Source organism: Lucilia sericata, unplaced genomic scaffold, assembly GCF_015586225.1.
Source record: "Lucilia sericata isolate MDLA Ls3-8-SP2 unplaced genomic scaffold, ASM1558622v1 Contig000064F_arrow, whole genome shotgun sequence".
Lineage (NCBI taxonomy): Eukaryota > Metazoa > Arthropoda > Insecta > Diptera > Calliphoridae > Lucilia > Lucilia sericata.
The window spans coordinates 765,976-902,725 of record NW_023994099.1 but is presented as its reverse complement, the minus strand read 5'-3'; the positions used below and the strand labels follow the sequence as shown (position 1 = coordinate 902,725).

The window sequence follows — 136,750 nt, the reverse complement described above, 5'->3', positions numbered from 1 at the left end:
CAAAATAACTTTATCACCACTTCAAAAGTAGCACTAATTGAATTTTTTACCTTCTGAGGAAGTTTAAAGACTTTCAAAGAAGCGAAAATAATTATAATTTTTTCAAGGTGGAGATATATTTTTTGTTCTTAATTTTTTTATGAGATAAGAATGTTATATTTGGGTTTTTGTATTAAATGTGTCTATTACCCTAATTAATGTTAACATTATTTAAGTCAATTAGTTGTATTCTATAACACTACAATTCCACTTCCGAATAACTTCCAAAAAAGGCATTAAAATTACTTCTTGAGAATGACTTCAGAAGTAGTGAATTTGGAATCAAAAAAAAAGGACATCCCTCCTATGACAAGCCTGTGTTAAAATCATCACTTCTTCAGGTTTTTTCAGTACTTCCATGGAGTAAATTCCAGAATTTTAATATACATATTTCAGATGTGGGTTTTTGGAGGTTTTTCTTATGTATATCTCAAACATTTATGCACAGAATTTGGAATTTTTGTAGAAGTAAAAATGAAAGAAAATTAAAAAAAAAAAAATCAGATGAATTTAGCACTTTTAGTTGCTTTCATTAGATTATTAAAACTTCGTGAGAGGGGTATATTTGTGTCATATTTATATTCATTCTGGATCCTTATAGATAGTGGAGTCAATTAAGCTATACCAACTGTCTGTCCATCGGTATGTTTGTTGAATTCAATTTTATGAAGAGCCCAGATTTCTCTTAAATCCAAATATTGAATAAAATTATCAGAAATACTTTCGAGATGTTTCCTATAAATAAATGAGATATAAACAAAATTCCGGAACAATTTATGATTTTCCAGAATTTTTAATATATTATCCGGATGCTTTTCATTTCATTTGATATGCATTATATTTAAGGGCATATAATTATAAGTTCGAAATATCAGATGATAATATGGTAAAAAATATGTTTCTTTTGAGGGATTTCAGTCACATCTTATTATTCATGGAATTACGATTTTTTTTAAATTTCAAAAATAACTTTTTAATTTTCCAAAAATCTTAAAAAAATCAAAAAAAAAAATGTTTAATATAAAATATTTAAATACATACTTGTTTTTTCGTAAAACAAAAGGATTCAAGATTCAGGTTTTCTAAGATTTGTTCTTAAAATGCATACACATATTCATTATTCCGTTACAAATTGTTAACCCTACTAATGTAAAATTAGAAATTTTAGTTGTTTTTAATCAAATCAGTTCAAACATTCTAGAATTATTATATGTACAAATACTCTTCTATTCAAAAGTTCATGCCTTGTTTACAAGTTTAGAACTTTATTATGACATATGTATGTATACCAAACATAAGCAGAAAAACAAATTTTATTTTTTTACTTCTGCTATTTTAATTAAATTTAAATATTATTTAATTATATTATTTACACTTACCTTTTTCGTTTTTGTTTTTTATTAAATTTAAAATCGTTCAATAGCGTTCAATGATTTTCGTATCTATTCGCACGAAGTTTTATAAAGAATTTCCTCTTTTAAATATATTTTTTTAATTTAACATGTGTATTTGAATTAAAAATTTCTTGTTTTAAATGTTCAAATTGTTAATAAAATATTTGCTGTTCACTTGTAATATAAAAACAGTAACAATTTGATAGTGTTACACTTCCTTGTAAAGAAAATATTACAACAAATAATAATATTTATAAATATGTTATATAAAAACAAAAATACAAACTATGAATGTATGTTTGTATACTAGCGGTAAGTTTAGATGTTTATTTATGAATTTATTTAGTTTTTTTGTTATATATTTTTTAATTTTTACTCGTTTTAGGAATATATAATTAAATTAATTTAATATTTATATTGTACATTTATAGGTAAGTATTTTTAAAGGTGGATTACTTTTTCCACTTTAACAACAATACGATATTCAATATTCCATGCAACAATAATTTTCACAAAACACACGTTAACAACAACAATTCACTTTTCAAGCGTTAAATTTTCAAAACTGAAAAATTAATTCACTTTTATTCGGGTTTAATTGAATAAATATCAATCGATCGATGATAATCCAAGAATTTAAAACGGCATTAAAAAGACAAGATAAAATTTCAATAAGGCTCTAGACCAGGCACTGAGTTTCCAATAGTTACAACGACGAACTAACTTTTTGATTTAGATTTGTGGTTATTTATATCCGTTGCTGCACTGGGCCAACCGATTAAATGAATGGAATGAATGGATACTTGTAGTCTGTCTGAGGTGTGCTGTCTGCGCGCAAGCGCAAAATCAATCGTAGCTCTGCAGCATTGTGTTGGCAACATCAAATACCGGCACTCACTTACTTACTTACTCACTCACTCACTCACAACAAGCAGTTTACATTTTCGTTTCACTTTACTTCACTTTGTTATGGTTTTGGTTTGTTTGTTGGGTCTTTTATTTGTGTTTGTGTTAAGATTTTTCTATTTAATTCTCTATTCCACAGGAGGAGACATCAATGAAAATTATCTCGAGTACCAATGTACATAAATACATACATATGTACATTGTGTATTCAATTAATACTCGTAACCAAGACTTTGGCAAATATAAAAAAGGTAACACAGTTAAGAAATTCTTGTTTGCAATTGTGCTTTAGCCGAGTGAGAATTTATATTATAATACCTGTTTTTTTTTGCTTTTTTTGGCCAGCACTGTAAAGAGCTTTGCGGATTTGTAATATGAGGGAGATGTGTGGATGTGTGCAAGAGAGTAAGTACTGCAAGCTTTATTTTTGGTTCGCTTTGGCGATTTGGCTTTAATTAATGAAGAATTTAAATTTTTGTGTAAATGTCGGCAAGTTTTACATTAAAATTGTTTTAATTACTCACATAAGTACCACATATTAGTACTAAACGAAGTTTTCACACAGAATTTTCTTCAGCTTTTTCCCTTGATTTGTTTGTATGTGCAATGTACAAACTTAATTATTTGTTAAAAAATGTCGTATAAACAGGTTTGGTTCTATTTTGGCCTATTATTGTTAAACATATGCGGAAGGAATCATGTTTGTCCCGACTTTAATAAAAAACGTAAACCAAAAAACAACAAAAAAAATGTAATTTATCAATATTTTTATATCAAATATACATATGTACACTATCTGACAAAATAAAGTACAAAAGTATTCATGCTATATTCATTCAGCTAAAAATCTGAATTGAATTGAATATAGAAAATTTATTTTAAATAATTTAGTTAATATACAATCCCTGCTGGAAATGGAACAGTACCAAACTAGTATTTTACTAGCACCAAAATCACCAGTACTAGTTCCCAACTGTAAACTTTCCTATACTATCATTATGCTCAAATTAACATTGTGTGTGAAAAATTACTAGTACCATTAGTTCTAGATTTATACCAGTACACTTGGACCCAATTGGGTTCTTTAGAACCAGTTTGATACTAGTTCATACTAGTTCATAAAAAGTCGTCATAAATTCTTTAAAGATTCAGAAAATATACATATAACATACTTTATGGGATGCAAAATTAATTTGTAGAAATTACAAGCGAATTTATATATTAAGGTGGATCGAAAATAACTATTTTTCTCGGATCAACTTCCAATAGTGAAATTACGAAGTAGTTTAAAGTCAAATAGAAGTGTATAAAATATTATTCAATTATTTTTAGGGTAAGAACGCGCGCATGGCCAGCAAAGTTTTTAAACGCGTTTATATGGGGACAAATTTTACTTTTTTAAAATTACCATTAAGTATTACCTTTAGTCCTTTTTATACATCAAAATTGTAATGAATGCAAAATAACCTTTCCAAAAGATAAATAAGACAAAAAGTAAGTGAAAACAATTCTCGATATCAGCTAAATTATCAGCGATAACTTTGTATGGACTCGGAATATAAAATTCTCAATTTACACTACTAAAATTAAGCAACAATTTGTAATAACAGATTTTCGACTAAATTATTGTAAAAAAATACATTTTCTCGAAATCCTTCAATTTCAAATATTAGTTACGGCAAAACTATGAGAGGTACTGAGTTGATTATTTTTATATGTACATATTTAATTCTCATATGCATATGAAACTTTAATGTTGATTGTTTTTAAAATGAAATATAGAGGGTTTTGCATTTAAATTTTTTAATACCTTTAAAGCTAATTTTCATGCATTTGGTTTAAAATAGCGCTTTGCTATCCTAAAAACAATATAAATAAAAACACACGATTTTTGAAGATTCTAGCTCTAACAGTTTTCCAGATATATGCCAATTTTTCCAAACAATCATTTGGATTTCTAGGACTCTAGCTATAGTAGTTTCCTAGCTGTACGATTTTTTGTACATATTTAGGTAATTCTTATAGAAGGTGCCATGTCCCCCATTGCTAGTCCTCCCATTTTATGTCTAAACTACTCATACATATTGACACTAAATTTTGAGGACTCTAACTGTTATATTTTCTCTGATATATTAATTTAAGATTTTCTTTATATGGGAGGTACCATATAAAGCTGCCCTTTTGTCGTCATATGTTCATATGTGTGTCATACAAAATTTGAGACCTCTAGCTGTTGAAGTTTCTGGGATATGCGACTTTTATAAGAAATTACTTCTTCATTTACATATTTACATATGTACTTATATTGTAAAAATTGTGACAAACAGGGAGTTTTTTTAATATTTTTTAAATTAAATAGTTTAAATATTTAATATTAAAAATTTTTAGACCTTGTATTAAATGTGTAGCAAAATAAAAAAAATTAAATAATAAAACTGAGGTGTTATAAAAATTTCGATAATTTAAAAAAATGACGTATCAAAATTTGTCCGTCTCTTCACAAAAAAACTGTGTTTGTAAAATGGAATATTTATTTGACAATAACATAAATTCCGCCCAACGAACAGAAAACACGACTGCCTGAGTGTTCTACCAGTGATATTTACAGAGAATTTTAGTGAACAATAAGTGATATATAGTTTTTTTGATAAAATTATTTAAAGTACGAAATAAAATTAAACCCCAGAACTCCTCCCGGGGCACATTTGCCAGATATAAGGAATTTCTGTAATGTAGGAAATAATGTTGATAAAATAAAGTCAGAGTTTGTTTAAAATTATTTGAAATAAACAATAAATATCTGGTTTATTGTACTTTGTTTAGTGGATTAAAGTATAAAACGGTAAAATAAGTTTATATTTTTATAATCTTTTGTTTTTTTTGGTGCATTTAACCCATGGATGGGGCGATATAGCCGTTTTTCGTCTGTGTGGAAGTGTTAAAAAATGTTTATATTAAATGATACAGTTAAGATTAAAGTTAATAAAACTAAAACCAAATATCCAAGTATCCGAAACAGGGTTTTATTCAGATGAGTGTAACTTTTCACCTATTGGTCCTAGCAAAAATTGTCCAAAGGAGTTCTTTATTGTTTCCAAATAAAAAATATTTTTTTATTACATTTTTTAAAATTTTTTTTAACAAAGCTTATACAATTTCCTTGTTTTCTGATTTTTTTGTACAGGCCGTCATGCCGTGATATGGCAAAAATTTCCAATGATAAAATTTGCAATATTATTGAAAATTATTTAGTCCATAGATTTGTTTTGGACGGACATTGTTGAAAGTTTTTGAAATCGAACAAATATTTTGACTGTTTAAAACATTATAATTTAAAATAGCAGCCGTATAAGAATAATATATGAATTTACATTAATTAAACATAAATAAATCTTTTAAAAATGCTTTTATCACCAAAAAAATTCAATACAAATAATTTTGACATACACAAAAATTTTTCAACTTAATTTTTTTTTTAAATTGGTCCTTGATTATTATTTTCATGATCATTATTTTCATACAAAGCCCACATTTGATGTGCCCATAATCTTGGATATATTAACTTAAATATCGGCATTCTAATAATACAAACACACAAAAAACATTCAAATGAACAATTGGGTATACCGTAGACCAATTTTTAGGAGGAATACCTTTAAAAGGACGCGCTTCAATGTACTAAATACCAGAAAAATAAAAAAACATTTTTTGAAAATGTCCCAATATGTTGAAAAAAATTGTGTGCATCTTTTCGAATTGGGTGTCAAAAATTCAGCAATTTTGAGCTTATCGCGGGAAAAATAACTACAATTTTTGTTAGTGTATTTCTGGTCCGCAAAACAATTTTTATTGTATTATAAGGTTCATATAAATTTCAAAAAATTCTGAAATGGACTAAACCAAATGCCAACTACTTTTAAATATTTTTCTGTATGAGCTAAAAATTACGACAATTTTAAACATGATTTAGATTCAAAGTTATGAACACTTCTTAATGTCAACTAAAAAGTTATTTCCGATAAATAAGTAATATTTTCCGATAAAAGTCCATTTAAAATAATAAAAACTATTAAAAGAAATATTATTGTAACTTTCGATTGCGATTTATCTTCATATTGGTTAAGAGATTTGAAATTTGTAATTTTAATAAAATAGTTTAATAATATTTTATTACAATTACAAATTTCTTAGTAAATTTTTAGTTTTAAATGTCTTTATTTTTATACCCTACACCACTTTAGTGGGGAGGGTATATTGGGTTTGTGCTGACGTTTGTAACGCACAATAATATTGGTCCTATAGTATAGGACCTATACCCACCTTAAAGTATACCAATCGGCTTAGAATCATTTTCTGAGTTACAATCGGTCCATTATTTCACCTAGCCCCCATACAACTGAACCCCTGCATATGGGCTTGTAAACATTGTAATCAAACTACAGGTCGCAATTTTGAAGATAATTCAATGAAATTTGGCACACGATCTTCTATGGTACCAGAGACAAAGTTTATTGAAAATCGTTAACATCATTTCATATACCTCCCATACAAAAGTACATATTCCCGGAAAATGGGTTTTTTGTTAATAACTTCCGCCACAATGCCGATATCTTCACAAAATTTCACAAATTAAAACCTTGTGTCAATAGAATTCATTCAGAGAAAAAAATTTCTGGATCGGTCCATAATTGGTCATAGCTCCCATACAAGGTCCCCTCCCGAAAATCACTTAAACGCGCATAACTCATTACTAAATCAAGATATCCATATAAAATTTGGTGTAAGTATTACTCATATGCACAGAAATATTACTGTGAAATTTTTTCCCGATCGGTCCATAATTGGTCATAGCTCCCATACAAGGTCCCCTCCCGAAAATCACTTAAACGCGCATAACTCATTACTAAATTAATATATCCATATAAAATTTGGTATAAGTATTACTTATATGCACAGAAATGTTACTGTGAAATTTTTTCCGATCGGTCCATAATTGGTCATAGCTCCAATACAAGGTCCCCTCCCGAAAATCACTTAAACGCGCATAGCTCATTACTAAATTAAGATATCCATATAAAATTAGGTATAAGTATTACTTATATGCACAGAAATGTTACTGTGAAATTTTTTCCCGATCGGTCCATAATTGGTCATAGCTCCCATACAAGGTCCCCTCCCGAAAATCACTTAAACGCGCATAGCTCATTACTAAATTAAGATATCCATATAAAATTTGGTACAAGTATTGTTTATATGCACAGAAATGTTACTGTGAAATTTTTTCCCGACCGGTCCATAATTGGTCATAGCTCTCATACTAGGTCCTTTTACGAAAATCTCTTAAACGCACATTTTTTCTTTACCAAATAAAGCTATACTAAATTACGATATAGATACAAAATTTGACTGAAATATAGCTTTTATGTACAGAAATTTTGCTTAAATAATTTTTTACGATCGGTCTATAATTGATCTTATCTCCCATACTAGGAACTGCCCCTTAAAGCGCTTTAACTTTATTTAACTATTTGCATTATCAATTTGTGTAGAACAAAATTATATATATGTATGTATTTTCAAAATCCTTAAATCTTTCACACACATGCATACATGCAAATTATTAAATATTGCTAAGCACTATAAAAATATAAAAGAAAATGGCGTTTATAATGTTCAATTAATCTTGGAATTGTAATAGATGTAAGCTGTTTAAATCTTGGGATTTTTCTATTTAAGACATGAGAAGACTTATTTCTACAAATATTTGATCAATTAGAAAAGTATTAATATAAAAGTAGCTGGTGGAGGGTATTTAAGATTCGGCTCAGCCGAATATAGCACTCTAACTTGTTTAATAACAAATTGTTTTCCCTATAAATGAAAAAGTAATTAAGAGAAAAACTGCACGTAAACACTTACATACATACCTATGAACATATGCATGTACTTATAAGGGAACACATTAAATATTTTACAATAATATTTAGTTTAGTGTAAAATTAAAAAAAATGTAAATATAACACGAGTATTTATGAGAAAAATGTTAAAAATTCTACAACTTATTTATATTAAAGAGATTTTTAGTAAATTCAACCTTTTAATGTTGGCCACATCGTATATGGGTTTTATTAACTTTTGGGAATTTCGTGTATTTTTTCTTAACGAAAAGCTTTTTAAGTTTTTATGATTTATCTGTGTCTATTGTTCCCGTAGATGGTTGTTAGTTTTTAGCTGCCATTTGTGGTACGACTGGTTGATTGTTTTTAATAAATTTCTTTTGTTTTTGTTTTTCTTTTTTTACAAAATACTCACGCGTCAATCCTTTAGTAGCAGCTAATTAATTGTTGTATTTTAATTGAGTGCAACATGTTTTTGTTTTCAACTTTTGTTGTTGCCATCATTACTGGTTATTGTTGTTGTTTGTCTGTCAACTTTTCATAACATGCTCATCAACGAAATCTTGGAAAATTGTTGATTTCTTATGTCACCATGACTTTTGTAATGACCATGATGTATGTAATCTGTCGTGCGATAATACACTCCCATTGTCATATTTTCTGCGAGTTAATTACGGAAGATATCACAGTGATAGGTAAAGAGATACCAATATGAATACGTACAAGAGTTGCCCAAAAAATATAAATTTTTCTTGGAGGGGTCTTATTTTGTACATTAGTGTCTAAATATAATTGTGTAAAATTTTAGCACAATTGGATAACGGGAACCCGTGCTTAAAATCGATTGAAAAATGTAAAGAAGTAAAGACTTTTTTACTTTCTTCAAAAATTGTGACATTAAAATTAATAATTTTTGAAACCATTTAAATTAAATTAAAAATCTAACAATTTGTACATTCGAATCATTTGGATTTAAATTGCAATCAAAGGTAGGACTAATAACGAATTCAGTATGTAGCAGAAGCTAATTACTTTAAATATTTACAGGAAAAACAATCTAAAATTTTGGTGTGCAGACTTGCAGAAAGAAACAGGGATTATGCAAATTCATTCTAACAAAACCAAATTTTATTTGTAAAACGAAACGTTTAGTGGTGTTTTGTATGTGTGCTGATAACATTGTCCACTTTAAATTTTATGAAATGGTTGAAGCCTTTTTGTGTGATCGGACGGCTGGCTGTCCATGTATACCTTATAAGCAAGGGACTGGTCAAAGCAATTTAATCTATAGCCAGACCAAAGATTGGGCTATAGTGTCGCACAGACTATAGAATAGTCTATACTCCAGACTATAGTCCAAACTATAGACAATACTTTTGTCCAGACTATAGAACATATCGTTAGCTTCGTACGCAAATGTAACAACTCCACTTTTTATAGAAATTGAGATTTTAATGCAGAACGGTAGTATAACTTGAAATACATATGATATATGATATAATCAAAAAATTACCTTTTTTATACTTTAAACATGTATTTTTGCTGTGGTATGGAAATGTGCTAAGTCCTCAAAACAATATCCCCCTTATTCACAAACAACATTTTTATTTTATAAAAGGTTTATAAACAAAATTTCCATGCAATATCTAATTTATAAACTGTTTATAAAAAAAAAAAATTTGTTTGTGAATAAGGGGGTAAAAATATACAAAGAACAAGTAAGAGTGCTATATTCGGCTGTGCCAAATCTTATATACCCTTCACAATAGTGTATTTAAAAAATATAAATTTTATAAAATTTTAATTTACATATTTCATTTTCCCGACTATATCATTATTATAGCAATAGCAAAACATAATGAACAATAACAACGCTAAACGAAATAAACACACAAAAAACAAAATACACAAGGCAGGCGAACCAACAGACATCCAAATATACGAAACGAAATACACAAAAAAAACAAAAACAAAATACACAACGCAATGAAACCAACAGACATCCAAACATACGGAACTGAATTCACCTAGAAACAAAAACAATATACACAAGGCAATGAAACACACAGCCATCCAAACGTACGAAACTGAATACACTAAGAAACAAAAACAACATACACAAGGCAATGAAACACACAGCCATCCAAACATATGAAACGAAATACTCAAAAAAAAAACAAAAACAAAATACACAACGCAATGAATAAGCAGTGTTGTTGTTGCTTATTTTTTATGAAAATTTCAAAGGTTGTCTCGGATTTTTGCTTATATCTCCGTTGTTTATGGACGTATTTTGCTGATTTTAAATAGGAAACTTCTCGAAAGCATGTCTGATACAATTATTGAAGATTTGGATCCCGAAGATATCTGGGGTCTTCAGAAAACTGATTTCAACAGACAGACGGACATGGCTTAATCGACTCCGCTATCTATAAGGATTCAGAATATATATACTTTATAGGAGTCGGATAATTATATTTTGGAAATTACAAACGGAATGAGAAACTTATATATACCCTTCTCACGAAGGTGAAGGGTATAAAAAGTGCTAAGTCCTTACAATTTGCTATTATAAACGCATTAATTAGTCATGTAAAAAGAAATATCAATAATTTTGTACATCAACGTCTAGGAAATAGTGTGTAGTTTGTAAAATCTTCAATTGAGTAAGAAATCATGGAATACTTTTTTAAAATAAAGTAAAACAATATTGACAATAAACTGATTTTCTCTAAGAGACATGATATAGAGAACAGCGTAAGTTATGGATCGAATGTCATAGTAGTTAGTAAAGAAATTTGGATTCCTATAAAACTTGTTAACGTTGAATTGAATCGCTATACTGCTATTTTAAGCCAGTTGTGTGCTTTAAAGTCGTAGGGGTAGGGTCAAACATTGCCTATCCTCATAAAATGTTGTAAATAGTGTTTGGTTCCCATTAAACTTGTTTATGTAGGATTTCAGCACTATTCTGGTATTTTAAAAACAGTTATAATCGTTAGAGTAATTTTTTCAGGGGTACTTTATATGGGAGCTATGGTCAAAATTTTATACACTTCGTCCGAAGGACATAGCAAAATATTTGTATCAAACGTGCTAAGTCCTAAAAAACCGCCATAAATATTCAACAGCATTATTTTTAAATTATTTTACTACCGATATTAAAAAAGGAGAAATCTAAGAAAAAAACTACGTTTACAGATTTTAAAAATATAGAATACAAGAGATTTTATGAAGTTTTTTGCTTCTCCTGTAAAATTTTCAAAAGAGGACTTGTTACGTTTGCGTACTAAGCTAACGATATATTGTTACATTGAAACTACCAATTTTATTATTTTTAAAAATTTCAATTTTAAAATTTTCCGTAAACTGATAAACTCTGATGACCTCACATTAGGAATACACTTTGGTACTATGGACTATTATATTCGATCATGTGTTCCATGATACTAAATATAATCTTGCCCATAAAATCAGATTTAAACTAATATTAGTTTTAATAAAAAACGACAACTCCGGTTAATATTAGGGTGGTCAATTATTCGATATTTAAAAAAAAAACCTGATATATGTATGTATGTACATTAGAGTGCCAGCAAAATGCCGATGTTGGAATCTTGTTCGTCTTAACCCCACAAAATGATTTGCCTTTCCAGATATTAAGATAGCCGAAATTTGAGCTCGATTAATAGACGTTAACACGTGGCGCTCGTCACTCAAAATTTGAAAAAATCCAAATTTTTGGCCGAAAAGCTAACATATGAAGCTATAACTCCAGAACGGTAAATAATAGAATCACGCTTAGTATCTCAAAACCAGAGATGGGGGTAGTGCACTAAATTATTAGTTAAATCAATATTTAACTATCACTAAATATTATTTCAAAAAATATATTTTTCACTAATTTTCAGGAGCTTAGTGGTAGTGAAGCTTAGATTTTTAGTACTAATATTTTTTAGTGATGTTATTTTTTTAATTATAACTCAATTGGGTGGTAGTGAGAAAAAAGCACTACACTCAAATAGTTAAAAATTTGAACAGTCACTAACAAAAGGCTTCAATAATTTTCTTAGAACTATTTTTTGTATGAAAATTAAAGAATTTGTAAGACAATAAATGATTAAATTTTTTAAAAGATACATTTATTAAAATGGAAAATACAGGCTTTGTTAGCGATGACACTATGATGGACCCTACATATCGTCACCTTGAAAATCGATTTTTTTGGTGATTCTAAAGTATTACATCAAAACAAATGTCCACACAAAAAAATGGACTCCTCCGACCATAATTATTGACAGCAAACAAAAAAAGGCCCTATCTACAAAAACATTTAAATATTAAAGGTAAAAAGTCCAATTTATCCATTTTTATATACGCCATTGTCAACTATCATAACAAATGATAGTTCACTATTAAACAATTTGTTTATTTACTACAAATAAATCGCGTTGATAGAAAAACAAACTTTTAAATATTTTTTTGCTTCTCCTGTAAAATTTAAAAAATTTTATATAGGGCCGTTTGCGTTTTAGGTGACGATATGCAGTTACCCCAACAACATCACATGCTTTAAAAAGAAATGGTTGAAACACCTAAATTCCAAAACTTTTGTCTTCTTCTGCTCAAGTATAACGATTTTTTTCTTTAACGGAATGGTGGACTCTCTTCGGAGAAATAAATTAATAGGTCAATTATGTATCTCGATTGCACTTCAGCTGCGTTGCCAAAATGATGTGGTTACTGGATGTTTTTTAGGCAATAGCTTGGAAACTTTGTAAATAATAAACGTTTTATTCATTAATAATATTCGTCCAATGAGTTTTTGGTTGACTTAAACCATTTCTAGACTGACTTATTAACTTAAACTCTCGAATGAGTGAAACATTTCTCTGTTGAAAAAATAGTGCAGGAATATTTTTTGAACTAATAATTTAGTGTAGAAAAAATTATTTCACTAGGCTGTAAAAACAAATATTTTAACTATTTTTAAAATATTTTTAGTTAAAAATTTTAAATATCACTATCACTATTATTGAATGAGGCTTATATTTTTCAATTCATCACTAAACATAAATAAAAGTAGTGAATAATTTTGAACTACCACTTGTTATTAGTGCTCAAAACAAATAGACATTTTTTTGTAATTTAAGCATTTATCTTAAAAGATAAAATATATTCATGATTTTCAACTGGTGGAAAAACAGAATACATATTGTTTATTTTAGTTTTATTCATTTCCATCTCTCCTATGTCATCTTAACGTATTTTTAAATTTTTCCACACTGACCAAAAAGGGAAATTGCGCCCCATACATGGGGTAAATACGGGGCAGATTTGTCATTAGTAAAAAAGTAAAAAAACTTACTTCACTCTTTTATACAGTAATTCTAGTGTTTATATTTTCCTGGAATATTTCTTTTCCCGGGAAAACGGGATTAATTTTAAAATTTTCGGAATCCCGGCTAGAAGAAATCATTAAATTTTAGGAATATAGCAGCTATTTAAATACAATTTCGTATTATTTTAAAGATATATATAATTAGATACAAATAAAAATACAATTAAAATTAAATAAAAAGAGGTTAAGGGACACGATTTCTATGTTATGTACAAGCCTTTAACCATTTCTATAGGAATGGTTTTTATTCCCTACACTATAGTGAGGATTGTATAATTAAAATTTGCTAATATTTGTAATTAATAGAAGAACTGTTCCTATACCCACCGTAAAGTATACCAATCGGCAACTTCTATATAAACTATGCAATCAAACTACACATGCCAACTTTTAAGATCATTTAATTTATTTTCCAAAATAAACCTAGGCTATTGGTCATAATCGGTTACAAATAGGTAAGTAGAAATTTGATGAAATACTGCAAATATTCCTTTATGCCCAAAAGATTAACCACATTGAAAATGGTTGATATGGATCTACATATTATTTCACATTTATGTATTTTATTAGGAATTTTCTCTTTGAATTTCATTATCTTCTAAACCCTTCAAGACTTTTAGGTATTTTTTTTTTCATTATTCTGAATACTAAGATCGTAATTCCAAGATATTTTTATAAAAATTTTCAGGCCTATTCTGAATAATAAACACCATGGGAGTTTGTTCCCTCTACTATAATTGGCCTGTTTATCTCTAAATATTATTACAGTATTTCTAAAATAGTGAAATATGACGCTATTATATAACTAACTTAAATAAATATATCCTTTTAAAAGAGCCTGAAATAAATGAGATTTTTACACAGATTTATAGCCCTAGTTTAGTATTGTCGAATTCTTAAATATTTGTTTAGTAATACAAATTGTATTTTTCAAAAATATATTTTTGACAATTTAAAAAAAAAAATAATAAAAACCGCGATATTTTCGACGTACCTTCTTGAAAAAATAAAATAGAATTATATTAAATATCACATAATATAACCGAAATGTTTGTTTCTACTTGTCAAAATTATACACGTTATTATTTTTTTAATTTTTCAAAAACGATTTTCTAACCCATCTTATGTTAGATGTACATAATATCTATAAAACTTTATGATTTCATTGGATTATAGAAGAAATATTTTTACTTTATACTTTATTTTCTCTATACAAACAGAGCTATCCCAATATATACATATGGGAAATTTCGTGTCAAGTAACCCAACTTTTAAAATCGATATCTTCCGATTTGGATGAAATATGCACCAAGATACCTTTTTTTGCTTAAAAGAAAGCTTATATAATTTCGTGTTATGCGTGTGCGATATCTATCAAAACAATTATTTTTTAACACAAGAATAAAATTGTTTTCAATATTTGGCACTTAATTTTCCCTTATTATTTGAAAATGAACGTTTTTGTTGTATTTTTTTACTCCAAAGGAAGCTAAGACCATTTTCTTTAGGAGCTTTATGGTTACTTAGTAGGATTTTGGTAACAATTTTGAAAGTGTTTGGCAATTTTGAAAAACAGCTTCTTTATGACACGATATCCTGGTGTACCAGATTCCTATTCAGCGCTGCTCAATCCTTTACCCCGTGTCTATATTAGACAAATATTTATCACACCACTTAACAAAACGTCGACAGAAAAGTTTATGTTAATGCATAGGGATAACAAAATGCTGATTTTATCACGACAACTCACAGATAATTTTACTGAAATAATGCTTAATTTTATAAAAACTATTAAAATTAAATGAAAATTTTATAAATAAACACTAATTTCACTAAAACTTATGTTAAAAATCAATTTTAAATGCACAAATTTTACAATACAATGACATTTGTTATCAAGGCAACGTTGTCTAAACAAATGTTAAGATAACACTGTCATAACGACGCTATAACGCTAATAAATGCTGTCTGCACCTGCAAATTTTTTATCATGAAAACAATTTGACGTTCAGTATAAAATAAATATTTGTCTAATATAGACATGGGGTTAAAACGTATACTTTGGTCTCTGGGTTAAACATTTTTTGCCCTTACCCAGCAAAAACTCGGTAATGGGTTATACTTCCATAACCACTTACTTTTCAATGGCTACTACTTACCGCCTGCATTACTTAGAAGTACTCTAGTAATGACTTTCTTATAATCTGATATTGAAGTACTTTATTTTCGGCTTTGTCATTTTGTTTGCACATTTTATTTAATTGCGTGTTAACAATTGTGTCTTACAAAAAAGAAAACAAAATTAGATTTGTATGTGAAAACCATTATTTGACGCGCAATAAAATAGCTAAGCAGTGGTGCAGTGAGTAGAACATTTGACTAACACACCGAAGTCCCTGGTTCGTATTCTAGCTGGCTCTTATTAAAAACAAAACAACTTATTATTAAAAAACAAAACAACTTACTCAACAACTGTTTTGTAAGAGAAATTGCAAGTACTTCTTTAACTCCCTATTTGTAAGCGTGCGTAGAAGTACTTGCCTCCAATGACATCACCGTGTTAAAATAATGACTCAAAATGCTAATGAAGAAGGTTTTATAGCTTTTTAACTCATTACTTTTCAATGTAAATTTTTCCTGGGGTGTTATCCAATGCGAAATTAAACGGCTGTTTTTTTTTTTGTTTACCAAATTGTCATTCAACAATTTTGTGTTTATTATACCCTTCACCATCGTGAGAAGGGTAAATATAAGTTTGTCATTCCGTTAGTAATTTCTATAATATAATTTTCCGACCCAATAAAGTATATATATTCTGGATCCTTATAGGCAGCGGAGTTGATTAAGCTATGTCCGTCTGTCTGTGTTTGTTGAAATCAGTTTTTAGAGGACCCCAGATATCGGCGAGATCCGCATCTTCCATAATTCTGTTAGACATGCTTTCGAGAAGATCGCTATTTAAAATCATCAAAATCGGTCCATAAATGCCGGAGTTATGAGCAAAACTCCGAGACAACCCCTGAAAATTTCATAAAAAAGACAATTTTTTTCATGCTTTGAACAACAACACTGCTTATTCATTGAGTATTTCGTTTCATATTCGGCACAGCCGAATATAGCACTCTTACTTCCCAGCAAAAATTTTCATTACCTACACGCAGAGAAAAAACATGGTTGTGGTAACCAAGTTCCAAGAGCAACATATTATGGTTAAAATTATGATTGTAGTCTTAACATAATATCGTTATTGTAACAAATTTAAAATATCATATTATGATTAAATACCGTTAAAATTATTTCATCATAATATTTTTCTATTTATCATAATAATATTGTTATACATGATCATATTATGATCCAATGTGTTCAAAATTTCATTCAAAACTATGTATCGAAATCAAAATAAATTTTACTGAAGCAGTAAAATTACAGTTTCTAAAAAAAGTAAAAAAAAATATATATATATATATATATAAATAAAGATTACATACTTACAATACTTGAGCACACTTCGCAAATTTCAATTTGATTCACAAAAACATAACTACATTATTCTATGCAAACTGAAATACTTATACATTTAATGCTATAAACCAAATGAGAATTATTCATTTTATTGTCGCGTAAAAAACACACACGAAAAAGTAATCTCTGTGAGCAAAAGTTGTTTTGTTGTTGTATTAATTTGTTGATGTATCAGCAGACATATAACAACATAACATATAATTGTTTTTTATAACAACATAACATACAATGGTTATATAACATAACATATTATGGTTATTTGCAAGTTTAAATGGTTGTTAATAACAGAATATGTTTTCCTTGTTATCAGTATTTAGTTGTTGTAAAAATAATTATGATTCAGTGAATTATACTCAAATTTATAATTGCCTGGAACATGAAAATGTTTACAGTAACTTAAATATTGTTAAAATCTAATTAAAATAACAATTATATGTTTTTGAAAACAATATATTGTTACAGTAAACATGGGATAGTTGTAGTAACCATTTTGAACCATGTTTTTTCTCTGCGTGTAGTAATCTAGAAAGTAATATTGGAATCACGTGGAAACTAATTACTTTTGGGGTGAATAACTAATTATTTTTGTTCGACGAGGTTCAAATAATATGTACCTACCTTAAACAAATTAATAAATGGTTACTAATTTGATTACAAAAACTTTGCGAAATAACTAGTTACAAATAAACCTACAAATATGTTATGTGATAGCTTGTTATTTTGGGCCGACTTTGTATGTAGAAAACAAAAAATTCTCGGCCGGGATTTGAACCCAGGCATTCAGTTGTTTTCTATGTTTCTCACTCCAGCCGCTTACTCGATGCTATATTAACATGTTGCTTTTTGTAATTTTGAGAACGGCATTTTACAAAAATATATAAATGAATGTCATTTTGAAAAAAATAAACAGTATCCAGCAGGGCTCGAACCACGAACCCCCTGTTTGTTAAATAAACGACCTAGACAATTGAGCCATATCAAATCCAAATTGTTTTGTTCTTTACCAGTAGTAACCTATTCAGCTAAATGAAATAATGTGGATGATAATGAACACTCATTACCAAGTAATGTATGAAATAACTACTGGCTATTACCAAAAATTTCAGATTTTTTGCTGGGTAGTACCAAACTAGTATTTTACTAGTACAAAAATCACCAGTACATTGAGTGTGTTTGAAAAATTACTAGTATCATTAGTTCTAGAATCTAGACTTATACTAGTACAATTGGACCCAATTGAGTACTTAAGAACCAGTTAATTACTAGTCCTAATATTCTCTGCTTGCAAGTGAACCTAAACAGTCATTTACTATTTATCTTCTGTTTTAAAAGGAAATTTTTGTAAATTTCCTTCATTTTATGCAAAAAGTTTATTTTGAAATCTTATGTCCTTTAAACTTTAAGGTTTATTCTGTACCCCGTTTCTGTAACTTTTAGTGAGTTTGACATCGAGAAGTGTGAAACAAAAAATTCCATCGTTTCTCGATTTGTGAGTAAAAAGTTTTTCTGTAACTTAAAGTGAGAAGAGGCAACACGAACATAAAAAGAAGTAAACAAAAATTGACAAACGTTTTATAAACGAAGATAAAATTAACAAAATTTAAATGAAAAGTGTTAAAAAATTATCCCAATAAATTCTCCCCTGGCAAATTCTAAATTTATGTCCATGAACATTTTCAGATTTTGCTTCCATATATCGAAAATAAATCCAATTTTCTAAAAATTAGAGAATAATATTAATTTTAATCTTAAATAATTATTAAAACATTATTTCTTTTTCATTATTTTACAGAATTCATGTTTAAATTAAACTTTTTTCTTTCTTTTTTACTTTCCGCACCTTTTTAAAATGTGAGTTTTTTTGACAGTTCATGTGAGAAACTTCTCACAAAATTTTCTTACAGAAACACTTTTACTTACGAATTTCCAATAACTTACGTCAAAAAAAAACTTAAATGACAGATAATTCTCACAAAAGGAAATTACAGAAACACTTGCATGCGAGTCTTCAATTTCACTTCTCAAAAACCTGAATTTGTACTGATTTTTCTTTTAATTTTAAAAGGACACACATTTTTGGATATGTTATCAGTTACCAAGGATATTCTTTATTTTGAATTTACAAAATTTGCATGTAATTTACTATTCAATTGTCTTCATAAATATATATTTATATCTGTAAAAAAGTAATTAAAATACTTCGTTTGGATCGCAATCTTTATTGTCAGCCTTTAGTCTAGCTCTAGCCAATTTTGCCGATAGTTCAGATGAACGAATCGTTTTGTACTAAAGAATGTGAGATAAAGAAAAATTAATTCGCAACTGCAATTGGACATCAACAGATTGTTTACTTACCTCACAGATATTTTTCTGTAATACTATTTGTGATATTAGGCGGCGGCTTTCTTTTTGTCCGAAATAACCCTCTATATCATGGGGCGATAATGCAAATAATTCGGCACCATTAAGGCCACGCAATTTTTTAATGATAACATCAGAGAAACCTTTTCCTCGCAACCATTCCTCGACTTCTTTGGGACTGGAATTTTGATTGATATAAATTTGTGGAGTTTTAAGAATTTCCAAATCTTTGCGTTTTTCTCTTTGCATCAGAGTAAATTTCAGTTCATCATTTATTGTGCTTTGTAGCATCAGAGCCTCATCGTCGGTCTCGAAATCGTTGCGGGCACGCATGGCTAAAAGTATCAAATTGTAAATAAAATATGAAAAATTATAAAAATAGAGTAATGTATTTACCTGCCATGGTGCCTGTGACGGCCATGTTGCGTTTTAAGGTTCCACTAGGAGTATTTGGATCCGATGGTGGAGGCATTGGTGGTGGTATCGGCACATTTGGCATACTATAAGATCTTGGTATCGATGTTCTGGCAGGACTAGGTTGTTGTGATTGAGTTTCACGTTCCGATGGTGGGACATAAGTACTTAAAGTATTACGGTTGTTGCCGTTCTGTTGATGATCTGAAAAGTATGGAAAATAAGCGAATTGAATTGTTTAGGCAAATGATTTTTTGATTGTAAATAAGGAAGTACATGCAGATATTAGGAGGTATGAATATGGAAAATTTAAATCTACATATAACTTGTGGGTCGATGAAGTATGACAACCGAACTTCAGTTACATATATTGCTAGCTTCGAAATAACAGAATGATTTCAGTCTTAAAATCCGCGAATATTATTAATGAATAAAACATTCATTATTTATAAAGTTTTCTAGAGCAACGGCACCATACATACTTGTAGCACTCTAGTCTACATGCATACATATACCGAAAAATAAAATATCTTACCATGTTCCAACACAGATGAACTTAATGAATCGGTATCACGGCCGGCATAGGTAGAGTGTTGATCAAAATTCATCGGGGACAAAATAGTGTGCGGTACGTAACCAATATTTCCAGCCGCATTACGTGCCTTCCACCAGTTGCGTGAATCATCGATTATCTGCAAACATGGTACAAACATACATACAAAAAAAAGAATATTGTGATAAGACAATGAAAACAAAAATATCAATCAAATATGTATGTATGTACATATAAACATATTCTGCATGTGTATGGATATCGCTAATATTACCTCGAGATGTTCACCCTTGGTGACGTTCAATTCTTTATCATTGCTGGCAACTTTATTATAAATGACTTCGGCAATCTTGACATTTCTGGACTGCAAACGTGTCAACCATGTGGCATTATAGCCAAGTCCTGGAGAAGCTGAACCATTTGTTGATTGCGTGTATCCTGTGGACGATGGAATGTATGCTACTTCTTCGTCTACAACCCAATCGGGTGACCACTCATCGTAAAATGTTGGGTGATATGCACCTTTGTGATTTTTAAACTGATCTTTGGATTGAGTCCAATTTGGACCAAGCGATTTCAAAAAATCCAATTCATTGTCGTTTAAATGGGAATTGAGGAATGTGACTGTTTCTCGTCTCAACAATGGATTGACAACATTTTCGACAATTTTTGCACCGACATAAACATCGTTGCATACATTAACGATTGTTTGCAGCGAAACAAACGAATTGTGTATGGGTTCAGAAGGGTCCTGGAAATGGTTTTCCAATTTGGTGACATAATTGAAGGCCAATTTGTGTTTGGCCAAAATATCTGTAAATTCATTTTCGGTGGGTGGGCGAGAGCGTGTTATGAGTAGACCCTCTCCGTGACTGTTGTGTTCGTTTTTGCGAAGTTCTAGTTCACGCAACGCTTCCACCGCGTATTGCAGACGAACAACAAAACGTTCAATGTCCTCGAAACAATGATTTAGAACTTTAATATCCTTGGCTATTTGTTCCTGGTCCTGAGCATTTTTTTCTGCTGCCACTTCGGCTGCTGCATGAGCAATGCCATATTGATCTCTAACTGGTTGCATTGATTTGTCCGCCTTTGGCAATTTAATAGGTGTTTTGTTCCGATCTACTGTCACCATTTTTCCCTTACTAAGAGTTCTTAAATCCTCAACCATATCAACAGCCGAAACATCACTTACCTATTTGTATGCGATGAATAGAGTAATTAATAGTAGAAGTAAGTGTGATGATCAGTTTCTTACCTGAAAAACGTGCATTTCTGCTGTTCCTAGAGTAATACCTGGTACGGTAAATATCAAGATATTATTGTAGATTTCCATTGGATCTTCACTTATGAAGGCTGTAGGTTCGGTTATGAGAGCCCCAGGAAAGTTTTCAATTTCTTTCATGTCACTGTCCAACATTACCAACCATTGTCCACTAAAACACATGTACATTTTCATGGGCCAAACGCCACCGGTTTTATCCAATTCAACAAGTGTTTTTAATTTTTCTTTTGGTCTTCTAATTTCCGCTTCATTTTTTATTTTAAACGTTGCCAAATGTTCAAGGGCATATGTTGGTTTAATATCTGACGAGTTTTGACCATTTGGCTTTGTATTGCCATTCTCGTACCCGTTCAACACCATTTTTGGTTAAAACATTCGTTTTAAAACTATAATCATAATAATAAGATTTCAAACTTAAAAAACTTTATTAAACAAAAATAGAAAATTTACCAATAAACATATTACATAAATATTTATATACGATTTTATTTATAATTTTAACACCAATTTAAATTTTAGTTTTGAACATCTCTACAAGTTAAATGATAGTTTACTGATCTGTTGCTACTAGGATGTCTAAACTGGGAGAAAAAATTGGTCTGGGGACCTATATTTAAAACTCGGAAACCGAAAAATACTACCGTCTTCCTAATCAAAACTCTTAGGATTGTCATAGAATCCAATATTATGTTTTTGGTTTTTTTTCTCGATAATGAATCGTATCCTAGATCGAACACAAAACTAATAATATCAGATTTCATTAAATCTGATCTGATCCTATCAACCCCCACTAGCTTCCAAATAGAAATCCGTGCATTCACAGAATGTGTAATATGGATTATTAGAGATTAAATGTTGAGCCAACAGAGGTTAACATATTTTTCGAAGGTCAGACGACAATTGCGGCGATATCTTCCAATATGGTTATATCTAATATCGTAGTTGACCGTAATAGAGCCATAACTGAATAAATCCATCAGTGGCGATATGAAATCTCGCCAGTCGAGGATAATCGGCAATGTAAGAGCAAATGTACTTGCTATAAAACGAACGAACATGGACGAGAGAATCCTATACGACCACTTAGATTAATAGAACGGTGGGCAAGGTGACTCAAATAAAGCATAACGAGAAGCATCCTCAGAATGACAAAGTCTGAGGTTAGTATTCTTAGTGAACAGGTTTACGAGCTCACCTGTACAAAATTGGACGAAGGGACTGTAACAATTTCTGTCATTGCCAGACATTCGTTATACACATAAATGTATATGGGGAGCGATGTTATCCCACAGAAACACTAATTAGAAAGCATTAAGAAAGTACTCTCAGTTTTTATTTTTATGTATATATGTACATCCCCCATTTAACCTAACCTAACAATCAATATATTATTACAAATTTCCGAAATAATATATTTATTGATAAAGTACTCCTTTCACATAAAGTAATGCATTTAGTCCCCGATTTACGGATAAAAATAATTGTCTCCCATAAAATATCATTACCCATATTATATCTTGATTTATTATAAATTTCGAACACTCTTCGAAATCTGATATTCATCCATATGCGAAATTTAAGTTACAGTTAAACAGTTGTAATGGATTCGGATTTTTATTATTTCAAAATTTATTTATATTTATTATTGCTTTATTTAATCTGGTAATTTTTACCATCTTTTGTATTAAGTTGTTTTATATATAATTTTGAAATTTTAGTACTTTGATTTATATTTGTTTAGAAGTACATAAGTCAACTCAGTTTATTGTCTATCATTATCATTTACACATACACAATCGCGTACACTTTCTTATTATTTATTTATAAATGGTTACCAAATAATTCTAATATATCGTCAACTAAAATGAGAAACATTTTAAAATCTTCTTTTAATCATACCGATAAATTTGTAACAAAATACTTTTCTGAAAAACATCATTAGGACCGATGTTATTAGTAAAATATACAAATTTATTTTTATATTCTGATCTTCTTGTCAATGCATTAGAATGTTAGGGCCGTTTTCATTTTAGTTGTCGATATATACATGTATGTATATGTAGTCTTAGATAAGGTTCATTTTTGTCACTTTGAGCTTTTAATAAAATTCACAATGTCACATAACAGGTATTTTCTAAAATTCTTTAACAATGAAGTAATAATTCGTAACGATTTTGCTTATGAACGAAAAATAGAAATTAATTAAATTTTTACTTAAGAAACGACATATCAACATTATTTTACCTTTAAAAGAAAATAATAAAAACGATAAATTATTATTTAGTAAATGGAAGATAGTTTTAATCGAAAAAAAAAACAATTTATGCACGTTTACTATTTTATTCTTACACGGTCACTGTCAAAAATCGAACTGTTGTCAATATTTTCTTTTCGGATTTTTTCAACAGGTGAATTCTTATCTAAACGCAAAAAAAAAATAATAATAAAAAACACAGACTTATCAATTGATATGATAAATTTCCCTAAATATTAAAATTATTGGTATTTTATAAATTATAATTGAGCTATAGTCGGCTAAAATCATAATAATTAAATCCTTTTCAATATAAATATTATACAAATTTAGTTTATATTTTAATATAAAAGCATACAAATCTAAAAATATATTTATGAAATTCTACATACAAGGAGAAATAAGCCACCACATTAGAATATAAAAACTTTATAATTTCCTAAATTTGTATTATTGTTGTAAGGTGTCATTTGTATCAGTATACACTTATTAAATTCTGTTATCTTTAACTCGAATTAATATATTCTCAGTATCTTATCGTAATATTTATAATAAAAGCGAAACTATGAAATAGAAATATTTTTCTTAATAACAAATTGTTTTGAATATTATTTTTGAGTATGAGTAAAATGTGTGTAGATGAGTACATACATATACAAACATACATACTTACTAGTAAATAGTTTGGAAAATGTTAATTAAAGATTTTTAAATAAATAAATAGTTTATAGAAAATTCATAATTAATATATCAAAGAATACTAGCATTGGACATAAGTATAAATGTGTATATAAAGTTTTTTTTTTAAAAAAAGAACTTTCGGGATTTACAAATCCCAAATACCGGCAATTTTAAATATTTCTACTGATACACAGTGGAATATATAAAAAATAAAAGGAATAAAACTGTCATTTCAAAACGGTTAGTCCGATTTGAACAAAATTTCGCATTCTTAAAGAGTAAGCGATGTCTTAGCTTTAATTACTAGCATTTGAAAATTATACTTTAAATTTTTAGGCCATTTATATTTTGTTTTATTACACTGTGCAACAAGAAAATCTTTCCCGAATGAGACCAACGGGAAATAAAAGTAGACCAAAATCCCTAAAGGATTTAAAAAAGTTAACTCTCGTTTTTCTTTATAGACATTCAAAGTTTTGTAATTTTTTTTTTTTAATTTTTATATGAATGCATGTAACCCAATGAAATAAATGGCGCAGTGTTATAAAGCCATAGGTAATAAAGCCATATGTCCTTATTTCTCAATGAAATGAGAAATATAACCAGATGGATTTATTGCCTACACCCAAGTGCAATATCACCATAAACTAAAAGTAACCAAAGTGGAAATAACGCCATAACAGTGAAATAGTTACGGTTACAAATTGCCAAAAGAATCAGTTGCCAATAATTCCTCAAAATTCAAAAATGAAATAAATCCCTAAAAATACTTTTGGGAAGTTATTTCATTATATTACTTTTATATCACGAAATAAAAAAAATATATGTTTGATAGCCGGCCTTCGGCCGGGCGCCAGGGTTTTCTCCTCTGAGATATATTGGACACCGGCTTCGCTAAAAATACACTTTCCGTGTAACAAGAGCGTTCGACCTTAGGCCGGCTATTTAGGAAATCTTTACTAAGCAAAGCCGGTGTTGGACATATCATAGAGAAGAATGTCCTTGCGCCCGGCCGTAGGCCGGCTATTTAGGAAATCTTTACTAAGCGAAGCCGGTGTTGGACATATTATAGAGTTGTAAATCCTTGCGCCCGGCCATAGGCCGGCTATTTACGAAATCTTTACTAAGCGAAGCCGGTGTTGGACATACCATAGAGAAGAAAGTTCTTGCGCCCGGCCGTAGGCCGGCTATTTAGGAAATCTTTACTAAGCGAAGCCGGTGTTGGACATATTAAAGAGTTGTAATTCCTTGCGTCCGGCCGTAGGCCGGCTATTTAGGAAATCTTTACTAAGCGAAGCCGGTGTTGGACATACCATAGAGAAGAAAGTCCTTGCGCCCGGCCGTAGGCCGGCTATTTAGGAAATCTTTACTAAGCGAAGCCGGTGTTGGACATATTATAGAGTTGTAAATCCTTGCGTCCGGCCGTAGGCCGGCTATTTAGGAAATATTTATTAAGCGAAGCCGTTGTTGAAATGAAAAAAATTAAATGAGCAATAACACCATAATGGTTTTATTTCATTCCTTACATGGAAATAAAGTCATATGGCCTTATTTCTCAATGAAATGAGAAATATAACCATATGGCTTTATTACCTATGGCTTTATAACACGGCGCCGAAATAAATTACACAGTTATAATTGACTACTTAAGGTCTAATAATTAGTTGTTGTTAGAAATTATCAAATTTTACTTGATTAGGTTAAGTTATGTTGATAGGAGGATCTACCTACATCAAATATGAAGGACCTGTTGTTCGCTCCTTTTCATGGAAAATGTTTGTTGGTAAAAACAAAAACCTTATATAGTATTCACTAAATGTATTATCGTCCGATGTTCAGAAACTCAGTTTCCTGGAAGTATTTATTTTTTTTTTATTTATTTATTTAAGTCTATGGAAATATTCCTTACAGACTTTCTAAAAATTTGTATAAGTTTATAATATAAAATGTATTTTAATTATTTAAATTATATAAAATGTTTCGTTTTATAATATCAACATTTAAATTAAAATCTATAAAATCGAACATGTCGTTAAAACAGCAACACAGCTTTCTAAACGGATCTGCCATTGCAAAGTTTGTCCGAAAGGTTTTGACGTATAATGGTGTATTATATCGTAATAGTCGTTGAGGTACATTTAATGAAATCTTATTTATAAGAAATTCAGAGCAAACGTTTCCATTTAAGAGATTTAACATAAATGATACATTAAGCATTGTTCTGCGACTTTTCAACGTTGGTAAATTTAATAATGCAAGTCTTGTTGAGTACGATGGATGTTCACTATAGTTCCGATATATGTTTTTTAGGCAATATATTAGGAACTGTTTTTGAACTGATTCGATGTGGTAAATATGAACGTTATAGTACGGGTCCCATACAACTGACCCATATTCCAATATCGGTCTTACAAGTGAAGTAAATAATCGCTTAGTTATGAGCGGATCATTGAATTCTTTTGACCAACGTTTAATAAAAGCCAAAATACCACGGGCTTTATTGACGGCCATTATTATGTGTTGAAAAAATTTTATTTTGTGTCCAGCAAAATTCCCAGATCAATAATGTTGTTTACTGACATTAATTCAAAATTATTGATATTGTACGAATCTGCCGTTTCAAATCTCCTAGAAAAATGTATATGTTTTCATTTTGCCAAGTTCAGTTCCATTAGATTTAGTTTACACCAGCCGTAAAAGTTGTTCAAGTCGTTCTGAAGATAAATATGATCAGACGAATGTTTGAAACTTAAAAATATTTTTACATCGTCGGCAAACATCAATATTTTAGAATATTTTATAGCATCGGGCAAATCGTTTATAAAAAGTAGGAACAAAATTGGACCAAGATGGCTTCCTTGTGGAACACCTGATTTGACCAATATTGTTTTGGAAATGGTAGTATTAAATTTTATTGACTGCTTTCTATTTATCAAATATGATCTGAACCAGCTTAAATATGTCGTATCAAAACCCAGAATATCCATTTTCTTTAACAAGAGTTGATGGTTAACTTTGTCGAAAGCCTTGCTGAAATCGGTATAAATGGCATTGGTGTGTTGACCATTTACGAAACCTTCATTTACTAAAGTTGTTAGTTGAAGAATATTTGTCATAGCAGAAAATCCTTTGCGAAAACCATGTTGGAGGGGTGTGAGTAAGGGAGATACTTGGTGAACAAGGTTATCTGTCATACATTTTTCGAAGAGTTTAGGAATTGCGTTAAGTTCAGCTATGCCTCTGTAGTTTATAATATTTGATTTTTTGACAGACTTGAATAGGGGGATTATGTAAGATTCTTTCCAAACTTTCGGAAAGTAGCCAAATTTTAATGAAATATATAGTGCTAACGTCATATTCGGTATTGGAATACGTAGATGCAAAGAAATCTGTGAATAAATTACTAATTTCTGATTCATCACTAGACTCCTTATTTAAGTATTTCATAACTTTCGGAGTGCCGCATATTTTCCTTTTTGAGTTAACAAATGTGAAAAATGACCGAGGGTCGTGTTCAAAATTCCGTTTTACTGTAGATAAATATTTATCATACAATTTTATATTCAGCAAGTTATATTTCGCTCTGAGAAGAGAATAATTAGTATAGTCAACGGTTGTACCTGATTTCTTGTATTTTCTATAAAGTTTATTTTTCATATTTTTTAAGGAAGATAGTTGTTTTGAACTCCAGGGTGGACCAGTCTTTGAATTTGGTATACGTTTTGGAATACAATCATTCATATATTGATCCATGATCTCATAAAATGTTTCAATCATTTTATCAATTGAATTAGGCATACCATTTGTAATTGTCAACAATTGAAGCCAATTTGTATTATTTAAATAGTTGTTCAATTCGCGATAGTTAGCTCGTTTGAAACAGAAGACTTTATTTCTAATAACATCATTTTTATAACAAAAAGAATTCTGAATGTTGCAGTTTATTTCAATTGTGGGGTGGTAACGATCTTCAGGGAGTGTAAGTGGTTCAAAACGATTTATGGTACATTCATTTGGTGCATTAACAAATACCAAATCTAAAAGTTTACCAAAGATATTGTAAATTCCGTTAATTTGATATAGACATAATTTCGAAATGTTGTTGTATACATCATCACTGTTATCGTCCGATCTTATGGGTACATAATTATTGAATTCAGTGGAGAATTGCCAAGCTATTTGAGGTAAATTAAAATCATCTAGAACGAAAATTAAGTCAGCAGGATTAGTCTTTATAGATACCATTTTAATTGCAGCAATGTGTTGTTGATAAATTAACAAATCTGATTGAGGAGGAATGTATGAACAAGTAATGAATATTATAGGGTAAATCAAGTTTTATTTCATCGGCCGAAAATTTGTTGAAAATAGCTATTAAAAAGTAATTCCTAAGAATTTTTCAATTAGTGTTCGTTAGTGTTCGTTCCTCTCTAATGCTCTACATTCGTCTGAATCCGCACGTCCATTGTTGTTGTTGTTGCCCGTAATCCTGTGTGTCCTCTCAGAATACGTATCATCATACTAACATCAGACTTGTTCATTTTGAGGAGGCTTCTCGTTCGGCTCTCGTTACGGTTACCCCATAGGATCTTTTTGGCTCTACTCACGGATTCATTATTCCAAGAGGCCTTATGGGTTCCTCTCACCCATAATTTTAATTCTCCCGTTGCGTCAAATGTTTTCGCGTTCGTCAGGTTAACTACCTCGAGCTCCCTACTCCCGAGTGTTGTGATTAGGTAAACGGTGGTATATTTTTGTTTCTGGGTCTTCAATATAAAACACAAGGCATACTTTGTCTTCTACTGGTATTTGCACTAAAATTCCGCTTAACTAAGTCATTCTATCTGGGATCAGCGTTTCAAAGTACTAAGGCCCATTTCATGCCTATGGTTCATCTACATAGCGCCCAGCACCGATGTGCCTTGTTAATCATTTCCTCTATGTGGTGCCTCCATCTTAATTTCAGGTCAATGATTACACATAAGTACTTAACTCTGTCTATCACCGGTATATTCTTGCCTAGGAAACAGGGTTCAATATACTTAGAAATGTTTGTCTTTCTTGTGAAAATACATATTTCCATCTTCGCCGGGTTAACATTGAGGCCTCTAGATTGAGTCTAGCTTAAGGTCGTGTTCAGAGCCTCTTCAGCCCTTCTATACAATTAATTTGATAGTACGACATCGTCTGCATAGCAGAGATGTCTAAGTCCTTTCTCGGTTAGGGTTCTTAGGAGGCTATTTATAGTACTTACCTAGAGTAAAGGGGACAAAATGCCGTTCGTGGTGTACCGCGAAATACTGAATGAAGAACAATAAGTCAGAGTTCTATGTTAAGGGATATGCATGTTTATATACTTATTTTAAGGTGTGTATATGGATCCTATTGGTAAGTGGGTCCTGGGTCCTGGCAATGGACCCAAAAAAGCAAGATTTTTGATAACTGAATTAACCTGATTTGTGCTACTAAATTTGTATCTTTAGCTACCAAAGTTTGACTAATGAAAGTGGCTACCAAAGTTTGGCTAACGACAACGGCCTTGGCAACGTTCGCAATACGGGGGATAGTTGATATCTGGAATGACCTGATTTGTGCCATTAAAGTTCTGTTTTAAACGGATAAAGTTTGGCTAACGACAGCGGACCTAACAAAGGGCGCACCGCGGAAGATGATTGAAATGTATTTTTTGTGCAAACAATAATATTTTTTAACAAACTAAACATTTTTAATTTTTTTATTATTCTAATTTTTTTAACAAAATTTTTATATAAACAAAACAAATTTTTACAGAAAAGGTATGCGAATAAGAAAACAAAAAAATTATCAGCTGTTCGATTGCATATACCAGTTTAGTGTACACTGTGCTTAAATAAACAATTGACAACACTAAACCTTCATACAACAATCGAAAAACATATGAAAAACTGTCGTGGGAGTTTCATAGAGCTTTTGCATAGAAAATACCAATAACATTGTTACGACTATTGTAGCAGCTGCTGACATACTACACATACAATGCTACAACATCGATTGTGAATTGAACAATTATTTCCTTTAAAGTACTTAGTTCAAAAACAATGAATATGAATAAAGATATTCACCCTATGCCTATCCAAGTCCGTAATTCAATGCATCTGATGTTCTTCTCAGCACTCCACTATTTAAGAATTGTTAAGTATAAGAACGAAGAATAATCTAATATGAGCATATACATATACTACATATTTGATTTTTATAAACTAAGTGTCAGTTTTTCAGAACCAAGTCTTATTTGTACAATAAAAATCTAGTTGACCAAACTGTAAACATTTTATTTCTACGTGTATGACTTTTAAAAAAGAGCATATAATTTTTCAACATTGCAATGTTGACAATGCATTGTCATAAAAAAATTACTTGTACTTGTAATACAATTATGTCTTCTTAATTGAAAAAATTATTTTGTTTTATAACTTGACTAATTTTAAAACATGCAAATTTAAGTTTTTTTTAAAGGTTACATAAGCAAAAAACTTGTAAAATATACAATATTGTTATTGTTAAAATTGAGAGTGTAATGTTATTTAATTACTTAATTTTAATAAATATTTCATAATATTTACCATAAATTTTTAATTATTTACTTTCATTAGGGTGATAATTTAAGTCAAATCGGTTATATTAATTTTATTTACTTTCTGGTAGTAATTTCCGGTTAATAAATGTGTAATAAAAAGTAAAATTTTGTATTTTTCCTATCGTATTTGAAAATTTCCAAGATGAAACAATTTATTAAAATCACACCCTAATATACATACATACATACTTAGATGCTTAAATATGTGAATAATGTACATTCATGTGTCATGTAAACTCTTATTAATTACATCAACAATGGTTTAATTGCAACAGCAGCGTGATATTAACAATACAAAACTTGTGTTAAATATAAGTCTGCAAAAGATTTTTTGAAGCAGAATCATTCATTATTTTTATTATAATATACATATGAACATATATATAGACTATGGTTTGACTTTTTGACACTTTTAAAAAATATTAAGTTTTACATGTCCAGCCAAAAGGGCAAACAACAATTGTATAAAATCGCAGCAAAACCAAGGTAATGACTTGTACATACTTTTCAATGACAGCTACTTACCGTCTGCATTACTTAGAAGTACTCTAGTAATGACTCTTTTAATCTTATATAGAAGTACTTTTTTCAGCTTTGTATTTTTTTGCATATTTTATCTAATTACGAGTCAAGAATTGTGTTTTACAAAAAAGAAAACAAAATTAAATTTGTATGTGAAAACAATTATTTGACGCGCAATAAAATAGTTAAGCAGTGGGGCAGTGAGTAGAACATTTGAACAAATCGAAGTCCCCGATTGATATTTTCGCTGGATCTTTAAAAATCGGGTAACATTTGACTAATGAAAAGTGGTATAAATGTGTATGCAATTAAATAGTATATAGTTTAGTAACTTTAAAATTTCTAACAAATCCTATAAAGACAGGACCACAGGACCTAGCCTCTTGGTCCGTTGTAGAATATCTGAGGGTATCATCACGTCTGACTATATGTGCTTTCCTAATTGTTTGATTTTGGCTGACGTAACAATAGCAAATATAACTGTTTATATATAATTTATTTACTTGTTTATAGTAATTCCCCTAATCTATTAGTTATTAATAATTCAGAGAATACTTCAAGCCTTTAACATCAATAACATGATAAACAAAACGTTTAAAATATGTATGTATGTTCATGTATGTATATAAAGGGACATTATATTGCATCATCAAAGTATAAAGAATAGAAAAATTCATTCACAAATAATGAGCCTAAATATCGTGACCCTATATTCAAAAAGTGCGAACTCAATTTTGGGCAAAGTGAGTTTTTGATGCAAAAGGATTCTTCAATGCATGATCCACTTCTGGTATAAATTTTAAACCAAAAAAGTAATTTTTACACTTTTAACAACAATTTTTGTTAATATGCTATCTCAAAGTTAAATTTTTATTGAAGAAAATAAGTGCTAACTTCCATACAAATTTTACAACATTTTTTAAAACTTCAAATTTATTTTGTATATTAACAAGATGAACATGCTGAACACAAAACAGGTGAAGATTAAAAAATTGAATGCATATAGTTTTTAAGATATGATCATTTATATATTTGTATATAAAACCAGTTTTAGACTTTAAATAAAGTTTTTCCGAAAAATGTAAAGTTATTTCTGAAATCGTTTATAACACTATAATATTCTATGGGTCTAATTTAGAATTTTGATTATAAAAAAGTCTTTAAATGTGCAAATTATGGAGTATTATTCAAAAAATATTGGTACTTTTTATATTCAAAAACTTTTCATAATTTAAAATATTTGTACTTAGAATAAGGAATAGTAAACAAGCAGATATGCCATGAGTTTTTCTACTTAAATGGTGTAAATGCATTTTATTGGACTTACTGGTTTGACTTATATCCCTTAAAAAAACATATCATAAAAGTATAAAATAATGCATATTATTAGAAGAAATTTTTGTTCTATTCTTTGAACAAAACATGCTAACTTAGAACAAATATTTGTTTTTTTGTCGACCAAAAAGTGCTATCTTAAATAAGTCGCTAAAATGTGCAAAATATTAAAAATTTTTCATAAGTAAGAATTAGTAAGAATGTTAAAAACGTATTATGGAAGAAATATTGTCTTAAAGTGCAATATTTCATGAATTAAATATTTTTTTTGCTTTCCTGAAAACTAGACTTTATTGATTTAGCACTTTTTGAATATAGGGTATCGATATATTATTTAATGATGTCATACATACATACATGCATGCATACATACATACATACATACATACATACATACATACATACATACATACATACATACATACATACATACATACATACATACATACATACATACATACATACATACATACATACATACATACATACATACATACATACATACATACATACATACATACATACATACATACATACATACATACATACATACATACATACATACATACCCCCATTGCAATTGGAGAGTTCAATTTCACAACTTTAAATTTAATACTTAATCCGATCAGACCAGCAGTTTATTACCGCTAGTTTTATTTTCAATATAATTTTGATTCTGCCCCACTGAGAATTGCCTTTGTTTATACACCCCTCAATTGAAATACAATTTTTATTTAAAGATTATTTGCAGAATTTAAAGTAATTTTCACTTTAAAAATTAACATTTTATTTAATAAAAAAAAACTAAATACATATTAAAAAAAATTAAATTTAGAGTAATTATTATTTTTAATTAAATTTTTTTAAGTATTCCGTGCATTCAACCATTGGATTTCTGAAAATAATAATGTGGAAATATTTAGCAATTTTATAAATTATAATATTTTTATAAAGAAATGTGGAGCAATTCTTTTAGATTTTATTTTTTTCTGCATCTGATTAAGAATGATGCTGAGTATATTTCAAATTATTAAGTGACGTGAGTTAGGACCGTGCAAAATTGCTTTAAATAGTAGTTATTTTTTTAATATATTTTATGATCTACTTACGTTTTGGATGAAATTTTAAATATATTTAGAGGCACTCGTTGGAGGTTTGAATTAAGGCAAAGTAGATCAACAGCTGATATAGTTTTCCATTTTGATAAATCCAAATCATTTTGATCGATTTCACTTTGATACCATTGGCTTAATTTTGAAAATTGTTCACCTAAAAAAAATTTACGATACATACAATATATATTTTTATTTTTTTTTTGTGTTTGTGTAACAATATTTAATTAAATTAAGCAAGTGTTGCCTTCATTCTTTAAAAAATGAGGGAGAATCAAAATATAAAATATAAAATATAAAATTATGTATGTATGTATGTATGTATGTATGTATGTATGTATGTATGTATGTATGTATGTATGTATGTATGTATGTATGTATGTATGTATGTATGTATGTAGTATGTATGTATGTAGTATGTATGTATGTATGTATGTATGTATGTATGTATGTATGTATGTATGTATGATGTATGTATGTATGTATGTAGTATGTATGTATGTATGTATGTATGTATGATGTATGTATGTATGTATGTATGTATGTATGTATGTATGTATGTATGTATGTATGTATGTAGTATGTATGTATGTCTGTCTGTCTGTCTCTGTATGTCTGTCTGTCTGTCTGTCTGTCTGTCTTCTGTCTGTCTGTCTGTCTGTCTGTCTGTCTGTCTGTCTGTCTGTCTGTCTGTCTGTCTGTCTGTCTGTCTGTCTGTCTGTCTGTCTGTCTGTCTGTCTGTCTGTCTGTCTGTCGTCTGTCTGTCTGTCTGTCTGTCTGTCTGTCTGTCTGTCTGTCTGTCTGTCTGTCTGTCTGTCTGTCTGTCTGTCTGTCTGTCTGTCTGTCTGTGTGTCTGTCTGTCTGTCTGTCTGTCCCCCTTTTCCCTCGCCTTCGTCCTTCCGTCTGTGCCCCTTTCCTCCCCTTGTCTTGCCCCCTGCGCCTGTCCGTGCTCGCCCTTTACATGGACACATTAAATCGACTCAGAAAGTGATTCTGAGCCGATTATTATACTTTAAGGTAGGGTGTTGCAAACATCAGCAAACGCCTAATACCTACACTACTATAGTGTTTAAGGGTTTAAAAAGCACAAAAAATATGTCTTGTTTATTGTACATGATAAACTAAGTTGGGAGGTATAATATTGATTTTGTCATTCCGTTTGAAACACGTCAAAATATTGGTGGTAGACATACAATGATGCAGTTTGTTTGTTATTAAAAATTGACAAATTAGGTCCTATTTGGTCCTAGTCCCTATATAAGATTCCCTTTATATAATTGTTTTAACGCTTAAAATTTTTAAAATCCAAGTAGAGGAATACAATTTCACGTAAACAAAAATTTTAATTCCACTATATGCTCCTCTAACAGAAAAAACTTAATTGTGCCTCCTGGAAGCTAATTTTTATTAAAACCCATCTGAATATTTTTAGATACGTATTTAATAAGTTATAAAAGTTTAAATTTTTCTTTGGTGATGAGGGTGCTTTCATTTAGAAATCATTTAGTAATTGCTTTATACATCTATGGAGCTAATTTTGATCAAGTCCATAACAAATTTATGTGAATTTTATGGGGCATATGGCGAATTATTTCGCAGAATGATTTATTGATACACAAAACATATATGTCAGATTTTATCCGGTTATATTTATATTTATGACATATATAGGATAAAGTTATTTAAGGAAGTGGACTTTATATGAGAGCTATGACTAATTATGGACTGATTTTATATTTTCAATTTTCGTTGGAGGATCTTATATGACCGATATGACTAATTATAGACCGATCAGGAAAAAATGGTAGAATCGTATATGTACGCACAAAACATATTTATGTCGAATATTATTCTAATAACTTTATTTCTTAATTAGTTATGTATGTTCATGTAGGTGATTTTTGGAAGTTGACCTTATATGGGAGCTAAGACCAATTATGGACCGATACGGACTATGGGAAATGTTCGATCGATTGTTTTGATTTTGAACCACTGATGGTGGTGGAAGGTATAACAAGTAAGAATGTATAGGCGGTTATGGCCAACCATTTGATACCCTACACCAGTGAATGTGTTAAAAATCTGTATTATTTTTTATACCCTGCGCCATTATAGCATTTTTGTTGATATTTGTAACACACAAATATTAGTCCTACCACCCACCTTAAAACTTAGTTTTATATAAATCTAAATGATACTGCCGACCTTCGTAATGATCGATCCTTATTTGCCCTTACCCCCAAATAACCCCTGATTTAGAAAATGTCTACCCGAAACTATAATGGTGTAGGGTATAACAATTTGTAAATTAGTCTTTGCAAACTTAAATTGACAATTCTAAACAATTCTAATTCTAAATTCGATAGAATTGCTGGACCCTCTTTTGGTTCAGAGATAAACTTATTAAAGCTATGCATGTTGTTAGATCTTGCAGAAAATGTTCAGTGTCAACTTACAAATTTTGTCTTGCAACGTTGTCAGAAATAACAATGATTGTGTTGCAAGACAAAATTTGTACACTGTTGTTAGACATTTCCTGAAAGAAAAATTGTAAGTTCACACGATTGTCAGACATTTTCTGCACATTTTACTGACAACGTTGTAAGATCTGACAACCGTGTATCACAGCTTTAAGACTAGTTCCAAGAATAACAATTTCATATAAAACTAGAATGAAATAATTTATTTCATTCTAGATAGATAACTTTTTGGGCCACTCTAATATGGAAATACATAAATATTAAATCTGTCACATAATGTGACTCACATTGAAAGACACAATTCAAGAGTTTGATAATGCAAAATATTTGAAAAGTGTCATTAAAAACTAGTCTTGTAACCGGTCCAGCATGGTATTCATTTATGGTGTATTAAATTATGCAAAATCAATGTGTATGCTCTTAGAATAAACTGTTCATTAAAATTTACAGTGTATTCCATTAAATTGTAATGAACATCAGGTGCATTAAATGAACTGACCATTGAACGAATATAAGATTATCAGTACTATTCATAATTCTTTTTATTATATATTATAATATGTACTTGATATTGTCCCAGTATTTGCATATCGAATGGCTTTTAGTTTATAAAATTTCCACCTAAGATTTTGTGCACTAAATTAACACGTTTTATGAAATTTCCATTTGTTTCTTTAATTATAATAAATTAGTTCTCAATGGGATCCATTTAAATTAAATGTGTTTGTTAAGGGCAGGTCTAATGTGCTAGTATGTATGTGTTCAGTTTATCCATAAATACATATGGGCATGTCAAGTGACCCAACTCAAAATTGGATTTTGATTAAATTTACACCAAGGTTAGTTCTAGGTTAGTAGGCCAAATACAAATTTTCAGCTCTATCGGTCAAGAACTGCCGGGATGCGAGTGGGATATCTATAAGAAAAAATATTTTTTAACTCAAGAATAACACAGTGATACACGGTTCTCATATACTAATTCCAGTATATGTGATGTTCCCAGAAATAGAGCCACCTCCTCCTTCAAAGTTTCTATTCACTTAAAATCTCTCCAATGAAGAGTTGAGTTGGAAAAACTAACTGAAATTTTGTATTGATCTGTTATGAATATAATACAATTATTTTTTCAATAATTTACGGGTCGCTATTCGTAATTTAAATGTAATTTTAAATTAAGCTATATAAAAAGGTGTGCCATAAAATAGAGCCAGTTTGCAAAAATATCAAAATTTAACAATTTGTAGACGATTTTCAAATTGAAACCGATACAAATAGTAAGTTTAATCCTAATATAATATAATTAAAAAACTTTAATTTTGAGTCCTAAAAGACGCAGAAACAAACATTGCAGGCGGAAATGAAGAAAATGATAAAAATACGACATGTTCAAGGTAAGGGGCTATAGGCAAATTGTTGAGATAATTCTTTGGTCCAAGAAAATAGTATACAATGTAGAAAAACATAAGTTTAAAATATTAAGAAAAAATAAGAAATAATACCTCATTTTGGAGCAAGAAATATGGAGTCATGTAAACAAATTGCGCTTTTGAGGACACAATAATGGGAATTTCCTTAAAAAGTGCTATTTCCCATTCAGCATAGCATTATTATTTATAATTATGGAATATTTACATTCCTATCTTCTTTCAATCCAAAATAGAGACCATGTTCCAAACGAGAAAAAATAACCCCATATCATTACGTATCCGCCTCCATGTTCAATGATATACATAGGGGACAAAACGATTCCTGCTCAAGGAGAGATTTCAAATGTTTTTGATACATTTTATTTTTTCTTTCAGGATCTTTAAAGGATCTTTTACCATATAATACTTTGCTACTAATTTTATTCTTTAAATTATGTATGTATATGGGAGATCTTACTATCAAGTTGGCAACATCTAAGTTATATTCCCTTTTAAGGGTTAGAATTATAACACCGTCCAACAGCATTTTTTAAAAATTGAGGTACATACAATTTTCAAAAGTTTTTATAAAATATTTTTAGTCACCCTATTATAACAATATGGGTATCAAACTAAAGAGGACAATTCCAATATTTATATCTTGCATTTTGTTTTATTTTTTAAGAATGAAAAGATATTAAAAATATCCTTTTAAAAGTTCATATTTTATTATCCTTGAAATTTTATAATAATTTTTTTCCAAGAAATATATTTATAAAAATGGTATTAGAATGGAGTACATCACTTTCAAATTTGTTGCTCATATCTGTATTTGGATAATTTTTATTAAATTATCCCAGATAATAAATTAATAAATTGTTCACATCAAAAAGCTTCAAAATGTTTTTTAGCTAATAAAACACCCTGTAGAAAAATAAATAGAACTGAAACTGAGAATAAGAAATATTACTCTCTCACATGTACAGGTTCTGTGTGAATTTAATACAATTGTATGAGTATTTTTATTTTTGTTTACATAAAATAACAAAAATATGAAAGTACAAAATGTATCCGAATACATCATACCCTACCACATTGCGAGTAAGTAGCAATAAGTTATTTAGTATTTTTTAATGTAGAAGTTATATTCAAGAGATTGATGTTTGCTTAATTAATGAATGTACTACTCATTATAACAATATATAGTCAAAATTTGTTGAGTCGAATTTTATAAATACCCTATTCTTGTATAGCATGTACCGCTTACAAAAAAGTTCAATAGGCTTATTTATGGGCGGATTACATCATTACATCGACGCGGGTGTTACAAACTTTAAGACGTAAACAAAATACCGTTCCCATTAGTGTGGTGTAGGGTGTATTTTGACTGCATTTGGGCTGCTTTGAAATTAACAATAATCGTTCATATCAAGCGTTAATTTTAGCATTAGCACAATTCCTTTGGCAAAATAGCCCCTGCTGCTGCAATAAACACTGCTAAAAGTTATGTTTTCCCATAAAATTATTGAAAACATTTTCAGAAAAAAAACAAATTTTTCAATCGTTTTTATTTTTTTAATATTATTTTCAAGTGTCAATATTGACTCAACCCAGCAACCACAAAGAGTTTATTTAAAATTAAAAATAATTTTTAATGAAGATCTTTCTTACATTGGTCAACTGATATTGAATAAAAATGGCTAATTCAAACCATTATTTCATAAAATATCGAAATATAATATCAAACAAAAATATAAAAACTTTTTAAACGAAAGAGTTTGTGTTTGTTGGGTTACATATTTTTCAACTAATACATTCTCACGACTTAGGTTTTTGACAGCAGACTTAGGTTTTGTCATACTCAGTTTCAGTTCTATGTATACCTTTTCTATGTTTCACACATTGAAAAGTTGATATTCATGTCAAACTAGATTCCATTTATAGCAATTCTGTGTACTACGATTTTTATAATCAGCTCTTATGTCCTTACAAAAGGACTTCAAAATTAAATTCAAACTAATATTTTAAATTTTTATATGTGTTGCATGATATGTACTAATATTGGTATCAAATGAAAGCTGGGAATCTGTACATTTTATCTGTATTATTTATTTGACTCACTTGGACAAAAAATAGAAAAAGAAATTAAATTTAAAAAAGGTCAGATTTTTTAAACAAAAATGTTTAACTTTTTTTTTGACAAATTTTTTAATCATGATGAATTGAAACACATAATATTATTTTGAAGCAGAGGTTCTCAGCTTCATTATATATTAATATCTCAATCTTTGAAATCGTATGTCCTTTAAACCTTTACTATCCAATAGTAAAGGTTAGTACTATTAGATTATAGGCCAAATCCAAATTTTCAGCTCTATCGGTCAAGAACTGATGAAGCAGTAACTTTAGCTTCTATTACTTTTGAAAAGAAGAACATTATATTGGGTTTCCAATGCTGGGCAATTTATAAAAATCAATGAATAAAGTAGTAGTGTGTTGTGCTATGTTTTGTAAAAATATTGCATGTTTTTCTATACTAAAACTTTCATTTATCAGTTTTTTGTAACAAGTTTAAAATTTGTTTATAAAAATGTTTATACAAAAATAAATTTGTATGAAAAAATGAAAAAAATCGAGAAACGTGCTATTAGAAAACTTAGTATAACTCATCCAGTTTTTCATAGATTTTTATGAAATGGTATGTTTTGGAAACCTCCCTTAATGTGATTCTTTACGATGATAATAAAAGATGAACTTCCTGTATCATGCCCAAAGTAGATCATGATGAAAATTTTAAATTGTGAAAAAAAGTCTGAGTTTTTTTACTTAAACGACCGTAACTCAGATATTTGACTATAAAATTTTATATTTCTTTTCTTGGACTAAAAAGCAACACTTGTATCCTTAAAAAAAAATTTCAGATTTAAAAATTGGTTGAAAACTTATGATTTTTCAAAAACTTCAAAAATGGCTCTTTTTCGCATATTTTGCTCTTAAAAAGTTAGTTAACGAAGTGATAGGAGAAAACTAAAATTATACTCGTACTCTACGGACTATAACGGAACGTAATTGGTATATGAGAACCCCTGCATTTTATTTTTCCTCACTTTTGTATCACAATGTTATTGTAGCGTTTCTTAAGTATGTACATTAGACCGACTTACTCTATATGGAAGGCAAAAACGTATTTTTGGTACCCCTCTCAAAATTTACCTTGCTATGTTTTATGATGTTTCCCAAAATATTTTAAGTCTAGCGATGACCGTTCGTGAGCTGGGCCAAATTTAAAAAATGTATTTTTGAATTATTTTTTTAAATTTTAGTTTTGTTTTGAAACAATATATCCAATATGGGGTATCGTTTGAAAGGGGTTTTAAACCGTCTGCTCATAATTATCATACTCCAAAAAATTTAAAATTTTTCATTAATATAAATAAAATAAACGCATAATTTTGCAAATTTTGCACACCACTAGACGTGGCTTTCAAATGATACCACATATTGTATATTTTTTTAAATAAAATACAATAAAATTTCAAAAACAACTAAAAGGGGACTTTTTTGTAACCGATCCAGCTCACGAACGGCCACGGAAAGACTAGAAATTTTTTGGGAACCATCATAAAACAAAACAAAGAGTTTTTGAAGCTGAGTAAAATATTGAATAGAACATGAAAAATCGTGTCCCCATAGGATATTTTCTTGAAAATTGTCCAGCTCACGAACGGACAACACTGAACCCAAAATATTTTCGGAAACATTATATTACATAACAGCGAATATTTTGAGGGATAACTCATGTACCATTTTTTGTGAGTCGGTCTAATGTACATATGTATTCCTAATAAGGTCTTCGGCAATAGTTATTATAATATTATTACAAATCAGATATCAAAAATATTTCAAAATAATCCTAGATTATATGTAGCTATGTTGCACTCTACAATGTTGCAACATATTGTTGGCAAATAAATGTTTATTTAATCGAAGTCATCTATAAATCATTGGCAAAACGCAAACATAATTTTATTCGCAAATACACAGGTACATATAAACATAAATAAACCAGTATTCTCTTTATCCGGAATTTGTTATTTTCCGTGTATATATTCCTGTACACATAAATTGAAGGTCTTGGTTATTAAACGAGTTTTCACAAATGATTTCTTTTTTAATTTTGTGCAAACATTAACTGATGAAAATAAAAAAAAACATTGAAACATTTTTTGTCTCAAATATCAATCGATTATGACATATATACATATGGATACAAGAAAATTAAAAAACTTTTTTTGAAAAGGTCCTCAGTTTCCTACCTGAGATTGAAAATCTTGATTTCAGTACAATATGTTCAAAAAAAATTCTGCAATCTTTTCGAAATGGATGTCAAAATTTCCGTAATTTAGAGCATACATCTGAGAAAATAATTAAAAACAAGTTAGAGTGCTATATTCGGCTATGCCGAATCTTAAATACCCTCCACCAGCAAGCTAAATTTTTTGTTTCCGTATTGAGGGTACTAACATTTATGCATATGTCAAACTAATTTTAATTGGTTCGAAAAAAATGTATATTAATAGGCCAGTTTGAAAACATTTTAATATAATGATTTATATGTACACATAACATACTCATTTTGAATTTTATCCGGATATAATAATTTAATTACGAATTATGAGGTATTAAGTGATTTTCAGAAGTATAGGTGGGCCTTATATGGGAGCTATGACCAATAATGGTCCGACCCGTAAAAAATTTGGTAGAAAGATTTTTATGTACACAAATCATATTTAACTCGAATTTTATCACAATAGCTTTATTCATCAATAAAATATGTGCGTTTACGTGATTTTCGGAAGTGGACCTTATATGGGAGCTATGACCAATTGTGGACCGACTGAGATCTACGTCGATAGTATGATTTCTGTTCATATTATATTTGCATGTACAAAATTTTGTGTTGCTACCGATATATTTGAGGGAGTTATTAACGATAAACTATTAACGATCAACTTTGTATGGGGGCTATGGGAAATATTGGCTCGATTGTAAAGATTTTGAACATAATTGATCACTGCCCTGAAAAAATAATGTGTGACAAAATTCATCGAAATATCTTTCTTAGAAAACTTCAAAAGAATTATGAAAAAAACGTAATTTTTTCGAGGAAGTCTGAAATTTTTATTCATAACTTTTTACGTTGTAAACCGATTTTGCTGATTTTCAATACCAAACTGCTTAAGATAATAATAAATATTTTGGGTGAATTTGGTTGATTTCCATTTCTTAGTTTTAACGTGAGCGTGTTTTACACAGACAGACAGACAGACGGATATGGCTTAATCGACTCCGCTATCTATAAGGATCCAGAATATAAACTGTATAGGGTCGGAAAACTATATTGCAGAAATTACAAACGGAATGACAAACTTATATATACCCTTCTCACGAAGTGTATAATTACCCACTTTTTAGATAGTTTAACAATATAGTACTGTTTCATAATGACAATCATTTATAATTTTCCATAAAGCGACAGCCAAATGTCCACAACTAAAAAAGCGGTAAGCTCAGACCTGCCAATCTTATATTTTTGTATCTTGTGTGTAAATTCCAATTAATCTGAATTTTCTGTTGAGGTACTTTCCCTGTAAGTATATACATATGTAGTAATTAATTGTTTCAAATATTACATAAAATGGGTTTTTAGAAATTATTTGGAATTTAAACTTCCACGCAAGTTCGTGCCCAAACTCAACTTTTGATCTACTGAACTTATAGGTTATATTGAGACTAAAAAGCTACACAACCACAATATTAAAAATTACGGCAAGGACTCAAAAATATAAAATTCGGAAATATATCATAAAACTACTATTCTTGGGCTGAATTTTCCATTTATTAAATACTTTATAACTTTATTTTTTAAGGTTTGTTCATTATACAATTATAACACTGTTTTAACATTTATTTAAGAACCCGTGTTTAAAGTTTCAACCATATAGTAGCATATAGGCGAAAGGGATTGTCAAAGACCTAAGTCCCCTGTCAAAGACCTAACTGGTGAGAGTGTGTTAGTAAAAGCACAAAAATAAACACAGTTGTTCAAAAGGTACTAAATAATAAATGTATTTTAGATACGTTATTTTTTGTGTGTTATTTCATCTACTTGTAAATGAAAATATTAGTTAATTAATTTTTTTTGAAAAGATATTTAATTTTAAAACATATTATAAACACGTCTTTTTGTTTTTTTCCGCAGAAATGGAAAGATACAAAATTTTACAACTTTTCTTTTTTCAGTTTTAATTAAATGAAATGTCAAAGAATAAAAAATATTTTTTTTCGTTTGTAAAATTTAAAATATTTTCGGGGTTTTAAATACATTAAAAGTGTGGCAAAAAATAATAAATATTAAGTTTAAGAGATAAGATGAACTGTTAAGTGCTAATATCCTCGCAATTTCGCGGAGAAAATTTGAAGTTTTGTGAGTGCGTTTAGTTCTCTCAAGTGTGTTTTATTCTCTCAGAACCAGGGCTGCCAGATAAATTTGTAGAAATATTATTATTTTATTATTATAATTTTTTCCCAAAAAATCGGCATTTATCGGCACTTACGTATTAAAAATCGGCAATAAATCGACAATTGAAAGAAACACTATTTTGTACCAAAGAAACATAACACAAATAAATTCAAAAATCACAATATTGTTTTTACATACATGCATAACTCAGGGAATTTTTATTCAGAATAGGTCTAATAAAAGAACTCTTTGTAAGGGTACACAGTTATAATAAATTCGTTAATTTGTTCGATTGGGTAAAAAATCGGCATTTTTTAAGCAAAAATCGGGAAATCGGCACTTTACTATTTTGAAGGTAAAATATCGGCAAATCTGACAGGCCTGCTCAGAACTCGTCTGTGTGAAGAGAATAACAAATTTTATCAGTTTCGCCTATATACCTACTATATGGTTTCAACTTTGAAAGCTTAGCAGACCGGTAGTGTTGCCAACTATTTTTTTAAAATATATTTTCTGGATTGCTTGGGGTGTTATTAAGAAAGAAAATTCACTTTTTATAATTATTAACTTTTTTTCTAATTTTTGCCAAAAAAAAAAATTGATTTGAAATCATAGTGCGCTGGTAGGAAACTGAGGACCCTTTGAAAAAAATAGATTTTTGTGCATTTAATAAATCCGTTCTGTATTGATCACTTTTTATGTATGGACTTGAATTTTCACATTTAAACAAATTTTTTATAATTTTTTGTTTATTTAATTAATTTTTTATGTTTTAATTTCGTTAGACATTGTTTTAAAATGTTTACAAATATTGTAATTGAACAGAATTTGAACAGGGGTTTCATGAAACAAGTCGAATAAACTTGTCCACTTGCACAAAGGGAAACTTAAGTTGAAATGAAAACTCTTATTATTTCCCAGAATAATCTTTACTTACGTTAAGTAGGTAAGAAATCTTGCAATAAAGTGTAAGTACTTACTTTTTGTGTAAATATCTACTTATTTCTGTTCGACGATAACCAAAAAATAACTGGTTACAAATGTGCTTACTTGACTTTCCTGAATTTAAAACCGCTTTTACAGTTATTTTCTGTGTTTATTAGTCTATTCTCTTTAGTGTTTTTCACGGGAATTCCGCAGAATTTTCAATCCCGAATTCCCGGGAAATTGAGCGGAAATTCCCAGGAATTATTTTGCTTAGTTTTATGTGATATTTTTGAAATATTATTATTTTATTAAAAAGTTCAAAAATTAGGAAGCAAATTACTAATACATTATTTTTATGCAATTTATTGACGAAAAACTGATTTTCTGAAATTTGCCGTTTTTTTGCTAGATAGTAGTATATTTGATATAATTATGAGCTAAAAAGTCCATATCGGTAGTTTCGGTTATTTGGGTGTAGTTGAAATAATGGATTCATATTAACCACTGGGTTAACGAGGAATATTTACAAAATTTCATCAAATTGTCTTCAAATTTGATGTAGTTTGATTGCGAGGTTTATATAGACGAACAGGCAGGCAGAGCCTATTGGTATACTTTACGGTGGGTGCAGGGACAATATTTCCATTAATTACAAATATCGGCAAAAATTAATTATATAATCCTCACTATAGTGTAGGGAATAAAAATCATTCCAATAGAAATGTTTCAGACTTTTACATAACATACATACATTAGAAATCGTGCCCTTTAACCTTTGTTATTGCCTTTTCATTTGTATCTAGCTATGAATATCTCAAAAATAATACGAAATCGTATTTAAATGGCTGATATATTCTTAAAATTTCTTCTGGGCGGGAATTCCCGGGATCCCGGGAAATTTCTAAATGAATCCCGTTTTCCCGGGAAATGAAAAACTCTAATTCTATTACTCAGTGATCCATAAACAAGTTATTTTATTGTGCTATTTGGAATAGTTTTTACATATTTTTTTTTTCAAGAATCGACCACTCATTACCATGTAAAGTATAAAGTAACATTACTCATTACCAAAATTTTAAAATATTTTACCGGGTTGAACCTCATAAAACTCAAATTCTAGCATTTGAGTTAGATTTTTGCAGGAGTTTCAAATTTTAACAGGAAATATAGTAACTCAAAAGAAAAATTCCGTTTGGGCTATGCTATGTGCAATCCGAAACTATAATGTATATACATATATTTGAATTGAAAATATACTTACCTATAATGCATTGAAACGTAGGTCCCACTGTCGCATTCTTCGCTGACATTTCAGAAATACCTCCAACAATTAAGTCAATATCACGCCAGCTGGAATAGGCGTTTTTTAATTTATTTAAATCCTGAAAAATAAAATACATGTTACTGCGGTTTTTGTTAATTTAAGTGCCTCAAATATATATTATGTACTTCGAAAATGGATATAACGGATTAACATTATTAAATCCACATATATGAACATCTATACAGAGAAAAATAATACATAACTGGAATGAATTTTATAATAAATAGTATGAATGAACATGATATTTTTCCCAAACTATTTTCTTTCAGAATATTCATAGCTTGTTTGTTATTTTTTATATTATATAAAAATGCATTATCTATTAATCTGTTTCTATATTTTTAGAAAATATTCATATGTACATATATTAGCGAATTTTTTAGGATAAATAAATAAATAACAAGATTGCTACATTCGGCTGTGCCGAATCCTATATACCCTTTACCATAGTGTTAAATTTAAGATTTTTTTCTTTAATTTTTCCAAAAAAATTGCATTTCGTTCATAAATGCTTTCCCATTTCCTAATTTTTTAACGAAATTTTCAGAGGTTGTCTCAGATGTTTGCTCATATCTCCGTTATTTATGAACCGATTATACTTATTTAAATAAATATGGAACTTCTCGAAAGCATGTCAGATAGAATTATTGAATACTGAGATCCCAAAGATATCTGAGGACTTCAGAAAATTGATTTCAACACACAGACAGACAGACGGACATGGCAATCTATAGGGATTCAGAACATATAATATGTATACATATATGTATGTAGGGTCGGAAAACTATATTGTAGAAATTACAAACGGAATGATAAACTTATATGTATGTATATACCCTTCTCACGAAGGTGAAACGTATAAAAACAGAAAATATGGGGAATCATTGTCAGAAAAACAAACGAATCTTTTATATTATCTTTCAAAATATTTATGTACATATTTACTTACCCCAGGGTTTATAAATTTTTGTAAATCATTCCAATCGTTTATCTTTACATTATTGCATATTTCTGAATATTTAAAATATGGCTGCAATCCATGATCCCGGCCACGCTGTATATCAAACGCTAATATATCGGAATGTGTGGGTCGTTTATTATTAGCCAAATCAGAAGTCAACTTTTTATATGTATTTGGAAAAGAATTAAAATAATTTTTTATCGATGTACATTTTTGTAGAATATTAACTTACACTTTCAACATAACTGGCATCCATTTTCATAGCCTGCTGCATTAATAGTGAATATAAAATTTGATCCAGTTTATCGGATGTGTACTCAATGCTAGGGGAGTAAATTTCATCTTTCAGAGAAAATATATTGGTTTCAATGTTGTTACCACTACAAATATAAAATATTGATACAAAATATTAACGGAAATCCCTTGTGGTTTTACTAAGTTTTCATAACTAACCCCTCATCCTTATAGGATTCAGATCTTGTATCGATTTCATAATTACGAAGTTCATTCGGCATCATCGAAAGGTAGAATCTCGATGCGGCCACTGCATACTCATTAGATATTTGATGAACTAATTCATTATTTACATTACGAAATTTGTTTGCTTCATTTTTAATCCTGTTTATTTCGTTGGCCATCGATGTGCCCAAAATAACTGGCAACCATTCATTAAGAACTATTCGCTGATAAATATCAATATTAATGGATTTAGCCTTTTTAAATAATTGATCATCTCGCCAATCTGGGTGTTGAAGACTCAAATCCTTGGCAATACGATTATGATTACGCATCATTAGTGTATGTATTATAATGGCGAAAGGATTACTATTAACGCGAGAATCTCCAGACATAAAGCAAGTCGAATTTTCTCGATCATCCGGACTCAATGCACAAAACCAATTAGTGTCTTCTGCAGCCATTGGCAATAATGCATCTTCTGATTTCCCAAAACTAGTGGATTTAAGAAGTCCTTGTTGATGTAAACGCATGCGTTTTTGAGACTTTTCGTTAAAACCATATAATTGTGATAAATCAAGTTTAGCTGTACCTTGATTCAACTAATTTTTAATAGAAACATTTGAAAAATTGTATTGTCTTTATGACTTCTGATAGTAAAACTAAAACTCACCTGTTCTGGAGCTGCAAAAGTACATTTGTTCCCTATTGCCAAAGCGCTACGTACGTAATTCAAGCAGGTATCGGGGCCATAACGATTTATATTATCTTTACTTATCAGAGGCTCACAAGCCGGGTGGTGATAACGTGGTGAAAGTTTATAATTTTGCATATTACAACATTCAATTGGAGACCCATTACCTGAAGATCATATAGAACATTAATTGTGATAATACACACATCAAAACTAAGTAAGAAATTGCATAAGATGCTGTTACATAAACTTAATTAAAATTTTCTTATTTCCAATATCATTAAAATCTAATTCTCAGATTTTCAATTTATTTAATAAAAATGCCAGTATAAACAGAATGAATATAAATTGCAACTTACTCATTGTTGTGACCACAGGTTTATTCAAATCATTAGCTACAAATTGTGACCATTGCACCACAGCCAAATTTCTTTGAAAGTCATCTACAAATTCTCTTTTATCTTTTGTTGGATTTCCACCAAGTGCATGGCTAATTGCAAGCGGTTGAACCATAGTATCCGAGAACATCTTTAAGAATGTAATGAGTACTTAATTAAATTATTTAATTTAAAAAATATAAATAAATACATATGTGTGTATATATGTACCTATCGATCGCTTAATGCAAGACTGGCATAACTCAAAGAAAAACATCTTTGAATGTTTAAAGATATTTTACTTATGCGAAATTCATGAATTGCGATGTTTACAACAACACTCACAAAGAAAAACAATGAAAAAGATCGGCACATATTTTTTACTACTCAGTTCAAAAAATACGGATTTGGAGTCAAGCCAGTCTGGTAGTGATTGAGCGATATGTACATACGTATGTATGTTATTGTACCTTATAGAAACCGTCTTTATAATGACGTGGCAACAGGCGCCTTAACGGATAGTCTCCATTATTTCGATTATTTACTATACTTTGACATTTGTGGGCGAGTTCACTATCTCTCGGGAGATCAATATTACTCAGTATAGTTTCGCAATGTTCCCCGGAAATACTTTGAGGAGCGCATTTAGTATTATAAATATATAAACAGGATTTTAAAATTTCATCTGCTACCTGACTATCTTGTTGAGCGTCAACACTTGGCAGCGTTTCTAAAAGCTGAATATGAGATATTGTTCCATTTTTAACAATAACATTTGAGGCAACAAGATTTGCTTCCAAACTAAAAATGAAATGAAGTTGTAAACGAGAAATAATTCAAAATTCTTCAAATCAAACCTTTTTTCCTGCTCATTGGATTCTCGGCCTCGTTTTACAAATTCCAACCATTCAAGTGGAGTTATTGAATTAAGTGTATCCACCTCAAATTTACTTATGACTATAGGATCTGAAAGAAAAATATACGACGAAAACAAATTAATAATAAATTATCACATCATGATTACAACTTGTAATTTACAATGAATTTAAATAAAATGAAACGGAATAATAGTGAAGATATCTTCCAAATATGTCCCATTGGGTTTTACTTTAGACAAAATTTTCCAAAAAAATTGGCCAAGAACTCTCAAAGTTACAGTGGGTCAAACATGTATTTCTTCTCATCTGTATTAGCAAAATTTCGGAAAAAAATATTAGTTGAAAGGTTGTTTTTTTTGCAAAAACTAAAAATTGTATCATAATTAATATATCATACCGTCGATATTGTAATATGTTAATCTCAACATTAAATTCACTTTTTTCATGTGATTTCTCAAAAAACTATAAAAAAAGGATGCAATTTCGAAACGCCTGGTTCGATAGGTACAAAATTTGATATAGGAGTTGTTAAGGAATACACCACTTAAAATTTTTAAAATACAACTGTTGCATTTTCTGAAAGCTTCAAAAATAAGCAATTTTGAATTAAAAAAATATATGTATATATGTACGCAAACGTGACAAGTCCTCTTTTATTGTTGTTCATATTATTAAAATCTGTAATCGTAGTTTTTTTTCTTAAATTTCTCCTTTTCCCCATACAAGTGGACCCCCGAAAAACAGCTTTAATGGCGATGAAATTCGACATAAATAGGTTTCATATGATACAAAATCTCCCTACCAAATTTTATGAGGATCGGTCCATAATTGACCCTTCCCCCATATAATGCCCCCTTCAGAAAATACTAGTACAGTGATAAAAATTGACACACATAAGATTCATATGATCCAAAATCTCCCTACCTAATTTTATGTTGATCGGTCCATAATTGATCCCTACCCCCATATAAGGTCTCCTTCAGAATATGACTTTAACGCCCATCACTGGCTTAAAAATACGAGTATATCAATGAAGCCAAAATCTATCTATCAAACTTTATGTGGATCGGTCCATAATTGATCCTACTCCCCATATAAGGTGCCCTTCAAAAAATTACTTTAACGATCATTACTGGCTTAAAAATACAGAATACAGAAAAGCGATGAAATTCGACACACATATTTTTTATACGAGTTAAAACCTCTCTACCAAAAGTATGGAGAATCGGTCCATAAGAAAATTACTTTAACGATCTTTGCTGACTTAAAAATACGTGAACAGTTATGAAATTTTATATAAGAAACATTTATAGGAACGTAAATCTTCCTACCGAATTTGATGCGGACAGTGTATTTCGATGTAGAGAAGTGATATTCGATGTAGAGATTTTTTCTATGAACCAAAATTGGTGTAAAAAAAATTATGAAAAGCGGTCAATTATTAACCCTATTTCTCATATAAGGTCCTCTTCAGTTAATTTAATGAGTAATATCACCCTGATGTTTATAGGGGAGCATTTCTTTTAAGGCATACGGTTTGATGGTGAGATTCGGCACAGCCGAATATAACACTCTCACTTGTTTTAATATCAGTTGTGAAACAATTTAAAAATAATGCTGAACTTAGCACATTTTCTTATAATTTTTTCAATACGTACAGGTTCTATTTTGAAGATAATTTTACAGAAATGTTTTGCCGTATATAATTTAGTAAGAGTAGGTTCACGATTTCTCAAGTGGCTCCTCAGAAAACAGATAATACAGAAAAAAATATGTCGAATAGGTAGTATTCATTGTCAAATTTGGAGCAAGTTATTTTTTTTTTTTTTTTTTTGTATACAAAAGAAATGCGGACATCGAGCTTTATTTGTTCCTAGCCCCCGTATAAGGTCTCCTTCAGAAATTATTATAATGCTCATAAATGCCTTAAACATGTCAATATAGCTTGGACATTTTATATAGCCAAAACTTAAAAGAACTTAAATCGCTACACTAATTTTTATGATTATCGGTCTATATTTCACCACTGGTAACCAGTCTGGTATGCATTCGGAAAGGAAGAAAGAAAAAGTGGGATAGAAGGGAGTAAGAGAGGACGAGGAATGAGTAAAATAGGGAGAGAGTGAAATAAGAAGAAGAGAGAATGTGTGTGTTTATACATCATATACACGATTTTTCGACTCTTTTCATTTAATTAAAAGACGACTTTTCGACTATAAGTACTTTATAAATTTTCGACTTTTCGACTTTTTTCGACTCTCCGACATTTCCGACTTTTCGATTTTTTTTGACTTTTTGACTATTTTCGACTTCTTTCGAATTTTTTTTTCGACTATTTTTTGACTTTTTTCGAGTTTTTCCGACTATTTTAGAGTTTTTGACTTTTTTCCACTTTTTTAAAATTTCCGACTATTTTTGACTTTTTTCTACAATTTTCGAGTTTTTCCGACTTTTCGACTTTTTCCGACTTTTCGACTTTTTTCGACTTTCTTCGACTTTTTTCGACTTTATTCGACTTATCGACTTTTTACGACTTTTCGACTTTTATTAACAACGATAGTCGAGTTATCGACTTTTTTGGAACAAAATAGTCGACTTCGACTTTTTTCGACAATAAGTCGATTGTTCGATTATTCGAAAGTCGATTTATAAAACCCTATGTCTTAGTATTTTTTGAGTATTTTCTGCTGTTGCTTTTTCCCCTTTTAGCGTTTACCTATTTTGTTTTTGAATAAATGAAAAATTTTTTAATAACTTAAAATTGCACAGGCCAACCTAAAACGCAAACGGCCTTATCTAACATTTTTAAAATTTTACAGGAGAAGCAAAAAACTATTCAAATTGAAAAGTTTGTTTTTATCAACACGATTTATTTGTAGTAAAAAAACAAATTGTTTAATAGTGAAACCTATCATTTGTTATGACAGTTGATAATGGAGTATATAAAAATGGATAAATTGGACTTTTTACCTTTAATATTTAAATGTTTTTGTAGATAGGGCCTTTTGTTTTTTGTCAATAAAATCGCTAATTTTGGTCGGAGGATTCCAGTTTGTGTGGACATTTGTTTTGATGCAATACATTAGAATCAACTATAAAATCGATTTTGAATTTTTGGTTAGTTAGGGCCGTTTGCGTTTCAGGTGACGATATACATATGTACCTACATTATACCCCAAATACGGTTTACGCTATCTAATGAGGATAAAACCGGACATTTAAGTTAATACGAATATATTTAACGTAATGTGATGATTTTTTTTCATAAAAATTTAATTTTTAATATTTCTCATTTAAGTGTTTTGTGGCACTAAATGATCGGAGGAATTTGTAATACATAACTTTTAAAAAATTTTAACGATTTTTGTGTTTTATATATTTTTGTATTTGTTAATTATTTGGTGTTAACTTCCAAAAAGTTTTTTTGTAAAAATCGTTTTCCCCTTCAGAGCCGTGGTGGTGCCACCAGTAAACGTCGTCCTATCGCGTTAAATTTTTCTAGAATGCATTTCTATAACTTTGAGTACAAATCTAGACGGCCACTATTCGCAACTTCTGTAAAATTACAGAATTTTATATTTTGGACTCAGTATACAGTCAGAAGGACTAAAAGATGAAAATGTGGAAAATTGGTGGGTGATACGACTTTTTTATTTCCATATACGAAATCAGCACACCAAATAACATATGACACCAAATCAATAATTTCACTGTGAAGGAAACAATTCCTTACGATTCGAACATATATGATTAACCTAAATTACTGGCTTATTATGTTTAAAATAATAAAACAAATTAGTTAAATACTAATCGCTTTGTATTTAAATATAATTTCAGCAATTAGTAGCAAGCTCTAAAAATGGTTCCAATTAATAATTAAAATGTGATTTATTTTAAACAAAAAAAATAACAAAATGTACAGTTATCATAAATAGATCATCCAAGTGTTCGAAATATGATTGTTTATAAATTTAATTTGTAATTATATTTCGCGCAGTCGGAAGATCAAAAACAGTTTTCTGCATTATTGTATTTGTCTGTAACAGACATAAAAATTACTCAGAAAAGACTAAAAAGTTACTAAAGTATTATTCGAAAATTACTCTAAAATGACCAGAAAATCGACTCGTAAATGACTCAAAAAATATTTAAAAAATGAGTCAGAACTGATCAGAAGAGCTCATAAAAGATTCTTAGAAGAATAGCGGATAGGTTACTATTTAGGTTAGGTTAGGTTGATAGGAGGATGTATACTACATCAAATCCGAAGAAATACACCTAGGCCACTATCGGGCCTGTTGTGCGCTCCAATTCAAGAAAAAAAAAAAAAAAAAAAATTGTTTACTGAATGTTCAGAAACTCAGTTTCCTGGACGTAATTCCTAAGAATCTTCCAATCGGTGTTGGTTAAGAATGTTATTTCCGGAATAACATCACTTCCAAGATACTTGGATCTAACTTCGACGAATGCCTGACAATGGCAAAGAAAGTGCTCCAGAGTTTCACTGTCCTCTCCACATGCTCTACATTCGTCTGAATTCGCACGTCCAATTTTGTATAGATGTGCTCGTAATCCTGTGTGTCCACTGAGAATACGTACCATCATACTAACCTCAGACTTGCTCATTTTGAGAAGATTTCTCGTCTTGCTCTCATCAGGGTCACCCCATAGAATCTTTGTGGTTCTACCCACCGTTTCATTATTCCAAGAGGCCTTATGGGATTCTCTCATCCATATTTTTAATTCAGCTTTTGTTGCGTCGAATGGTTTTGCGTTTGTCAGGTTAACTACATCGAGCTCCCTTCCCTTTAAAGCTATTACATTCGCCCTTTCGTTGCCGATTACTCCCGAGTGGCCTGGTACCCATATGATGTGAACCTTACCTCTGGGAGAGTATTCAGTTAAAGCTTTCTTACAATCCAATACGGTCTTAGATTTAATTCTATCACCTGATATCGCACAAATTGCCTTCTGGCTGTCGGTAAATATATTAAGCCCTGTGGGCGCCATATTTATTCTAATCCAATTTACACATTCCGTTATTGCTCGTACTTCTGCCTGGAAGCTTGTGTTATGATTAGGTAAACGGTGGTATATTTCTGTTTCTGGGTCTTCAATATAGAACCCCAGACCCACTTTGTCCCCTAATTTAGAGCCATCCGTGTAGCAACGGATTCCTACTGGTATTTGCTCTAATGTTCCGCTTGACCAAGACATTCTATCTGGGATTAGCGTTTCAAAGTTTCCGACATATTCAGTGTCTGGTATGCGATCAGGCACGTCCGATGAATGTGTATAACCTTCCAATGTGTCCAGTATACATTGATGACGTGTCCTATAACCGTTTTTGGCCAGTTCGCCTAAAGTAAAGAGCCGTTCGGCTGTAAGCGCCGCCTCATATCTTATATATGTTTCAATGGGTGGAATATCTAGCAACGTTTCCAGAGCCTTGGTTGAAGTAGTACACATGGCACCACTTATACCCAAGCAGCATGTACGCTGAACTCCCTGTAGTAGTTTGATATAACACTTTTTGTCCAAAGCAGTCCACCAGATTATTGAAGCATAAGCTAGAATTGGTCTAATTACACTTTTATAAAGCCAATTTGTCATAGTAGGACTAAGACCCCATTTCATGCCTATGGTTCTCCTACATATCGCCCAGCACCGATGTGCCTTGTTGATCCTATCCTCTATGTGGTGTCTCCATTTTAATTTCCGGTCAAGTATTACACCTAAGTAGTTAACTTTGTCTGTCACCGGTATCTTCTTGCCCAAGAAGCAAGGTTCAGTATATGTAGAAATTTTTGTCTTTCTTGTGAAAAGACAGATTTCCGTCTTCGCCGGGTAACAATGAGGCCTCTCGGTTGAGCCCAGCTCAAGGCCGTATTCAGAGCCTCCTCAGCTCTTCTACACAAGTAATTTGGATCCTTTCCCTTTAAAAGTATTACGACATCGTCTGCATAGCAGACAGGTCTAAGTCCTTTCTCGGTTAGGGTCCTTAGGAGGCTATTAATCGTGGTGACCCAGAGTAAAGGTGACAAAATGCCACCCTGTGGTATACCGCGAAATACCTTTTTCCTGATAGTTATATCGTACATCTCGCAGCTTATCCATCTGTTCCTTAGCATGTAGTTGATCCAGTTACGGAGCACCCGGTCAACATAAAACTGGTCTAGGGATTGGATAAGGGTATCAGTGTGCACGTTATTGAAAGCGCCTTCGATGTCAATGCATACTGCCAGTGTATACAGTTTGCTATCGAAAGATTCACCTATGTAGTGGACAACTTCATTTAAAGCGGTTTCCACCGATCGTCCCTTTACATAAGCATGCTGCTTATATTTAAGGTCATTGTATGGTATGCTGCTTTTAACCATGCTATCGACTATCCGTTCCAAGGTTTTAAGTAGGAAGGACGTAAGACTTATCGGTCGATAGGACTTAGGTGTCGCATAGCTAGGTTTCCCTGGTTTGGGTATAAATATTACCCTTGCATCCTGCCATTTAACTGGGGTATATGCCAATTTTAAGCATGCAGTGAATATCTGTGACAGATGTACGGAAACCAGTCCCGCCTCCATCTGCAAAAGTGCCGGGAAAATTCCATCCTGCCCTGCAGCTCTATAGGGAGCAAAGCTCTTGATTGCCCCTTTCACCATGTCAGTTGTAATAACTATTTCCGTGTTACCCTCCCCTTCCTCCAATATCGGTTCATCTATGTTATTCGATATACCGGGTGGGAAATGAGAATCCATTAGGAGTTTCATTGTCTCCTCCATATCCTCAAGCCTCCTGCCCGTGTCATCGATCATAGATTCCGGTTGGACATGAGTTTTGGATAGGAATTTTTTTTATCTTCGATACGTCATTTACGCTATCTACCTGTTCACAGAAAAGTTTCCAGGAGTCTCGTTTGGCTTTTCGAACGATTTTCTTATATTCACCAAGTTTATTACGATACTCATCCCAGTATACTGCGGTCTTTTTACGCCGTGCCCGGTTAAATAGTTTGCGAAGAGTCTTCCCAAGGTTCCGGATCTCCCCAGTTACCCAGGGTTTTTCCTGGGCAGATCTCCGCTCTCGCAGAGGGCAGCTGTCCTCGAACGATTCAACCAGGGCACTTGTGAACGTTTCCACTTTGGCATCTATATCCTCTTTATTTCGACATTGAAAAGTGTCCTGACCTAAACGGTTCTTTAGTAAGGTCCCGAACATTGTCCAATTAGTTTTAGACTTATTCCGAAACTTTATCGGCTTTGGTGGTGGCCTTAGTATTTTGAATCTTATGTACCGATGATCAGAAAAGGAGTGCTCGTCCGAAACTCTCCAATCCTGAATTTCGTTTATAAGCTCTTCTGAACATATAGTTATATCTAATACTTCTTCTCTGATTCTATTGACGAAGGTAGCTTTATTACCTAAGTTCAATGTTATCAAGTCTTTAGTATTAAAGAAATCCATGAGGGCTTGTCCCCTGCGATTGGTGTTTGTACTACCCCAAGCTACATGATGCGAGTTGGCATCACAACCTATTACAATTTTCTTATTTTTCCTTTGTGCCTCTTCAACCAGTTTCATCAGATCCGACGTTGGTGGTAGTGTCGGAGAATCGAAAGGCAGATAAATAGATGCAAGGAATATGTTGCCACGACCTTGCTTCAGCACCGTTGCATCCGATGTTGATAATCCTGTTGAGAGGAGAAAACATAAGTTCTTGTGACATAAGATACATGTTCTCGGGCGAGATCCTGTATCAGCGTAGAAAAGTTGGAAATTTACGTGATTTAATCCAGAAACCTTGTTGCGAATCGTCCAAGGTTCCTGGATTAAAGCTATATGTATTTTACCTGTGTTGATTTTAGCCATCAGAGCGTTGGTAGCTGTCTCGCTCCGATGGAGGTTTATTTGGATAACCTCAATCATGGTCATCCATTAAACTGTCTTCCAGCGAGTTGGTGGTCACCTCCTCGCTCTTTGGATTTGACTCCTCCGGATAGCCTGAAGTGGCTATTAATGCAGTGAGTACTGTTGATGGCACTGCGGTGTCCTTATCAGGCATAGGAATAGCAATATTTTTAATAGACACATTCCCAATTCTGGAGAGCATTGCTGTTCTGTCTTCTGGCGGGTGAGTGATTTCCTCCTCGCTTTTAGGATTTGACTCCTCAACGTTGCTAGTACTTGCTAATGATGCTTTGGGTACTGTCTTAGGTGTTTTAGTGTCCTTGTCGGGGCCGGTTTTGACAGCCCTTTCAATCGGCGCCTTCCCAATTTTGGAAAGGGCAACTACACTTTCTTCTGGCGAGTAAATGGTAAATTCCTCGATTTTAGGATTTGACTCCTCAACGTTATCAGTAGTGGATACTGATGCTGTGGTCTTAGGTTTTTTAGTGTCCTTTTCGAGGCTTGTTGTAGCAGCCCTTCCAATCGGCACCTTCCCAATTTTGAATATGACAGATTTAGAGGCGAAGTAAGCCCTACCTTTATTCTTGGCAAGACTAGCCATGGATTTCTGGTCGATACCTATTACAAATAAAGTTCCCTCAGGTTCTTCTTTCCTGTAAAAGACATTCCATTTTTCCACGGCCAGCTCAGGTTACTATTTACTCCGGACGAAAGTATCATTTATGATCCGAAAATGAGCGTATATATGATCATTTTAATAGTGCAGAAGAGTAATTAATGACTGGAATGTGATCAAAAATATCAAAAGATTATAGCTGGGTAGCTAGTTAAAGAGTTTTTTAAATTTTATGTGTTTTTATACCCACCATCAAAAACGATGGGGGTATATTGATTTTGTCATTTCGTTTGTACCCATAATATATATATCACAAAAGTATATATATTCTGGGTCCTTATTAAATTCAAAGACGATCTGGCCATGTCCTTCCGTCTGTCTGTCTGTTGAAAACACGATAGAATCCGAACGGTATGAGCTAGAGGGTTGAAAAACACCCTTAAATGGCATATATGTTTTAAAAGTGTTAGTATAGCGATGAAATTCAACATAAATAACATTCGACACACATAAGTTTTTTACGAGTTAAAATCTCACTACCAAATTTATTGAGGATTGGTCCATAATTGACCCTACCCCCCTTCAGAAAATTACTTCAACAATCATTTCTGGCTTAAATGAACGTGTACAGTTATGAAATTTGATATAAGAAGCTTTCATAGGAACTTAAATCTTCCTACCGAATTTCTTATATGGACTACCCGCCCATATAAGCCTGCCTCCAGAAGATTACTTTAACGCTAATTACTGACATAAAAATGCGAGTACAGGGTGATATTCGATGTAAACATGTTAATATGAACCTAAATCGGTCTAAAAAAATTATGAAAAGCTGTCAGTTAATTGATCCTTTTATGGCATACGGTTGATCCTTTTATGGCATACGGTTGATTGTGGTTATATTCGGCACAGCCGAATATAACACTTTCACTTGTTTATTATTTTTCTTGTGTGTTTGTCTAGAACTTCTCAGCGGGAAAAAGAGGCCATACTAAAGGCATCATTTTCATGTCAGCTGATTTTGAAAAAATATAAGTAAATGCTGTAGAAAAAGTTCTTTAGTACCGGTTCACACAGAGCAAGTCTGAGGTTACTACGATTGTACGTATTCTGAGTGGACACACAGGATTACGAGCACATTTATACAAATTTGGACGCGCGGATTCAGACGAATGTAGAACACAGTGAAACTATGGAGCACTTTCTTTGCCATTGTCAGGCTTTCGCCGAAATTATCTTAGGAGTGATATTATTCCGGATATAACACTAATTAGAAAATTTATAGAAATTACTTCCAGGAAACTGAGTTTCTGAACATCGGACTATAATACATTTGGTGAATACCAACAAACATTTTCCATGAAAAGGAGTGCACAACAAGAGCGTATTTCTTCGGATTTGATGTAGATACACAGTGTTGCCAACATTGGTCAAGCAAAACGCGCGCAAAAAAAATTAAAAAGGGGTAAAAAAGCGTAATTTTCTAACTGAAAATGGGTAAAAAAGCACTAACGTTTTTTTTAGTCAAATATTGTTTATTATAATAAAAATTGCACATTATTTCGCTCATTTCCTACAAGACTCCAAAATTCGTTTTTTAGAACATTGGGTAAAACAAAACAAAACATGTGTCATACTAAAGTCTTTCATCTGTGTGAGTTAGATTTTTAGTAACGTAAGAACTAAAACTAATGTTTGACGAATATTAGATAAATAAGATGAGAATTTTAAAAGTTATTTTAAAAATAGTAAAATGTCATTAAACATTCAAACTGACAGGCACACTACCAACTGGCCAACCGATGTACCCACACCCAAATTGTAAAATTGTACAAAACTTATGAAATATATTTTTTTTTGCAAAATCTATATATATTATTTTTAAGTTTTTTGAGTTCTGGAAAAATTGTTAATTTCACTGATAGTGAATAACATAACTTATTGTAAAGTATTTTGAATATTTTGTTTTTTGTTTTCGAAGAATATTTGCTTTTAAAACTTAACACAAATAAAAAAAAAAAATTTGGAGCACCCGTGTAAAAAAATTTAAAACAGTTTTTAAGAAAAATTTAGTCCTTAGTGTAAACTGATCGTATTCTAATAAACAACAAAAAGTGGTACAAATAGAAAGATCAAAGAATGATCCCTCAGTTTTCTTAACATTATAGAGAAAATGTTTAATATTAATTAAATAAATTACCTCCTGAAATTCACAAATATTTTAAAATATTTTAACAATATACCCACCTTATGCCGTAAAAGGAATGCTCCTCTGTAAACATCAGGGAGATAAGGCTTAATTCAATTATGTACGTGATCTTCAAATTAACAAAATATTAATTTTTAAAAACAAAATATTTTTGTCCAATTTTTTAACCATGAACATATATCAGAGGTAGTGTCAATTATGAACTGTTTGTCGTAAAATTTGGTAGAAAGATTTCGTATAACACTTATTCGTTTCGAATTTCATTGCTGTTCTCGAATTTTTAATTCAGTCATAAGCGTAAAAGTTATTATCTAAAGGGGAACTTATATGGGGTTGGGACAATTATATATCGATACCCATAAAATTTTGTACATAGATTTTGTTTTGTTGGTCAGTTATAGACCAATCGTCATAAAATTCGGCATAAAGAATTATAATAAAAATCTTTTTATTGCGAGTACAACGATGAAGTAATCATGGAGGCTTTATATATGAGGGATAGGTTCAATTGTGTAAAAAAATTATATAAAACTTATTTTTTGTCAATTTTCATCGCTGTACTCATATTTTTAAGGGGACCTTAATAGGGGGTAGGGTACGCTACCGACAAATCCGAATTAAATTCGAATTTCTCCGCTATACTCGTATTTTTAAGTCAGTAATGAGCGTTAAAATCAATTTTTGAAGGTGACCATATGTGGGGGTAGGGTCAATTATGGACCGATTGCCGTAAAATTTGCTAGAGAGATTTTGGCTTATATAAAACATATTTATGTCGAATATTTTTAAGTCGATAATGAGTATTAATGTCATTTGGTAGAGAAATTTTGATGCAGGTAGGGTCAGTTATGGACCGATTCCCATAAAATTTGGTAGAGACATTTTGACTTATATAAAACTTATTTATGCCGAATTTCATCGCTATAACGTATTTTTAAGTCAGTAATGACCGTTTAAATCATTTTCTGAAGGAGACCTTATATGGGGGGTAGGGTCAATTATAGACCAATTTCTATAAAATTTAGTAGAGATTTTGGCATATATAAAACTTACTTATGTTGAATTTCATCGCTATACTCGTATGGGGGGTAGGTCAATTTTGGACCGAATCCCATAAAATTTGGTACAGAGATTTTGGCGCATATAAAACTTATTTATGCCAAATTTTATCGCTATACTCGTATGTTTAAAACAGTTGTGACTGTTAAAGCTGTTTTTCGGGGGGCCACTTGTATGGGGGATATGCGAAATTGTGGACCCATATTGTCCATTTGCAATACCAAACAAACCTTACCTATAAGAAATATTTGTGGAAAAATTTAACTCCCTTGCTCTTTCCGTTCTAACCCTATCGTGCTTTCAACAGACGGACGGACAGATGAACAGACGGATGAACATGGTTAGATCGCCTTAGAATTTAATACTTTTGTGGGTCTACGACCAATGTGTTACAAACGGAGTGACAAAATCAATATACCCCACTCATCTTTTTTGATGGTGGGTATAAAAAGCACTAAATGCACTGTCATAAAATTAGAAAGCACCACTGTAGTGCCTTTTTGAAAAAAGGCACCATGAGCAAAATTTTCCGCGTTTGGCACACCAAAAAGCACCGCAAATAGTGCTAAAAGCACTAAGTTGGCAACACTGTAGATACACCCTCCTATCAACCTAACCTAACCTTTTCTCCGACACAAAATCAAAAGTTTTCCTGTGTGAACCGGCTCAATCCAATTAATACTAAGTTTCTGAAACAAAAGTTTCTCTGTGTAGACATTAAGGCAACTTAAAAAGGTAATTATTATTAAGTTTCTCTGTGTGAACCGGGATTAACTTGAAGCGTAAGTACTAGGGATGCCAAACGGAACTGGCTTTTACAAATCCCGGGATTCGGTATTTTGAAAATTGCAATCCCGGTATATTTCGGGATCGCGGGATTTTTCGGGATTACATAAATTCAAGTATTTTATACATTAATCTTGTGGAATTTAATCGGCAGAAGAGAAATTTAAATTAAAGCAATGCAATTAATTCCAATTCTTAAATAAGAACTTTTATAGATATTTCCTAAATAAAAACAAGTAGGAAAGTATAGTCGGACATGGCCGACTATATGATACCCTACACCATTATTATTATTTTTCATAAAAAAAATTTTGGATTTTACGTTAATTCCGATGTATTTAAGCAATATATTGATGAAAAACTAAATTTCTAAAAGAGGCTTTATAGATTTCTAAAAGAGGCTTTATATGTTCCGATCCTCAAAAAATTGGGAAAAGGGATGTAATTTTATATAAAGGTTCGTTATGCTGAATGTCATCGCGATACTTATGGTTATAAGTAAATTTTTGGACGTTTATGATATTTTTTAAAGGTGGTTTCGTATGAGGGCTAGGGTCAAACTACGGCCGACTCAGAAAGTGATTCTGAGTCGATCGGTATACATTCAGAAAAATTTAATTTACCTTTAACGTTATCACTCAGATTTGTAGAGAGCTTGAAATGCAAAATCTTCTAGATTTTATATTTGACTGTGCCGAAATAAATAAATATTACGGTATGTGATGGAATTCGAACGATTTGAAATCAATCGATTTGAAAAGGTATGATGAATTTCGATCGAGGAATGGTTTATTTTCTTGCAAAATACTACGCAGACAACAAAATACTTTCCATTTAAGAAAATCAATTTAAAAAAAATGATAATTTGTATGAAAAGCCGCAGAAATTTAATTTTACACAATTTTTGTATTATTTTTGTAGATTCAAATCGATTCCATTTTAAAAATGAATTTCATCAAATAGCTGATCGTAATGTATTGATATTAATATCAAATTGATTTTCAGGAGGCCCTTTTAGGATTTCTTGTGTTAATTTTGGTCCAAATTTGAGTCTAATATAGACAAAGAATGTGGATACTTATTGGGTCTACGACGAAATGAAAAACTAAATTTGTATGTACTATATGTGGTATCATACCACTTTAAAAAATAAAAGGTTCAAAATGTACAAGATTAGCTGTGCTGTCAAAAACAAAAATATACAAAGATCGTAATTTTCAAACGAATTATGGCTCAAAAAAGTATTTAAAAAAAATTTAGTAACAAATCCTGGGATTCATTTTGAAAAATCCCGGGATTCGGGATACCTTAATCCAGAAAAAATACCGGGATTTGCAAATTAAATCTAACCCCGAAAAATCCCGGGATTTTCGGTATAAGGATTGGCATCCCTAAAAGTTTCTTCGGATTTTCTTAAGCATTTGATAGTATTTTCGTTCGCTTTTGACATTACCTTAAGGTAGCTTATGCACATTATAGTTGGGGCTGTAAGCCTGATTAAAACCAGTATATCATAAAATTTTACATTAAGTAGATTTTGTAATGTAGTGATTACGAATTTAAATTTTGTTTCCAAATTTTTGAAATACGAAATTGTTTTTATTTTTTCACTTACCGAATTTAAATTGTACAAAATTATTGGCAAATATTTTACAACAAAATAAATTGATGACAAAAAATATTGCAAAGCTTACATGTTTTGCAAACATTTTGCTTTTAATGTGTTTATTTTACACTATTGTTTTTATTATTTTTAATCTTTTACTCGTTAAGTGTTAAGTGAACAGATTAATAATTTTAATTAATTTTTGCGCGTAGAAAATGTTTACACCCAATTTTGTTATTGTTGTTAACTGTTACGAGATTAGAAAGAAAATATTTTAATTAAATTTATCATTTGTTTTTACAGTGCAATTAATAAACGAATGCTCACAAACGAGCATGTATTTAGAGATTTCAAAATTGATTTGAATACTATTAATTTCGAATTTTACAGTTTATTTTATAAACAAATTTACAACAGAGCTAAATAATAAGAACTGATTAGTATTTAAACTTTGTTTTTCCAATAATACTCCAGATTTATAGAATTGTGATAGAAATAAAAAACAAATGAATTGTTGTTTACAATTTTGCACATTTAGTGAAATCAATATGTTAATGTAACAAAACGTTGATTGGTTAAAATCGATCAAATTGACACGTCCACACTGTTTGAGATTACAGAACGAATAAATTTGTTTCAGTCTACTTCAACTCTTCAACAAGCCAGCGTTCGATGGCCGTTAATGCGCTGACGTATGACGGATGATAATAATGTATACAGTGATGTGATTTCCTTAATGAATTTTACATTCAAAATGCATTTATTCTCCTGCATTTGTATTTATTTAATATTGTATATTATAGAAACAATGCACACAATAATGTTTACTGTTTTCGCTCTTAACTCACATCTACTCACTATCAAAAAAGTTGCCTATATATTGATTTTTGTCATTCCGTTTGTAACACATCGAAATATCTCTGGTAGACCCCATGAATATAAATACATTTTTTAAAGTTGGGTCACTTGACACGAAATTCCCCATATATAATATGTATGTATATACTTTATATGGTATATGTATATTCTGGTACCCAGAGGAAAACAACTAGGAAGATTCAATTTTCTCAAAATATTCTCTATTAATCAAAAATGTTTGGTATTGAAATCGGTTCACGGTTAAAACGTTAAACAGAAATAAATCTATTACTTAAGCAGCAATTGTGATAAAATTATATATATGTAAGTACTTTTGCACTTTTAGAAAGTGTAAAGAATGGTGAACATCGGAACATTTGATCGAGAAAATAACTTCAAAATACCACTATAGTGAAATTCGACATAAATAACCCAGCAAAAAATCTTCAAATTTAATAATGATTTATCTGGATAATGTAGTTATTTAATACATTACTGGTAATGAGTAGTCGTTATCAATAACATTATTTAATTTTTTGAATGGGATTTGTAGCCAATTATCTAGAGCATCAGTCCAATTATCTAAAGCATCTATCCAAAGTTTGTGGTTCGAATCATAGTTGATATCAGTATTTTTTTTTTAAACGTCGATTTATACTTTTATGTAAAAACTATTCCAAAAAGTACTATAAAATAAAGCACTGAGTAAGCGGAAAGACTAGCAAACACAAAAAATAACTTTAGAGCCAGGTTTAAGCTCGGGAAAATCGGGTAAGCACATTTGTAACCAGTTATTTTTTGAACTGCGTCGAAGAAAAATAATTAGTTATTCACCCCAAAAGTAAGTACTTCCAATTTGCACCAATATTATTTGCCTATTTACCGGGTAAGTAAAGTTTTTCCTGGGAAGTTCTCTAAAAACCAAAATCTGAATAATTTTATGAACATACATGCATATGTTCATAATACATTATACAGAAAATCATTTGTCAATAAATCGCTTAAAAATTATGATATTAAGGTAAAATTCGACCAAATGGGTTTGTTCTAAGAAATGAATTACTCTTTCAATTTAAATATTAGTTGGTTGGTTATCGTGGTAGTTCACTGCGCGCGAATAGTCGAGTAGAGTCGAAGGGACTCCGCTTTGACAGGACCACTCCACTCGTCAGATGCAGTATTGTATAGTATTAGATCCAGCCTGTAACCCTGAGAAATCTCAAGATGTCATTAAGTATAGACCCAGATATCTCGCAAAGGTTGGATATGATGTAACTGCCAAGAAAACAGTTCTCTAGCGGCTAGATCGGGAGAAGGAGCGGAGAAGATGGAAGTCCTTCCTCTTTCCTGTCTGCAACTGCGACAGTACTGATTGAAGTGGAACCCATGCCGACTTGCATGTCTGCCTAGCACCCAGTGTATCAACCACAATATATCCCGCCTATTTCGTGTTATAAAGTGTCTTGTGTGTTTCTCATTAAAAGACGGCCATAATAACTTGGCATCTCTATATCTAGGTCAGGGGTCTGCAAATTTTTGAGTCAGAAGGGCCAAAGTTTACAAATAACAAAACTTAGGTTTTAAAAGAGCCACACAATTTTAGTTTATTAAAAAGTTACAAATTCTTTATGAATTCACTTTAAAAATATATTTATTTTTTATTTATCTACATGATACCACAAATATTGACGATCTTATTAATAACACAGGCCAACAAAATCAAGGTTTGAAAATTTCTCTATTGATAAGGTCTATTTAGTATCAAATATGAGCAATACCGGTCCATGATTTCGCCTATCCCCCATACAAGTGTCTTATAACTGGCTGTTCGTGTATAACAATGAAATTTTCTACAAAATTCCCTGTGTCAAATTTTATGAGAATTGGTAAATAATTAACCCTATCCCCTATATAAGGCCCTCTTCAGAAAAGGTATATAACGCTCATAACTGGCTTGAAAATAATATTTGATATAATTTAAAAATAAAATACTTGTCAAATTTTATAAGGATTGGTCCATAATTGACCATAAATTAAACATTTACCTACAACATTAACTTTTATTTCGAACAAATTCAATTTAGAAAGTTTGGATCATAATTATTTGAAAATAAAAATTATTTTAATATTTTTTTCAACAAATCAAAATTTATTTTTAACAAAAAAGATATTTATATGATAGAAAAAAATTGAAATAAAAAGTTTTCGGGTCCTTGGTTTTAAGTTTCAAACACGACTCTAAATTATTATTGGTTAGTTGGCTTCTTACTTCACAAATATTTCGATCCGAATAAAGTCGGAAAATTCCAACTTCTTCACCTCATTGTAGCAATCTGGAAGACTATTCCATGTGTCGAATATAAGTGGCCCAACTCGCGGCATTTTTTTGTTGAGTTACATACGTACATACATTTGTGGAACGTTTGCGAATTAGTTCGTTAGTTTTGAGACACTACTCATCGTGAAAAAAGTTTCCGCACCAAAGGCGATGAAGTTTTGTATAAATTTTACTTTTTCTATATGAGAAAAATAAATATTTTTGCCAACATTTTTGCATTTGTATTACATTATCTTAAAGAGAACAATGTTCCTTAAATCCTTGTTATGGAAATTTTAACAAATCGCGATAATATTGCATGTTACATACTTTTATATGAAAATTATGAAAATAATTTTTGAAAAAAAAAAACGAACAAAAGCATTTTAGAAATTGCTTTCGGTGCGGGAACTTTTTTATTAAAAAATAGCCTTTATAAAAAAATAGCCTTATATTTTCAGGACAGTATTAGCTATAAGGCAGTGCTATAGTATTTTGCCGCCCAAAAAGAAGTCATTACATAATGCACATATCTTTCGCTGTAAAAAATATAAAGATTTCATTAAATTAAAACAAATTTACAAGATTTCATGAATTTTAAATATTTTATATTTTATGTGAAATAATTTTCTTTTATATACAATACAGGTTTGCCTACATTTCCTATAAGTATTTAATTGATCGGCCTTGATTATAAAGATATAAATTTATTTTTTAATCTAAATTGGTCAATTATTTTTCTTTTAACATTTTAAGCGCTTACACAGGACGAATTTACAACATAATTATGCAATTATTAAAAAATATAATGTTAAATATTCCATTTAGAGTAATTATGAATGAGTGTTTCGAAAATGAAAGTTTTATGAATGAGTTATTTTTGGTAAGTGAACGTTTTCCATTTCGATGTAACGGGTCTTATACTCAAATTATGTATGTATATGATTGAAATCGAATGATAGATAGATTAGATTTTGTGAGGTAAGTAACGATCGAATTTAAAATTAACAAGAAAAATTATAGATTTCGTAGTTATAGTAAATGAACGCTTTACTAGTAAAAACTTTCAAGAAAACAAATACATATGTGATTTTTAAATCGTCGATATGTTTATAAAAATTGGTTTCAAATTAGAATTAAAACTTCTAAAATAGTTAAAAGAATCTATATTTTTACGTAATATCGAAATAATTCACTTCGCAAACATTTTTATTTTAAAACAATCACAAAAAGTATTGATACCCTGCACCAGCTATAAGTTTGTAGTTGTACATATATGGGCGTTTAGGTTACTTATGTGCACATTCTCACTTAATTTAGTAAAACAATTCCTCATTATAATGATCGATTTCCCCTATTGGATCATGGGTCAATTATCGACCGAATTCTACAGAGTTGGCCTATCAAACTTCGACAGATGCATTTCTGCTTCTCATGAATTTTTGTAGATGCATTAAATTTTATCATAGCGATACTAACTAGTATTAATACGACAATTATGAACATAAAATACATTTACCAAGAGTGACTTTGTATGTATGGTAAGGGGTAAATGTGGTTTGATTTTCACAATTTACAGTATATGTTACGATTGTTGAATAAATAAGGGACTTTATTATTAAAGCATATTTCCGAGAAATGGGAAATTTATGGACCACCAACATTTTCCAGTTATTTTCAAAATTGACCAAGGTACGGATACAGATTAATCGCATAATAATGGTGGAGCGTGTGCAAAATAACTTAATAAGTTATTTTTGGTAGACTCAGTTGAGAAAATAATCTTGTTTTTCTTTAGTGTTCTACTGTAAAAATTTGTTTACGTAGAAAATTTTATCCAAATAACCCTTAACGCATTGAATAATGCCTAGACCAGAAAACTGTATCTCAATGTTTTAGCAAAAAGTATTATATATTGTGACAAGCGGCATTCTCAACAAATAATATTCCTTTGCGCCTTTTTTTCTATTTCGACATACAGGGAAATCTATCTTCGTCATCAGCGTTGACGAAGATAGATTTTATGTTTTATTATTAGAATTATATATATTCTTGTATCTTATAAAAAAATTTAGCTAAATTTCAAATACAGAGTCATGTGTCATTGCTCATAAATTTGAATGTGAAATATTTATGGACCCTGTAACATTTACAAATATGGACCGATTTTGTTGAAATTATTTTTTTATTGTATATGACTTAGTAAAGTAAAATTATACCGATTATAATAATTTTCTTCTTATTTAAACAAAAATATTTAAGTTTGAATTTTCAAATTTTAATTTTTGACCATGACTTAGCAATCTTTTTTTGCAAAAATGTTCCCTACTTACGAAAGCAAAAACAATTTCTTTAGGTTTTCTGCATATGGGCAATTCCATACGATTGTATGTGACATTCGCACGCCTTCAAAGTGGTATAGATTTTGTAAAATTAGGAGTACTTGGAAAACAATTTTGTCATTCTGTTCCATTTAAAGAATACTATATTTGCAAAAGGAATCTTGCCATTCGGAACCTTGTTTTCCAAAATATGGATTAAAATATGGCGATAACATACGTGACATATTTACGAAAATCTGCGAATTCTGTAGGTGTATCATTTTTGTTTTAATTTCTACACTATGGGACATATTTTTCATTAGTAATCCATAATTTTTAAATAAAAAATGAAATTAATATAATTTTATAATGAACATATTTAAATATCGTACGTGACACATCGTATGTGACAGATTTTTCTCCTGATTTTTTTTAGGTTATAAAATATATATTTTGGAAATATGTATATGCATACACACACTTCAACAAATCAAAAGCAGTAGGAAAGTGCAGTCGGACATGGCCGACCTATATACATGTTTATAGATAAAAATAAAAAACTGAAGTTATATGGCGACTAGGGTCAAATATGGACCGATCCTCATAAAATTCTAGGGTGTGATTTTAATTCATATAAAACTTATTTCTGCCAAATTTTATCATAATACTAGTGATTAGAGGTGAGTTACGGACGTTTAAGTGTTTTTCTAAAATTAAACTTTGAATGGAACTAGGGTCAAATTAGGTCCAATCGCTATGAAAATCATAAAGGTTTAGGCTTATAAACCTTTTAGATATGCCGATTTTTGAAGGGATACTATTATAATTAACAGAATTATGAGCTAAAAAGTGATATTTTCGGTTCCGTTTGTATGGCGGCGAGGTGTAAAAATAGACCGATTTCAAAAATTTTCAACAGTCTTCGTCTTTGGCGCTACAAAAGATCATATACCAAATTTTGTTGAATTATCTTTAAAAATGCAGAAGTTATAGGGGCTTTGTTTTTTCAGTCGTGGTTTACCTTTTCATGGAATTGCCCATATGATATTTTTGTAATTAAGAAAACAATGAGAAAACTTTTAAAAAATGACTAAAATTTAATAGTATGTGATCAAAAACTATTTAATTTATTTGTACTGGCGTTTTATTAAATTAGTTTTAATAATCTAAATTATACACTAGAAATATATATAAAAAGATGAAATAGCAATATAAATTGTATGACATATCCGGGTATGTTGGGTATTGATGTACATATGTAATTCTGCTCTGGTATAGACAAGACGGTTAAACAGGAATTTTATTGTATCAAGTCTAACTAAATTCGAATATTTATGTGAGACACTGTATGTTCACATATGCAACGCCCAGGCCAGATTTGCCGATATTTTAACCTAAAAATAGTAAAGTGCAGATTTCCCGATTTTAACTTCAAAAATAATATTAATATTTAATATTTTTACCCAATCCAAATATTGTCAAATTCGTTATATTTTTTTATTTTTTGCAATTTTAACGGATTTATTGTCGAAAATAAGCATTTAAAACAATTGGGAAAAGAAAATTTCCATTATAGTAGAACACAATTTGCTCCACCAGCAATGTCAATTGGATCGAAATATATGTATATTATGAAAAGTACAACGCTATGTATGAAAATCCTGAATAGGTTTCCAAAAATCTGATCTAAGGGTGCTAAAATGTTTAAACTTTTCGAAAATAAATTTACAAATTTTGTGGAAAAGCTAGGTTAGGTTAGGTATTCAGGCTGCAAAGACGCACACTTGGGTCCTGTTGGTCCCTTTGTGATACCTGTAAAGATAATAAAATATAAAAGAAAGAGGGTAGAGGATAGTAGAAGATAGTTTAGGATTAAGTCATAGAAGAGAAATTGAAGTGGAGGAGAAGATTGAGAGGTCTGTCCTTGCGGACTAGTGAGTGCCTTAATTATGGCTTGGTGGTCCTAAAACCAGTTACTGTGCCTGATGAAGGCATTTATGTTATCCAGTCCTAGATTGGATAGTTCTGACGAGTCATCAAATAGTCGTTTTCCTAGATATACGGATCGAGTGTCCGCTAGCGCAGGGCATTGACAGAGAAGATGTTCGATGGATTCTTCCTCCTCTTCGTCTTGACAGCTTCTACAGAAGTCGTTGTGGGGAATTCCAAGTCTTCTTGCATGGTTTCCCAATGAGATATGCCCCGTAATGACAGCAACAAGGTTGCTGATATGAGGGCGGTTTAGTTGCAGAAGATATGACGTGCGTTTACTGTCCAAATTTGGCCATATCTTCCTGGTATTGATACAAGTTGGTTCATTACGCCATCTTGTCTGAGAAATTTCATAGAACTTTCCATCTATTATGGTCTTGCAAGCTTTTAGCGGTATTCCGCAAAAGATGTCTATGTCTCTGTCGGACATTGAGGCTCCTAGTTTCGCTAATTCATCAGCGATATAGTTGCCAGTCAAATCCCCGTGTCCCCGTACCCATTTGAGCACGATTATTGAATGTCTCGCCATCCTGTTTAAGGATGCCCGGCATTCCTGGACTAGTTTAGATGTAGTATATACACCAATCAGGGATTTGATAGCAGCTTGGCTGTCGGTACAAATGTGAATATCTCTGTTTGATATTCTGTAGTACCAAAGCCAATTTGCTGCTCTTTTTATGGCTGATAGTTCAGCCTGTAGTGGACTACAATTATTCTGTATCCTAAAGCTTATTTTAGTTCCAAATTCAGGGATAAAAATGCCACCTCCAACTCGTTCCCCTTTTTTAGAACCATCCGTATATACCAGGAGGGTTCTTGGGGAACTGTTCTCCTCCGGTGAAGAGTTTTCGGATATTGTGTATCCGAAGTCCCTACGGAGGAAAGGTTTGGGTGTGCAGTAATCAATATTGCCCGGGAGGAAAGATGTTTCCCTCATAATAGCCGTATGGCCTGTGTGTCCAAGCATTTATGGCATCAAGTCTGAGGGCAGTGATGAGTGCCAGTTTTCTGGCTATCAGATCCGTTGGGATCCAATTAAGCATTGCGAATAGAGATTTGGTTGAAGTTGTTCTCAGTGCTCCTGTTATAAGGATTGCTATCCTTCTTAGTACCTTATCAAGAAGTATACAATTGGAGTTGTTGTTCAGTGCTTTCCACCAGACAACAGCCCCGTAAAAGAGAATAGGTTTAATAACCGCTTCATGGATCCAATTTACCAGTTTGGGATTTAGTCCCCATCTTTTTCCTATGGCCTTCTTGCAAATGTACATTGCCATTAAGGCTTTGTTTACTCTGGCTGTGATATTTTCCTTCCATGATAGTTTACTATCAAGTATCACCCCTAGGTATTTCGCACTGTTCGAAAGTGAGAGTACGACTCCATTTAGTCGAGGTAGGGTAAAATTTTCGATCTTGTATTTCCTGGTGTAGAGTACAAGTTCGGTTTTACTAGGGTTTACACTCAAACCACTATCAACGCTCCATTTACTTAGTAGATTGAGTGCTGATTCGAGTCTTTGAGATATCGTATTCAGATGGAAACCTGATACTGCTACCGCAACGTCATCTGCGTAAGCGACAGTCTTGTATCTTTGGTTGTCCAGTTTCATTAGTAGGCTGTTTATGGCCACATTCCATAAAAGTGGTGATAGGACTCCACCTTGAGGTGTGCCCCTGATTGCCATTCTTTGAATACATGCCATTCCCATGTTAGAACGGATAATCCTGTGTTGAAGAAGGTCTTTTATGAATTTAATCACTGATGTCTCAATACCGAGCTCTTCTAGAGCTGATATGATGATGTCGGGTTTGACGTTGTTAAAGGCTCCTTCTATGTCCAGAAAGGCCACTAACGTGTATTCACCAAATTCCAAGGACTTTTCTATATGTCCCACTAGTGAGTGTAGGGCCGTCTCAACTGATTTGCCTTTGGTGTAGGCATGTTGTGAGGGAGATAGGAGCATAGGATCTATTGACGATCTTATGTGGACGTCAATGATCCTCTCTAGGGTCTTAAGCAGAAACGATGATAGACTTATGGGCCTATAATCTTTTGCCTTAATGTGCGTTGTTTTTCCTCCTTTGGGGATAAACGTCACACTGCATTTGGTCCATTGTTCTGGTACGTATGACCATGTAAGACAGGCTTGAAATATTTCAAGTAGCCATGGTATAACTAATTCTGCATTATATTGCAGGTCAGCTGGAATTATGCCGTCCGGGCCCGGTGACTTATATGGGTTAAAGCTGTTTATTGCCCATTTTATCATTCCCTCGTCTATAGTGATTCCGATCGGGGTTTGACAATACGTTTGTGGTCTTTCCATTGTAGTATCCAATGGTAAGTTACCTGGGAAATGAGTGTCCATTAATTCCTGTAGGGATTCTTGTCCACTCGTTGTCCACTCACCGTCTTGCTTTTGGATGTAGCCTTGAACGGTTTGTGATTTAGACAGGATTTTGCATAAACGACTTGTCTCTGAAGAGCTTTCGATGCTACCACAGAAGCTTCTCCATGAGCAGCGTTTAGCATTCCTAACCTGATTCTTAAATTTATTCAATGAGGCTTTATATGTGGACCATTCACCTGATCTTTTGGCCTCATTGAAAAGTTTGCGACATCTATTCCTAGTCTTCGCTATTTCCGAGGACCACCAAGGAGGTTTACTTTTACCCTTTGGTATCGAAGGTTTGCATGTTCTTCTTGTTGCTTGATTAAGAGAGCGTGTAAGGTTGTCTACAGCTCTATCAATATCTGCTGTATTGTTTATTTCCGGCGTATTTTGAAGAAGACTTGTCAGGATTCGATTTTGTTCTTCCCATCTTGTCTTTCTTCTGTTTAGAAAGGGGGTTTTCCTTTCCTGTGTTTTTTCTATTGAGAATACGAGATATCTATGATCTGAAAAGGAACAATCTTCCGATACTTTCCAGTTTCGGATTATGTGCGAATGACTTGTATTTACAAGCGTTATGTCCAGTACCTCTTGTCTATTTGCAACTACAAATGTAGGTTCTGAACCTCTATTTACTACTTCAAGATTATGGTTTAAAATGAAGTCTAATACGAACTCACCTCGTGTGTTGATGTTGGTGCTACCCCATAGTGTATGGTGTGCGTTTGCATCTGCGCCTATAATAACAGGGATGCGTTTTCCGTTTGCTGCACTTACTGCCCTGACGACCGTGTTACTTGGCGGGGGGTCTGTCTGGTCGTGCGCCATATAGCAGGAGAGGATCCACATTGTGGATTCCTCTGTCTCCCATGCTGCGGTTACTGTATCTTCATCACTGTAATCAGATAGAATGAAGATATTTAGGGTGCTTTTAGCAAGTATGCAAGATCTAATGTTACCTGTGCCTTTTGCGTATAGTATTTTATAGCCTTTTACGTTGATTCCAAGTATGTTGCCGTTATGGGTCCACGGCTCTTGGATCAACGCTATATCCTCCCCTTGATATCCAAGGTGGAGGTGTAATGCAGCTGAAGCTGCTTTAGAGTGGTGAAGGTTCACTTGGATCACCTTCATCTTGGTCAGGGTCGTAGACGATTGTGACGTCGGCGTCTTCTGGGTCTGTTTTCAGAAGCTCGTCTTCGTCAATCACTTCGCCCTGGCTATCAAATAGATTCCCAATCAAGTCTGTACTTGATTGGGCGTCCATTTGGTCGTCAGAGTTAGTGGTATCGTCTACCTTTCCTCCGTCCGTGCTTACCGGTTTGGGGTCTAGTTTGTCGTCACCCCGGTAGACGCGCAGCTTGATACTATCAAATCCGTAGTATACTTTGCCTTGCTTCTCTCGGAGTAACGGCAACGATTCCTTATTAAGGACCACGACCGCCTTTCTGTTAGCACCTTCAGGTTCGGAGACCTTGACTACCTTCCAATTGTGGGTAGGTAGGTCAGGGTTTCCACTCTGAAGGTACGCCAGAATCGCCTCTGGTTCGTGTGGTTCCGCCGGAATAACCGTGATTGATCTCGGTCTGCGAGGTATCTCACTAACCGGGATCACGTCAAGTTTCGCGCCGGGCCACACTTCCCCTATAGACGTAACCGCTAGTGTTTATAAACCGGTTAACCGGTTAACCGAAAAACCGGTTTTTATTGCATATTTCGGTTTTTCGCAAACCGGTTTTTTAAAACATTGGTTTTCGGTTAACCGGGTTATCCGGTTTTTAAGTCTCGGTTAACCGGTTTCAAAAAAATCTAATTTTTAGTACAAAATTGTATGTTTTCTTTGATATTTTATTGTGATTTTTAAAAATTTTGGATAGATAATTTTAAACATTATTTTCCGTTTGTGCATATGAAAACAGACCTAAGATTGTTAAACAAATATTATCTATATACTTACTTGTTTACTGCGTGAGTATAGTAAAAATCGAGAAGTTTCTCAAACGTTCTCAAAACGGACTTTATTTATCGAAACATAAGGATTGTTGTTGCCGTCCGAGAACTTATGCTGCTGGGGTTTTTCACAAACTGTAATGGCGCTTAGGTTGATTGACAGGAAGTCAGAATGACACCTGTCAATATTCCTAAGCGTCATTCACAGTAATTTGAACAACCACAGGCGTAGTGAGTGGAGGGAGGTCACTGTCTATGTCGAGACAATCGTCGCGAACCTGAACACTGTTTATAGTTCTGGGCATAATTTTTGCTATTGATATATATGGTCAATTTATCCCTCGTATGGCAACTTCCATATACCTAACGAATCAATAATATCTTCAGATCTATATAAGTTTGTTTTCTTATGATATATTAATGTACATATCTATACTAAAAAATGCAAATATCTTATTAAGTAATTTATAATATTTCGCAAAATGACATTTTTCAACTATATATTATAATATTTTAAAGATTTCCAAACATTTCGGTTAACCGGTTTAACCGGTTTTTTATACTCGGTTAACCGACAAACCGGTTTTTTAGAAATGGTTAATTTTCGGTTAACCGAAAAACCGGTTTTTCCAAAAGTCGGTTTTTTATAAACACTAGTAACCGCCAACTTAAGCAAGTTTGCTGAGCGCTCGTTCGTGCACGCCAGCAGTTTGATGTGACCTTGGTACCAGCCAGCATCATCATTCTGCGGAGATGGACCGGGATTCTCTTTGAGAATTTTCCAATACACCTCCAGCATTTTTTGACGGATTATCAACCATTTGTCCTGGGAGATAGCTCCGTCGTTGACACTCTTGTCAACAATGGCCCTAACTAGCGGGTTTTTGGCAACTTCGCTGTAGGGTCTATTGACTATACGAGTCTCGAACTGCTTCTGACGTTTAGTCTTCGGCTGTGGGACTGCCTGGAGAGCATGTTCTTCCTCCGATCGCTGCCGTTTAGGCCCTGCAGATGTAGCTTGGTCCGCTGCATCTGAGGTTGTAGGAGGGTCAGAACACTCCGGCTGAGCCAGTAGGGCTTTAGCCCAACCTAGGGACGATTTTTCGTCCGTGGTAAGCGTATCGACCGACTTAACTCCAAGTCGCTCGACTAAACGCATGGCGGCACGCCTTTGAACAAAAGCCTTCCTAGATGGATCTTTGCGACTAGGGGGGTTTTCGTTAGCCGTGAGGGCGGTTGAGGGGGCATTAGTTGGACCCGACATCGAGTTCGACGATCCAACCTGTCCAGAAGTCGCGGGGGTCACTGCTTGGTCCGCAGTGCCCGAGGCAGGGGTATTTGCTGGCGTACCAGCTAAGGCTTGTGCAGCTGATGAGGTGCTTGCCACTACGGACAAGATTTCCTCGCTGCGTTCAGCCGTGCTATCACCAGAAGGTTGGATAGCAGGCTGTTTGCAGTCCACCAGTTTAGGTTTCCCCAACTGGCTTTCCACGGGTTGTTTGTTGTTTGTTTGTTTATTTGTTTTTTTCTCCATGTGATTCCCACGAGTAGGCGCGTAATGGGTGGACGACCCACGCAGGGACGGCGTACGTGGGCTAGGCTAAGCATTACAACCGATCCGTGCCCTGGCATCGGAGGGGAGCTGTTAACGACTAGTCCTCTTTAACCACTAACTAGCCATTCAGGTTCTCGGCACTGCTTCCAACCACCTTAACCTTACAAGTGGGGGATGAGGGAATGGGTTCTTGGGATTGGATTGAAGAGGGATAAACTAGGTGGATTGGGAAATATGGGGATGGGGGTGGGGTTGACAGTTTTGGTCCGCGGATTTGTGCATGGGGAACAGGAGAAGTCCTGTTATCATATATGACCGCCTGTTATCAGATGTACCATAAATCATATCAGCACTCTACCATCTCTTTACATATCAGTAGGCCATTTGTCAAAAATGTATCCACTGATGTGATAAAAGATTGTCCTGATTCATGCACTCATCTAGATATGACAGGCTTGTTAGACCATTTGTCAAAAATGTATCTAGTCAGGTCTGCCTTATCTCGAGCTAGCATCGTCGTTTTCGACCATTATGTCCAATGTGTCGAAAAAGACCATGCTTAGCTCCCCCTATCCGCCACCTGGGACGCGTCCGATGGGAGATCTGACAACTCCACACGGAAAAGCTAATTTTGAACAAAAATCTGGGGATAATTTCCCATTATTAAAATTTACCCAGCAAAATCTTTACTTATCCGGTTTTTGTTCGACGAAAAAAAAAGGAAATAACTGACTACAAATGTGCTTACCGGACTTTCCCGGATTTAAAACCGGCTTTACAGTTATTTTCTGTGTTTACTAGACTATACTCTTACTCAATGCTCCATCAACAAGTTATTTGATCATGCTATTTGGAATGGTTTTAACAAAAATGTAAAAAACAACATTTTTTCAAAAAAATTCATATAGTTGCTGTATGACATATTGATTGGTTCTGTGAGTTAATTTTTGGGAATGTTTATGACCTCTACATATTATTCTCATTATTTTAACTGTTTTTCTTCTTTAAATTACATTTGATTGATTGCAAATTATGTAGGAGTTTATTTATGATCAATGCAGTTAAAAAACACAAAAAAAAATCTTCTACTATCGACTAGGATTAGAACCACTAACTAAATCCTTAATAAACATACGCTCTAGACAATGTTGTTGATAACGACAATTCATTGCCAAGTAATATATGTAATAACTACATCACTCATTACCAAAATTTGAAAATATTTAATTCTTTTTCATTTTTAGGGTAGTATTCAACAAATAATTATAAAGTAAAATTTTTCTGCAAAAGTAATACAAATTCTGATCGAGTTTATTCTAGTAAAACAAAGTTTCGGTGAAAAAGAAAAGTTATTTTATTAGACCTATTCTGGATAAAAAAATCCCTGAGTTATATATGTAAAAACAATATTATGATTTTTGAATTAATTTGTAATATGTGTCTTTAGTTCAAAATAGCGTTTTCTTCAATTGCCAATTTTTATAATGTAGGTATGTGCCGATTTTTTGGGAAAAAATTGCCGATATTTCTACAAATTTATCTGACAGCCCTGGCAACGCCTTCTAAAATCCAAAACAAGACGGCACAGATTTCCGTGAATTAAAGGGCCCTTCAGACGATCACACTTTACTTACGACAAGTCTAATGAAAAAGTAAAATGAAATTCCATCCGTATGACAAAAAAGAGAATAAAAGTCGTATGATTTATATTTTTTGTGTTTACACGATTGGTATAAAGCAATAACAAAGTAAGATGGAAACAGTAGTTTCACTTTTTTTGTATGTGTTTACATAAAAATACATCCCTGATCTAATGCGACTTGCTTGTTTTTTTAATAATTTCAAAAAATGAAGAGAGCCATACGACTGTCAAATTTTCCATCCGTATTTTCTCTCAATGTCAGATGGTTTTATTACATATAGCGTTTAGACGATCCCATCCGATCTCTTCTACACAAAATTCTGACAGATCATATTACTTGTGTGCTCGTGTGAAGTGGCTTAAGTAAGTTATGGTCTACACCACGGTATACTTAACAAGGTACCAATACTTGAGAGCAACCGCACGATTGTCAAATTTTTTTATATGAAGTTTGACAAGCATGCGTTTTAGGCCTGTATACAAGTCTATGTATAAAAGATTGTAAACAATGATCAGCTGGGCTAGTGATGTCGTCTTGTATTCAGTAAACCCTGGTCTACACAAGCAAACTTTTTTTGGGAAACTTTCCATTTTGTGTGTGAGAGAAAAAATGATGAGAAAAAATATCATTAACACTTAGTTTCTTTAACAAAAGTTTCTATGTGTAGACAATAATGAAATCAAACTTTAAAAGAGAATTAAGAAAAAGTTTCTCAACAAAATTTCTAGTGTGGACAGCCACTATGTGAACCGGTGCTTTGAAGTCAAACAAAAAATGTGGCATTAGAGGGTTAAACGTAAACGCTTTACTTATATAAAATCGCTAGAATTGTACGGAAAATAATGAAAAATAAAACTCGACAAATTGCCATCATTGCAAGCAAGCGTTGTCAAAAACGTTTTGATGTTTTGGAAAAAATAAATTAAAATACACCGAAATTAATTAAAAATAATTTATAAATATTAAAACGAACATGCCGCCAATAGAAGCAGATGTGACGGTCGATAATAACCAGCAGTCCAAGCCAATGTCTGGACCCATAATTGGCATAATCTATCCTCCGCCGGAGGTTAGAAGTATCCTTTTCTCTATCAGCTTTGTTTTTTTTTCTTCTAGCAAATTTCCTAGGTTTTCCAGACTTAATTAAGATATTTTCAAAAAACAGATATTGTCGATAAAACTGCTAGTTTCGTAGCACGTAATGGTCCAGAGTTTGAGGCACGTATTCGACAGAACGAATTGGGAAATCCGAAATTTAATTTCTTAAGTTCCGGAGACCCATATCATGCATACTACAGACATAAAGTGAATGAATTTAGGGAAGGAAAAGGTAAAATACTTAAAAGTTTTAATCATTTTTCTATATATTTTTTATTTAATATTTACAGATGCTAGCGCTCCTAGTGTGGTTAGTGGTATTAAGCAGTTATCTGTGACCAGCGCTGCTCAACAAAAACAGCAAGAGCTTTTAAAACAAGTGGCCGAGCAGCAATTTGTCCCAAAAGATCCTCCCCCAGAATTTGAATTTATTGCGGATCCACCATCGATTTCAGCTCTCGACTTGTAAGTCAAATAACAAATTAATTCTCTTTAAAAATAAGTTATTAATCAATTCTATTATAGGGATATTGTTAAGTTAACGGCGCAATTCGTGGCACGTAATGGTCGTCAGTTCTTAACAAATTTAATGAATCGTGAACAACGCAACTTTCAGTTTGATTTTTTGCGCCCTCAACATTCGCTTTTTCAGTACTTTACTAAGCTTTTAGAACAGTACACAAAAATTTTAATTCCTCCAAAGGATTTACTTGGCAAGCTAAGAGCTGAAAGTAATCCAGGACGATCGAGTATGAATCTTGTACTCGATCAAGTTAAATATCGGGCAAATTGGCAAAAGCATCAGGAAGCACAACGCCGTCGAGAGGAAGAAAAAATTGAAAAGGAAAGAGGTAAATAATATTTTTTGTAGTTGTACTAATAATAAAAGACTAATAAATAAAATTGTATTTATTTGTTTCAAGTCGCCTATGCTCAAATTGATTGGCACGATTTTGTGGTAGTAGAAACGGTCGATTATCAGCCGTTCGAAACGGGTAACTTTCCACCACCAACTACTCCCGAGGAAGTGGGTGCTCGCGTTTTAATGGAGGAGCGATTGCAAGAAGATGATGGCGACATTGAAATGCAAATCGAATCAGATGATGAAGACAGCCAGGATGCTCCCAGTACAGGAGGTGCTGTTAAATTGTCACAAATGGAGAATCGCATTGGTATTCACATGAAAGATGTTTCATACCAAAATCAATCATCTAAAAAGGACAACATTCAAGTTCAAGATATGGATGAAGCTTCGAGTGATGAAGAATCACCCGCCGCTAATAAAATGCAACCACCAGTTGCTCCACTTTTACCGCCCACACACGATAAGGTGGTAGTAAAGAAATACGATCCGAAGGCTGCTCAAGTTAAACCACCTAAACCAGCGCCAACTGATGAATTCCTTATTTCACCAATTACAGGTGAAAAGATTCCGGCCTCCAAAGTGGCTGAGCATATGCGCATCGGTCTCTTGGATCCACGTTGGGTAGAACAACGCGACAAGCATACCGTGGAGAAAATCAATCAGGAAAATGTATATGCCGCTGGCACAGCTATTGAAGCAAGTTTAAAACAATTGGCCGAACGTCGTACTGATATCTTTGGTGTTGGCGATGAGGAAACAGTGATTGGTAAGAAATTGGGCGAGGAGGAAACCAAGAAGGATGACCGTGTCACTTGGGATGGTCATACATCTAGTGTTGAAGCAGCAACACGAGCAGCTCGTGCCAATATTACTTTGGAAGATCAAATCCATCAAATTCATAAGGTATTTAACTAAATGTTTCATATTATTTATATATTAAAATTTTATTTTTAAATAATACAGGTAAAAGGACTTCTGCCCGATGAAGAAAAGGAAAAAATTGGTCCCAAACCCGTTGGAGGTAAACCAAATAGTGGTGGAAATCCACATCATAGTAATATTTCCAAATCAATGCATACTCAACAGCAGCCACACCAACAGTCACAACATCATCACCATCATCAACAGCAGCACCATCCACAATCGCAACCACAGCAACACGCATTGCCCCCACAACCTCCTGTTATGATGATGCAAATGAGGCCTCCACCCATTATGCGTAAGTATAATAATTTCATTCTAATTATATATAATATTCTTATATTCTCCATTTAGCACCGCCATTTTCCGTACCAGGTTACATGGCTCCCTTGGCAGCAACTGGTGGCGGTCCCCCGCAAATATCGCCAGCTCCACCAGTACTTGATCAAAGCATTATACCAGTACCACAATCAATACCAGTCGATGATGAACCACCTAATAAAAAATTGCGATCTGAAGATAACTTGGTACCCGAATCTGAATTTATTGCAATGCACAAGGTATGATGCACGACATTTTTCTTTGTATTTTATTCAACTATTATTTTTTTATTCGTTGTTTAGAGTCCCATAACTATACAGGTGCAAATTCCAAATGTTTTGGATAAATCTGAATGGAAATTGAATGGTCAGACAATAGCAGTTTCTCTAGCTTTAACCGATCCTGTTTCATTGCTAAAAAGTAAAATACAAGAGGAAACTGGTATGCCACCAGCTAAACAAAAAATTTCGTATGAGGTAATTAAAATTTTTTGATTTAATATCTTTTTTATATGTCAGGTTTTAACGCTAACTTAGGGACGGACTCTTTAATACTTATTTTATAGTTTGAAGAGTTTACCAAAAATTGACGAATTATAAGATCTATTATCTTTGAAAAACTTTATTTCATTCATTTGTAACACAAAGCCTAAAAAATTCCAAAATTATGCCAAGCAAAACATGTAATCCAAAAAAATCACCTCTTCATAATTAGTTTGCTGTTAGGAATAATCGTATTTGTTTTTCAAGAAACCAACCCGAATTTTCATATTAAAAAAAAAAATAAACTACTCTATGTTCTTACTTTGTTTTAGGGCATGTTCTTCAAAGACAGCAATACAATGGCTTTTTACAATTTGCTTAGTGGTGCTACTGTTCACTTGCAAATTAAAGAACGTGGTGGACGTAAAAAATAAATTCAATTACTATTTGGTAAGAAAATTAAAAAAAAAAACTAATATGCGTCAACTTATTGTTAAAATAAAATAATAAAGTGTTTTTGTAGTTTTATTTTAAAAATATTCAATTGCACTTTTATCAATAAATTCGAAAAACAAAGAAACGTTTTTTAGTTATCATTATATCATTATAAATTTGCGTAAGACAAATTAACAAAAATGAAAAATACACAAAAGCTTTAAGGAATGTGATTTTTATGAAAAAGATTCTGATCAAATCTTTTTATAATTATTATTACTCTTCTATGGTCTTTTATGTAGTAAGTTTATTTCATATAATTTACGATAGTATTAATATCATTTGGATGATTGTAGTATATTGGCCATTTGACGATAACGTTCTAACATGGGGGTGTATATTTCGTCGCTGTCTTTACTAGGTTCACATACACGTTCTAAGAGATTCGGAAGATAACTTATTATAAAATCATAATAACTTAAAATATCAACATTAGTTTTTGTATCTTCCTTTTCTACTTCATCGCCTGCATCCTGATTTGTTTTACTCATATTGGAAATGTCCTGCCTCAAGTCGTCTATATATTTCGCATATTTTGCCCGATATGCAGCACCCTGCAATGCGGCCTCACTTGCTTTCTGCAATTATAGAGTATAAAATCATGAAAGAATGACATACTTCTGATCTATCTGTAATTTGTATTAATTTTACAAACCTGTATATAAACTGGAGCATTAAAAACATCTGAAATTACTTGCAGTATAGACTTATTCACAGATGCTCCTCCAGTGGCAATGATTTTTGTCTCTTCACCGAAATGAAAGCCCATATCGGCAGCAACAGCTCTGCGATGTAGCATTTGCCCCTCTATCAATGCTCGGATTTCAGCTTCGGGCGATGTAAATCTTTAAACAAATACCTAGCTCTAAAAGTACTTGTCATAGAGGATTGTAAATAAATAATACATACTTGCTAATTCCCTTTGCAGCATCTGGTGAAGAGGTTGTATGACTCTTATTCCAACGCAATGTACCTTTGGCTGTGGGAATTATTTCCATTGTGTGAAAATGTATTGCCATATTCCCATAATTACCACGAGGTGTAGAATCCAGCAGTTGACTAAATATTTGCCAACTATTTTGAGCCTCTGAACGTTTAATAGCGTCTCTCACCAACGAACCATTACGAAAGCTAAACCAATAACAGTTCAGATGAAATAAATTATAAATCTTTCATAACGATGATAATTTACAAACCATAAAAGACCCATGAATTGATCTTCATCGGTGGGATGGCACAAAACATGACCCTCCTCTAACACAGGAGGTTTTTCTAAATTCATCATTAATGTGTCGCTGGTGCCCAATGACATTACTAGGCAACCCTTTTCAACCAACATACCAGACAAAGCAGACGGATTGTCACCCGTAAAGGCGGCCACTTTGCATGTTTCGGGCATGCCGAAACGTTGGACAAAAAACTCACATATGTTTCCTATAATAGAACTTGTTTTCACCGGTGTACCCAGACGTTCTTCCAAATCAGGGGCACACGCATTCAAACAAGCTTTTGACCAGGTTTTTGTATTAATATCAAATAAATTCATTCCCGAAGCATCTGCGTAATCAATAGGTGCCACATCACCTAAAAATATTGAAGCTAAAAAACTGCTAACCAACGAAATGCGTTTCGAATCTTCGTACGCATGTGTCCGTTGTTGATAGACTTTCCGGATCTGGGGTCCGGTAAAACGTGGATAGCATTTACTACCCGTTAGGCTGACCATTTCCGTACGACCCCCAATAGCCATTTCCATTTCAAGGCACTGATTCTCCGCCGATCCATCCATCCATATCGGCGTACGTGTCAGAACGAATGCTGAATCATCCACTTGTAAATGCAGGAATTTATCTGGATCGAGGTTTTTTAAAGTCTCTACGCCATGACGTGACCAATATAATGATCCATGTTGTTGTGCGGAGCCTCCAAGTGCTACCACAGTACTTAAATCAGCGCCTTCCATAACCAAGCGATCCATTACAATATCCAAAGCTTTCACCCACATAACTGGTTGTACAAAATATCTAAAGAAACCACATTTTCAAGCGACTTTCACAAACAAGCATACATGCTTAGCAGTTTTATAATTTGTGTATCTTACTCATTCTTTCTTGGACCAGCATTAACACCTCCCGTGGTACGGAACTCTGGTAGATCTGTGTCGAATTGCACTTCGGCGGTAACTAAAACTTTAAGTTCATTATTTAGTTGCACGGCTTTAAGCTAAAAAATAAATTAATAAATGTGTGAATTATTTACTTATTAAATTATATTCAGAATTTATTCTAAAATAACAACTTCAAGAACCAGTGCAAATAGACCCACTTCTGATTCTTTAATAAATATTGTTCGGTTCCATGTACATATGTATGTACTTACGTAGAATCATAGTTCCTATGATAGTTTCCAAAATATTTTGAGTCTATCGATGGCCCTTCGTGAGTTACGACCGGTTAAAGTCGCGTTTAACGGTATACAAAAAATGTGAATAAATTTTATTTATTTTAATGAAAACCCTAACAATTTTATATATTTTGGATTTTTAAACATGAAAACAAGAACACGATTTTACTTTCCATACAGAGTGAGTCGTTACATATTTAGCTAGTTAGTTTGAAAGGAGGATGTATGTTACATCAAATCCGAAGAAATACACCTAGACCACCTTACTAGTGCCTCAGGTGGAAATCGAACCCAGTGTTCCAGCTAACAGGCTAGAATACTAATCTACCGGTGGCCACACAATATACATATTTATGTGTTGTTTCTAGATAACGTGCGAGTACCTACTTTGAGTTAAAATTTTAATCGTATTTTGTTAGTGTAAAAAAAAACAAGATATGTAGTACAAGTAAAATTCTTGCTCAAAGTACTCGCACGTTATTTAGAAACAACACATTAGCCATTGAAAGGTTTTTATAAATCTTTGTAAAATGTGTAAAAAAAATTTATATCCTGGACACACCCCCATAAATATGACACTCCTAAATAACAATAATTAATCTAATGTTACATCATTGGGTGCGTTCTTTTTTGGTATTTTTATGTTAATGTTTTTAAATTTAATTAAAGTTAATACGGAGTAACGTTATCAATTTATTTTTACACTGAGTTCATTTATTTGATTATAGGGCAAATTGAAAAACATACTCGTACTTACAGTGTCTCACATAAATTTGTACATTATCAGGCCTGTCACAGAATTCCATTGGCTTCTTCAGAAAAAGAAAACGAAAAATTCGTTCGGAAAGTTTTGAAGTGGAATTTAAATTTGTATGTAATTAATGTTTTTTCATAAAGTTTTAATAACAAGAACCTTTACTAACATACGATTCTGGTTTTTATAAGCTAAACATAATTAATTTAAATAAAATCAATATAATTTTTTGTGAACTAACTAAATAATTCGGTATTTGGAGAAGCAAAAACAAAATCGATCGGAATAATAATACGGAATTGAAATCATTCCAATAGCATTGTGTGACAGACCTGTATGACATAGAAATTTAGATGAGAAATTCCGAAAAAAATATAAAATTATTTTAAATAAAATTAGATAATTGGAAAATTGAGCGCCTTATTCTGTAAAATAAGAAGAAAAAATAAGAAAAAATGCACTATTGTAAAGGTTCTGCATAAATAGATACAAATTTAGAGAACTTTTGATAATCTTTTTGTGTCAACAACTTTCAGAAACTTTTGAGAGACCCTATACACATATTCACGTAAAACAAGCACAATTTTTATATGTGTTGTAAAATGACAACTGTTATATCAATATTTTTACAATTATACGTGATTAACTTTTTAGAGCTGATAATTAAAACTTTTAATTTTAATTTGTCTTATCAAGAATTTTTATTTACTAATGAGGGCTTTAAATGTTTATTTATTACTAATAACTATTATTATTTTTTTATTTGCAAACAAAATATTAGTCCAGCATCATTTGACCTTCAAATGATTTTAAGATATGTACATCTATGTATACATTGTATATATATTTAAATTTAGTTAAACTACAATTTTTTGCATAAATGAGTTATACAAATAACTATTTTCTATACAGAAATAGAGATATATACGCAAAACGTGCAGTTTCTGATAAAACTTCACATAACTTTCTTTTTAATTGCGTCAATTTTTTACCTATAATATATTTGATATAATAGTCCAGTAAAATAAAGGTTTTTTTGGCTGAATTTTAGATTGCTAAAATGGCCTTTATTAAAAAGGTATTAAAAGTTCCATAAATATCATGTGCGCTAAACGAGATATTGGCGGTCAATAGTTGTTTTGTGCATTATTTTTTTAATTGCAATCTTAATATTTTTAACGCCGTTCTCTATCGTAAATTTTCAATAGTCACAGGTCATAATTATAAAAAATAGTGGATATAATCTACTATTACTATTTCCACTAAACTTCATTAAAACCAGGCTTCGGCTTGAATAAGTTCTAAAATAGACTTAATTTATTTCCAATATTAATGTACGCCAGAGTGTTTTTATTTTTTAAAAATAAAAAAATGGTTACAGATTATTCAAAGCTGAAGTCTGATTTTCATAAAATTTGATGTTATTCATAATTGTGACCTATGACAGCATCTGAAATTATGGATAGACAGACATTTCACTATGGGCCGTAGAGTGATTCTGAGATAAAACATATAAAATGTATAAGCGTATGTTAAAAGCTTATGAAAAACGCAAAAATTATGTTATCCGAGCAATCTATATTAAGATTTGAAAATATCAGTGCAATGGAAAAATAATAGACTACATTTTCAATACCAATCAACCTGCACCAATAAAGAATATTTATGGAAACCGTTTCTTTATCTCCTCACGTTTAAGAGATGTCTAGACCGTTTTAGAATAATATATATTATTTCCATGTGTTGCAAATAAGAATAAAGATATATAATTGAAACTACATAATTTCACAGTTTGTTTCTTCAAATGATTTTCGGTTGATTAATATCATTTTTAGTATTTTAAAAGGAATTATCTTTTTAATCAGTTTCTTTCTGATAACAGGTTTTCAAAACAGCAGAAAATTGGAACAAATTAAGGCGTTACTTTTTACCAATATCGAAAATTTTGTTTTCGAGGAATAACAAAAATTACGACAATTCATTCCGTTTTACCTATTTATGGGTTTTTAGCATTTGAAAACTCGATGATTTAAAAAATGATAAATAAAGAATTTATTAAAAGTTCGTTGTACGGTACCGAACCTCACATTTTACCGAACTCCTTACCCGTACCCGAACGTTAGTCCGGACAATATAAATTGGTAAAATTAAATAAATTTTAGTGAATTCTATTAAAAAAGTCTTTAAAAGAATTGTATTTTATTAGCATTGACATTTTTAGTAGTTTATCGGGACTTTTAATATTAATATTTCTATGTAAAATTTCATTTCAGTAGGATCAATTAAAAACAAAATCTTATTTATTTCAAAAATATTGATTTTGTCGAATGTGGCACAAAAACTTCATAACCGAATTTTTATTTAAAATGCAATGGTTTTTGTTAGATGATCAATGTGCTTATGTTATTTATGTAAATTTTTAAGCAGTTTATTATATTACTAAGTTATCATTAATCGTATAAATAGTTCTTATTATTGGTATAATTTATATATTTTTATTTGTGGTAATTTCAAAATATGTAATAACTTCTTCAGCATAATTTCTGAAAAACATTTCTGTTTATGGTTTCTATAGTGTTTTACAATTACTATTAATGAGTTATGTGTCAGCTAAACACATGCCACCAGTTAACAAACACCCAAAAACCAACCAATAATCAAAATAAAAAATACTCATATAAACAAATAAAAAGTAATGCAAAAACCTATATGATGCCATTCATTATACATAGTACATAATGTATGAAGTTAGACAATCATGTACATATATATCTATGTACGTACATAAGTATTTAAATAAATACGTACAACACTTTCTTTAAGCAGTCTAATTAAAACTTGAAGCAACTTACCTTTTGGGTACTTAAATCGAAGCCCAAGTATGTTGACTTTTCTTCATCCACTGCTGTGCTATTCATTTTCATGGTGTGTATTTATTTTTGAAGATTCAACAAATTTGTAATTGATCTAGTAGTATATGATAGATGATTAATTAAAATGTGATTCTTGTTTTAGATCCCACGTAATTTTTTGACAACATTCAGTAAAATTTATGTATATATTTTATCTTACTACACGGTATATAATTTCACTGTTTTAGTTATGTTAAATCAAGTTTTCTTCTGTTGTATTAAAAAAAATATATTTAAATAATAAAGAAAATATTGGAAAACCGTACGGTGTGCTTTCTTCTTCTGCACATAACAATTTAATAAACAAAAAACACTTGTTCAGGGAGGCTTCTATGAGGTGGTGGCAGCTGTTAAATTAAAAACACCAAACGTCAAAAAACAGCTGTTTGACACTGTGAAAAAATTTGGAAATTAGTATATTGAACAAAAATGTATTTAAAATTATATTTATATTTGCACTGAAAAAGCTAATTCAATAGCTGACGTCATTTTTTAATCTCACTCCATTACTATAAATAATTCTTCGGTTGTGGACTCAGCTGTCTCAAGATTTATTTATGATCTTAACTATAAAATTATTGACAGATCGACTGTCGAACTTACCAATTCAGCTAAAATTAAATCGTTAATTTTATTATTAAAAAATAACAAGCTCCAGGTTTAGATGCTATTGGATTACACTGGCCAACGATGAAAAACTTTTTAATTTTTTCACTAATCGCAGTGTTATTTGGTGTGCTGATCCCGAATATGGAAAGAAAAAAAGTCGTATTATCCACCAATTTTGTTAAGCAAATTTTAAATTTAAAAAATCTCCATGTGACTCCATATGATTTTACTGTCATGCATTTTAAATAAAACCTTTTCAGAATATGAAATCCAAGATAATAGGAAACATATATCTGAAGCTTTACTAAAATCTAATAATGTTAACCCATAAACTCTGAAGGTCAAACTCAAGCTATGCAATATTGAAATACATATTTTGTTTTCAACCGATTTAAATGAAACGTAGGAAAAATATATAATGAAATTTATGATGACATCGAAAAAATCGAAATTAATCCTTAAAAGTAAATATATTTCTATAATTATATAAAATGTCCTTAATATAAAAGTACGGATTAAGTTAGAACGTATAAAATGAGACTTTTTGGTACTTTTTCAGTCTTTAAAAAGCACTTTTTGAATTTTTATACCCTACACCACCATAGTGGGGAGGGTTTGTACTGATGTTTGTAACGCACAAAAATATTGGTCCTACACACACCTTAAAATATACCGATCGACTCGGAATCACTTTCTGAGTTGATTAAGCCATGTCCGTCCTTCTGTTTGGCTGGCTGTCCATGTAAACCTTGTGCGCAAGGTACAGGTCGCAATTTTCAAGATATTTTGCTGAAATTTGGACCATACGTGTCCAAAGCCTATTGAAAATGGTTGAAATCGGTCCATTATTTCACCTAGCCCCCATACAACCCTACCCCCCGGAAAGGGCTTTTGAATTCATAATTATGTTAAATATTGTAGTATCTCTACAAAAATCGGCAACACTTAGTTCTATATACGTCTTAATAATACTACCGATTTTCGTAATTATCGGACTTTATTTGACCCTAGCCCCCATAAAAAGTCCCTTTCAGAAAATGACTTGATGGTCAATAATTCAATAATAAACACTAGTATTACGATGAAATCCAGCATACATTACTCAAATGTAAACGTAAAGCCATGTACCAAAATTTATAAGGATAGGCCCATATTTACCCTTGCCCCATATAACCTCTCTTTTAGAAAATCACTTTTTTCAACAAATTGTTAAAATATTTCGGAATTAAGGTAAACAACTTAAATGCTTTGTTATTAAATATAATCCACATGTTTCCTATAATATTGAAGTGGCCTCCGGTAGGTTAGTGGTTAGTGTTCTAGTCTGGTAGACCGGAGGTGGTGGGTTCGATTCCCACCTGAGGCACTGGTTAAGGAGCGCACAACAGGCCCGATAGAGGCCTAGGTGTATTTTTTACAAAATTGTTTACACCTTACCATTTTACAATTGGTATTTTTTGATTTTTTGTAATAAGATTCGTTTAGACTTTTTAACACATCATGGTGAAGGATATATTAGATTCGGCACAGCCGAATATCTATAACTATAAAAACTTCGAATAAAACAGTATGACTGCTTAACATGAATTATTTGACAGCACACAGTGGTATAGGAAAAAAAAAAGAGGGAAATAATTCGGTAACTTCTAAACGGTTAATCCGATTTTAATGAAATTTGGTGTGCACAAAGAGGAGGTGTTGTCGAGTTTAGGTTTTGAATTTGGACCTTATAGGCCAACCAGGGGCCCGGCGGGGGGTCATCAAATTAGGACACCTCGGCTATGTTAAATTTTTAAAACGATCCTATTTCTTCATTTGAGTTCCGATTTAAAAAAAATTTCGTATATAGAATCTCCTCATCGAGCACTATAAAAAATGTCGTCGTAGCAGTAAATTATCTCTTATAGTTTAGGAGATATTCGCATTTGAATATTAAAATTTTAAAATTTTTACCGTCCTTACTTTAGTTTTTTTATAATAGCAGGTCCAAATATTTCCGATTTTCGCCATTTTTTTTTATTTGCTTAACAACAAGTTTATATACCAAGCAGTGAAAGAATTATGTAAAAATCATGACTGAGTCCAAAGTTATAGGCATTTAAATTTAAAAAATTAAAAAAAGGCGATTTTTTGTCATTTTTTTGGGAAAAAAGTATCTTTTTCTTTTTAAGTTATCTAAAAAGTTTCTAAGAAGATGTATATAGAATTTATACTTTTTGGAAAGCTGACTTTACATAAAATACGATAAATGAAACAAAACCTAAAAATTTTTGATACCGAGGGGACCAGGTCCATCCAAAAAAACCCTATTTTTTATGGAAAATTAAATTTTGAGCAAAAATTCTCAAATCGCATAGTCGATATCAAATTATAGTGACCTGTTTTATATGACCCAATAAGTTCTTAATCATTTTGTAACGGGTTTCGATAACCCCGCCCCTGGTATGGATATAATAGGCAAAAAACCAAAAAATCCCATTTTTGGGATTTTTTAAAACTTTTTTGGGAATTCCGGGATTTCTAATAAGAAAATTCGAAATTTTTATTTAATTTTGGATTTTGAGTAAAAAAATCTACCTAACTGTAAAATTTCATCAAAAAATATTCATAAATAAAATTTTTATTGCAATTTGAAAAATTTGTATCTTCGCAAAAACTGAATAAAAAACATTTTTTAATTTTTTTTAAAAAAAGTATTCCGCGAATTTTTTAATTTTCAAAAATTATATACAGTTTTGAAAAATAGACAAAATTACCTTTCCATTGATATATAACATGCCTACCTTATGTTTTTTAAGTGACAAATTAATTAAGGAAAACTCAACATCTTTTAGAAAATTTACCTAGCACTATTATTTTCATCCATATATGTAACAAATTTAAGAGTTAACCTTATGGATGAAAATAATAGTGCTAGGTAAATTTTCTAAAAGATGTTGAGTTTTCCCTAATTAATTTGTCACTTAAAAAACATTAGGTAGGCATGTTATATATCAATGGAAAGGTAATTTTGTCTATTTTTCAAAACTGTATATAATTTTTGAAAATTAAAAAATTCGCGGAATACTTTTTTTAAAAAAAATTAAAAAATGTTTTTTATTCAGTTTTTGCGAAGATACAAATTTTTCAAATTGCAATAAAAATTTTATTTATGAATATTTTTTGATGAAATTTTACAGTTAGGTAGATTTTTTTACTTAAAATCCAAAATTAAATCAAAATTTCGAATTTTCTTATTAGAAATCCCGGAATTCCCAAAAAAGTTTTAAAAAATCCCAAAAATGGGATTTTTTAGTTTTTTGCCTATTATATCCATACCAGGGGCGGGGTTATCGAAACCCGTTACAAAATGATTAAGAACTTATTGGGTCATATAAAACAGGTCACTATAATTTGATATCGACTATGCGATTTGAGAATTTTTGCTCAAAATTTAATTTTCCATAAAAAATAGGGTTTTTTTGGATGGACCTGGTCCCCTCGGTATCAAAAATTTTTAGGTTTTGTTTCATTTATCGTATTTTATGTAAAGTCAGCTTTCCAAAAAGTATAAATTCTATATACATCTTCTTAGAAACTTTTTAGATAACTTAAAAAGAAAAAGATACTTTTTTCCCAAAAAAATGACAAAAAATCGCCTTTTTTTAATTTTTTAAATTTAAATGCCTATAACTTTGGACTCAGTCATGATTTTTACATAATTCTTTCACTGCTTGGTATATAAACTTGTTGTTAAGCAAATAAAAAAAAATGGCGAAAATCGGAAATATTTGGACCTGCTATTATCAAAAAAACTAAAGTAAGGACGGTAAAAATTTTAAAATTTTAATATTCAAATGCGAATATCTCCTAAACTATAAGAGATAATTTACTGCTACGACGACATTTTTTATAGTGCTCGATGAGGAGATTCTATATACGAAATTTTTTTTAAATCGGAACTCAAATGAAGAAATAGGATCGTTTTAAAAATTTAACATAGCCGAGGTGTCCTAATTTGAGGACCCCCCGCCGGGCCCCTGGTTGGCCTATAAGGTCCAAATTCAAAACCTAAACTCGACAACACCTCCTCTTTGTGCATACCAAATTTCATTAAAATCGGATTAACCGTTTAGAAGTTACCGAATTATTTCCCTCTTTTTTTTTTCCTATACCACTGTGCAGCAGTTCAGTTTTTGCTTAGTTTGGACACAAACTAATTAAGAAAATGTTTCTACATCAAAAAAATTCAAACAAATTTAAAAATGTTTTTCCAGTTTACTTTGAAATTTTGAATCTTTACTTATCAGATACACAAACCATCACAGGGTGTATACATATATTTTGAAAACATGGGAGCATTGTTATCCATACTTAGTTTTTAAGTAGGTATGTAAACTATCGCTACTTATGAAATTTATACCTACTTACATTTGTACTGAAAATGTATATAAACTTCGAAAAAAACATGACTATTAAGAACTTCATTTATAATTAAAATTTTAAAAATTGAATACCATTTATTTGAAATACTAATCATCAAATTCTAACGGGTAGTTTTTGAGAAAATTTAGTTTTCACCACAAAATAAAGTCGTTTCAATTATTTTTTCTACCACTGTATGTACCTACTTAAAAATAAAGCATGGATAACAATGCTCCCAAAATTTCAAAATATATACAGGTAGGTTTGTGAATTCGATAAGCAAAATAAAATTGCCACATGTAAATTTTCAAAGCATAATAAAATTATGTCGACGCAAAAAAATTTTCCGTCCCGGATAATTGATGTTGCCGGATAATCGAATTACGGATAATCAAGGCGCTACTGTATAACTATATAAACTTCGAATAAAATGACTGCTTAACATGAATTAATTGACAACAATTAAATTTTTGTTTAGTTTGGACACAAACTAATTAAAAAAATGTTTCCACACCAAAAATTTCAAACAAATTTGAATTTTTTCCAATTTGCTTTGAAATTTTGTATCTAGCAATTTAATTTTTCTTATCAAATTTACAACACATCACAACAGGGTGTAGTATATATTTTGAAAAATTGGGAGAATTGTTATCCATACTACTGCTGTGTTTTTTTCGAAATTTATATATATAATTATAAAAACTTCGAATAAAACAGTATGACTGCTTAACATGAATTATTTGACAGCAATTCAATTTTTGTTTAGTTTGGACACAAACTAATTAAAAAAATGTTTCCACACCAAAAAAATCGAACAAATTTGAAAATGTTTTTCCAATTTGCTTTGAAATTTTGTATCTGGCAATTTAATTTTTCTTATCAAATTCACAAACCATCCAGGGTGTATATATTTTGAAAACTTGAGAGCATTGTTATCCATACTTAACATGACCAGATGGTTTTGGAATAAAAGCGGCATCCGAGTGATTAAAAGCGGGATTTGAATGAAAATATATTGAAAAAGCGGGATTTTGAAAATTGTCATTCATTAAATCCGGATTTAATAAAACTTAATAGCAAAACAAGTAAAAATATTATACTCGACAAAGACGTACATATGTACATATATCGATATTAATATTAATTTTTAGAAACAAAATATTTTTGTCCAACTTTTTAACCATGAATATATATGATCGGTTAATTGAGGTCAATTATAAAATTCGGTAGAGAGATTTTTGCTTGTAAGAAACTTACTACTGTATATGTGTTTCAAGCCAGTAATGTGCGTTCAAGTCATTTTCTGAAGGAGACCTTATATGTGGGGTAGGGTCAATTATGGACCGATTCTCATAAAATTAGGTAGATAGATTTGTGCTCGTAAGAAACCTAAGTATGTCTAATTTCAGCGCTGTACTCTTATTTTTAAGCCAGTAGTGAGCGTTAAAGTCATTTTATGAAGGGGCCTTATATGGGGATTAGAGTCAATTGTGGACCGATCCTCATAAAATTTGGTAGAGAGATTTTAACTCATAAGAAAGAAAAATTCGATAAAATCACTCTGAAATATTAGTTAAAAAAATTAAAAAAATGAAACAAATCAGAATGGGACCACAAATAGAACTAATTATACCCTACACCAACATAGTGGGGAGGGTATTATACGTTTGTGCTGATGTTTGTAACGCACAAAAATATCGGTCCTACACCCACCTTAAAGTATACCGATCGACTCAGTATCACTTCCTAAGTCAATTAAGCCATGTTCGTCCGTCCGGCTGGCTGGCTGTCCATGTAAATCTTGTGCGCAAGGTACGGATGGCAATTTTCAAGATATTTTGATGAAATTTGGATCATACGTGTTTTTCGGACGAACCCTATTGAAAATGGTTGAAATCGGTTCATTATTTCACCTAGCCCCCATACAACCCTCCCCCCGAAATGGGCTTTTAAGTTCATTAAAAGTCATGGGTCCAAAAAAGTGGATGTCTATACTAGAATAAGTATTTTTTTAATCTCTCTGTCTGTTCAATAACTAAAAGTTGTTACTAATTTTGACAAAAATATTTGAAATTTATATTGAAATACAAAAACAATTTCTGCTAATGTAACATATTTTTGTTAATGGACAGACATTGTATTTTCTAACAAAATTTCTTAATTTAAAGTTTAATTTTTAAACTTTTAAATAGTAAATCCCAAATTGATTATAATAAAATTAAGGACAATTGTCCTGTTAAAAGCGGGATTTGTTATTAAAAAGCGGAATTTGTTATTTAAAAGTGGGATTTGTTATTAAAAAGCGGTATTGAAATCTAAGTTGGGATCAACCTTTAAAAAGCGGAATGTCCGGTCACGTTATCCATACTTAATTTTTAAGTAGGTATATGTTTAGCTACTTATAAAATTTATACCTACTTAAATTTGTACTGAAAATGTATATACATATACTTCGAAAAAACACAACTAATGATAGTTTTTTCACCATTTAATTTACCGTATGGTTCGTGAAAGCTGATTCAATGTTCTCACATTCAAAATATCTTAAATAAAATGAGCAGTGAAAGAAATTACTTTACATTGTTAAATTTTATATAAAATTAGTTTTCGAGAAGATTTCCAACCGAAAAAGTTTTAGATCCACTTATAGATAATAGCAATTCACCGATTTTTGGACGAAATTTCGAGCAATATTTATATTGTTTTCAATTCAACTCAGTTCCTGAGATTAAAATGTGACTTAAATATCAAAGTATCTTGACAAACTGGATTAACAATATTAAATTAAGTTCAATTTAACACAAAAAGTTCAAAAAATTCAACAATTTTAAAAATTCATCTTAATTTTTAGGAAGTTTACTGTTTGGGAATTGAAAGTAAGTTTAGTTAAAATGTGCCCTATAATATTAAAACGTCAAAAACAATATTTCTTCGTTTTTTTCACAAAATAAACGTATAAGACATTAAAAAAGGTAAAAAAAAAAATTAAAAAAAAACATATATTGTTTTACTTATTTTAAACCTTTCTGTTTTATTTATATCCTTCACTTTCGTGAGAATTTGTTTTGTTTCGAATCAAAAAATATTACGACATACAACGCTTAAAAGGTATAATTGAATGTCATTTCAAATTTTAATTTTTCCATACCTGCTTTGCACATCATTTTTTTAGCCGGCCAACAACCGACATAAAATTACGGCGGTAGCATTCTTAGAGCCAGCAGCCGCCACTGTGAAATTTCGGTCGGCGCAGATCTCTGCGGCCATATTGGCATGACAAGTCATGATAATTTCACATAAAATAAACAAAATTTATCGATGGAAGACTCATTTTTTGGATTTGATACCTCTGTGCCGGTAAGTGGAACCCTCATTTTATCTGGAACATGTAAAATACACTTCATGATATTAAAAACTTTGGAAATCATGCGTTAAGAAATGATAGGAATCTAGTCGCGATGGTGTTGCTTTGGTCGGTCGCAGCGGTCACTATTTATGTGCTTACGAACAGTAATACTTCACGGGGTTCTCAAAGAGCACCCGTGGCACAAAAATGCAAGTGGTTTTGTAATCGCTAAAATGTGTACATTTTTGTTTTCTCTTCTTTGATAAATAATAGTTGGACGACGATGGAGGAGGGCAGATTGCTGAACCATCAGAAGAAGAATATGATGCTTTAAATGACGAGACCTTCGGATCAGCAATTAATGGAGACTGGGAGGAAGTTCATGAAAATTTAGTACGTTTGACGGGCGATGAAGACGGAGATGGCGACACATTGGACAGCGGCGCCCATGCAGTGTCTAGTGGTGCTTATGGCTCGTTGTCCGGAATGAAAAATAGCCGATCACAACGCTTGGCGGACTCAGACCTTGAACTAAATTTGTCTGGTATGAAATTAGATGATGTTGATCTAAACTATGGAGACAATGAAAGTATGAGTGGCCTATTGGGTGATACTGTCAAAATGGATCCTAGTGTTTGGTCTTTAGGAGTGAAAGATAGAACAATCGGTGGGACACCAAGTAATGTCGCGATTGGAAATCGAATGTCCTCCAATCCAGAAGATTTCTTACGTGAGCATTTTCCCTCTCCGTTTCAACATCACCAACAACCACAAAATCAGGTTCAAAGCAATCAACAACAACTTCAAATGAAACAGCAACAACTGCAATCACAAAATCACTCTTTTGGTTTGCCTCAATTTCCACATATGCCTCCACAGTCACAGCAGCAACAACAGCAGCAGCAGCCGAAAATTTGCACTTTGGAAGATATCGAACGCAATATGATAATGCAACAATCCATATCTAAGCAACCACTAGTTCACCATCAGCAACAAAATCAACAGCAGCAACAAGAGGCCGATATGATTGCAAAACAACAAAAAATTTTGCATGATATTTTAAGACATTCATCAGAAACACCAACCCCTTTGCAACAACAGCAACAACCCCAACATCTACAACAAGGGCATCACCAACAACAGCAACAGCAAATGCTGTCTCAACAATATTCCCTACTATTGGCGCAAAAAGGTACATTATGAACACAAATTTTAAAGTATATACTCTTAGCAGTAAGTTTTCAAAATGAACATTTTAAGTTTTAAAACCAAAAATCATAGGATAAAAAATTTTTAAGGAATCTAATATTGGGGAATAATAAATTTTTAGATGTCTTATTCTTATTACTATTAATTATCAATCTACATATATACATACAGTGATGTTCCGAAAAATAGAGCCACCTCCTCTTTCAAAGTTTCTTTTCACTTAAAATGTCTCCAATGAAGAATCGAGTTGGAAAGACTAACTGAAATTTTGTATTGATCTGTTATGAATATTATACCATTATTTTTACAACAATTTACGCGTCGCTATTCGTAATTTTAAATTAAGCTATATAAAAAGGTGTGCCATAAAATAGAGCCAGTTTGCAAAAACGTAAAAATTTAACAATTTGTTGACGATTTTCAAATTCAAATCGATACAAACAAACAAAATTAAAAAACTTTAATTTTCAGTCCAAAAGAGGCAGAGCAAACTTTGCAGGCGATGCCGCAGAAAAATGATAAAAATACGCCATGTTCAAGGTAAGGGCTATAGGCATATTGTTGAAATAATTCTTTGGTCCAAGAAAATAGTATAAAATGTAGAAATACATAAGTTTAAACCAGAAAATATTAAGAAAAAATAAGAAAATAACACCTCTGTTTGGAGCAAGAAATATGGACTCATGTAAAAAAAATTGCTCTTTTGTAGACACAATATTGGGAATCTCCTTAAAAAGTGCTATTTCTCATTCAGCATATCATCATTAATTATAATTATGGGATATTTACAGTTCTATCTTCCCTCAATCTAAAATAGAGACCATGTTACAAACAAGAAAAAATATACACACACCATTACGTATCCGCCACAATGTTCAATGATATTAATAGTACATTGTGGACTTTCTTGGAGCATCTAATTATTTTAACAATTTGTCTATAGCCCTTTCCTAGATCATGGAGTGTTTTTTTATCGTTTTTCTGCTGTATCGCCTGCAATGTTTGCTTCTGCCCCTTTTTGGACTCAAAATTATTTTTTTTTTAATGAGATCCTTTTAGAATTATAATAAAAAGCTTAACTTACTATTAGGATCGATTTCAATTTGAAATTGTCTACAAATTGTTATATTTTTATATTTTTGCAAACTGGCTCTATTTTTTGTCACACCTTTTTATATGCTTAATTTAAAATTACATTATAATTACAAATATCGACGCCTAAATTGTTGCAAAAATAATGGTATTATATTCATAACAGATCAATAAAAAATTTCAGTTAGTTTTTCCAACTCGATTCTTCATTGAAAGAGGAGGTGGTTCTATTTTTCGGAACATCACTGTATATAAAAGAGTCACGTTACTAATTGATTCACCATAGCACAGCCCAAGCGGCTGAACATAGAATCATGAAATTTTTACGGTAGATGTCTTTTGGCAGATCCACTAAGGAGGGATTTTTGGAAATTTGTTTATTTAGGGGTAAATAAGGGATAAAACGGGTATAACAGGTTTTCTTAATTATCTTACACAATAGTAGTGATACAAGAACTTTATAGCTCATAATTTCGTTAAATATACATACTAGAATTTCTACAAAAGTATATATAATTTATATGATCATCAAGCGCACTGCCGAATTTTTACCAAAAAAAAAAAAAAAAAAAAAAAAAAACAACTTCTATTTTTGTAGTGTTCGAACACCGTGTGTTTTGCAATTATTTTAGAAATGAAAAATGAGCTCCAATTGTAGGGCTAATAAAAATGAGTGTTATTTTGACATTTTTATCACTTTAAATGTGTTCGACTTTGGTCATATATCTCAAAATAACTAGACATCTATTCGTACATATTTAAAATTCTGTCCTTTTTGGGTGTAAACGGGACAAAATTATATTTTTGGTATTTTTTAACATTAAAAAAAACATTTTCATTTTTTTTACTTATACAAACACTGAAAAAAATCCATGCCTAATATATACGAAAAATGTCGTGCATTGTACGAATCGTTCGTTGTTTCGCACCACGAAATTCTTTCGTAATATATACGAAATTGTACGAAATATTTTAGTATAAATCAAAATAATCTTGGAAAAACTAATTTACTTAAATTGAAAAAAGTGAATTTTGAATAAATATGGTAAAATATACCAAATATTAATTTATGCAAATATTTTTGTTCATTTTAAAATAATTTTTCTAATTTTAATTCAAAATTATTCTCCACACGAATTTTTAATTTTTTTTATGAAAATAATTCGCGAATAATATTATACTTTTTCTTAAATTTTATAAAAATGTTGTAGTTTTATTTAATGATAATTTAATTAATATCATTATACATATTTAATTTGGCTAAAATTAAAGAAAAAAATATTACGAAAGGTTTTCGTACTTTCGTAAAAATAGAAAAGGGTTTTATTAAATAATATTTCGTATTATACACGAAATTTTTGTAAATATTACGAAAATAGAAGTTACGAAATTTTTTTTTCGTAAAGTTGAGCATGGATTATTTTCAGTGTATTTAATTATGGGCTAACCCTGCAATATTTGTTGAAACAAATCGTTCAATATTTCATTTGGGAGAAAAAAAGTACTAAAAATATGGGAAGTAAAATTTTAAAAAATTCTTAATTTACTCACACAAAATAAGCTACTGCTTGTTATTTTGGAATTCGGATACTAAGGCCTGTACAGGATCAAATTCCGGTAAATAGTTTGATACTTTTTGAAAACATAGATTTAAACATATAGTATTTTGAAAACTTAATTTTCGAAAAAGGGGAAAATGGTATTATTTTTATTAATATTATCGACATATAAAGAATTTACTCCACTATCATCGTCAATATTAAAATAGAAACAAAAATGTTTAATCTAGACGGACCTGATTGAATATAAATCTATAAGAGCGAAATTGATATTGATAAAAATAAAATAAGATAAAACATAACTAACTGATTTTGATTGGATTTAAATTCATGCAGAGGAAAAATACCCATTGTGTTTTAAAATCCGTTAAGCAGTGTTGGTTTTTCCTTCTCTTATTAATGTTAAAATGGACTTAATATTACTAATTTTAACAAAAATCTAATCTATGAAATGCACGTTTTCGTTGAATCTCCTAAGAGAATACCAAATTATAGTAAAATATTGCAATTCCTATAGTGGAGTTATATGAGTGAATTTGGGTGCATTTTTCATGCCTTCACTGATGACAAATTTATTAGAATTTAGGCATGTATTTAAAACGCATTAAATAGAATACTTACTAAAGAAATCATGAAAATATCCGTTCTTCTTTAACAACTTCAAAATTTTTTTGCTGGGAAGAAGCTAAAAAACACGATTATTGAACATACACTGAATGAAATTCTTGAATAAAGAACTTTTTGATACTTTTTCGTCTCTCAATTGTTACTATAATCTCTCAATTGTTACTATAATCTCTCAATTGTTACTATAACTTGAACTTTGACATAAAACTATTAAAGTAATTTCAATTTTGAATGGGTAGCGAAGCACCCAGGTTACCCTAGTTACTAATAATTGTGGTCGGATGTTTTCTTCTAAAGAAAATTTAAATTTTCTCTGTACCTATAATAAATTAGGGAAATTTTGTATATCAGTTGTATAAGGAATTTTTATATTTTAAAATATTTTAAATTAAAAATTATTTTATAAGCTTTTAAATTGTTAGCTTAGTATGACGAGGTAAGCCCCTTTCAGTAAATTTTATGGAAGAAGCGGAAAACGTCATAAGTTAAAATTGTTTCGGAACTGGTATTGTAAAACTAGAATTCACAAAATGGGAAAAGTTATTACGTTTTTTGCTCACCCTGTAAAATTTACTGAAAAGGACTTATCACGTTTGCGTACTAAACTAACGAAGTATGTATTAAATAATTAGTTTGCTGTTTCAGTTTTAGCTTAATTGAGCACAAACCAAAAAAATTTAAACAAAATTGATTTATATAGTTTGAGCACAAACCAAATAAATTTGATAATTTTCAATCTCGCTATAAAATTTTGTAACTGGCAATTTGCTTTTACTTTTCAAATTCACTAACCAACACATTTTTAAAACTATTTGTACGGAAATTACTTCAAATTCGCGAATATACCCAGCAAAAAAAGACGTGCAAAAAAAGTAGTAAATGCATGGGTTGAACTGATAATGAACTGGTTCATATTTAGGGGAAACATGCATGATTTTAACATTAGCGTGTCATTGGCATGCATGGGTTCGTATTTACAAAAATAGTTCGTCATTTAAATGAGTTCTTATAACCAATGAATATTGGATGATTCTCAAGCGAATTTTCATTGGTGGACTATATTTATTTAAAAATTCATTAATGGTATTTCGATTTAATTATCAATATTTAAATATTTTTTTTGCGTGATATTGATAAAAATAGAATAAGATAAAACATAACTAACTGATTTTGATTGGATTTAAATTCATGCAGAGGAAAAATACCCATTGTGTTTTAAAATCCGTTAAGCAGTCTTGGTTTTTTCCTTCTCTTATTAATGGACTTAATATTACTAATTTTAATGGACTTAATATTACTAATTTTAACAAAAATCTAATAAAAAAAATTAATGTCATTTTTAATCTTTATTGTATGAAATGCACGTTTTCGTTAAATCTCCTAAGAGAATACTAAATTACAGTAAAATATTACAATTCCTATAGTGGAGTTACATGAGTGAATTTGGGTGCATTTTTCATGCCTTCACTGATGACAAATTTATTAGAATTTAGGAATGTATTAAAAACGCATTAAATATAATACTTACTAAAGAAATCATGAAAATATCCCTTCTTCTTTAACAACCCAGCAAAAAAAGACGTGCAAAAAAAAGTAGTAAATGCATGGGTTGAACTGATAATGAACTGGTTCATATTTAGGGGAAACATGCATGATTTTAACATTAGCGTGTCATTGGCATGCACGTGTTCGTATTTGGAAAAATAGTTCGCCATTTAAATGAGTTCTTATAACCAATGAATATTCGATGATTCTCAAGCGAATTTTCATTGGTGCACTATATTTATTTAAAATGCATTAATAATGGTATTTCGATTTAATTATCAATATTTAAATAATTTTTTTGTGTGATATTGATAAAAATAAAATAAGATAAAACATAACTAACTGATTTTTATTGGATTTAAATTCATGCAGAGGAAAAATACCCATTGTGTTTTAAAATCCGTTAAACAGTCTTGGTTTTTTCCTTCTCTTATTAATGTTAAAATGGACTTAATATTACTAGGTAGGTAGGTACCTACAAAAACAAAAATCTAATAAAAAAATTAATGTAATTTTTAATATTTATTGTATGAAATGCACGTTTTCGTTAAATCTCCTAAGAGAATACCAAATTATAGTAAAATATTACAATTCCTATAGTGGAGTTACATGAGTGAATTTGGGTGCATTTTTCATGCCTTCACTGATGACAAATTTATTAGAATTTAGGCATGTATTTAAAACGCATTAAATAGAATACGTACAAAAGAAATCATGAAAATATCCCTTCTTCTTTAACAACTTCAAATTTTTTTGCTGGGAACTTCAAAATTTTTTTGCTGGGTAGTTTTGAAAATTCGAACATAATATTATATTGTTCTCAGATGTCTACTTATGTACATATAGCTGTTTTCAACTAATTGAGAACGCTCACTTTATATTACGCTCACTAAAATGGAATGCATCTTGTTGTTGAGCACTTCATATTCTCTTTTCAATTTTGAATTTGGTAAAGATTAAATTAAAGAGATCGGGACAAATAATTAGAAATGGCCATATATTTATTAATTTTAATAAAAAGTTTAATTTTGATAAAAAATTATATCGAGGGACTATATTCAATAGTCTCTATCTAAAATAACACAAGTTTTCAGGAGTGCAAAAAAACTGATTATTTAGCTAGTTCGTGAAGATTTTTAATTTTTTTCTTTTACTATATATTTTTACGACCATATTCTAAATCGTTATATAAAAAGAATTTTAAATTTTGCATTATTTGCAAAATTATTCTCAAATTTATATCAGAAAATTTTTTTACAACTTTCAGATAGAGAGTTTTTCATAGAAATATACATTATTTATTTGATTTAATATCAATAAATATTATATTTTATGCAATTTAATGAAATAATATAAACCAAATTGTTAAAAAAGCAACATATTATAAGATTTTGGTCCAAAATAAATGTTATATGGTTAAACAAGGCTATAAAACTAATCAAATTAGTGTCATAATGAGCGATATCTCGAAAACTATTAAACCGATTTCAAATATTTTGCGGATTTGTGTTCAAAATGTCCAAATTAGTAAAAACCAGGGACGTAACGCTTATAATAAAAATGACGAAAAGGTCTCATTTAACAATTAATAGTGATGGATTTAAAACAAGTGTTATAATTAACCATTATTATAAGAGATATTTGATTTTGGTCGTCGTAACCAATACCAGAGAGAAATATATTTTTTTGGTTACGAATAACAATTATCGTAACCAAAAAATTTTTATTGATTATATTTTTTCCAAATATCTTTGGCAAAGTAAATAAACAGCCAGTTTTGCAACAAATGTCTATTCATTTTATAAATAAAATATAATTTAAATTAATTTGCCTTTTAATTCCGTTAATATTTATATGGACCAAAAAATAAATTAAATAAATTTTAGTTATCTATAACCAAAAAAAAAAAAAAAAAAAATATTGGTTACTAAATAAGTGTTATTCATAACCGTGTTAATTGGTTACGGAGACCTAAATAATATAAATCTTATAATAATGGTAAAAAAGTCCCTAAATAATATAAATGGATTTTTTGCGTAACCTTTTCTTTCGAAAGAAAATAATAACAGTTATTTTCGGTCCCTGGTAAAAACACTTGTTTTGCAACAGAAAATTAACCAAAATAATAAAGTTTGAAGCAATTTCTGGATAAGATAGAGAGTTTTGCATTCCGAATTTTTCATTTTTTAAGATAGAGAAATTTAAAAATAGCTATAAAATTGCAAAAAAATATTTTTTTCTTTCGAAATTTATGTCACTGATGCAGGATAGTTTGCTGGATATTTTGGCATAAAAATCTTATTTTCATGAAATGACAGATATATAATGTATTTTGGTTAATATAATTTTTAATTTAATGTATAAGTTTTACAACATTATTTTTAATATCAATAATGTGAATAGACCAAACAAATACTCCATTTTTGAGCTTCATATAGCATGGAAATTGTAAAAGGCAATAGGAGAACAGCTCAATTGTTCAAAAGAAAAATAATTATTAACACTTTTTAACATTTTAAAAAAAATATGACACTAATACTAATGTCCCACGTCGAAAAGTCTCAGAGAACATCAACCATACATAGATATATTTTGCATAATGTTGAACATATTAATAACTGTTTTTCACAAATTGTTTATAATAATCTTACAATGTATTTTAACTTTCATACAGATTAGTATCTTTTTCTAAGAAAAAAGAAAAATAAGCTAAATATCAAATTCCATTTTTTTAACAGATTTCCGATCAGTTTATTATACTTAATAAGAAAGTAGCTAAATATTTAATAAAATAAATTTTTCAAAAAGTTTTGTAAAATTACTATGGAAGATAGCACTTATTTTCATTAAAAAACGTTGTACTTTGAGATAGCTAAATAACAGAAACTGATACAAAAAGCACAAAAGTTAATATTCTAATACCAAATTTGTACCGGACGTCGATAATTATTTGCCATCAAAAACTCGCTTTGGCCAAATATTTTGTTAGTACTTTTTGAATATATGGTGTCGTTATATTTTTTAAACCCTGTGGCACAGTAATGAGGATGTTTGAAACTCACAAAAAATTGGACCTACTATTAGATAGATAAATTGTTGAAATTTGACACACATTCTTGGCCTAAGGACGAAGCCTATTAAAAATTGTTGAAATCGGTTCATTATTTCACCTAGCCTCCATAAAACCATAGTAGGGCTCTTGAGATCATAATTATGTTAAATGTTTTAGCATTTCAACAAAAATCGGCACAAGTTAGTTATTTATAAGTCTACATGTTACTGTCAAGTATCGTAATGATCGGGCGATGCCCGACTATATATTCTTACTTGTTTAATTTTGAAAATAGCTTTTGCTCAAGTGTATTTATTAATTTATAATACATAATCGACAAAAACAATAAAAACGCATTTGATCTTCTTCAATTCCCGGACTTTAAAAGTGACTTACAAATAAAAATCTCAATTAAAGTCCTGAAAATTCACAATTTAATGAAGAAATTTGATGTATATAGTAATTTTTTTTTAATTTCTTCCTTTTGGAATGATTATTTCATTGCTTTTCTCCAATTCCTGAAACTATTTATTTTTGTTTTCAACTTTGTTACTTGTTTTTTTATCACTTTAAATAATTTTTGAGAAATTGTTCTATTAAAATTTTTTTAAAATTCATTGAAAATGTGCAATTTGAAGAAGTCGTGTTAAATTGGGTTAACATATTTTGTAATTTGTTTCATTACGTTATTTCAGAAAATGTAAAAATTATTATTATTTTCAATAAAACATCAGCAGTTAATAGTAATTTTCGTAATTATAAATATATATTCTTTTTCATTAAAGGTCCGCAGGGTCCTCGTGGATTTGTTAATCCAAACCAGCAATCGCCGCCAAGACCATCTAACAATTTTGCAAATAATTTGGCTCAACATCCATTAGGAAATTTACTGCAACAACAGGATCAACCGCAGGCGCCGCCATTGCATCCTCAGCCTCAGTTAGGAGCTCCGGGAAATCGATTGCCTCCTGGATTCTATTTTCAACAATCTGGACATCCTCAATTGCCACCACATCCTCTACTAAACCAGCATGGTGGATTGCCAAACAATTTTCCCAATCAACGTCCACTGCCAAATGCACATCTACCAGTTGCACTCAATAATTTTGCAATGCACCCAAACTTCAATGCAATGCGTGCACGTGGCATTCATCCAGCGGCAATATTGGCACAACAACACCAGCAGCAACAGCAATCTGTTGCAAACCGTATACCCGGCCATTTACCGAATCCGATGATGCTTCTTAATCAAAATCCAAATTCATCGAATTCGTCATTCAACATGTTTAATATGCGTCTTGTTCAAGAAATTCAGCAAAATCACCCATTACTCCAAAACGCCGCACGACAAGCTCAACAACACCAGCAACAGAATGCACTTGGCCAAAATCATGGTAACATCAACAATAATCACAATCAGCGTACTGGGGGGCCAAATGCTGCACTTGCGGGCACTGGTGTCGTTGGAAATCAGAAGCAAAATCATAGTTTGAGACGTGACGGAGTTTCGGCCAATGGAAATTTGCCGCACGAAGAATTCGACGAATACGCTAATCTAATGAGCACTCGGGAGAAGCATTGGTTGATTGGAATTCAATTGTCCCAGCTAAACACTGATACACCCTATATTGATGACTACTACTATACTGTCTATAAGGAACGAAAGGTGGCCTTGAGTGGAAATCTGCGTCACAGCCAAGCACATAAGGACAACCAGCTTAATCATCCACTAACCCAACCCAAGGGCCACGCACAACTTATTCTTGTGCAACTGGGCAATAAGAATGGTCAAAGGAATGGCCAGCACCGTGAACGTCGGAACTCAGAAAATCACAACCAAAATCAAGAGGTGAAGTTGCCAACGTACGTTTTCACACCTCTCAAATTTGAAAATTCGCTAGGGAAGTTGCAGTATGGCAGTGTAACGGCACCACGTAAAATTATTGATGCTGAAATCATGAGTAATGAAACCAATTCGGCCACAGCTGGTTCAACTAATATCGTCGCCAAGGATGGTACATCTGTTCAATCAGGATCCCTAGCTGCCACTGGGACAATTCAGTCCATCAGTAGTGTTGTTGGTGTTAAGTCGGAAACTTCGGCTATGATGCAGATGCCAAATACTGTTGGAGATATGACTGCAGCCAATAGTCAACGGAAGTCTCGTTATATTCTATTGCACATTGAGACTTTGTATCGCATTCTCCTAAAGTTGGAAGATCTTAACAATCCAAATGTTATTGCAACCATACTGATGAAGAAGAAAAAAGAAAGCGAACGCATTGCGGCACTAGAACAATTGGAAAATGCCAACAAAACACCAGAGGAACGGGCTTCGGACTCATCTAATAATCCATCTATGAAGAGCAAATTTAATTACGAAATCGAAACGAAAGAAGCTCTAATTGACAAACTAGTTGCAGGGCTGCAACATGACAAGGTCGTTGCGATGATGAACGTAAGAAAAGGAAAAGTGAGTCTCTATTAAATGATCGAATGGTATTAGAAAGAATGCAATATAAATTTTGTAAATAATTTCCTTAACAGGTTTTGATTCGACGTATTATGTCGAACATTGAAAACCATGACGTTCGTTGGAATGTATGGATTGCGGTTTTCAGCTCATTGCAGAATGTTATTAAAAAAGATCGAGATGATACAGAGGGTGTACTATACTCCTTGTATCCTGAATTCAATAAGCAAATCAAATCTGCTAACTTTGAGATTATTGTTAAAATTTCTTCAGCCATTACAATCAATGATAAAAAATTTAATGGAGTATTTTGTAGTAAGGTAAGTTGTATGTTGGAAATGAAGGATTATGTATATTTGGGATAGTTAGATGAACAATGAAACATGACCATAACATCGATTCATTAGAGTTTTGAGCTATAAATATACCTAGGGTTGTGACGTCACATCAGATTTTGTTTTTTTGCATTATTATCATCATTAAAAGAATGACAAAGAATAATGAAGATAAGAATACTATAATAAATAATATTGTAGCGGAGTGCATGGAGCACTCCATTCTAACTTCCTCATTTCTTTCAAATATAGGAATTGAATGCGACTCTAAAATATTTTAATAATTTAGAATATACATACATATATTTATTTGCATAGGTCTATTCATCTACTTTCTCCATATGTACTTGCAACGAGAGAATAAAATGAAAATGAAAACCTACAAAGTTACTCTCTTAAAGTAGGTTAGGTTAGAAAATTTTAACTTCGAAATTGTAAGATGTCGTAACTTGCCATCAAATAAAACAAATCGCTCTTTTAACGAATTCTTGTGATTTAGACCTTTTAAAAGCTTTAGAAATTATTCAAAGAAAATTTCCAATTTTAGAAAATCTTTATGAAAACAAAGAAGCCTAACGGCCTGACAAATTTCGTTCTGTTTGAGCGACAAAAAACTGGTTTAAATTTAGTACAAATGTTGAACCTTACTGTTTTTTAATGTAATTTACGCCTTTTTAGGATTCAGAATTCTCAATGGCTTAAGGTTCAAATACTAATTTGTTAATAAAAAATAAGCTTATCTTGAGAAAATGTTGATAATTATTGATTTATTTAGCATTTCAGACGATTTTTTTACTTCTCCTGAAATATTTTTTTCAATGTAACATATAGCCAAGGAAAATAAGGTTTTTGCTGCGGAATTTTAGATAGCTTGATGAAAATTAGCACACAGCTTCTTCTTAGCATAATTAGTAAGGGATTAAAAGTCATATATCGTGTACGCTAAGCGACATATTGGATGTAAAAGGTTACAAAAATCTGTTTTTAGTGAATATCTCGCTTATTATGCGTCGTACGCGTTTTGATGTAATTATAATTTCAATAGAGAATTGAATTTCCTACATTTTGGTTGAGGAATATTTTCGCATAACATTAGTTGTTTTCGAACTATAGTGCATTATTTTTTCATTGCAATGACATTTTCAAATCATAATAATTTTAACTCCAATACAGATAATGTCGCATTTTTTCCCTTATCACAGCATCACTCTCTGGCCCATAGTGCAATTTCCGTCTATCCGAAATTTCCGATGGGGTCACAGGTCAGAATTATGAATATAATTTGAAAAAAATTAGTTGACATAATCTAAAAATTAGGAATATATCTCCACCAAATTTCATTGAAATCAGACTACGACTTCAACTTGCTCTAATATAGACAAAAGATTTTAATTTGTTTCAAATATTAATGAAAACCATAGTGTTTTTACTCTTTTGAAAATCTAAAAATTGTTACAAAATATTTAAAGATAAAGTCTGATTTTAATAAAATTTGGTGGAAATATTACTCTGATTGTGACCATAAATATGTCACATATGTCACATAAATATGACCTGTGATACTATCTGAAATTATGGATGGACAGACATTGCACTATGGGCCATAGAGCGAATTTGATATAAAACGTGTAACAATATATAATCATATATTAATTGCTTTCGAATAACGTAAAAATTATGATAAATTTGTTATTAGTTCAATCTATATTAAGATTTGAAAATATAAGTGCAATGAAAAAATAATGCACCATAGCTCGAAAACAACGAATGCTACTCATAAATATTCTTCAATTATCAATTTTTCCAAAAATGCGGCTACATTGAAAATATATATATTAAAACCTGATATACAGTGTCGGACAAAACTAAAGCACGAACTTTTACCTGTTAAAAAAAATCTTAGTGAAATTAAAAAAAATGGTTATTTTGTAATTAAACATGTTTAAAAAATGAAAATACATTGTTTTTGATCACATAATATAAATTAGTCTAAATTTGCAGCGTCAAAACTAAAACACATAACTTTGAATATATTAATGCCCGTATTCATAAAAGATTAATAAAGGTATTGATGGTTATTGTAGGGCTTTTGTATGAAAATTTTTTAATAAACCAATAGTAAAAGATTAATATCTTTAAAATACGAGGGTAAATTTTTGTGAATTTTAAGAAACTATAAATAAATAAATACTTTCATTTAAAGGCATTTTATCAGTAAATTAACGTAATATAAATTAAATTTTTACGATTTTATAAGTATTTTTCGATCATTCTTCTTGGTAGTGCTCTTTTATGCAATTTAATATACAAAATGGCTCTTAAAAAGTTTTTCTTGCCATTAAAAGAAAAAAATTATGGATGATTTTAATAAATATTAATCAGTGAGACAAATTCCTTAAAAAAATATATCCATCAATAATTTCGCAAATTATAAGCCGTTGATAATCGTTTTCCTGTTGATCTCTCCATTTTAGAGCCATTATCTCCACTGTATAGTACAACTTTACATTGTGCAGGACATTTTCATACATAAAAATAAAATTTTCCGATCTCATTACCACAATATATTTTATCAAAATCATTTTAATTTAGCTTCGAAGTCCCCTAAAAAAGTTTTTGCAAAGTATGAAGCGTTTTTACTTCGCTATGACTTTGAACAACCTTCTGCAGTTCTTCTATGTATAGTTTTGGACATAATATTTAATAGTATTTGAATTGCAATGGACCTTGTGAATGCAATAGAACCATTTTTAATATCCAAATTCGACACTGGTCCTCGCGTTTGATGGTTTTTTCGAGGTCCCCACTACAGCCAATAAGCCTGGTGGTTGAAAGTCGCTTATAATTTGCGAAATTATAGTGCGATAAATGTGATTTTTTTACAGATTTCTGTCGATGATTGATATTTATTAAAAATTATTTTTCTTTTAATCGCAAAAAATAATTTTGAATAACCATTTTGAATTTCAAAATGCAGGAAAATGTACTGCGAAGACGAATGATAAAAAATAACTCTAATAGTTAATTTGATCTTAAAATATCTTCAAGATAAAGTATTTACTTATTTAATTGTAATTTTTGTTAATAGTTCCTTAAAATTTCCTAAAATGTAATATATCCAATGTTACGCGTTTAGGTTTTGTCGCTGCAATTTAAGTTATGTAATAGCCCAAAAACTATTTATTTTAATTTTAAACAACAAAATGTTTATTTTTTTTTTTGTTTCTAGTCTATATTCTTCCTAAACTAATAATTTTTATTACAAAATAACAAATTTTTTAATTTTACTAAGCTTTTTTCTGTCAAGTAAAAGTTCGTAGTTTAGTTTTGTCCGACACTGTACGTTAGGGGGTCCCGTGGACCACTTTTTAGGAGGAATACCTCTAAAACGATGCGTTTCAGTGTACTAAATACGAGACAAATAAAAAACATTTTTTTTTAAAGGTCCTCAGTTCCCTACCTGCGATTGAAAATCTTGATCTTAGTACAATATGTTCAAAAAATTCTGCAATCTTTTTGAAATGGGTCTAAAAAATTCCGTAATTTTGAGCTTATCGCGGGAAAAATAATTAAAATTTTGTTAGTGTATTACTGTTCTGCAAAACGACTTTTAGTGTATTATAAAGGGCATATAAATTTCAAAATATTCTGAAATGGACCAAACCAAATGCCAAACTACTTTTTAAATATTTTTCTGTATAAGCTAAAAATTACAACTTTGACACATATTTCGATGACTCTCCAACCCACTAAAAATTATTTTGTGGACCAAAATTACTCCACAAAAATTTTAAGATTATTTTTCCCGCAATCAGTTCAAAATTACAGAATTTTTAAAATTTTTATTTTTCACAAATTATACTGAGGTCAGGATTTTTAATCACTGGTAGGGAACTGAGGACCATTCGAAAACAAAAATATTTTTTATTTTTCTCGTTCTCAGTAATGTATGTATAAAAAATGTTAATATGTTTTTCATCTAAACTTAAATACGGGCCTATCCTTATAAATTTTGGGAGAGGGATTTACGCCTACATTAAAGTTATTTATACAGATTTAATCGTAATAATAGTGTTTATATGTAAGTGAATTTTGACCTACAAGTAATTTTCTGAAGGAGACTTTAAATGCGGGTTAGGGTCAAATGAGCGAAAATCGGCAGTATCACTTAGACTTAAAAACTAAATGTTGCCGATTTTTATACAGATACTAGAACATTTAACATAATTATGAGCTCAAAAGCCCTACTCGGGGGATACGACCGTTTTTAACCATTCCTAGAGGCTTCGACCACGGGTATGAGTATGAGACAAATTTTATCAAATTATCTTGAAAATTGCGACCTGTATCGTGCGCACAAAGATTACATGGACATACAGACGGACGGACTTACAAATATGGTATAATCACTTGTACACTGAAAGTAATAGATACACAAAACTACAAAAAAAAAAAACAAAACAAAAACTAATTTTGTATTATGCCAGTCTTGTAGAAATGAGTGATATGTTTATTTAGAGACCAATATGTAAAGTTTGTACTTCATAGACGAAGGTGTCAAAAGACCCTAAAGTAGAAAATCGGACATGTGAAAAATTCAATATGATCAAAATTTGTGTCTTGTAATCCGATTTTATAGAACAATTTGAGATAATATTATACTATAGGTATACGAAATCAAAAGGTCCACGAAAATTAGTAGATAGTTTTTAGCAGCTCGTTTTCATATGGGCAGTCTCACACGTCCAATATATAACGTGATATTTTCTGTATTGTAATATGTATTAAAAGTGTACAATGTAATATTGATGGATCGTGTTCCATATCACAAAAACCCAAATTTTCTGAAATCGTAAATTCATATCAATATTTATAACGGACGATGTGATATATATTTTATGTGTAGCATATTTTGTGATATCAATCACGATACATACTAAAGGCCTGCACAAGACAATAATGCGACAATTTACTAAAAAAAATCGTGCGCCATTATAAGCACACGATATTTTTTAACAAATTGTATCATTATTGTTGTCTTGTGCAGGCTTTAATACATACATAAAATGTGGAAAATAAATAAAATAAAACAAATAAAAATTAAATATTTTTAAAAGATATTAAAAATATCAAAGAGCATTATTATTTGTAAATTTGTGTTAGTTTGGGGTTTTTCCCATTCTTGTTATCATCCGACGGTCTACCGCAAAATAATGGAAACACTGACGTGATAAATGTTGAACGTGTAGCATAGCCAAGGTATTCTTCAATCTATTAAAATGGGTCGCAATACATATTGATCAATATATATTGAATGTGTGCCAGTGCCCTATGAAATTTTAGATTCTTTTGGGGAAAAAATATATGATTGATCAAAAATTATCAACAGAAATATTAAGAAATTTATTGAGTTTTTTAATAGAAGCATTTTTGTAAAAGAAGCTTCATAATTATATTATTTTTATACGTGAACTTTCCAAAATTAATTATTCTATTTTTTCCAGTTTGGCATATCATCGTTGGTTTGCTTAATACTACAAGCTGAAAATATTTATGTAGCAAATGACGATGCAACACTAACTGAAAACAATAAAGATAGTTGGCGTCAGTTTTTGGATCAAGTTGCATTATCTTTAAATCGAACAATACAAAATCAAACAATTTGTGCCGCCATCGAATCAGATTCCATACAACCTATAATGAATCATTTTGCGCGTTTTAAAGATTTAAAGTTGGACTCGTTATTGGCATTAATTACTGAAGCCAAACAACAAATCAATTGAAAAACTGATTGACAAATATTACAAGCAATTCATAGCAAATCGTTTGTGCTAAAATAATAAAATAATAATGAACAGCAGGCAAGTAGTAATTAAACATTATATATTTACTCAAACCCCGTAAAAAATATTGAGGGCAAAATGTAGACTTACATTGAAACATGAACAAAAGGATTCCACGCACTTTTATCAAGGACGGCGTTTGGTTAATTTATTTAACATCTTCTGATTCGTATTCTAACCACATACACATTTTAATAACCAGTATATAAAAATACTTTTAGATTGATTAAAAAAAAGTAAAAAGTATAAAAAAAGTAATGAAAATATGTATTCACTTGCATATTATTTCAATACGTACTTTCGAGAATTTTTGTATGAAACAATTAGTTAACAAAACCTTAAAGCAAAAAACCCTTTAAAAATATTAAATTAACAGCATTTTTAAATGTTCATTACAAATATGTCAAAATTCATAAATGCATAGATGGAATAATGTTTAGCTTCTTTAAAGATAATTTAGTTGTGTTATTTTTCTTTTTATACTATTTTATATTTATCTTCTTTTTAATTAATTATTATGTGGTGCTAATTTGCAAATGGCATCAGCAAAACAGTTTAGTTTGTATAATTTTCTTTTTTTTTTTCTTTAAAACGTAATTATTTTAATGAAGAAACAGATATAGAACACACAAACAAACGATTTTATACATACACATATTTTTAAATAATTTTTCTTTTCATTTTTATTTAAACTAATATAATATTTATGCATTATTATTATTATTTCTTTTTCATTTTATTTTTATTTTTTATTGGTGTTTTGTAAATATTTGTAAAAGCAAAACCTTAGTATTTAGGATCTAAATTTTATTTAAAATAAAAAAAAAATAAATAAAAAAAACATAAAAATACAAAAAATATATATTTACTAAAATATAAACAAAAAAATCGGAAAATAAAATTATATAAATTATTTCTTGATCGATAAAAGCGAAATACATAAAAATACATTCAATGAAATCACAAATTGAACTAGAACTTCGGAATAGGCAAGTTTTTTATTTAATACATTTTAATATAAAAAATAATATTTAAAAATATCCAATCGTATATATTTTAAATATTACAATACATTTCCTCTAACAAATCAGTCAAAATAAATTATTAAAAATTCGATTGATATGGTTACCAAAATGGAAAATAATAACACACCTTATTGTTATGTAAATTAACATTTTAATTTAAATTGGTTTCTTAAAATTGCATACGAAATGAAATGATTTTAAAAAGGCTAAATAAAATTCAGCCATTTTTTAATTTTTTAAATATATAGTAAACACTTCATTGATTTAACACAATGGGTAGAAATAAGTAAAACAATTAGAAATTTATTTTTTGTTTGTTTAAAGTAGTAGACTGGTAACGTTTAACAATAAAAACTATTTTATGTATAAAATATAGACAAATTGTGTAAAAATGAAAACGTATCGTTTTTATAGATTAAAAAAATTATTAATAACAAATGCATGTATGTCACTCTATAAATTTATTATGAAAATGAAAATGTCTGTCTGCCAGCTTTTTTACCCATTGTGAATTGGATTTTGTATAGTTCGTTAAGAGTATCGACTCGTAATAATATACATATATAATAACATACAATATGTATTTGATAGTCAACATTTTTCATTTACTTTTTTAATAAAAAATATATTTTAAGAAAATAAAAATAAAAAAAATTCAAAGGCCCAAGGCTTCAAAAAATAAACAAAAAATATCTATTTCTGTAATTAAAATGATATAAACACCACACACTCACTACTCGTATAATAATAAATATAAATATTTGCGGTAACGGATCAATATTTGTTAAAAAATCCAAAAAACTGCTACATTAGTAAATAATTTATGTTTGATGTTTTGATTTTGTTATTATTTTATCTTATTGATTGACTTCTTTTAACGGATTGCTATTAAAAAAAAATATATATTTATTTGATTTGATTTTTTCTTCAACTAAATAATTATTATAAAAAAACTAAATAAGTTTTTGTGTCATGTCGTCTTTATGATAAAACAATTTAAATCCTATAATAAAATTTTAAATATTTCTGTCTTTTGATACGTGTGTGAAATAGTATACATTTTTGCAATAATACTACTGCGCACTCACTTCCTTTGAGCTTTCATTATTATACTTTTAAAATAATATTAATAAAAAAGATATAAATTAAAATATATAAACAAATGCTTTTACATATTTTTTAAAAGTCAAGTATTTGTTTTACACATTTCAATTTTGAATAAAAAATAAAAAAATAACACTTAATTAATAATGTCAATATACATAATAGTAAAGAACATGCTCCTTCTGTTTAACAATATTTATGTATTTTTAAATTTTGTTTCTTTGTTTAATTAAATTATTTTTACAAATTAAATCTAGGTATGTACTTTTGTTCGTTTGTTTATATACTTACATATATTCTATTTTATTGCGAAAAGAAAAAATTGTAATAAAACAATTAACATTTTAACAAATTAATAAATTCGTTGTTCTTAATCTACAATAAACAATAAAGGCATACAAAGTTTTATTTACACTTGCATACATACATACATGCATACATACATATGTACATCCACCCATTTGTCTGTATGTATACAGATTACATTTCTACTACACAAATTATAATAAATATAAAAATATTTATAAAATCTGTAGCAACTGTAATAAAAAAAAAAAAAAAAACAAAAATAAAACAAAACTTGAAATACCAATATCATTAAAAATTATTATTTGAAGTTGAAATAAAAATTATCCATTTAACACTTTAAAACAAAAACTCATTTACTTGCTGTTTTTATTCCTAGTTTGTTTTTAAGTACAACATCTATGAATTATTTGGGCGTAATAAATTACACAATGCCAACTAAAATGTTGATTAATATATACTAGATCTTTAATGATATTTTCCTTAAGGTGGAGTACACAACACGCGTTGAGGCGGCAACGCGTTTTACGCATTTCAAACTTTTCGCGCTTTACAAGCTGCAAGTTACACACTACGCGTCATTTTGATCTTTATTTTAATGTTTTTTTAAAACTATTAGGGCCAATCTTTAGGTGAAAGATTAGCGATTAAATTAAAATTTATCCTCGAAAGTTGTCTTTGAGTACTCAGTTAGTTAATTTTGTTTGCAAGTTTAAGCGCTCAATGAAGGTGGTTTAATATTAAGCAAGAAATGCAAAAGTGTAAACAGCTGATGCAAAAAAATTAATACGATTTTTATAAATATAAACATTAAAATGTTCTATTTATTGATTATTATAAATTATGGACACTTCAAAATGCATTTTTTTTGTTTTTAATTTAAGTTTTCATTAATTTTCATATTAAATTTACAATTTAATTTTTTTATAAAATATGCATTGTTTTGATAACAAACAGTGAAGTTTTCTGTTGTTTTGTATGGCAACACTGCGAAGTTTAATCCTGTACTCAAAAACATCAAAGGGGATTAACATAAGATTAAATTTATTTTTAGATTAACTAATCTGATTATTAATTGGCATTTGATTACCATCTCAAAAACCCGCTCTTACTGTTTTAAAAATCAAAATTTTAAGTTTTTGATAGCAACGACACTAATTCTTAGTCAATTATTGAAAACTATAAGTCACAGGTTCCGAAATCGACAATACTTAACTAGGGCTACAAATCTGTGAAAAATTCTCATTTTTTCAGGCTCCTCTAAATGGACATCTATGTATATTTAAATTATTATTAATAACGACATATGTACATTAGGGTGGTTTAAAAAACCGATGCCGGATTCCTTAGGGGGCAGCCCCCTAAAATATTTCATTTTGTTAGATTTTAAGATTGCACGATTGCAAGATGTTAACACGTGCCACTGGGGCCTTAAAGTTTTGAAAATCTCGATTTTTGATTGATTGAAGCAGATACTATTTATAATATATAAGTAGTACTAAATTCGAGATAATGAAGCCAATTGGCCTGGGACACCTTTTTCTAAGAGTTTCGGCAGTTGTTTTTTAGTTTGGGTCTCATATTTCTGGAGCACTTGTCATTTTCTTCTGCTTGATTTGTTAAGATGCTTGTCGCCATTTGGCTCTTTAGGGTGTTTTGCACAACAATGCCAGATAGGCTTGCCAGACGTACTGTTTTCAGCAGTACGCGTACTTCTTTTTAGTAATTGTACTTTTAACTGCATAATAGGGTTCTATAAATCGACTTTCGAATAATCGAACAATCGACTTTTTGTCGAAAAAAGTCGAAAAGTCGAAGTCGACTATTTTGTTCCAAAAAAGTCGATAACTCGACTATCGTCTATGAAAAAAGTTGAAAAGTCAAAAAATCGGAAAGTCGAAAAAAGTTGAAAAGTCGAAAAAAGTCGATAAGTCGAAAAAAGTCGAAGAAAGTCGAAAAGTCGAAAAGTCGGAAAAAGTCGAAAAGAGTCGAAAATTTTAAAAAAGTGGAAAAGAGGTCAAAAACTCTAAAATAGTCGGAAAAACTCGAAAAAAGTAAAAAAAATAGTCGAAAATAGTCGAAAAAAAGTCGAAATAAATCGAAAATAGTCAAAAAGTCGTAAAAAATCAAAAAGTAGAAAAGTCGAAAAAAGTCGAAAAGTCGGAAAAAGTCGAAAAGTTGAAAAGTCGACCATTTATAAAATACTAAAAGTCTAAAAGTCGACTTTTAAATAAATGAAAAAGGTCGAAAAGTCGAAAAATCGACTTTTCATAAAATGGAAAAAGTCGAAAGGTCGAAAAGTCGACTTTTAACTAAATGCAAAAAGTCGAAAAGTCGACTTTTCGTTTCAACTATAGTACCCTACTGCATAACCCCTAAAAAAGTACGCAAATGTACTTCTTTTTAGTATTTGTTCTTTTTTGAATTTTACCATAATTTTATAGATGTAATCATGACCATATACAAATATTCTATAGAATCGCTATTTAAGGACTTCAGAGATACATAGTTTGAAAGTGGATTTACTAAGCTCAGAAAGGCGAATTCAACTATAAGAGATTTCGATGCATTTGTCATGCATAAAATAGTGTGTTTATTCAAAATGCTTTAAAGTTGTTAAATTTTGATTAATATATCACTGTAATGAAAGTTTTTAATGAATTTTCGGCATAAAAAAGACTGCAAATTGGAAGGACATGTTTGAATGTTAAAATGTAATGCATAATGCTCCGTCGTGTAGGTACCTATTCGATAGCTTTATCCAGTCCTGTTGTGGAACGATGTTTAAAAAACTATACTGCCATTCTTATTTTTCGTAGCAGGGTGGCTAATTTTTCGAAAATTAGGTATCTGAGGATGTTTGAAGAATGACAAATTTGAATAACAGAGTAAAGAGAATTTTTATATTTTACTGGACATTTTTTTCCATAAAAAGATATCAAACATATGTTCACAACAAATGGTTGATATTTGAAAATGTAAACAAACCAAACGAAACTAAAATTTAGGGAATTTTACACTTTTTAAAGAAAATATATAAATTAATAGCACATTAATATTAAAAAAATGATTTGTAATTGGATTAATTTTATTGTCATAAATTAGTTTAAGTTTTTTGGTGAAAAATCATAGCAACCAATATCAATATAGCGTTTTTAGAACAATTTAATTTAATTTTTTTGAAAATAAACAATTGTACTTTTTTTATTCAATTGTACTGCTTTTTTAACTACGATGTACGTTTTTTGTTGATTTCAAATCTTTCAAGCCTAATGCCAGGTGATTTATTATTTTGTTAATTCATTTTTCTGATATTTTTTGTCAATGCTTTCGTATTTTAATAGATGGATGATGAAAACACAAAGTGCTTCTAGGGCCTCTTGTTCTTGGGAAGTCAGCTTAAACTGGTCACGGAAGAGTTGTATTTTCAGACAGTAAATAGGTTTTGCCATCCACATGGGGCATGGTGGTTTCCGTTAAGATGGCCAAGATATATCAATGCGAACTGTGACAGCTCTTTGTAGTCGTCTCTTGGCGGGCATTCCATTAGTTTTTCTTGTAGTTCTTTGATATTCTCTACTTCTTCTTTGGGCAGTAGTTCCAAAACATTTTCGCCTACATCGAACTTGGGTTTATTAATCGTCGACCATTCTTTTTGAAAGCTCTTCAATATGTACGGATGAGGTCCCTATGTGCTTCAAAACTTGCAGTCAAAAGCCCCTCTCAACAAGACTTCTAAAACGTGGTGTCGGCAAGCTCTCGACCTAAGATCTGTTCCAGGAGATTGAAAGCACCATTGAGTCTCCCAATATTTGATGCTGTTGTATCGAAGCACATAGCCACGACCGAGCTGGCAAGACCCCATTCCTCTAGATATTCGTACACTGCTAGGGCTTGTTTCTCCCCTGAGCTACTGTCCGTTTTCAGGAACGCCCAGGAGTTGTTTGTTTTCCGTCCCAGTGGTATCTAAAGTCTGTCCAATACATTTTTAAATTAGTTTGGTTTTGAGAAAAAAATAGGCATAAAAAAAACATTGTTGTGGGTCTAAAATTGACGATATACCATAGCAAACATATTTAAATGAAATGAGAATCCAAAGTAAAAGTATTTGTCCTTAATAAGCAATAATAATACAAATAACGCATCTTCGCCCTCAGGGGTACCTCGTCACGTTTTTATTGACATTTTTTCGGTTTCAGTACTAGTTGCGGATTTATTGCGTAGAATATAAAATATTACAAACAGTATGGTCTTTAATTTGACGTATGACACGGGCAGTTCCAGAGATATGGGTCGCCAAACGATCGAGATTAAACGAAATGGAATTGCTTCTTTTTTTCTTACGATTCAGTTTTTTGTTGGAATACCTTTTTTCGATCGTTGCGTAATTGAATGCGTAAACCTAATCGAAATACAGAATAGCTTTTCTGTGTGAAAACCATTATTGGACGCACAATAAAATAACTAAACTTTTATTTTTTGGAAATAATTTGGAATCTCAGAAACTATTGGATATATCACAATGAAATTTCACATATTTGGAGCTGAGGTGTTTTCGAGTTGATTGACAATTGTAGGTGGTTGAGGATGGAATGTTGGCCAGTGGGTAGCCCCTCAAAGTTGATAACCCACTCCTTGAGAAGATCTACAAAAATACGCTTACATGTGTGGGTTATCTTTTTTGCTTTAAGAGATATTTAGGTTTACATTTTTTTATTCTGAAAATTTCCCGATCTATTTTTAGTTTTTTAAATGTGGCGCACCTATGGAGGTCCGTACAATTTTTTAAAAATATCCTCTTGTTTTCTGACAAATTCTAAATAAAAAACTTCTCAGCAGTTATCTTTTCCCTATAAAAAGTTAGATGCATTCAAAGTTGCAACATATAAAAAGTGCCGTATTTTTTAACTGTTGTATACATTCTATTCTTTTTATCAAGTCCAAAAAACCCTTCTTGTTTTAAATTTTTAGATCTGATCAGTTAAATTAAAATTCTCGAGTTTGTAGTATGTGGGCTACGTTATGTTAAAAGGGAATATTTCATCTTAAGTACCCAAAAAACTCTATTGTATAGTCCAATTTCAAAGAATTTTTAGTTTAAGTTGAGTTTTTTTACAGAAAAATTATGCTTGTTTTTTGCCATTTTAGATCATTGTTGGCTGTAGGAATAACTTCTTTTTTTATATATAAGTTTGTCATTCTGTTTGTAATTTCTATAAAATAATTTTCCGACCCCATAAAGTATATATATTCTGGATCCTTATAGGTAGCGGAGTTGATTAAGCTATGTCCGTCTGCCTGTCCATCTGTCTGTCCGTCTGTGTGTTTGTTTAAATCAGTTTTTAGAGGACCCCAGATAACGGCGAGATTCAAATCTTCAATAATTCTGTTAGACATGCTTTCGAGAAGATCGCTGTTTAAAATCAGCAAAATCGGTCCATAAATACCGGAGATATGAGCAAAAATCCGAGACAATATCTGAAAATTTCATAAAAAAGACAATTTTTTCATGCATGCCTACCTAATGTTTTTTAAGTGACAAATTAATTAGGGAAAACTCAACATCTTTTAGAAAATTTACCTAGCACTATTATTTTCATCCATAAGGTTAACTCTTAAATTTGTTACATATATGGATGAAAATAATCGTGCTAGGTAAATTTTCTAAAAGATGTTGAGTTTTCCCTAATTAATTTGTCACTTAAAAAACATTAGGTAGGCAAGTTATATATCAATGGAAAGGTAATTTTGTCTATTTTTTAAAACTGTACATAATTTTTTTTTTTAAAAATTCGCGGAATACTTTTTAAAAAAAAAATTAAAAAATGTTTTTTATTCAGTTTTTGCGAAGATACAAATTTTTCAAATTGCAATAAAAATTTTATTTATGAATATTTTTTGATGAAATTTTACAGTTAGGTAGATTTTTTTACTTTCTTATTAGAAATCCCGGAATTCCCAAAAAAGTTTCAAAAAATCCCAAAAATGGGATTTTTTGCTTTTTTGCCTATTATATCCATACCAGGGGCGGGGTTATCGAAACCCGTTACAAAATAATTAAGAACATATTGGGACATATAAAACAGGTCACTATAATTTGATATCGACTATGCGATTTGAGAATTTTTGCTCAAAATTGAATTTTCCATAAAAAATAGGGTTTTTTTGGATGGACCTGGTCCCCTCGGTATCAAAAATTTTTAGGTTTTGTTTCATTTATCGTATTTTATGTAAAGTCAGCTTTCCAAAAAGTATAAATTCTATATACATCTTCTTAGAAACTTTTTAGATAACTTAAAAAGAAAAAGATACTTCTTTCCCAAAAAAATAGCCAAAAATCGCCTTTTTTTAATTTTTTAAATTAAAATGCCTATAACTTTGGACTCAGTCATGATAAAAAAAATGGCGAAAATCGGGAATATTTGGACCCGCTATTATCAAAAAACTAAAGTAAGGACGGTAAAAATTTAAAAATTTTAATTTTCAAATTCGAATATCTCCTAAAGTATAAGAGATAATTTACTGCTACGACGACATTTTTTATAGTGCTTGAGGAGGAGATTATATATACGAAAATCGGAACTCAAATGAAGAAATAGGATAGTTTTAAAAATTTAACATAGCCGAGGTGTCCTAATTTGAGGACCCCCCGCCGGGCCCCTGGTTGGCCTATAAGGTCCAAATTCAAAACCTAAACTCGACAACACCTCCTCTTTGTACATACCAAATTTCATTAAAATCGGATTAACCGTTTAGAAGTTACCGAATTATTTCCCTCTTTTTTTTTTCCTATACCACTGTGTGTCTGTTGTCTTCTTTGCGTTGTGTATTTTGTTTTTGCTTTTTTGTGAGTATTTCGTTTCGTATGTTTCATTGCCTTGTGTATATTGTTTTTGTTTTTTGGTGTATTCAGTTTCGTATGTTTGGATGCTGTTGGTTTCATTGCGTTGTGTATTTTGTTTTTGTTTTTTTGTGTATTTCGTTTCGTATGTTTGGATGTCTGTTGGTTTTACTGTCTTGTGTATTTTGTTTTTTGTGTGTTTATTTCGTTTAGCGTTGTTGTTGTTCGTTTTGCTATTGCTATAATAATGATATAAACGGGAACATGAAATGAATTAAAATTTTATAGAATTGATATTTTTAAAATACACCGTGGTGAAGGGTATATAAGATTCGGCATAGCCGAATATAGCACTCTTACTTGTTACAATATATATTAAAATTTAAAAAAAATACGTATTTTATTATATTTGTGCCTCAACATTTATATAGCCATATATGTTCCTTAAATATATACAAAGTATTTTTACTATCACACGGTAAATAACGTCACAGTAGGCACTTTTATCAAAAAAGTCAATTTTTGGAACACATTTTTTCCGCTTTAGGAATTTCGATATTTGTGTATAGAAAATGAATAATTGTTCGAACAGTGAAATTGTAGTTGCTGGTGATTTTAACTCCTCATGGCTTCGCCATTCAAGTCACACAACTCCAGAAAGCCAATATGCTGAACTATTCGCCGCGCACAACCATCTTGCGCAATTAGTGAATGAACCAACACATATCTCATGTGTTGAAGGGCACCAATATCTCATGTGTTGAAGGGCACCAATCTTTTCCTCACTTCACACCCTGACAAGTATGAAGTGGATGTTCTTGCACCTCTCGGCTTTTGTTTCCTAGACGATAATGTCAATGCCATGGCGAAAATGGTTGAAAATATAATTATGCTGGGAATGAAAACTTTCATTCAAAAGTCTTGGTTTAATCAAAAGTGCAATCAGATCCAGAGAGGAAGCTTTCAGAATTTGGCGCAATATAAAAACGTCCAAACTGACACGCTGCGTAAGAAGGCGAGGTCTTCGTGTGCCAGGGTACTTAGACGCGAAAAAGTTCTATACGAGCAGCACCTTCGTGCTAACGTTCTTGCTGCTTCTAGAGGCAACAAAACCTTTTGTTCGTTCATAAAAAGTATAAAGGATAATACTAGTTCTTCAATTCCGACGCTTTTCAGGGACGATCAAACATTCACCGAAACCCGGTTGATAAAGCTAACCTTTTAGCTGAGCTATTCGCAAGTAATTCTTGCTTACCTGAAAGCGATCAACCACTGCCCGTGCTCGAAAGGGTATCAGTAACTTAATATATTCTTCCGAGCGCGTGCCGTTAAAAGGGTTTTAGCGGATCTCAGTATAAATAAGTCTCCTGAACCTGATGGCATACCGGCACTGGTCTTGAAGCAGTGCTCTTCGACGCTAGCTCGTCCATTAGCTAATCTTTCTGCATCCTATACCATGCCGGAAAATTTCCTACATGCTGGAAGATTGCTAATGTCACGCCAATTCCTAAAAAGAGAGAGGCTAATAACCCTGAAAATTATCGTCCAATTGCAATTTGTTCTGGACTCTCCAAAGTTATGGAAAGTATGGTTAATTTTCATCTTGTCAAATATCTAGAGACCAACAATTTACTTAACGACCGCCAGTATGGCTTTCGTAGAGGTCGCTCTACTGGAGACCTTCTAACCTTCCTTTCGGAGAAATGGTGTCATTCCATTCACCATTTTGGCGAAAGTAAAGTGGTGGCTCTAGATATTTCCAAGGCGTTTGATAGAGTGTGGCATGGTGCACTTGTATCAGAACTTATTGCATTTGGTATCGGTAATAACTTCACTCGATTTATTTCAAACTTTCTCAGTGATCGCACTATACGATTTGTTATAGATGGGATCTCGTCAAACGAGTTCAAGACTAATTCAGGGGTACCGCTAGGCTCCGTTCTTTCTCCTACCCTATTTCTTATCTTCATAAATGATCTTCTATGTCAAACTTCCAACTCTATCTACTCTTTTGCCGATGACAGCAATATCTGCCATTCCTATTCATTCAATTATAGGCCAAGCCCTCTACCCTACAAGCAAGGCGATGCGAATTCGTATTATTTAGAAAAAAATTGTTGCGGCAACAATCATATTCGTATGGCGGAAGATACTACCTTCGGGAGAGTTTGTGAGTCAGAGGCGAAGTTAAGTTCTAGAAGTTAGGTAGGTAGGTAGGTAGGTTGATAGGAGGATGTATACTACATCAAATCCGAAGAAATACACCTAGGCCACTATCGGGCCTGTTGTGCGCTCCAATTCAAGAAAAAAACAAAAAAAAAAAAAAAAAAAAAAAAAAATGTTCACTGAATGTATTATTTTTCCATGTTCAGAAACTCAGTTTCCTGGACGTAATTCCTAAGAATCTTCCAATCGGTGTTGGTTAAGAATGTTATTTCTGGAATAACATCACTTCCAAGATACTTGGATCTAACTTCGACGAATGCCTGACAATGGCAAAGAAAGTGCTCCAGAGTTTCACTGTCCTCTCCACATGCTCTACATTCGTCTGAATTCGCACGTCCAATTTTGTATAGATGTGCTCGTAATCCTGTGTGTCCACTGAGAATACGTACCATCATACTAACCTCAGACTTGCTCATTTTGAGAAGATTTCTCGTCTTGCTCTCATCAGGGTCACCCCATAGAATCTTTGTGGTTCTACCCACCGTTTCATTATTCCAAGAGGCCTTATGGGATTCTCTCATCCATATTTTTAATTCAGCTTTTGTTGCGTCGAATGGTTTTGCGTTTGTCAGGTTAACTACATCGAGCTCCCTTCCCTTTAAAGCTATTACATTCGCCCTTTCGTTGCCGACTACTCCCGAGTGGCCTGGTACCCATATGATGTGAACCTTACCTCTGGGAGAGTATTCAGTTAAAGCTTTCTTACAATCCAATACGGTCTTAGATTTAATTCTATCACCTGATATCGCACAAATTGCCTTCTGGCTGTCGGTAAATATATTAAGCCCTGTGGGCGCCATATTTATTCTAATCCAATTTACACATTCCGTTATTGCTCGTACTTCTGCCTGGAAGCTTGTGTTATGATTAGGTAAACGGTGGTATATTTCTGTTTCTGGGTCTTCAATATAGAACCCCAGACCCACTTTGTCCCCTAATTTAGAGCCATCCGTGTAGCAACGGATTCCTACTGGTATTTGCTCTAATGTTCCGCTTGACCAAGACATTCTATCTGGGATTAGCGTTTCAAAGTTTCCGACATATTCAGTGTCTGGTATGCGATCAGGCACGTCCGATGAATGTGTATAACCTTCCAATGTGTCCAGTATACATTGATGACGTGTCCTATAACCGTTTTTGGCCAGTTCGCCTAAAGTAAAGAGCCGTTCGGCTGTAAGCGCCGCCTCATATCTTATATATGTTTCAATGGGTGGAATATCTAGCAACGTTTCCAGAGCCTTGGTTGAAGTAGTACACATGGCACCACTTATACCCAAGCAGCATGTACGCTGAACTCCCTGTAGTAGTTTGATATTACACTTTTTGTCCAAAGCAGTCCACCAGATTATTGAAGCATAAGCTAGAATTGGCCTAATTACACTTTTATAAAGCCAATTTGTCATAGTAGGACTAAGACCCCATTTCATGCCTATGGTTCTCCTACATATCGCCCAGCACCGATGTGCCTTGTTGATCCTATCCTCTATGTGGTGTCTCCATTTTAATTTCCGGTCAAGTATTACACCTAAGTACTTCACTTTGTCTGTCACCGGTATCTTCTTGCCCAAGAAGCAAGGTTCAGTATATGTAGAAATTTTTGTCTTTCTTGTGAAAAGACAGATTTCCGTCTTCGCCGGGTTAACATTGAGGCCTCTCGGTTGAGCCCAGCTCAAGGCCGTATTCAGAGCCTCCTCAGCTCTTCTACACAAGTAATTTGGATCCTTTCCCTTTAAAAGTATTACGACATCGTCTGCATAGCAGACAGGTCTAAGTCCTTTCTCGGTTAGGGTCCTTAGGAGGCTATTAATCGTGGTGACCCAGAGTAAAGGTGACAAAATGCCACCCTGTGGTATACCGCGAAATACCTTTTTCCTGATAGTTATATCGTACATCTCGCAGCTTATCCATCTGTTCCTTAGCATGTAGTTGATCCAGTTACGGAGCACCCGGTCAACATAAAACTGGTCTAGGGATTGGATAAGGGTATCAGTGTGCACGTTATTGAAAGCGCCTTCGATGTCAATGCATACTGCCAGTGTATACAGTTTGCTATCGAAAGATTCACTTATGTAGTGGACAACTTCATTTAAAGCGGTTTCCACCGATCGTCCCTTTACATAAGCATGCTGCTTATATTTAAGGTCATTGTATGGTATGCTGCTTTTAACCATGCTATCGACTATCCGTTCCAAGGTTTTAAGTAGGAAGGACGTAAGACTTATCGGTCGATAGGACTTAGGTGTCGCATAGCTAGGTTTCCCTGGTTTGGGTATAAATATTACCCTTGCATCCTGCCATTTAACTGGGGTATATGCCAATTTTAAGCATGCAGTGAATATCTGTGACAGATGTACGGAAACCAGTCCCGCCTCCTAGAAGTTAAAAAAGCGAAATTGATAGATAATCACCTAGGAGAAACATTTAAGATATCTTCTCATAATCTTTGGGATGATAAATATAAGATATCGATAGATTATATTTATTGTGAAATATTAAAATTTCTTTAAAGTTACAATTTTTAAATGCTTAATTAATTGAAAAATTACAATAACAATTTTTGCTTAACGCTGCAATATTCTTCGGTAGAAAAATGTTGGCATTTCCAAAAGATATTCCCCACAGGAAATGTTTTCGTTTTCTTGAATAAAGGCTGGAAAACATGGTAGAATAATTATTAATTATTGGAAGATATATAACACGAAAGCGAATACTTACTTTATTAAAGAAAAAATGTCCACTTTTACCCGTATCTTTAGCGTAGGTTAACGATTCACAATTTTTTTCCAATATACATATTAATTTTTATATAAAAATTTTGAAGTTTGAAAAAATTGCTTTAAGATCTTCCCCATTATATTATAAGGATATCATAAACTTATTGCTTAATGATGAAACAGAACTGGGGCATAGCGCTTTTTTCCATACAAGTTGGCATATTTTGAAGTCGTAGAATGCGCTTGTAAAAATAGATTTTATTTTATTTTATTTTGAGATCGTTTTTGTTATGGTCACATTTTTAGATACTCATTCTCTCAACAGCATTACCATACTTTCGAAATATTTTCATACATTTTATAAACAAAACCATGTAAGTAGGCAACGAAAAATAAAAACAAAAGAAAATAAATAGAAATATGAGAGAATTTATAGTTACTGCCGTAGCTTTAATTATGGGCCTATGTCGTTTTGACAACGTTTTTGCTTGAAGTTACAGTCGTTTTCTGTTTCATCATTTAGAAGGAAAACCCCTTAGAGAGAAAAATAAAACAATTTGGTGACAAAAAATATCTTACCAAAACAAAAAAAATAATATTTTCTTGTTTATCGCCGAAATTTACTTATCGGGCGAAGGTACTTATCGGTGACAGTAGAGTATCCAACTCTATTCATTCTCTGGAGCACCGTCGCAACGTTTTAAATAATTTTTATTGAAAATTAAAAATTTAATATTAAAAACTAAAAAGAAAATTAAAACTAAAAACTAAACGCATAAAATAACTACTTGCTATTGTCACTCGCCACGGTCACCAAACTCCATCCATCGAGGGAGCAGCCGCTGTCATGCACCACCACTCCTGGGGTGCTTTGGGGTATAATTTGGTTTTTTCCCGACACAAGATAAGTAAAATTACTGGGGAAACCGACGGACGTACTAGTTCCTTTTTTATGTTTAAATAAAAGAAAATAAAAATAAAAAAAAATATATATGTATATTGAAAAGATTAAAAAGAAATAAAAACAAAAAGAAAAGTGAAATATTTATATAGGGTATAGGAAATCTTACGTGCCGTAGTTCTATACCGCGTGCGAACTTTAACCAGAAGTTTAGAGAAGAAAGACAAATAAGAAATTTAAAATAGAACTGAAATTTCATAGCTAAAGACCAAACCTTATAAACTAAATTTAAAATTCTTAAATATCTAAAAGCTAAACCTAAATCTAAACATATAGCTAAACCTTAATCTAAACCTATAACTAAACCTAAACCTAAGTCTAAAATCTTAAATCTAAAACTAAAATTTTGAATTGAAAATTTAAATTTAAAACTAAAGCTAAAAGTGAAAAATTGATATTTTAAAGAAGAACAGATTTTGTTTGTAAATTTTAATTATAAACTAAAATCAAAGTTCTGGTTGAATATAAAATTTATAAAATCAAATTAAACTCGAAATATTAAATTAGTTTTGTTGAAAAAATTCTTTTGGTTTATATAAATTCTTTTTTTTATTAATAAATCGAAGCTTTATAATGTTTGACTGAAGATTTTGAATATGTTATCATTTAAAATGATTTGGTAAACCTCAGTAAACTCGGCGGTAAGTAGGGGACGTAAATGTTTGCGGGGAAAGTCTGGGACATACCTACGATAGGATGTCATGGCGGGATGCAATCCCGAGTGGAAGGGTGATCTCTTGGCATCAACACCAGCCAGGAGGAAATTGTTCGTTAGGTATAGTACGTAGGGAGATGGAGACACCACTTCGAGCCACTTGACTTTTTATTTATTTTATAGCTGGTATGAATTTTTGTGTTTAGTGTGTTTTGGTACAGATTGCTGGCAAGGACCACTCTCATCGGCGAGCTGCAATCCCGACATACGCGAGCATACCAGCGCCGCCGGCAATCTGGCCACTTTGTTTTTTTTTTTTGTCTTGTTTGTTTTATCTTCTGTTTGGTCAACGACCAAACCGATCATCAAACAATAACGTCACCGCACACAAACTAGAGGTGTGCAGACTTGCAGAAAGAAACAGGGCATTTACAAATTCATTCTAACAAAACCATATTTTATTGCTAAAACGAAGATTAGGCTATAGTGTAGCACAGACTATAGAATAGTCTATACTCCAGACTATAGTCCAAACTATAGACAAGACTTTTGTCCAGACTATAGAACATATGATAGTCCTGACTATAGATTAAACTATAGTCCAGAGTATAGACTAGACTATAGTCCAGATCGACTAGACTTTAGTCCATTATTGGCAGGATTCTAGTGTATAGTTAACGTGACCAGATGCTTTTGGAATAAAAGCGGAATCCGAGTGATTAAAAAGCGGGATTTCAATGAAAATATATTGAAAAAGCGGGATTTTGAAAATTGTCATTCATTAAATCCGGATTTAATAAAACTTAATATCAAAACAAGTAAAAACATTATACTCGACTAAGACGTACATATGTACATATATCGATATTAATATTAATTTTTACAATTGAGGTCAATTATAAAATTCGGTAGAGAGATTCTGGCTCTTTCCGTCCGTGCTTTCAACAGACAAACAGACGGACACACTTGGCTAAATCGTCTTAGAATTTAATAAGGAATATACATATATACTTTTGATGGTGGCAATAAAAACCTGATATGATAAAAAAATTCTAATGTCAAAATTTCATGTCATTCAAATTTTAAGTAGCAATCCTTCATTTCGATTTATAAAATTTTTTGTTGGCCTGTGTTATTAAAAAATCAGTATAAATTAAACTTTTTATACAGCATTTTTCATATGTTCCTCGAGAATCCTGCCTAAAATCTAGAAAACATAGTGTATAAGAAAAATTCGATAAAATCACTCTGAAATATTAGTTAAAAAATAAAACAAATCAGAATGGGACCACAAATAGAACTAATTTTTTCTCCTGATTGTTAAATATTAGTGTGTTCTGAATTTTCCAGCTTTATAAGTTAAAAGTCATGGGTCCAAAAAGTCAATGTTCACTTGTCACTTAAAATAATAATTTTTTAGACCATTAACTTTAAAAATCAACTTTGTTATATAAAAAGTGGGTGTCTACTTTTACCCACATTTTGAAAAATTATTAAAAAATACTAGAATAAGTTTTTTTTTTTTTTTTGAATCTCTTTGTCTGTTCTATAAATAAAAGTTGTTACTAGAGATGAGCGGTATTTTCACGACTGTGATTTAATCACTGTGATTGATAATTCACTGGTAGCTGTCGTTCTTTTGAATTTTTACCTTCTAAAATTCATTTAATTTTTGTTGAACCAAATACGTATTACAGGATAGTATGCATGCAATTCGACATTTTTTCATATAGTAAACTCCTCTCGCTCTGATGACAACAATATTATTTTGTTCAGTAATATTTATGTATATACTTAATATAAGACCCAATAAAATACGTTGTTATTGTAAAAAAATTGCTTTTAACCAAAATAATCGAAAAAAATATTAGTTAGTTTGAAAGGAGGATGTATATACATATGTACATACATCAAATCCGAAGAAATACACCTAGGCCTCTATCGGGCCTGTTGTGCGCTCCTTAACCAGTGCCTCAGGTGGGAATCGAACCCACCACCTCCGGTCTACCAGACTAGAACACTAACCTACCGGAGGCCAGGTAGGTTATATTAATATTGTTTTGCTTTATAAGTGAAAACCGTGATCACAGTCACTGTTTTAAAGAACAGTGATTTACAAATCACGTTCACTAAGAACGACGTTCTTTAGAAATCACTGGATCGCTCATCTCTAGTTGTTACTAATTTTCACAAAAATTTTTTTGTAACAAATTTTTGTTAATAAACAGACATTCTATTTTCTAACAAAAATTCTTAATTTAAAGTTTAATTTTTAAACTTTTAAATAGTAAATCCCAAATTGATTACAATAAAATTAAGGACAATTGACCTGTTGAATGCGGGTTTTGTAGCAAAAAGCGGGATTGAAATCTAAGTCGGTATCAACCTTTAAAATCCCGCTTTTGGCGGGATGTCTGGTCACGTTATATATAGTCCAGACAAGTGTGTACTATAGATAAATGTATACCTGTAAACGATATATAAATAAAAACTTTTACAAAAGCAGAACATTTATAACTAATCAATTTTGGAGCAGAAGTTAGCAATCGATTGGTTAACTATATTTTTTATATATTTCTGGCAATTTACATACACACATACATATGTGCAGATTTCAATGCATTACTTATTTACATATTAATATGCATATAGTTTATTTAAAATTTTAAATTACACATTTGTCATAAATAATTTCATGAAAATCTAAATATTATTTTATTATTGTGGCAACGCTACATATCTATATAATTAATAGGCAAGACGATTTTTTGTGACCCCTTTTGCTCTTACAGTATACATCTGATCTTGGCAAAAAATATATCATTTTAAAGGTATTTGTTCACAGATGTGCACAATATATATATTAATGAGATCGGTTCAGAATTTTAGGAGCTATAAGCGATTAAAGTTGTTAGTAATACATAGAAACAATAGTCACACGTACGTATTCTTTAAACAAACAAACAAAGCAAGAAACAAAACAAAAAAGTAAACAACACGGCTTATTGAAAAAAGAGAGAAAAGTGCAGAAACGTTTAACCAAAGAATAAATAAGAAATGAAACTGTTGTCAAAAGTACCTAACACCTAATTTACATGATGATTTTTTTTCATGTTTGCCCAGACGTCTGTTTTCATGTTTGTCGATGATTGGTGGTGAGCGGGGTAGAGAAGAATGGGGGGTAAGAAAACAAACATGATTTGGGATTTTCATGATTGTTTTTGACATTCCTCTTTAAACTCATTCGTACTGTTGATATTATGCTCATGTAAAAAAATAATTATGTCTTTTTTTACATGAAAACATTAAAATTTGCGTTAAAAAAATACTATAGCGTGTTATTAAATTTTTTTAAATCAAATTAAATGGTTTTTATGTTAAAAATTTAATTTTGTGTTTATTACGAATAAGTAATTAAAAAGGATTATACAATTAAACATCAAAAAAAGACATGCATAGTTGCATGTAAAAAATCACCGTATAAATGTTCATGATTTTTTGGAAGATTCTCAAAAGAGAATTGGAAAAAACAGACGTCTGAAAAGTCTTCATGTAAATTGCGCCTAAGTCTACTGTCATCCGGTACCTAACTCTAAGAATGTATTAGTAGAATTCTCAAGTCAACATAGTTGCAAAAAATCGTATTGAAAAATATTGAAAAAAAATATTACATTTCAATTTATACTTTGAAAGGTTTCTTAAGATATTTCAGAAAATTACTTGAATGTCCCAAATTAGCTTATAAACACAAATATCGCGATGAAATTCAGCACAATAAAATATTATGTCAATATAAATATATTCACAAAATTTTATCGGGCTTGGTCCATATTTGCCCCTAGCCCCCATATAAAGCCTCTTTCAGAAAATTAGTTTTTCATCCATAAATTGCTTAAATGTATCGGAACAAGGGAATATTGAAGATAAATGCTTTATTATGAAAAATAAATCACATTTAATATTCGTAACTGGTGTAGGGTATCATATGGTCGGCCACGCCCGACTATAATTTCTTACTTGTTTCTTTTTATATTTTGCATGATATTTGTAATAATAATAAGATTTTTGTAAACAAAAATGTATTTAATTGTGAATGAAATAATGATCTATTTTGTTATAATATCGTTACGATTCTTACCAAATCGAAAGGAATATTTTTATAAGAATTAGGACTTCAGTTTTATATTCAGAGTTTTCTATTGGAGGTTTTTCGTTATTTAAACTTTTCAAGATAATTAAATTGAAGTACATTCCCGAGGAAACAACGAACTGGGAATATAAAAAGATGTGTAAATAATGCTTGGGGACACCTCAAGATATGTCAAACAATGTACTGATATTGGTATTTGACCTGGAAAAATATTGGTAGGACATCAGTAATTTTTTTTTAATTTTAAGTATTGATATCGTAAAGTAATGACAAATATCGGTTACATTAATGAATTTTCAATTCCCTAAATTTTTAACGACCGTATAATATTTTAAGGACAAAGATCGGGAAAATATAAGAATGTCAAAAGTTATGTATTGAAATATTTTTAAAATACAAAATTATTAACGTGAACTTTTTATTGGTCGTTACACTACCGATACTTTTCAATTATGTTTAACGAAAAAAAAAAAATCGTTGAAATAAAATACTGAATTGCGGTACATAATTATTAGTTTTGATTGATTTGGAAGATTTAAATGATGGATTAACGAATTGATTTAGTGTCAGTAAGTAATAAAAAAGCGTGTATAAAATATAAGTAAAGTTTAGTTGGTCATGCCGGTAAATGATACACCGCAATAAATGGATAGGTATATCGCTTATCTGCAGGTTTAGCACAGCGAGGATTTGATGATGTTCTTATTTTTTGGGTTATTCTAACCAATTAGGAAATATGTAGTAGTGTAAAGTGAAAACTGTAAGTTGAATAGGTGATGGTTATATGTTATATAAAAATAGATGAAACTGCTAGATAAAACTGCTAAATATAAATCATGTCTTTTGGGATGAAGAGTGTTTAACCGTACTTAGCAATTTATCGTTTATT

General features: G+C 31.1%; 6 protein-coding genes across 10 annotated transcripts; 2 read left to right on the top strand and 4 right to left on the bottom strand.

Annotated features, from left to right (window-relative positions):
• Nucleotides 1-19,243: 19,243 nt before the first annotated feature.
• LOC119616281 (epidermal growth factor receptor kinase substrate 8) lies at nucleotides 19,244-24,168 on the bottom strand. 2 transcript variants are annotated; one of them, XM_037972624.1, is made up of 7 exons: nucleotides 24,020-24,168; nucleotides 21,749-22,161; nucleotides 20,765-21,685; nucleotides 20,473-20,629; nucleotides 19,920-20,141; nucleotides 19,518-19,858; nucleotides 19,244-19,448 (listed from the first exon to the last, which is right to left on the bottom strand). In XM_037972624.1, the coding sequence occupies exons 2-7, from the start codon at nucleotides 22,133-22,135 to the stop codon at nucleotides 19,353-19,355; spliced, it is 2,124 nt and encodes a 707-aa protein (XP_037828552.1). In that variant the 5' UTR covers nucleotides 22,136-22,161; nucleotides 24,020-24,168; the 3' UTR covers nucleotides 19,244-19,352. The 2 variants fall into 2 exon arrangements, with proteins under 2 accessions (XP_037828552.1, XP_037828553.1); XM_037972625.1 differs by having other exon boundaries at nucleotides 24,125-24,143.
• Nucleotides 24,169-33,943: 9,775 nt separating this feature from the next.
• On the bottom strand, nucleotides 33,944-65,140 carry LOC119616283 (chorion peroxidase). Of its 2 annotated transcripts, XM_037972628.1 has the most exons (12): nucleotides 65,028-65,140; nucleotides 64,515-64,752; nucleotides 50,301-50,409; nucleotides 49,914-50,244; nucleotides 49,426-49,594; nucleotides 49,046-49,233; nucleotides 48,370-48,974; nucleotides 48,149-48,296; nucleotides 47,905-48,075; nucleotides 46,893-47,013; nucleotides 34,293-34,452; nucleotides 33,957-34,078 (listed from the first exon to the last, which is right to left on the bottom strand). In XM_037972628.1, the coding sequence occupies exons 2-12, from the start codon at nucleotides 64,606-64,608 to the stop codon at nucleotides 34,033-34,035; spliced, it is 2,142 nt and encodes a 713-aa protein (XP_037828556.1). In that variant the 5' UTR covers nucleotides 64,609-64,752; nucleotides 65,028-65,140; the 3' UTR covers nucleotides 33,957-34,032. The 2 variants fall into 2 exon arrangements, with proteins under 2 accessions (XP_037828555.1, XP_037828556.1); XM_037972627.1 differs by lacking the exon at nucleotides 65,028-65,140 and having other exon boundaries at nucleotides 33,944-34,078.
• Nucleotides 65,141-71,749: 6,609 nt separating this feature from the next.
• Nucleotides 71,750-77,182, bottom strand: LOC119616272. Its single transcript, XM_037972608.1, has 4 exons — nucleotides 76,991-77,182; nucleotides 75,346-76,045; nucleotides 75,067-75,281; nucleotides 71,750-71,813 (listed from the first exon to the last, which is right to left on the bottom strand). The coding sequence occupies exons 1-2, from the start codon at nucleotides 77,133-77,135 to the stop codon at nucleotides 75,486-75,488; spliced, it is 705 nt and encodes a 234-aa protein (XP_037828536.1). The 5' UTR covers nucleotides 77,136-77,182; the 3' UTR covers nucleotides 71,750-71,813; nucleotides 75,067-75,281; nucleotides 75,346-75,485.
• Nucleotides 77,183-80,315: 3,133 nt separating this feature from the next.
• Nucleotides 80,316-83,693, top strand: LOC119616264 (splicing factor 3A subunit 1). The gene is made up of 9 exons (XM_037972597.1): nucleotides 80,316-80,610; nucleotides 80,700-80,864; nucleotides 80,923-81,097; nucleotides 81,158-81,483; nucleotides 81,556-82,400; nucleotides 82,461-82,716; nucleotides 82,773-82,978; nucleotides 83,042-83,215; nucleotides 83,554-83,693. The coding sequence occupies exons 1-9, from the start codon at nucleotides 80,508-80,510 to the stop codon at nucleotides 83,653-83,655; spliced, it is 2,352 nt and encodes a 783-aa protein (XP_037828525.1). The 5' UTR covers nucleotides 80,316-80,507; the 3' UTR covers nucleotides 83,656-83,693.
• Nucleotides 83,694-83,730: 37 nt separating this feature from the next.
• LOC119616265 (xylulose kinase) lies at nucleotides 83,731-90,093 on the bottom strand. Of its 3 annotated transcripts, none has more exons than XM_037972600.1 (7): nucleotides 89,946-90,086; nucleotides 89,726-89,840; nucleotides 85,818-85,939; nucleotides 84,913-85,740; nucleotides 84,626-84,847; nucleotides 84,372-84,561; nucleotides 83,755-84,294 (listed from the first exon to the last, which is right to left on the bottom strand). In XM_037972600.1, exons 2-7 carry the CDS (start codon nucleotides 89,795-89,797, stop codon nucleotides 83,995-83,997), a joined length of 1,734 nt encoding a protein of 577 aa, XP_037828528.1. In that variant the 5' UTR covers nucleotides 89,798-89,840; nucleotides 89,946-90,086; the 3' UTR covers nucleotides 83,755-83,994. The 3 variants fall into 3 exon arrangements, with proteins under 3 accessions (XP_037828527.1, XP_037828528.1, XP_037828526.1); XM_037972598.1 differs by having other exon boundaries at nucleotides 83,995-84,294; nucleotides 90,052-90,070; XM_037972599.1 differs by having other exon boundaries at nucleotides 83,731-84,294; nucleotides 89,726-90,093.
• Nucleotides 90,094-98,018: 7,925 nt separating this feature from the next.
• LOC119616266 (putative uncharacterized protein DDB_G0271606) lies at nucleotides 98,019-116,720 on the top strand. Its single transcript, XM_037972601.1, has 5 exons — nucleotides 98,019-98,155; nucleotides 98,418-99,336; nucleotides 108,014-109,701; nucleotides 109,776-110,021; nucleotides 115,541-116,720. Exons 1-5 carry the CDS (start codon nucleotides 98,117-98,119, stop codon nucleotides 115,817-115,819), a joined length of 3,171 nt encoding a protein of 1,056 aa, XP_037828529.1. The 5' UTR covers nucleotides 98,019-98,116; the 3' UTR covers nucleotides 115,820-116,720.
• Nucleotides 116,721-136,750: the final 20,030 nt, after the last annotated feature.

Coding starts and splice junctions, on each gene's coding strand:
- LOC119616281 (XM_037972624.1), bottom strand. CDS start 22,135: ATGGTGTTGAACGGGTACGAGAATGGCAATACAAAGCCAAATGGTCAA. Junction 21,686..21,748: donor CAGAAATGCACGTTTTTCAG/GTAAGAAACTGA, acceptor GCATACAAATAG/GTAAGTGATGTTTCGGCTGT. Junction 20,142..20,472: donor TTCATCTGTGTTGGAACATG/GTAAGATATTTT, acceptor CATACTTTTCAG/ATCATCAACAGAACGGCAAC.
- LOC119616283 (XM_037972628.1), bottom strand. CDS start 64,608: ATGTTTGCAAAACATGTAAGCTTTGCAATATTTTTTGTCATCAATTTA. Junction 50,245..50,300: donor TCCAATGAGCAGGAAAAAAG/GTTTGATTTGAA, acceptor TTTCATTTTTAG/TTTGGAAGCAAATCTTGTTG. Junction 49,234..49,425: donor ACCTGTGGTCACAACAATGA/GTAAGTTGCAAT, acceptor TATGATCTTCAG/GTAATGGGTCTCCAATTGAA.
- LOC119616272 (XM_037972608.1), bottom strand. CDS start 77,135: ATGCTGGAGGTGTATTGGAAAATTCTCAAAGAGAATCCCGGTCCATCT. Junction 76,046..76,990: donor GCTTAAGTTGGCGGTTACTA/GTGTTTATAAAA, acceptor TATAAACACTAG/CGGTTACGTCTATAGGGGAA.
- LOC119616264 (XM_037972597.1), top strand. CDS start 80,508: ATGCCGCCAATAGAAGCAGATGTGACGGTCGATAATAACCAGCAGTCC. Junction 81,484..81,555: donor AAAAATTGAAAAGGAAAGAG/GTAAATAATATT, acceptor ATTTGTTTCAAG/TCGCCTATGCTCAAATTGAT. Junction 83,216..83,553: donor AACAAAAAATTTCGTATGAG/GTAATTAAAATT, acceptor ACTTTGTTTTAG/GGCATGTTCTTCAAAGACAG.
- LOC119616265 (XM_037972599.1), bottom strand. CDS start 89,797: ATGAAAATGAATAGCACAGCAGTGGATGAAGAAAAGTCAACATACTTG. Junction 85,940..89,725: donor TCGATTTAAGTACCCAAAAG/GTAAGTTGCTTC, acceptor TTTATTTTTTAG/CTTAAAGCCGTGCAACTAAA. Junction 85,741..85,817: donor GCTGGTCCAAGAAAGAATGA/GTAAGATACACA, acceptor TGGTTTCTTTAG/ATATTTTGTACAACCAGTTA.
- LOC119616266 (XM_037972601.1), top strand. CDS start 98,117: ATGGAAGACTCATTTTTTGGATTTGATACCTCTGTGCCG. Junction 109,702..109,775: donor TGAACGTAAGAAAAGGAAAA/GTGAGTCTCTAT, acceptor TTTCCTTAACAG/GTTTTGATTCGACGTATTAT. Junction 110,022..115,540: donor ATGGAGTATTTTGTAGTAAG/GTAAGTTGTATG, acceptor TATTTTTTCCAG/TTTGGCATATCATCGTTGGT.